The sequence below is a fragment of the Corylus avellana genome, chromosome 7, assembly GCF_965113065.1.
Source record: "Corylus avellana chromosome 7, dhCorAvel1.hap1.2, whole genome shotgun sequence".
Taxonomy (NCBI): Eukaryota; Viridiplantae; Streptophyta; class Magnoliopsida; order Fagales; family Betulaceae; genus Corylus; species Corylus avellana.
In genome coordinates, this window is record NC_142496.1 from 8621550 (window position 1) to 8726870 (window position 105321).

General features: G+C 36.2%; 7 protein-coding genes and 3 pseudogenes across 9 annotated transcripts; 4 read left to right on the top strand and 6 right to left on the bottom strand.

Annotated features, from left to right (window-relative positions):
* Positions 1–20428: 20428 nt before the first annotated feature.
* LOC148584438 (uncharacterized) lies at positions 20429–23443 on the top strand. The gene is made up of 6 exons (XM_088518446.1): positions 20429–20743; positions 20830–21825; positions 21938–22024; positions 22158–22262; positions 22865–22969; positions 23090–23443. Exons 1-6 carry the CDS (start codon positions 20429–20431, stop codon positions 23441–23443), a joined length of 1962 nt encoding a protein of 653 aa, XP_088374572.1.
* Positions 23444–30566: 7123 nt separating this feature from the next.
* LOC148584439 (uncharacterized) lies at positions 30567–31114 on the bottom strand. The gene is made up of 2 exons (XM_088518447.1): positions 30965–31114; positions 30567–30923 (listed from the first exon to the last, which is right to left on the bottom strand). The coding sequence occupies exons 1-2, from the start codon at positions 31112–31114 to the stop codon at positions 30567–30569; spliced, it is 507 nt and encodes a 168-aa protein (XP_088374573.1).
* Positions 31115–31432: 318 nt separating this feature from the next.
* Positions 31433–32125, bottom strand: LOC148584440 (uncharacterized). The gene has a single exon (XM_088518448.1). It carries the CDS (start codon positions 32123–32125, stop codon positions 31433–31435), a length of 693 nt encoding a protein of 230 aa, XP_088374574.1.
* A 6372-nt stretch (positions 32126–38497) lies between these two features.
* Positions 38498–39868, top strand: LOC132185297 (LEAF RUST 10 DISEASE-RESISTANCE LOCUS RECEPTOR-LIKE PROTEIN KINASE-like 1.2). The gene is made up of 2 exons (XM_059599091.2): positions 38498–39263; positions 39855–39868. Exons 1-2 carry the CDS (start codon positions 38498–38500, stop codon positions 39866–39868), a joined length of 780 nt encoding a protein of 259 aa, XP_059455074.2.
* Positions 39869–43298: 3430 nt separating this feature from the next.
* Positions 43299–51694, top strand: LOC132185901 (LEAF RUST 10 DISEASE-RESISTANCE LOCUS RECEPTOR-LIKE PROTEIN KINASE-like 1.2). Its single transcript, XM_088518662.1, has 5 exons — positions 43299–44044; positions 48234–48985; positions 49969–50001; positions 50112–50375; positions 50592–51694. Exons 1-5 carry the CDS (start codon positions 43299–43301, stop codon positions 51515–51517), a joined length of 2721 nt encoding a protein of 906 aa, XP_088374788.1. The 3' UTR covers positions 51518–51694.
* A 2486-nt stretch (positions 51695–54180) lies between these two features.
* LOC132183852 (putative disease resistance RPP13-like protein 1) lies at positions 54181–99943 on the bottom strand. 2 transcript variants are annotated; one of them, XM_088518260.1, is made up of 3 exons: positions 95626–99943; positions 95319–95507; positions 54181–54640 (listed from the first exon to the last, which is right to left on the bottom strand). In XM_088518260.1, exon 1 carries the CDS (start codon positions 99858–99860, stop codon positions 95634–95636), a length of 4227 nt encoding a protein of 1408 aa, XP_088374386.1. In that variant the 5' UTR covers positions 99861–99943; the 3' UTR covers positions 54181–54640; positions 95319–95507; positions 95626–95633. The 2 variants fall into 2 exon arrangements, with proteins under 2 accessions (XP_088374386.1, XP_088374385.1); XM_088518259.1 differs by having other exon boundaries at positions 95319–95512.
* LOC148584441 (replication protein A 70 kDa DNA-binding subunit B-like) lies at positions 60596–61799 on the bottom strand (annotated as a pseudogene).
* LOC148584442 (replication protein A 70 kDa DNA-binding subunit B-like) lies at positions 61820–62943 on the bottom strand (annotated as a pseudogene).
* Positions 78443–79333, bottom strand: LOC148584443 (uncharacterized; annotated as a pseudogene).
* Positions 83858–91641, top strand: LOC132183854 (LEAF RUST 10 DISEASE-RESISTANCE LOCUS RECEPTOR-LIKE PROTEIN KINASE-like 1.2). 2 transcript variants are annotated; one of them, XM_088518663.1, is made up of 5 exons: positions 83858–84594; positions 88194–88945; positions 89916–89948; positions 90059–90322; positions 90539–91641. In XM_088518663.1, exons 1-5 carry the CDS (start codon positions 83858–83860, stop codon positions 91462–91464), a joined length of 2712 nt encoding a protein of 903 aa, XP_088374789.1. In that variant the 3' UTR covers positions 91465–91641. The 2 variants fall into 2 exon arrangements, with proteins under 2 accessions (XP_088374789.1, XP_059453293.2); XM_059597310.2 differs by lacking the exon at positions 88194–88945 and having other exon boundaries at positions 83858–84683.
* Positions 99944–105321: the final 5378 nt, after the last annotated feature.

Consider the following 105321-nt stretch of genomic DNA (forward strand, 5'->3'; position numbering starts at 1 on the left):
GGACCTATATTTCCATTTTAAGGTTTTTTTTTTTTTTTTTTTTTTTTAAAGATTTTGAGTTTTATTGCTATTGGAATTGAACCTGGCTTCCATGCCGTAGAAAAATAATCGCACAATATGCTGTTATTTAGATTTACGTTCCAGATTAAAACTTCTTTATTTTCAACTTAAACGACGTAGCTTTTAAAGAGCATTAAGAATTAACAGAAGTTTTCTAAACGGCGTTTTTTTGCTTGTTCTTCCTTCTCCACCCACTTCCACACTCTGTTTCTGCAAATTCTTCATAACCATTTATAGCAAAACAGCAACAAATCAAACAAATTTCTTAATATTAAGACCCCACATCCACAATTTGTCCCTCGAAAGCGAAGTCAATCTAAACAAGAATCACCACCAAAATTCGGCCAAAGCTAACTCAAAATGGCCATATGGAATGGAATCATAACCGGATTGCCACCAAGAATCATCACCCAAAAAACACAACCAAAAATTTTCAAACCAAACACCTGTTCGGCCATACACCCAATCAAAAATTATACTTCCAAAACTAAAATCACACTTCAAATAGAATCACCTTCAACCAAACACCCAAAATCGCCTCATCCAAAAAATTCCTCTTAATCGGCCATCACAACTAAAATCACAAACAGCAACCCAACACAAATTCTCAACAGAAAATAAAACAACTAGAACCGAAATCCAAACCCACACATTCCTCTTAATCGGACATGGCAGAAAGAGAAAACACATAGAAAATAAATCTAAAACGAAATTTAAAGAATTTTTATCTTGCTAAAAGACCGATCTCCCTCGGCGCGACGAAACGCTTAGTATTAAGAAATTTGTTTTACTGTACAATTTGACTTCTTGTTGTTTTGCTAAAAATGGTTACGAAGAATTTGCAAAAAGAGAAAGAAACTGAAAATGGGTGAAGAATCTTACCCAAAAAACCAAAAAAAAAAGGGTGAAAGTGGAGGATAAGTAAAACGGCATTAAGGGGATCGTTACGGTTGTGTTGATTGGCCAGGATTAATATAAAGCTTGCTTTGATACCAATTGACGCAGCGGAAGGCTAAGTAATCACAATCAAAAACGTCTGTGTGTTCTTACCAAAAAATAAATAAGATAAAACTTCGTAGAGTATTTGAGAAAAAATTATCTGATTTGATAATAATTCAATAAATAAGTTTTACATTATAAATTGACCTATTTATAGAAGAGAAATAAACCTAGTCCTAATAGGAAAACGAAAAATAATTAAAATAAATTTAATCATAGTAAAGAAAATAAACATAATCATAATAGGGAAAGTAATTATAAAAGCAACTAAAAACCCCTTTTGTTAGAGTAATTTTCCTTTTTCCATTTTAGATCATCTTAGTGCACAGAATAACGTTATATGCAAAAATTTTATCTCTTTTTTTATCTGTTAAAAGTTTATATGGCTTTTAAAATCATTATTGGATAGTTGATTTGACTTTTAAAATCACAATTAGATTTGGAATGGATCACAATTGAATTTTAATCCAATGATGATTTTAAAAACCACATTAACTTTTGAAGATAAAAAGAGAATAAAAATATTGTGTATAGCATTACTCATATCTATAATTAAGATTAGAAGAAAATAGTATTTGGCTTTTGTTGGGACAATTTACAGTACAGTGAACCCAAGGGGAATCCAAGCCAATCCTTTCTTCTCTGGTGCTACCTGTCAAACCTACAAAACTAGAGCCAATGTTAAGAGGATGCACCGGGGGTGGTAGGCAGTTCCTCCTCCAATGCTTAAGTCCCTTTTTTGAGGATTCAGTATAGAGCTTAGAGTCCTTTTTGCGTACCTCTGAAGTGAGGTCTTTATAGTTGATTATGCGAAGGTGGCTATGATGACCGGGTGGAGGATCTTGGGTTTGGCCGTAACAGCTGGTAGAGTTAATATTTGTGTCTCCTGTCATTATGATCGGTAAGAGTCCGTTACCTACATTGATCGGATTCCGAGGATGGCGCGTAACTGTTAGAGGTCCTTTATAAGCAAATCGTAACCATTTCGATGATCCTGACATGTGTGAGTTGTCCATACAACGGAGTTGTATCTTGACTGTAATAGATGCACCTAGATGTTAGGTGGGGAAGATTCGTTGTGGTAGAGGGATTGATCCTCGGTCGACCGAGAGTGTAACAAATGACGACGCATTTGCTGTTTCATGATGGGTCACATTCATAGGGCCCATTTGGATGTATTGGGCTTTTTTTGGAATGTTGTGCTTCTAACCCATGGGCCCAAGTAATGGGTTTATGTGTAACAATTACCCCCAGAATTCCTTCTGCCGAGACTTCAGGAGGAGAGAATTCAAACTTTCAATCTTCTTAAAGCGTTCCTTCCTTGGGGATTGTCTGTTCAAGTGCCGTACTCTACTCAGCTCCTTTTAGCCGTTGTTCTTGGCGTTTTAACCATTTATGGAGCCTAACATTTATGTGCCCCGAATATTCAGCAATCTGTTGCACTTTTTTGTATCTTCAAATTTTTTGTCTTTATACGTGTAAATGCACCGTTGTCTTGCCACGCGTCCCTCTAGGCGTGGTTCGCAGATGGAAGCAAGAATCAATAAAACAGATGTCGTTCCGTGAGTGATACTGGTGTGGCGTTTCCCAAAAGGAAAGACGGTTTAAGTCTCTTTGGTTTAGGCATGACTGCAGGCTCATGATGTTTTGGCATTAAATGCCTTGTGCTTTGCCCTAGGTTTCCTCTTTTATAAAGATTTTCCATCAACTCCCATTGCTTAAATCTTACAAATCCACATTCATCTTACTGAAGTTCAATGCGTTCTGATTTCTCTTGTGACCATGTCTTCCCAAAAGCTTCAAACAAACGCTAGCGAAACTGCTGAGGTGCAATCGCCGGAGATTCCTCTACTTCCCCGCTCCCACAGTTTTTCTGCCAGAGTGCGTCTGATTGGCGAAGCGTCTTCTTCATCCTTACAACTGGATTTCCCTTGTCAGCAAAGATCCTATTTTTCGGTGGAGGACGAGAGGGTGCTCTGCCATAATTACGATATTCCTTCGTCGATTTCTCTGCATTTTCCAGATGGCTCTACCGGAATGGTCGGCGGTCCTAGAGACATATGCGTTCACGAACGTATGTTTATGGCAGGGGTTCATCTGCCCTTTTCTCCCCCAGTGAGGGAGATGTTATCTTTTTGGGAGTAGCTCCTGTACAACTGATGCCAAATGGTTGGCATTATTTTCTACCTACACTTCTGTTGTGACCTTCCGTATTCCCGGGGAAGACTCTGTCGATCCCGGAGTTTTTGAACATATATGGTCCCCATTTTTATCTTACTTCCAAAATGGTAACTTTCATGGTTCACGGGAAGAACCAATTTATCAAGCTCGGGAGAACATACTCTAATAATAAGCATTGGGCGGAGCAGTTCTTCTACATATCTGGAGCTTAGGAGGCGTCAACGTCGGAGGTTCTGCCTCTGCAGCATTCTGTGCCCCGAGAATGGGGTACCTCCCTAGAGAGCTATAAGTGTTCAGGTTTTTTTTTTTTTTTTTTTTTTTGCATGCTTAAAATGTTCTTATTTCTTTTTCTTGGTAGAGAAAGAATGCCCTGTATTGGATCTGGAGAAGCAAGGTCGGGTCAATTACATCCTGGAGTACTCCCAGCTTCTTGTGAACGCGGACCAGATGCTTTTTGATAACATCGTTACTGACTCCGCTTTACGCGAACATCTAGGGTACCAGATTCCGGATGACAAGATCGTCAAGGGAATCCCAAAAAGTCAACTCCATCTGGTGACAAAGCTATTTCGAAGTCGCCTGCTCGGCCTCCAAGAAAAAAGTGTCGAGCACATAAGAATGTTTCCTCTGTGGGCAAGCCGATTGCTATTACGGTTCCTGCTCCGAGACATTCGGACTTGGCTCCTAAGTCTTCGCGCCCCCTAGCTTAGGGTTTGGTTTCGCTAGTTCCAGTTGCTGAGACTGGCATGTCGGTGTCTAAGAGAAAAGCAGACAAGGGCAAGGCGCCCCTGGAGCCGCTTTTGAAGAAAGGGCGTGTGGACAAGTCCAGAGAACTTCTGGACGTGTTATCTTCCGTTCGTCGGATTCTATTTCAATAACTTTCGGTCCTCCTCGCAACTCGAATGAGGCTTCAGAGTCTATTTGTTCTTTAACGGAGGCTGCCCCTCTCCACGTAGTTCCTTTAGATGTGCGGCCTCGGGAGCCGGGAGAGCCAGTGGCCACTCGGCGTGAAACCCGCGCTCCGTCTTCTCCCGAGGATAGACCTATGGCCCCTCGACTGAACCATCCAACCAAGCTCCCGTGTATTGAGGGCAGCCGCTTAGGGGGCATTCTGGAAAGAGTTCGCCAATAATCCGATCATTGGCTTGGTCACCAGGTTACTTCCAACGGATTATACCCGACGAGAGGGTCGGCTTACTCCAGAGAGGTTTGTCGACAAGTTGATCCATTGTCATTACTTGGTGAGTTATTTGCATTTCATTTTCCAAATATCTTTGTTACTTCTGACGTAAAATTTTTTTTTTCTTGTGTAGTGCTCCACCCTCATTGCGGGTTGGTACAAAGAATTTCAAGAAGGCCAACGGGAGTATGCTAATGAGCGGGCCACTCTTCAGGACCTGGTCCAAAAAATGAGCAACCGACCAGAGGCCTCTGGTTCTCAGGATCCTAACTCTGAAGTGGAGAATCTTCGTCGTCTGTTTGCTAAAAGGGAGAACGAGCTTTTAGAGAACAAATTGAGGCTCACTGAATCGAAATTGACCCATGCTCAACTCCAGATGTGCCTAGATATTGCCAACCAAAAAAACAAAGAGTTAGCAGAACATGTCAAGGGGGCGGAGCTCATGGTTGCTAAATCGGCAGTGGAGAATGAAAAAATCTTGGAGGAGCTTCATCAAGTTTAGGTTTCCAAAGAGGGTTTCAGGAAACTTTCCGAGACGCTTGAGGGTCAGTTATCCCAGTTGGAAGACATTCAAGAGAAGCTTGTAGGTGATTTGGAAACCTCTCAGACCAGGTGCAATCAATTTCGCCAAGGGTACCGTTACTGGAAAGCTAAAGTGATCCGTTATCTTGCGGAGCTGTCGTTTGTGCCTTGGCTTCGGGATTTGCTATGGGCTTGCGGATTTCATTGGGCTTTGACAATCATTGGTATTTAACCATCCGTAGGGATCAATTTGACAGTGTCCTTGCCATAATGGAATCGAATTTCGTGGAGGTACCTGCTGCTACTGTTGACGAGATGGTTGATGCGGGTAGAGAATTGGTTCCTGATGCTCCCAAAATCAACGTGCATGGGTTCCGGCCTGCAGTGAACTTACCCCCTGAGCCTTTCGGTCCCAAAATCATTATAGATGTTGATGCTAATGATGTCAGAGCGGCTCCTCATACTTAAATTTCTTCTTATTTTTGCTTCCATTGTATATATTTGAACTCCTTTTGAACTTTGAACTTTGGTGTTTCTGGATACCTTCTGAATTTCTTTTGTTACTCTGAATGCCTTTTTTTCATTATATATATATATATATATTTCCGAATTTTTGATATTTTCGGATAATTTTTTAATGATTTTGAGTATCTTTATTACTATATTTTGTGGTCAAGTGTTCTACTCCCCATGGCCGAGGATTAAAATTTAATTTTAAACCTCGATCATTAAATTCTTCAGGGACCTTTTGGTATCTGTCGTTTCAGATTTCAGAGGTCATCATTATCTTGCATGGGCTTCCATGGCTGGACACGTGTAGCATTGTCATTCGGATTTTAGGCTGCATCATTTGGATTTCCTAGGTGGTTCTGTGTGGGACGTCTCTCGCATTTAAGATCACTTGTTATTATCCAAAGGCTTTGCACTTAATTGACTTAGACTTTTCTCTCAATGAGAGCACCATAAATTTGTTTCTTCATGGCTTCTGTTTCTTCATCTGGGAGTTTGGCGGAGACGGAGTCGTCAGCTGCTTCTATCGCCTATGCTCCTTGGGGATGTCGCTTTCTCATCCTGTCCACTAGCTGAGCGGCTTCATTCTCGTGTTCCTTGCAGTTCTGAGGCAGAAATTGCCGAACTATGCTTGTTGTTGGAGGCACGAAAACAGTGCATGGCGGACCCCTCCAACCAGATGGTGAAGTTGATTGCCGATGTTGAAATGAAGGATTATTAGATAGCCTAGAAAGATCGGCAGCTGGAGTCACGAGACCGGCGGATTGCGGATCTCGACACTTATCTCGTTAGTATTCATGAGAACAGACAGAAGAAAGCCTCCGATTTTTATTCTGCCACTTGGTTGTTTCTGCTGGAGGAGGAGAAGTGCATGAGACTTCGTAGAAAATACCAGTTCTAGAAGGCCAAGGCTCTTGAGAAAAATGGTCCATCAAATGAAGGTCATCGAGAGTAGCCTTCGATATAAACGGCATTGGCCTATCAAAGGCCTTAAATTTCTTATTCATCATATTCTCGGGTGTTGACACAAATGTGATTCTTTGTACAACGTCCTTCCGGATGTAGAGTACCAGGTCGAGTCCGGATGTGATGCTTTTGATGTAGTTGGGTTTGTATGCGGTGATAGCAGCCGAATGTCCTTGGCTAAGTCTGTTGTAGCTTGATTTTTTGCGTAATGGCTTTGACTCGATCTTTTATGACTATTATAATTGAATCTTTTGCAAGAAAAAAGTCTTTAATGAAATGTTTACCTTGGATTCTGTTGATGTGCTACATGCTGCTTTTCCGTCTCGATCTTTGCTGGAGTTGTTTGATGAATCCTTTTCTTGGTATTGTTTGTTCGTTTGGCTTGGATTGCCTAGTTGTGTCTAGGTGTTTGAGGAGTTTCGCTTACTCCTTCTCTTTCGAGGAAAAGGGATTTTTTTGCTGAGACAAGGGATTTTTTTGCTAAGGGTTTACTCCCTTGTTTCCGAGACGAGAGATTTTTTTTGCTAAGGGTTTACTCCCTTGTTTCCTAGATGAGGGATATTTTTTGCTAAGGGTTTACTCCATTGTTTCCGAGACAAGGGATTTTTTTTTTGCTAAGGGTTTACTCCCTTGTTTCCGAGACGAGAGATGTTTTTTGCTGAGGGTTTACTCCTTTGTTTTCGAAATGAGTGATTTTTTTTGCTAAGGGTTTACTCTCTTGTTTCTGAGACGAGGAGTTTTTTTTGCTAAGAGTTTACTCCCTTGCTTCCGAGACTACTGCATGACAGGGAATTTGTCACTGGGCCCGATGGTTGTTTGGACCAAGGGTTCCCCGACGCTCAAGTAAGTCGTCATGAATAGACTTTATATTGAAGTATTCAAGAATTACAAGAAATAAAATAGAATGGAAAAATTACTGATAGTATTTTTTCAGATGATCGGCATTCTAAGGTCTCGGTAGTGGCTTTCCTTCCACATCCTGTAGGTAATAGGCTCCTTGCCGGTGACTCTAAATGACTTTGTATGGTCCTTCCCATGTTGGTCCTAGTTTTCCTACCGTTGGGTCCCGGGTGGTTATGCTAACGTTCCGTAGGACCCAGTCCCCAGTCTTGAATTGTCTCGTCTTAACTTTTTTATTGAAATATCTGGCTGTTCTTTGTTGATAAGCGGCCATCATCGTTTGAGCATTGTCCCTCTTTTCTTGGAGCAAATTCAAGCTTAACTTCATTCCCTCTTCGTTCATCTCAGGGTTGTAGTGCTTCACTCGGAAGCTGATCAAACCGATTTCTACCGGGATGACTGCCTCAGATCCAAATGCCAAAGAGAAAGGGGTTTCTCATGTCGGCATTCGGGTGATTGTTCTGTATGACCATAGCACTTCTAGAAGGATTTCTGCCCATGCTCCTTTCTTGTCCTCAAGCTTCCTCTTCAGAGTTTTTATTAGAGTTTTGTTTGTAGCCTCTACTTGACCGTTCGCTTGAGGGTATCTGATAAATGCCAAAATATTCATATTTTAGCCCTTAATTTACACTTGTTAATTTCTTAGTCTTATTATGTTGTGCTATTTTATTTCATTTCTGTGTTTTCGTGTTTTTGTAGGTAATGAAAGAAAAGAAAGCATTTTCAGAAAAGTTCCAAGCTTAAAGGGCAAATTGGGAAGACCAAGAAGATATGGTTAAGCTTAACTAATCATAATAGAGGACCTATATGATTTGGTTAAGTTTAATCAAATAAAGGAAAGGATTAAATCGGAATTTCTCAAATTGGAGTCAAAATCGGATTGGATTCAAATTTGGATTCTGTATATGTCTCAGTATTTTGACCATAAATTTTAGCTCAAATATCATATTGAGGTGATTCAAGTGACATTAGAAAGCTAACTCAAAATGATACAAATAATTGTGATATAGTATTTTCCTAATTCTGAATGTCGCTATGCCAAAACACCCCACAAGATAAGAACGTAATTTTGGACGAATCTTATTCTGATTTGGACTTAGGTTTTCTCTATCCTAATTGGACTAGGACTTAAAACTCCGAATTTTCTAGGATTACTAGGGCTTCTAAGACTCTTTTAAGCCCTATAAATAGACCTCTAAGCCTCACAATTCAGTACACAATTTTAAGGAGACAACTTTGGGGAGAGGAATTGGAGGGTACTTCAAGGAGTCGTTTTTAGTTCTTTCTTTCCCTTTTCTTTTTAGTTTTATTTTAATTATGTATAACTAACTCTTTAGTAGGGCTAAATTGAAGCCCTAATTATGTTTATTTAATATTTCAGTATTGGCGCCTTGGTGATAATCATATTGGGTTGCTTAAATTGATTAATTCATGTTTTCTTAAATTTCTCATGTGTATTTGATTGGCCATTATATGTATGTGGCATGGATTAGTTAATGAAATCAATATGGATAATCGAGTCCTGGGTCTAATAAGAGTAACAAAATAAATCCACATCGGGTTCATGGGTTAATCAACATGGGAACCGGGAGTAGACACCCATGCCCTAGGCCGCATGTATTTGTCAATTTTCACAAATTTATGCTTTCTTAAAAAACAACTTAGTAAACACCCATGCTAAATCCTTTAAGAAAGAAAAGAATTAAAGTAGACACTCATACTTAATTCGTTGCTTAGGAAAATCAATAGCTTAAGGAGTAGACACCCATACCCTTAGGTTGGCAAACATTAAATATTCATAATATGATTAGATCATTGGCATATTATTATATTATCTAAGTATGATTACTGGTGGATATCAAATCCCTGCCTTTACCTTTTCATTTATCTTTATACGTTATTATTTCTTTTTCACGATATCAATTTAGTGACAATTTGATATTTTTATCAATTCTAAAACAAAATCAACAATCCTCGTGTGATTGATCTCGTACTTGTTGCACTATACTATCATTTAATCTAGTACACTTGCGAGTAAAACGTACTAAATATTATCTATTAATTTATGCAGTATTTGGCACAACAAGTTTTTGGTGCCATTGCCCGGCATTGTTTGATTTTGTTTGGAATTTTTTTTTTTAATTTATTTTTGTTTTAGATTTTTCTGTTTTTCTAGTTTTTTTCACAGTTCCTATTCTGCCTCTGGAGGTGCGCTTGAGCGCCCAACCAGGGCGATCGAGCGCACCAGCACGATCGAGCGCACCTCACGGTGCGATCGATATCACATCCAAACAGCAGCATAGTTACTGTAATAATTATATATCAGATTTTTTTTTTTTTTTCCTTTTCTTTTCATGCAGGGCCAGTTGAGTCTGTATCTTCGTTAGTTTTATTTTTAATTTCTTTTTCTTTTAACTTTTTGTTGTTTTATTTTTAATTTCATACATGTGGGGAAGCATTCCGACGCCCCATGGATCATGTTCATTATGTCATGACCCTTATCAGCATGTTAGAGAATGTCTTTCAATAAGACAAATTTCTAATAAAATTTTTGGGCATAAGAACACATCGTTCTCTAGATCGGGGAACGATCACCATTTTGATTCCTATAACCCGTCATGGAGACAACAGTCTAATCTTTCGTGGCAAGCGCAAGCTCTTGGAAATCATGCTCCACAATATCATGAATTGCACCAGCAATCATATCCACAATTCTATGATCAATCATATTCTTCTCCCATTGATTGGTCTCAACAATACCAAGAGCAACAGCAATACCAAGAAGAACCACCTCCTCCAAAAAGGGCTACCTTAGAAGAAACAGTGTCAGCTTTTCTTAGCCACAGTAAGGCCTATAATCAACGGTTGCAATCCACATGTGCCAAGATGGAGAGCCATCTCAAGCAAATATCAGATCTCCTCAAAGAAGAAGAATGTCAAGGTCAGTTGGTAGCAAATCCTAATGGACAATACATGAAGGAAGAGTGCATTTATTATTATGAGCAAACAACCACCACACCTGGGAATGCAGACACTGGTGAGGAATTTTTTTGTGAGCCAAGTCTTGAGAACCCTTTAGGAGAGCGCTTTGATGAATTTGGAGGTGACCTAGACAAGCTACTTGAGTATGCTAAAACTTCTAATGAGCCAAGTCTTGAGGATCCATTGAATGAGCGTTTTGATCAATTTGAATTCGACCTGGATCTCGACAAGTTCCTTAAGCAAGCTGAGATGTTTAGTGAGCCAAGTCTGGAGGATCCATTGGAAGAGCACTTTGCTCAATATGAATTTGATTTGGACCTTGACATGATATATAAGCAAGCTAAGGCCTTATTGAATTCCACTCCTGAGAACAACAAGGTGGAAGAAGAAGATGAGCAAACTGAGGTTCTAGATGAGCTACATCGGGAAAAGGAAGACAGCACTGAAACTTCTTCAACATCAGCTCCTATTCCCGAATTGCCAGGAATCCAAGAGAGAAGTCTACTGAGGTTATGTGATGAGCAAATTGAGGACATCAAGATAGATGAATTCCCTGAGTATTATCCAGTTCATGATTCCCTCCCGGATGAGAAACTGTTAAAGAAAACTAAAAGTGGTCCTCCCCGATCTATAAACAATTGGAATCACCTTACAATAGAAAAAATTCATTCCCTTTGGTGCAAGAGAAGGAAAAACTGGTGCTTTAAGTTTAAAGTGCCACAGTCTGGCTGAAGACGTTAAACTTAGCGCTTATGGGAGGCACCCCATAGCATATCATTTTTATTTCCTGTTTGTTTTCTTTTTCTATTGGTTATTTTTAGTTTCGCTTTGTTTTCCCTTTGTTACTTTGGTGTTTTAATTTTCAGGAACAACTGTGCTTCAGTTCAAGTTTGGGGCTGTGCTATGGGCCATGCCATTCCAAACAAATCATCCATCTTCCGGGTTAGATCTTTCCATGTTATACACACATTGGAGACAATGTGTAATTTAAGTTTGGGGGTATGTGAGACACTTTACACACACTTTGTCCCATTTTTGAAAAAGAAAAAAATATAAATATATGCATGTTCATGTTGTCTTAAAATTTTAGTTGATCTTAAAAATTGTGAATTGATTCTCAGAGCTTAAAATTTTGAACACGTGATCTGATGATAGGATTTTTCAGTTTGGTTATTTGCTTTTGGCAATTAAAAATTCACATGTTTGATCTGATCTTACACAAGCACATTAGCACATAATTTGTGGGGTATGACATGAAAGTCTTCTGTGTGCGTTTCTATGTCTTGGGTGAAACTAGATGACTTATTAGATTGATATATATATATATATATATATATATATATATATATATATATATATATATATATATATCTGTGTGTGTGTGTATGTGTGATAAAAAGAAAAAAAATATATATCATTGATAAGCTTTTCAGTAAGTAACTAGACCTCTTGCCTCAAAGCATTGAGTGTTCACGTCAAAAGGTGAAAAATTTTGATTTTGTTAAAGTCATGGTTAGTTGGTTTCATAACCTTTTTTACTCGAGTTAGTAAGTCCTTAGGGGTGTTTTATACCTAATGCCCTAAAACCACCTAGTTTGGGAGTCATTGACTCAACACTCGTTACATGGGTCAATTAGAAAGTTTAAGGGAACCAAACATTGCACAACATGATGAAGAAGAAGAAAAAAAAAAAAAAAAAAAGAGAAGAAAAACATGCCATTGTTGTTCATTTTAATAGGAAATTCAGTAAACTTTGAGATATTGAAACATTGCACGTTGAAAATAATTAGAAGTTTCATATTTATATGCTAGTTCATTTTACACTGTTTCAAATTTGTGATGCCTTAGCCAGTCTTTCGTAAGTAATTAGACTTTAAAATTTCAATTCATTATGAAGATGGAGTTTATCTTTTTAAGCTTGCAAATGAATGAAAATCGTAGTTTTGAGTGACACTTGAGTTTTGGATAGCATGAATTTGTGCATAATGTTTGTGGGTAATATTTCTGGAAAACCCGCACAAGACTTCACTCCTTCTCTAGGAAATTCTAGGGGTTTAAAAGATTTGTTGAATATGCTAAATGCAATCGTACATCCCACAAAAGATGGATTTATCTTTTTGTTTTTTGTTTTCATTTTGTTTTTTGTTTTGTATTGCTAAGATGCTAGCAATATGTAAGTTTAGGGTGTGATAAGTGCCAAAATATTCATATTTTAGCCCTTAACTTATATTTGTTAATTCCTTAGTTTTGTTAGTTTGTGCTATTTTATTTTCTTCTTGTGTTTTCTGTGTTTTTGTAGGTAATGAAAGAAAAGAAAGCGTCTCCGGAAAAGTTCCAAGCTTAAAGGGCAAATTGGGAAGACCTAGATGATATGGTTAAGGTTAATCCATCATAATAGATGACCTATATGATGTGGTTAAGTTTAATCAAATAAAGGAAATGATTAAATCGGAATTTCTCAAATTGGAGTCAAAATCGGATTGGATTCAAATTTGGATTCTGCATATGTCTCGGTATTTTGACAATAAATTTTAATTTAAATATCTGATTGAGGTGATTCATGCGGAATTAGAAAGCTAACTCAAAATTATACAAATCATTATGAAATAGCATTTTTCTAATTCGAACTGCCACTATGCCAAAATCACCCGTCAATATAGGAACGCAATTCTGGACGAATCCTATTCCGATTTTGACTTAGGTTTTCTTTATCCTAATTGAACTAGAACTTAAATCTTCGAATTTTTAGGATTACTAGGGCTTCTAGGACTTTCCTAAGCCTTATAAATAGACCTCTAAGCCTCACAATTCAACACACAATTTTAAGGAGACAATTTTGGGAAAATGAATTGGAGGCTACTTCAATAAGTAGTTTTTTGTTCTTTCTTTCCCTTTTCTTTTTAGTTTTATTTTAATTATGTGTAACTAACTCTTAAGGAGGGCTAGATTGAAACTCTAATTATGTTTATTTAATATTTCAATATTGGCACCTTTGTGATAATCATATTGTGTTGCTTAATTTGATTAATTCCTGTTTTCTTAAATTATTCATATGAATGTGATTGGCCATTATATGCATGTGGTATGGATTAGTTAATTAAATCAATTGGATGATTGAGTACTGGGTTTAATAAGAGTAACAAAAGAAATCCACAACAGGTTCTTGGGTTAATCAACATGGGGAACTGGGAGTAGACACCCATGCCCTAGGCCTCATGTGTTTGTCGATTTCAATAGATTTGGCCTCATGTGTTCGTCGATTTCAATAGATTTATGCCTCCTTAAATAACAACTTAGTAGACACCCATGCTAAATCCTTTAAGAAATAAAAGAATTAAAGTAGACACCCATGCCTAATTCGTTGCTTAGGAAAATCAATAACTTAAGGAGTAGACACCCATACCCTTAGGTTGGCAAACATTAAGTATTCATAATATGATTGGATCATTGGCATATTGTTATATTATCTAAGTATGATTAGTGGTGGATATCAAAGCCCTACCTTTACATTATCTTTATTTTTATTTCTTTTCCTTAGTATCAATATCAATCTCATGACAATTTTGGTATTTTAATTACTTCTAAAAAAAATCAACAATCTCTGTGGGATCTATCTCGTCCTTGTTGTACTATACTATCGTTTGATCTTGTGCACTTGCGAGTAAAACGTACTAAATATTATCTATTAATTTAGGTAGTATTTGGCATAGCAAGTTTTTGATGGCGCCGTTGCCGGGGATTGGATTGGATTCAAATTTGGATTCTGCACACGTTTTGGTATTTTGACCATAACTTTCAGCTCAAATATCCGATTGAGGTTATTCTTTTTCTTTTTTTTTTTGAAAAGGGATTGAGGTGATTCAAGCGACATTAGAAAGCTAACTCAAAATGCTACAAATCATTGTGAAATAACATTTTCCTAATTCGAACTGCTGCTATGCCAAAATCACCCAGCAAGATAAGAACGCAATTCTGGATGAATCCTATTCTGATTTGGTTAGGTTTTCTCTATCCTAATTGGACTAGGACTTAAAACTCCATTTTTTCTAGGATGACTAGGGCTTCTAGGACTTTTCTAAGCTCTATAAATAAACCTCTCAGCCTCACAATTCAATACACAATTTCAAGTAGACAACTTTGGGGAGAGAAATTGGAGGCTACTTCAAGGAGTTGTTTTCGGTAATAGATAATATTAACCAAAAACTTGTTGTGCCAAATATTACCTAAATTAATAGATAATATTTAGTACGTTTTACTCTCAAGTGCACAAGATCAAACGATAGTATAGTGTAGCAAGTACGAGATCGATACCACGGAGATTGTTGATTTTGTTAAAAAGTAATTAAATACCAAAATTGTCACGAGATTGATATTGATACTAAGGAAAAGAAATAAAAATAAAGATAAGGTAAAGGTAGGGCTTTGATATCCACCACTAATCATACTTAGATAATATAACAATATGCCAATGATCCAATCATGTTATGAATACTTAATGTTTGCCAATCTAAGGGTATGTGTGTCGACTCCTTAAGATATTGATTTCCCTAAGCAACGAATTAGGCATGTGTGTCTACTCTAATTATTTTCTTTCTTAAAAAATTTAGTATGGGTGTCTGCTAAGTTGTTCTTTAAGAAAGCATAAATCTGTGGAAATCAACAAACACATGAGGCCTAGGGCATGGGTGTCTACTCCCGGTTCCCCATGTTGATTAACCCAAGAACCCAATGTAGATTTCTTTTGTTACTCTTATTAAACCCAGGACTCATTCATCCAAATTGATTTATGATGTACAAATTTAATTGTACTCGCAAGCGCACGAGTCGTGTGCAATATAGTGTGTGTGCAAGTGTGAGGTCGATCCACAGGGAATTGTGTTTGTGAAATTTAATTTCTATCTAAATCAATTATATCTTAACCTAGTTCCGAATGATTTTGATTTTGAAAATAAACTAACATAAACTAAATAAAATAAAAATAATCAAAAGATAAACGACTAAGGTTTTAGAATTCACCTCACCAAATCAAAGCATACATTCTTATGTTTTCATTCATGCATCCGACAAACAATTAAACCCTATATATATGTTCTATTGTTTTTTTATAAACCAATTGAATCATTCGATGAATCCATCTCTATTACAAATCACAACGAATATCCAATTGAGATCAAATCATCCATTGTATCCGTAAATCACAATGGATATAAGTCTCAATCAAATCATTCGATGTATCCGTTGGATGAAACACAACGAATATCCAACATTTTCACGATTTATAAACAACAATCAATCACAATTTTGTCACACAATTGAACTGAAACGAACATACATTACATTAAACGACGGATTTGTACGAACGAAACATAAAAATATAAAACTAATCAATGGTGAGGCTTCATCTTCAACCTTTGTTGAAGAATTAGCCTCTCATGACAAAAGAAATCATAAAGAAACTAAATTACTTCATTAAAATTAAAAACTTACAAAAGAATTCTAGTTCCAAGCTACAAAAACCCATAAAACACGGAAAGCGACCAAGAACGGCGCCCCCGGCGCGTCTTCGTCTGATCCCCCTCAATTGTGAGGCTTAGAGGTCTATTTATAGGGCTTAGGAGAGTCCTAGAAGCCCTAGTAATCCTAGGAATTTCGGAGATTTAAGTCCAAGCCCAATTAGGTTAAAGAAAACCTAAGCCCAAATCGGAATAGGATTCGCCCAAAATTGCGGTCCTATCTTGCGGCATGATCTTGGCCCTGCGGCGCTCCGAATTGGGAAAATGCTATTTCACAATGAATTGTATAAGTTTGAGTTATCTTTCCAATGCCGCTTGAATCACCTCAATCGGATATCTGAGCTGAAAGTTATAGCCAAAATACCGAGACGTATTCAGAATCCAATTTTGCATCCAATCCGATTTGACTTCAAATTGAGAAATTCCGAATTAATCCTTTCCTTTATTTGATTAAACTTTAACCATGATTGGTTAAGCTTAACCATATCTTCTAGATCTTCCCAATTTGCCCTATAAGCTTGGAATTTTTTCAGAAACGCTTTATTTTCTTCCAAAAGCCTATAAAACAAAGAAAATACAAAAAAGAAGTAAAATGACCTAATTAACCAAAACTAAAGGATTAAAACATGCAAGTTAAGGGCTGAAAATATGAATATTCTAGCACTTATCACACCCCCAAACTTACATATTGCTAGTCCCTTAGCAATACAAAACTAAAAACAAGAATGGAAAAACAGAAAACAAAAGATAAATCCATCTTTCGTGGGATGTACGATTGCATTTAGCGTATGCAACAAGCCTTTTAAACCCCTAGGCATCCCTAGAGGACGAGTGAAGTCTCGTGAGGGTTTAATAGAAATGATACCCACAAACATTTTTAGCACTACGTCATTGACAAACACAATTTTCATACAAACATATGGTTCTCATATCATGAGCAGGTTTAACAAAGTAAACACCACAATCAAATCATTAAGCCAACCACAAATCATTCAACTCAAAGGTGGAAATTTGAGACAACACAAGCTCCAAATGTGCAAAGTGAGACTAACACAGAGTTAAGAGGCTTCAATTTTTCTCAAAGTTTGGTTTACCTCAAAATTCATAGGAATTTACACAAATGAAAACACCAAAGGCTTGGATTAAGACATGCATTTTTTTTTTTTATTTATTTATTTTTTTTATATATATATTTTTTATTTTCATTTTTTATTTTTTATTTTTTTTTGTGTAGGCTATGCAATATTCAGCTCCCTTAAGCTTTCTAATTGACATATGTAACGAGTATTGGGCCAGTGACTCCCAAACCAGATGGTTTTAGGGCACTAGATGTAAAATATCCCTAAGACTTAATTACTCAAGTCAAAAAGGTTACGAAGCCAAACTAGCCATACAGTCAACCAAGTTGAATTTCTCATCTTTTTACGCGAACACTCAATGCTTAGTGAGGCATGAGATCCGGTTACTCAATGAAAAGCTCAAACTGATGATGACAATTTTTTTTAAAAAAATTTTGGGGTAACTTCACTTACCCCCCCCATACTTTCACCCTTTTTGCAGACATCCCCCCATTGTTCAAAACCTCTCACTTACGTGTATCAAAGTCTGAGTTTCGTTCACTTTGGCCCTTCCGTTAGGATTTTCTGTGAAATCCTAACGGAAGGGGTCGCACGTGCCGCGCACGTGCGAAAGAAATATTGGAAGCCCCGTTTTACCCCGGATGCGACCACATGTACAAACACTCTTAGGGTTTTTTTAAGAAAATCACGAAAACTCGAAATTGAAAAACGATTTGGATAGCGTCTTCGTGAAGAACACAGGCTGACGACCACTGATCTTCGTCAACCCACCCAGTGAGTGTAAATCGCGATTCCACCCAAATAAACCAACCCTAAATCGCGATTCCACCCAACCCTAAATCGTGATTCCACCCAGTGCCTATCTCGTGTAGTTGCGTTGGAAGATTTGCCCGTAAGCCGTCTTCTTCGTCTCTGCCATCTTTTCCAGGTATAGTCCCTTTTGTCAAATGATTTTGGTTGTTTTATTTATTGGTATGCCGAGTCGTCGACCATTGTGGTCCCCTTTTCCGTATGCCGAGTTTCACATTGTGGTCCCCTTTATTGTCAAATGTTGTCTATTTGTGGGTTGTCTATTTGTGGGTCATATGGTTTTATTGTCAAAAGTCTGTCAAATAAAAAACGATTTGTGTACTGGTGGGTTGAATAAAGCGGGTGTCCACTTTCTTTGGTCAAATTGATGCTAGCAAAATGTTGGGTGTCCATTTTCCATTTTTTAATTGGCTACTGTCGGTTGAAGAAACTTGACTGTCTGTTAGGGTTTGCTTTAGCAAAAAAGTCACTGCAAACAAGTCACTGCATATTTAGGGTTTAGCAATAATTAAGTCCATACTTAGAGTTAAATTCTCACTGTTTGAGTGCTATTGTTCACTGCAAAAAAGGCACTGCATATTTAGGGTTTAGCAATAATTAAGTCCGTACTTAGAGTTAAATTCTCACTGTTTGATTGTTGTTGTTCACTGCAAAAAGGCACTGCATATTTAGGGTTTAGCAATAATTAAGTCCGTACTTAGAGTTAAATTCTCACTGTTTGATTGTTGTTGTTCACTGCAAAAAGGCACTGCATATTTAGGGTTTAGCAATAATTAAGTCCATACTTAGAGTTAAATTCTCACTGTTTGATTGCTGTTGTTCACTACAAAAAAAGGCACTGCATTTTTAGGGTTTAGCAATAATTAAGTCCATACTTAGAGTTAAGTTCTCACTGTTTGATTGCTGTTGTTCACTGCAAAAAGGCACTGCATATTTAGGGTTTAGCAATGATTAAGTCCATACTTAGAGTTAAATTCTCACTGTTTGATTGCTGTTGTTCACTGCAAAAAGGCACTGCATATTTAGGGTTTAGCAATGATTAAGTCCATACCTAGAATATTCTGGATGCTTTAGCCAAAAATCACTGTATACTTATGGTTTACCAATAATAGTATGCATACTTAATGGTTTATTTCTCACTGTGTGATTGCTTTTTAGGCTTTAGGGTTTGTAAGCTTTAGGGTTTGTTTTAGTTTAATGCTTTTTTGGAATATTCTGCATGCTTTAGCTCTCACTGCATACTTAGGGTTTAGCAATTATAGTACGCATACTTAATGGTTTATTTCTCACTGTTTGATTGCTGTTTAGGGTTTAGGGTTTGTTTGTTTAATGCTTCGTTGGAATATTCTGCATGCTTTAGCCAAAGCTCACTGCATACGTAGGGTCACTCAATGGTGTATTTTGTTGCTTCCTTTTTTTGTGTTCTGTGAATATATGTTGCATTTTGTTTAATGCTTTTTGCATCCTGTCTCAATGTGGCAAACCGCATAATGGCGAGTGACATATTGCTGTTTGAGGTCCATTACAATGGTTACTTCAATAGGGCAAATAGGTGTACGTATGTGGGTGGGTTTGTTCATAATCATTCGGTTCATGATGTACATAAGATGTCTTTCTCGGATATTGAGGAAATATGTAAGGAGTATGAGTATAGGTTTGGTGACCTCATTCACTACAAGATACATGATACGTCTTTAGATGAAGGATTAAGGCTGATATCATCTGATCATGATGTAAATGAAATGGTTTCACACCATTTAGGGCATGGGCTAGCTGAGTTGTATTTGGTTTCGTTTGATGCTGTTGATGTAGATGCGGTAGATGACAATGCAGAAGAGGATGAAGAATATGAGAGGACTGTTGTATATAAGAAGGATGCTTTCTGGGACGAGGTTCTTAGTGTAGATACTGATGCTGAGTCATCAGATGGGGAGGAGCATGTGGAGTCAGAAAGGGTGGGGGGTTCGGGTGTTGTTGATGATGAACCAGGGTTTAGGGATGAACCAGGGTTTAGGGGTGAGGAAGATGGGGGTGAGGAAGCTGGGGGTGAGGAAGCTGGGGGTGGACATGTGGAAGAAATAGGGGGGGAAGATGATGAAGATGATAGTGAAGATCTTTGTCCGAGTGACATACTTATGTCGCCCGCTCCCAGTGCTAGTGAAGATGAAGAAACATCAAGTCGTCGTGATGTCACCAAAAGAATTCCATTTACCAAAGAAGAGATGCAAAATCCAGTGTTGCAAATAGGTCATGTGTTTGGTGATGCGGTGCAGTTTAGAAAAGCGGTGAAGCAAGCAAATATTTTGAAGGGGAAGGATTTAGAGTTCCCAAGAAATGAAACCAAGAAGGTTATAGCTCGTTGCAAAGACAAGAAATGTAAGTACAGGGTTTATGGGAAGAAGTTAAGGGATGAGTCCACATTTCTCTTGGTGTCAATGTACCCAAGACACTCATGCACTAGAAGATACAAGAATCACATGATTAATTCAGCTTGGATAGCTGAATGGTGCATGGACTCATTCAGAAACCAGCTAAACCTGCCTATAGACGTTTTGCAGAAACAGGTCAAAGCTAAGTGGAATGTAGATGCCCATGTTAGCTCATTGTATAGGGCAAGGAAGAAGGCGCAACAAAAAATTTATGGGAAGTTGGATGAGCAATACCATCGGTTATGGGATTACTGTGCAATGGTTAGGAAGACCAATGTGGGTAGCTGTTTAATTCTTATGGTTGAGAGACCAATGCCCGAGGTCCCATGTAGGTTTCAGAGGTTATATGTATCGTTCGCAGCAATGAAGACAGGTTTCTTACAAGGGTGTAGACCTGTGATAGGTGTAGATGCATGCTTCCTGAAGGGTAGGTACAAGGGCCAGTTAATGGCTGCTGTTGGGAGGGATGTCAACAATAGTATGTATCCACTGTCCATTGCAGTTGTAGAAGCAGAGACCAAGGACAGCTGGACTTGGTTTTTGGAGGCACTTATATCTGATCTTGGCCCAGCACCAGCACAAGGGTGGACTTTTATATCTGATCGACAAAAGGTAATTATACTTGTGTGCATAATGTCTAACATTTAACTTACTTGTATGAATAATGTCTGACCTATTTTATCTTACCATATGTGCAGGGCCTAGTACCAAGCCTCGAACAAGTTTGTCCCACAGCTGAGCACCGTACATGTGTGAGACACCTGTATGCCAATTTTAGAAGTGCCGGTCACAAGGGGCTATTGCTAAAGGACTTGCTTTGGACTGCTGCATCATCTTATACCCAGACAGATTTTCATTATGCGATGGAAGAGATGAAGAAAGTAAGTGAGCCTGCTTATGATTACTTGGCAAAGATTGATCCCAGTAGTTGGTGTAGGGGATGGTTCAATACCATGGCCAAGTCTGACTTGGTACACAACAATTGTGCTGAGTGTTTCAACTCATGGATCCTGAAGTACCGTCAATTGACAATAATGTCAATGTTGGAAGGGATTAGGAATAAATTAATGAGGAGGTATGTAAGGAAAAGGGAGTTGATTGCTGCAATGGAGGATGGTAGTTTAGGGCCAAAAATAAAGGCCAAGTTGGAGAAGGAAGAGGATGGTGCCAGTCATTGTTGGTGCACATATGCCGGCGATGGCATTTTTGAGGTCGAATGTGAGGGCAAACGAGTTGCAGTCAGTGTGGCGGGCAGAACATGTGGGTGTAGGAAATGGGACGTCACTGGGATACCATGCAGTCATGCCATATCAGCCATCTTATACCATGGTGGCAACCCAATAGATTATCTCAGTGACTACTATAGTAAAGACAAGTACCTGAAGACATATCAACCCATCATCTATCCCGTGCCCAGTGAAGAGCAATGGCCTAGGAGCAATCAACCGATTATCGAACCACCAAAGGCAAGGATAGCTCCTGGGAGACCTAGGAAGGTAAGAGTGAGAGGGGCTGAGGAGCTAAAAAATCCAAACGCCATCAGAAGGTGGGGAACCAAAAATCAGTGTGGGCACTGTAAGAAATGGGGTCACAACAAGAGAACATGCACTACAAGGCTGAGGCAAGATGATAGAAGAGAACAAGTACGAGAGTACTACAGATCCACTGCTGGAGTTGATTGGAACCTTGATATGGTAATTTTTAACTGCATACCCTCCTGTTATGGTCTTTGTGAAATTGTCTTACTAATGGTTATTTCATAATTTTAGTTGTTCATGGGCAATCATTTTTTATGTTATTTTGTAGTTGGATGAGCCATCTAATGCCGCATCAGGAAGTCGAAGCAAAAGACAAAGGGGAGGTCAAGCAACTGATGTTGGTACTAGCCATGATGTAAGGCTTGTTTGTTTATTGTAGGTTCGGATTTTAATTTGATAGTAATCTTTTTATAGTTATTTCGGATTTTATGTGACATAATGGTTATTTCGGATTTTATGTGACATAATCTTTTTATAAAAATATGTAGGTTGTTCATACTACTCCCCAACCAAGTGCACAACCAACTGCTCCAACTCAACTTCACGCATCCCAAAGACGAGCCCCACCTGAGCGTCGTAATAGCCAATCCAATGTAAGGCTTGGAGTATTTATTGTTTGTGTTGTTTGTGAAATTATTGAAGCTGTTGTTGTGTCTCATTTTGGATTGTGAATGTAAGGCTTGGAGTATTTAGTGTATGTGCTGTTTGTGAAATTATTGAAGCTGTTGTTGTGTCTCATTTTGGATTGTGAATGTAAGGCTTGGAGTATTTAGTGTATGTGCTGTTTGTGAAATTATTGAAGCTGTTGTTGTGTCTCATTTTGGATTGTGAATGTAAGGCTTGGAGTATTTAGTGTATGTGCTGTTTGTGAAATTATTGAAGCTGTTGTTGTGTCTCATTTTGGATTGTGAATGTAAGGCTTGGAGTATTTAGTGTATGTGCTGTTTGTGAAATTATTGAAGCTGTTGTTGTGTCTCATTTTGGATTGTGAATGTAAGGCTTGGAGTATTTAGTGTATGTGCTGTTTGTGAAATTATTGAAGCTGTTGTTGTGTCTCATTTTGGATTGTGAATGTAAGGCTTGGAGTATTTATTGTTTGTGCTGTTTGTGAAATTATTGAAGCTGTTGTTGTGTCTAATTTTGTACTGATAACAAAAATGTGCATGTGACATAATCTTTTTTCAAAAATATGTAGGTTGTTCATACTACTCCCCAACCAAGTGCACAACCAACTGCTCCAACTCAGCTTCACACATCCCAAACTCGTGCCCCAACTGAACTTCGCAATAGCCAATCCAATGTAAGCCTTATTATTTAGTGTATATGCTGATTTTGAATTTATTAAAGGCGTTATTAAAGAATTTGTTGTGTCTGATATTAGATTTATTATCTAATATATTATTTTGATTAAAATCTACAGGCGGGTCCTGCAGTTAGAACCAGAAGGAAATTGTTGGGGTTAGCCACAAGATCTAGAGCAGCTGGTGATTTGAGGGTAGACGCTGGTAGTGTTAGGGACCCTAACCGCAAGGGCAAGCTGGTGATCGATATCACGGGTGAGCGTACTGGACCACCGAAAATTCCAGGAGGTGGACCACTATGTGCTTGGGGACTTCCACGGGCAGGTGGTATTACCTTTAGGGTTGCCCCCCCTGATTTTGACATACCCAAATCCCAAGTGGCCCCAAGTGAAACAATTCCACCTACAGGTACACAAAATGCAAAAAGGGACAAGGGAAAGGGGAAAGGGAAGCAAAAAATATGGCAACCATGAATGTTTCAAAGTTGGATGTAGGTTGTGAGTTAATGAATGTAACTATTTTGTGACATGAAGCCAAACAAATGTAATCCTAATATTTTGTCTTCACCATATTAGCCAATGTGGTGGCTTTCTAATATTATTAATGTAATGTAATTATTTTGTGACATGAAGATAGGGTAATGAATCTTATGTAATTATTTTGTGACATGAAGACAGGTTAAGGAATGTTATGTAATTATTTTGTGACATGCATACATGTTGTAATATTTGGTGTTCATGTTGTTTGCCAATGTGGTGGATTCTTGGATGGTAATTATTTTGGATGTTAACATTTTACAAAAAAAGTTTACAAGTATTACAATATTTTACAAGTGTTACTTGTATCGCACAAAAAAAGTGTACTATATTGTTACACAATATAGTAGGTCAATTACTTGTACGTAAATTACTTGTGTCGCACAAAAAAAGTCGACAACAAAATATTTTACTTGTGTCGCACAAAAATAGTAGGTCAATATTTTACAAGTGTTACACAATATTTTACAACGGTAGGTAAATTACTTGTATCGCACAAAACAATACTATGTAACTTACTTGTCTCACACAAAAAAAAATCGACAACAAAATACATTACATCATAAGGTTTGCATTACACATTTCATTACATGTTCAGGGCAACATCAACCTTGAGGAATATCTATTAGACACGGGATAAAACATCAATACAGCAAGGAGGATAAATGAACAAGCTAAGGCAAACCGGTACTTCATCTCCTTTGCATGAAATTTGTTCTTCTGCGCTTGTAATTGCATTTCAAAATTAACAGATGCAACCTCCATTTTGGCCTTATATTCAGCAACTTCAATCTTGCATTTCAAAATTTCATTCGAGATTGTTGTTCCAATCTGCGCACGTTCAGTCTTCAAATTCTCGTGCCACTCAAACAATTTTGAAACCACTCGCTTACCATGTTGACAAATATCCATATCTACCCATTTGAAAAACCCACATCCACGGTTGTCAGCATTCTACACAATCAAATCAACATAAAATAAGATCTCTCACACAACTATTATGTACCATAAGCCACCAACACTATTTCTGGACAAAAATAGTGTATCTCACGTCAACCAAAAATACTTCATTCAAAATCCTTCCTAGAGTTTCAAAATGATTCAAAATATATTACAACCAATTTCATGAACAAACTAAACCTTAAACCATACTCAGCTAGCTTCAATCAAAATATAACACAAACTAAACCTCAAAATGAATCAAAATATATCACAACCAATTTCATTAATCAAATACCCAGCCAATCGAAAAAAATTAAGCAAATTTCCAGCTCAAATACCAAGCCAACCAAAAAAATTTCAGCAAATTTCGAGCTCATTTACCCAGCCAACCAAACAAATATCAGCAAATACCCAACTCATTTACCCAGCCAACGAACAAAAATTTCAGCAAATACCCAGCTCATTTACCCAGCCAACCAAAAAAATTTCAGCAAATTTCCAGCTCATTTACCCAGCCAACCAAACAAATTTCAGCAAATACCCAGCTCATTTACCCAGCCAACGAACAAAAATTTCAGCAAATACCCAGCTCATTTACCCAGCCAACCAAAAAAATTTCAGCAAATTTTCAGCTCATTTACCCAGCCAACCAAACAATTTTCAGCAAATACCCAGCTCATTTACCCAGCCAACCAACAAAAATTTCACCAAATTCCCAGCTCAAATACCCAGCCAACCAAACCAAACAAATTTCAGCAAAATACTCCGCTCACATTTTTGGCTAAGCAAACAAAATTGTACCAAATACATAGCTAAAAACCGTAACCATCCCCAACATAATAAAAATGCCAAAATAAATCTTACCACGTAATTTGCACATGTATAAAACCTTTTACCGAAATTCGGTAGCGTGAATGCTGTTAAGATGCGTGATCTCCTCCCACATTTGCACATTGGATTGTTGGTTCCTGTTCCTGCGTCGATCACTTCACTGACTTCACTCTCGGCTTGATCCATAATGGGTATCAAATGGGTATAACCAAGTAGAATGATGAAATGGTCAGCACGAAGAAGAACAACAACAAACACGGGCCTGCCCGAAGAAGGAGAAAAATTTGGAAGAAAAGTGGAACGAAAAAAGAAGAAGATGATTTCGATTTAAATGGTGCAGAAGCAGGGCAACAAAGAAGCGACTTCAGGGGTAAAACGGGGCTTCCAATATTTCTTTTGCACGTGCGCGGCACGTGCGACCCCTTCCGTTAGGATTTCACAGAAAATCCTAACGGAAGGGCCAAAGTGAACGAAACTCAGACTTTGATACACGTAAGTGAGAGGTTTTGAACAATGGGGGGGTGTCTGCAAAAAGGGTGAAAGTATGGGGGGGGTAAGTGAAGTTTCCCCTAAAATTTTTTATCTTCAAGCCAAGGTTTCATCAACACTTCATCCTACAAATCACAAGGCACACCCTAATCAATCCAAATCTCATACCTCACAAACTTTATGCTAGTGTGCTTGTGATAATCAACTCAGACATGTGAAGTCTCTATAATCCACCGAATGAGTCAAAGGACTCGGATTTCTAATGACATGTAGTGTTCAAAAAGTTAAACACACTAATGACATGCAAACCACAGTTATGATGTAACTCATGACCAATCAACAACATAGCACAATTTTTTTTTTTTTTTTTAAACAAAACAAACAGATAAAAACAAACAAAAAGACACAAACAAACAAAAAGACAATGTGTTTGTCCACACCCCCAAACTTAAATGACACATTGTCCCCAATGTAGCAAGAGACACAATACCGTAGGATGCGGAAACTCGAGTGTGCAAAGGCCAGGGCGTCCCCCAAACTTGAACACCAAAACACCTGTCAAAATCTAGCAGCAATATTTTCTCATAGAAACAAATATCAAAAGATTAATTGCTGATATAAATAAAAAGAAAATGACACAAAATGAAATGACAAAAAGGAAAAGAAATCAAAATAAAGTGCTGAAAATAAAAAGAAAGAAAGAATACCACACTTTCCTCGATCATTTGGGTGTCCAACCAATCTCTTCCACCCTTTCTTCTTAAGAATTTGATATCCCTCTGGAAGGATATTTTGCCGTCTTAGGTAGCCTAGTTGCTTGCTTCGAAGGATCTTCTTATGAACATGGTTCCTAGATTTGTGACCTTGTGTGCATAGATCCTTGAGAATTTCAGCATGAGACGGCTCTTTGAGACATTGAAGAATTGAAGGTTGGGGTTCATGAATTGTCTCAAGAGGGATTTTGATGAAGGAGTGAGCTTCAGTACTCACTCCCTTGTCACTGGACAGATTTGGAGTTGATGGGGGCTCAATGTGATCAACCTGCTCCTCTTTTTCTTTCTCCTCATGGTTACCCACAATGAAAGGCTCAGCTGCTAATGAGAGTGAGTTAGGGAATGATATCTGAGTGGTTTCCCCATTTTCAATTCGCCTCTTCGGAGTGGAGTCCAATAAGGCATCAGCTTGCTCAAGTAACTAGTCAAGGTCTAGGTCACATCAAAATTGAGCAAAGCACTTTCCCAATGGGTCCTCTAGACTTGTCTCATCAACAGTCTCCTCAACAATTTTCTCTCTCCTAATTGGGGTGGTGGCTTTGACATGCTCATGATAAGGATTGCTAGAATCATCCTCATCAATCATGTAGTGCCTTTCAGCCATCAACTGACTTTGAAGCTCTTCTTCCTCTATTCTAGTGAGTTCAGCAACTAAATAACCAAGCTGTCCTTCCAACTTTTCAATTGCTTGAGTGTTGGTCATGGCTGCATTCTTCACTTCATTTATGGCTTGGGAGTTGGCCATGGTGGCATTTTTAAGCTCTTGCAAGGTTTGGCCATTAGACTGTATGAACTCTTTGAGGGTGTTTTCCAATGATAAATCTTGTGGAGGATAATTGCAGGGTGAAGGGGTAGAGGATTGGTTGTCGAACTGCGGATATTCAGGATGGTGCAGTTCAACACATTGGGGTGCATAATTTCCCGTAGCATTAGCTTGCCACGAGAAATTAGAATGGTTGTTCCAATCGAGGGTGTAGCAATTGAAATTTGATTCAGACCCCAAACTGGAGAAATTGGTGTTCATCTGCTCATGTGAAAAATTGGAAAATTGTTCCCAAGATGGACAATTACCTGAACTATGATAAGGGTTAGAACAGTATGAATATGGTCCATGTGGGTGAAAATGATGAGGATAGTTGGAAAAAGCGGGTGTCCTACAACTAAGGGTAGCATTAAAATTACCTAAAGGAAAATTCATGCTTATCCTCACTCTTTAAACAAAGCACACTTCCACATTAAACATTAAAAATAAAATTAAAAAAAAAAAAAAAAAAAAGGATTTTTTTGGATTTTTTTTTTTTTTGGTTTTTTTTTTTTAAAAAAATAAAATAAACAAAAATACCAAAAATTAAAAACAAAAACTCAAAACAAAAACTCACAAAACGGACCAAACATAAGTTTGGCAAAATTCAAGGTGCTAGCCCGTTTTGGTGCAGTCTGCGAAGGTGCACTCGAACGCAAGTGATGTGCGATCGAGCATAGATGGGCGCAGGGTGTGCGCTCGCGCGCACCTGTGGAAGCGTCGAGTGCAGGCACGCGGGATGCTTGCTGCGTTAGGCTCAAATGCGCTCGAGTGTAGGTGATGTGCGATCAAGCGCTTTGGCAGGGACTAGTTCCTTCGGCAGAGCTGCAACAGAAACAACAAAAACAAACAACTTTTTCTCTTTTTTATTTTTTTATTTTTATTAGTAACTATAAACAGAAACAAATAAAAAAAATAAAAATAAAAAGCAACAAACTGTAAAAAGAAAATAACTAGCAGAAAAATAAAATCAATTTAAACAAAAATCAATTTTCACAAACAAACAAATCCCCGGCAACGGCGCCAAAATTTGATGTACAAATTTAATTGTACTCGCAAGCGCACGAGTCGTGTGCAATATAGTGTGTGTGCAAGTGCGAGGTCGATCCACAGGGAATTGTGTTTGTGAAATTTAATTTCTATCTAAATCAATTATATCTTAACCTAGTTCCGAATGATTTTAATTTTGAAAATAAACTAACATAAACTAAATAAAATAAAAATAATCAAAAGATAAACGACTAAGGTTTTAGAATTCACCTCACCAAATCAAAGCATACATTCTTATGTTTTCATTCATGCATCCGACAAACAATTAAACCCTATATATATGTTCTATTGTTTTTTTATAAACCAATTGAATCATTCGATAAATCCATCTCTATTACAAATCACAACGAATATCCAATTGAGATCAAATCATCCATTGTATCCGTAAATCACAATGGATATAAGTCTCAATCAAATCATTCGATGTATCCTTTGGATGAAACACAACGAATATCCAACATTTTCACGATTTATAAACAACAATCAATCACAATTTTGTCACACAATTGAACTGAAACGAACATACATTACATTAAACGACGGATTTGTACGAACGAAACATAAAAATATAAAACTAATCAATGGTGAGGCTTCATCTTCAACCTTAGTTGAAGAATTAGCCTCTCATGACAAAAGAAATCATAAAGAAACTAAATTACTTCATTAAAATTAAAAACTTACAAAAGAATTCTAGTTCCAAGCTACAAAAACCCATAAAACACGGAAAGCGACCAAGAACGGCGCCCCCGGCGCGTCTTCGTCTTCGTCTGGATCCCCTCAATTGTGAGGCTTAGAGGTCTATTTATAGGGCTTAGGAGAGTCCTAGAAGCCCTAGTAATCCTAGGAATTTCGGAGATTTAAGTCCAAGCCCAATTAGGTTAAAGAAAACCTAAGCCCAAATCGGAATAGGATTCGCCCAGAATTACGGTCCTATCTTGCGGCATGATTTTGGCCTTGCAACGCTCCGAATTGGAAAAATGATATTTCACAATGAATTGTATAAGTTTGAGTTATCTTTCCAATGCCGCTTGAATCACCTCAATCGGATATCTGAGCTGAAAGTTATGTCCAAAATACCGAGACGTATTCAGAATCCAATTTTGCATCCAATCCGATTTGACTTCAAATTGGGAAATTCCGAATTAATCCTTTCCTTTATTTGATTAAACTTTAACCATGATTGGTTAAGCTTAACCATATCTTCTAGGTCTTCCCAATTTGCCCTATAAGCTTGGAATTTTTCCAGAAACGCTTTATTTTCTTCCAAAAGCCTATAAAACAAAGAAAATACAAAAAGGAAGTAAAATGGCCTAATTAACCAAAACTAAAGGATTAAAACATGCAAGTTAAGGGCTGAAAATATGAATATTCTAGCACTTATCAATTTAATTAACTAATCCATACCACATGCATATAATGGCCAATCACATACATATGAGGAATTTAAGAAAACAGAAATTAATCAAGTTAAGCAACACAATATGATTATCACAAAGGCGCCAATATTAAAATATTAAATAAACATAATTAGGGCTTCAATCTAGCCCTCCTTAAGAGTTATTTACACATAATTAAAATAAAACTAAAAAGAAAATGGAAAGAAAGAACCAAAAATGACTCCTTGAAATTGTGTGTTAAATTGTGAGGCTTAGATGTCTATTTATAAGGCTTATGAGAGTCTTAGAAGTCCTAGTAATCCTAGGAAATTTGGCGATTTAAGTCCTAGTCCAATTAGGATAGTTGGACTAGGACTTTGGGACATGACTTGTGGAGATTGGTGAAATCGACACATTCTCCACTTCCCGTTCGACTTTTTTACTAGCACCACGTTTGCCAACCACGTGGTGTACTAGATTTCTTTAATGAATCCGGCCTCGCGCAACTTTTTGACTTCTTCGGCAACGGCCTTGCTTTTCATAGTTGAGTACCCTCTCCGCCTCTGCTGTACTGGCTTGAAACTAGGATCAGTGTTCAACTTGTGCACCATGATCGATGGTGCTATGCCCGGCATGTCCTCATGGCTCCATACAAATACGTCACAATTCTTGCGGAGGAAAGATGTGAGCTTTTCTTTTACAATTGTGTCTAGTTGGGACCCAATTTTGACGACCCTATCAAGCTTACCTACCGAGAATTCCTTAAGATCTTCGACTAGTTCGCCGCCCATTAATTGCTATCTATCCTCCTTACAGCTGCTCCCATCGGCCGAGGTCTTAGGACATTCTTTCATAGAGATGTTGTAACATTGTCGGGCAGCTCGTTGATCGCCCCTTATTTCTCCAACTCCATGATCCGTCGAGAACTTCATCTTGAGATGCAGAGTGGATGTGATGGCTCTTAGTTCATTGAGTGCCGTCCTCTCGATGAAAGCATTATAGGCTAATGGTCGGTTGACCAATAGAAAACGTATCATCATCGTCGCCTGCCTTGGGTGTGATCCAGTCGTGATCGGTAGTTCAATTGATCCGACCAGTTGCACTTGTTCCCTTGTGAATCCCATCAAGGGACAGCTGCTTGGGACGATTTTCTCCTGCGCCAGATTCAACTTCTTAAATGCAGATCAATATAAACCGAGCTCTTGTTATCCACCAAGATGCGATGGACATTATGGTTTGCCACTGTTAGGGTGACAACCAGGGCATCTATGTGTGGGTACAATATACCTACATAGTCTGCATCAGAGAATCCAATCACTATCTCACTCCCCTGGGACAGCTTCATTGGTCGTCCTATAGTGTAGACTTCATAAGAGCTTTCCAGTTGTCGGGCATAGGCTTTCCTCGCTCTTCTTTACTCGCCCCACCCCCCCCCCCCCCCCATGGCAAATCCGCCAATTATGGTGTGGATTTCTGGAATGTTTGCTCAATTCTACGGCTCACGGGTTAAGTGGGCAGGCCTTCTTCTAGGCTCTTCCTGTCATGCTCTCTCCTCCCGAGGATACCTGTTTTGATTTCCACGGTCGGAACTTCTACTTTGATAACGTCCTTGATGCCGTTGATCCTAGAAGGGGTGGTAATTTACTTCCCGGACGTAGTTTTCTCAAGGAGGGGCTGCTCTTCTTTGCTCTCCAAAGAATCGAATGAGTTTACCATTTTTGATAAACTTTTTGATGAGATGCCACAAAGTAATGCAGCCTTCTGTGTAATGCCCATTGACCTCATGGAACTCACAATAGTGATCTGAGTTCTGATTTTGTGGAGCCTCGGGAGGTCTTTGATATTCCGGATCTTTTTTAATTTCCATCAAGACGTCGGAAATGTTGGCGTTGAGCAAATTGAAATTGTAATTGTTGAACTTCTTCTTGAAGGGTTTCGAAGCGTCAAGCCCCGGATGATCCCTCATCTTCTTCTCTTCCAATTTCTTGGGAGTCTTCTGAGCTGACCTCATTGCTTTCAAGGTTTCTTCCTTGTTAATAAATTCCTCCACCTTATCTAACAGCTCCTGGCGGTTGTTCGGTTGTCTTCTTGCGATTTTCCTCGCTACTGACTCCTTGGGTGAGATACCATTGTAGATGGCGGAGAAGATTATGCCATCGGTGGGATCCTCTACATTCAATTTTTCGCCGTTGAACCGAATCATGAACTCCTTCAAACTCTCCCCCTCTCGCTGGTAAAGTATCAGTAGATACCCGGAAGGCTTCTTTCTTTCTCTAGAACCCACGAAGTGAGTAAGGAAGATTCGAGCCAAATCTTGAAGGTACCCACAGAATTGGGTATCAGGCTTCGGAACCATTCCCTAGCATTTCTGGAGAGTGTAGTTGAGAAAGCCCTGCATGTAATTTCGTCGGGAATGGCTTGCAACGTTAGGTGCATCAGGTAATTCTCTAGGTGCTCGGTCGGATCTCTGACTCCACTGTAGCTCGGGATCTGAGGTGTCTTAAATTTATTAGGGAGCGGGTGATCAATTACCAGTTTGGTGAAGGGCGTCTCCATCCCGACGAAGAGCGTGCTCACCACTGCAGCCTTGTACTTTTCCTTCTTCTCCATAGCCTCAAGCTTAGTCTTAAGTTCTGCCAAGGCTTTGTTGACTCCTCTTTGCGGAGCCGTGATTGGCTGAGGTTTCGCCGTGTTACGGGAGTTTTCGCCCTGACGGGTGTGATAGTGCAGGGAATGGCGACTCTCGCCTTGTTGGATGTGATCGTCATAATGGAGATCTCAATTATCCGAGCGATGACCGTGATTTCCTTGCCCATCTGAATGATCAGCCTGATTGATTTGAGATGGAGAGGGAAATCAAAGGGCGCAGTTCTTCGTTCTACTGGATTAGAAGTGCCATTTGTGCTTTGAGAGAAGCAATGCGCTCCTTGTTACCAGTGTTTTGATGTGCCAATGGTGGCCTTTGACTGGCCTAGACTGGTGGTTCTTCGGTGCGGGCTCAGCTTCTTGACCTTGTGTTCACCATTACTGCGGATATTATTTTTATAAGAACGGCTTAGTCGTTCCCACAAACGGCGCAAACTATTAGGATAGTTTCCGGTACGGTGAACCTAAGGGGAATCCAAGCCAATCCTTTCTTTTTTGGTGCTACTTGTCAAACCAACAAAACTAGAGCACACGTTAAGAGGACGCGCCGGGGGTGGTAGGAGGTTCCTCTTCCGATGCTTAAGTCAATGTTTTTGCGGATTCAATATAGAGCTTAGAGTCCTTTTTGCATACCTCTGAAATGAGGTCTTTATAGTTGATTATGCGGAGGTGGCTATGATGACCAGGCCGAGGATCCGAGATTTGGTTGTAATGGCCGGTAGAGTTAATATTCGTGTCTCCTGTCATTATGATCGATAAGAGTCCGTTACCTACATTGATCGGATTCCGAGGATGGTGCGTAACTGTTAGAGGTCCTTTATAAGCAGATCGTAACCGTTCCAATGATCCTGCCATGTGTGAGTTGTCCATATAACCGAATTGTATCCTGATTGTAATAGATGCACCTGGATGTTAGGTGGGGAAGATTCGTTGTGGTAGAGGGATTGATCCTCGGTCGACCATGAGTGTAACAAACGACGTCACATTTGCTGTTTCATGATGGGTCGCATTCATATGGCCCATTCGGATGTATTGGGCTTTTTTTTGGAATGTTGGGCTTCTAACCCATGGGCCCAAGTGATGGATTTATGTGTAACAGCTTTGATGCTTTTTTTTTTTTTTTTGTAGGAATTGAAGTTCAATGGTTCAAACGAAGTAGTTGTGAGGGAAAAAATAAAAAAATTAGGGACCTCAAGTTTGATTAGGTCCTTTTGAGAGGACTTGTCGCAAAATCATTTATCTAATACTAGTCGCAAAATTTTCCCTTTCATCTTTCATTGAAGCAACCAAAATCAAAGCATAAATAAAGGAAATTTATCAAACATTTGTTGTTTATTTATTTATTTTTATTTGGGTTAATTCACCTACTTCGACTGCCTTCCCGAGCATGTACATAGAAAAGGAAATACAAAAAACTATACTAATTAAGAAAGTAATAATGAAAAGATTTCAAATAATTAAAGGAACGTGGCAGACACATGTCTACTTATATATATTATGTAACTTGATTAAGATAGTGTACGTGTTTTTTAAAAGAGAGTTTATTTTCAAGATTGATGAACATATATAATGAGTTCAAAGGTCTACAGTCTTTCTGATAAGTCTTTATAGTCTCCCTCGAAAGAAACGTCAAGTTTAAATCGAGATAATAATTTCACAAAAAAAAAAAGACAAAGAAAGAAAGAAAGAAAATTGTGGAAATAGAGTTCAAAACGTTTACTTCAAGTTTTTGAGAATCTAAAACACAAGACAAGAGACACTTCAGACGGGTTCCAAAAACCCGTCAAAAAAAAAAAAAAAAAAAAAAAACCTCCATAAAGACCGTTGATGCAAGCTTCAGCTGTTGAAACAACTGTTTACAAAGAATGTAATGTACGTAATTCATATTGAATATTGAATATGGAATATTGAAGTATAGTATTACATCTATTTATAAGAGGCATGTTGGGGATTGCGTTTGAGGGGCTTAAAAATGCGTTTAACACCCAAAAAGTTCGTTTGAAAAAAAAAATACTTGTTTGATAAAAAAAAATTAAAAATGCTTTTAAGAGTCTAAAAAGCCTAAAAATGACAAAAACGCACTTTTGGCAAAAGCTTAAAAATAAATTTTTTATCAAAAAACGATTTTTGATTTAAAAGCTCAATTTTTCAAACATAATTCCAAACATACTCTAAGTAAAGAAGAAAATAAACCCAACAAGAAAAATATAATAACAACATTGCCTCATGCTTCCTAAATCCTAAATATGTATATTAAATAATTAAATCTTCCTATAAGCATCAAAAAGTAAATCTAAAATCATTTCAAAAAAAAAAAAAAAAAAAAGTAAATCTAAAATGGAAACACTCGTGAAAATTGGACCGCACCTATTAACGTGTTTTTTTTAATTCAAAGTAGGGGAAGAGAAATGAGAGATTACACTATAAGCGATAAAAATAAGGGGTGAGCAACCTTAACGAATGCTTGAAAACAACTAAAAGACAGTGTCGTATAAACAAGAATAATTGAAAATTAGTCAAATAAATAATTTAGTTCCTAAAAAAAACTGCTAATACCGCCACCGTTGGTGGTTTACAAATGCAAAGTTCCCCGAGATTAACCTCCTAAGGAACAACTAAAACATTCCTTGAAAAATTCCACAAAAAGAGACCTAACATTGAGGAAGGTAGAAACAGAGCAACCGAAGAGAAGCATCCCCACAGAACCAAAGACAGCATAGCACAGTTGCAAGGAAAGGGACACGAACCTCGAGAGGCCCCTCAGCCCTTCTCGAACCCCATGCGGAGAAAACAGAAACCACTAGCAAGGAGACAAAAGCTCCAAAACAAAAACAAACATAACATAAATGCAAATAAAGAGAGTTTGTGTCTACTCCTGGAGTGCTAACGCTCCTTTATTCTTGGGGCGTAAAGAATGTACGTGTGCCAAACATAATGCGAGCCACAATATTAAATCAGCTATCTTATAAACTCCCTACAAATCAACGAAGCGTAGGAAAACACTTAATAAAGAGAAGGGAAGGGGATCACTCACAAGGTGCGTCCATTCTAGCCAAACAATCTTCTTCTCCAATTTTCCTTTTAACTTCCTTCCTTCTCAAAACGAATACTTGACCTTCTTTCTCTTTGCAGGTTTTCTTGATAGATCAACTTACTCAACAATGTTAATAACAGTCAACAATATTTATGACAAAATTACAGTTGTGGTCATATTCGTATTGATACGTTAAGTTTATTATAGTCATTTATGCAATTATTATTGTCATTGAGTGCCAAATTTAATTAGCTTGCTGAATTGCATCTTCTGGTCAATTCCACTTCCTTTCCACCTTCCCCAGAAGGCAGAAAAACACGAAGAAAAAGAAGAAGAAATTCTTAAAGTATTGATTTAGGCTTACGAAAAATCAAAGAAATGCCGACGCCACACGTCTCCTTATATTTTATTTCCATTCTCTCTTGGGTGGACTCCACTATGACTTCCAAGTATACAAAGATCTCTTTGCACCTTTTAAGAACCTTCTCTGAACCTTCTGTAGAAATAAACTACACAATAAAGTTATGAAACTCTATTTTGTCTTGTTTTCTACGTTAAAGCCTAGGCATTAGGAACACAATCCTCTTTATTTTAAATATTTATAATCAAAATTTAAAATTAGTACATCTAATACTATGTTATTTAAATATTTTTAAAAATAGGCTAGGATCAATTTTACATACATAGTTAAATGCACAAACTTTAAATATTTACTATATAATAAATTTTATTTAACGATATATATAAAGTTAATATTAATACATCATTTAAAATATTTAAATAATGTAATATTATATTAATTTTAATCATAAAATAAATATTATTTATTTTATTTAAAATTGAGAGAATGTTATTCTCATTAATCCTATAGAAGCCGTCGTGACAAAAAAAATAATAATAAAAAAAGTTGACGATTTATTCTTGAAATTCTTTCTATCCAAAAAATAAACCGCGTCTACTATTCATAAAAGATTCCTTCCCTACATACAGCACCAAAATCCTTCTTGGTCCAAATGGAATTGTTGAGTTATTAGAATTCAGAAACTTTTTCTGACATCATAAATCAAATATATATCTATCTTAAGTATAACGACTTAGACCCTAGACTATGAGTTAGAAATTCTATCATATCTTTGAGAATCAGTAAGATGTGAAAAATACAGAAAAAGCAAAAACAAGTAATCACATAATACAACGATTTATGTGGTTCAGAACTATGTCTATAGAGTTTCAGCAATGTTTTATCATTTTTTGAGAAACAATACAAAAGACATCAATTACATCCATACAAAGCCCGGCCTAAAGTCTTAAGCAACTATGAATATGACCCCCAATTACTCCGGCTTAGGCCAATTATAATATATTAAGAGCCTATTTGTGATTGCGTTTGAAAAATAGAACTTTTTGTCAAAAAGAGCTTTTGGGCAAATTCATTTTTAATTTTTTGTCAAAAGTGCGTTTTGGTCATTTTTAGGCTATTTGGACCCATAAAAGCACTTTTAATTTTTTTACCTAAGGAGTACATTTTTTTTTTAAACGGACTTGTTAAGTGTTGAAAGGACTTTTAGGCCCCTCAAAAGCAATCCTAAACAGGACCTAAGCCTAACAAAAAATTCCATTTAAACTGTGACGCTTTCAATGTCAGATACAAATCAAATTTCACATAGCCTAACACTATGTGCTTTAATTGTTCCACAAATTCAATGAAAAATCAGGATTTCTTGTAATTCTTAAGGCTTGCCACTATGCAATCCATTTTAAGATTAAAAAAATTAAAAAAAAAATAAAAAATAAAAAATAAAAAATTGTAGAAACAAGTTTCTTCAGCCAATCATTCCAAGAGGTGTTTCAAACGACCCTCAAAGTTCTTGAGGTAATAAGCCATTCCTATAAGAGATTTAAGGGTGGTCGGCTTTGGGGTTTGTCGAACCTTTCAAAATCTTTTACATAGGTTCTATCACCTGCAAAACTTCTAAAGTGGTAACCAACCATATTCTCATGACTTATGAGAGAATAAGAGTTTCGAAGGATAATGTTCCGACCAAATCCAAAGCATTTGGTAGTGATTTGATCATCTCTCAACCATTTCTTAGGGTTTTGGTGTGGTCTACTAGAGGGAGCCAACTTTGAATTTGAGGCGACCAAGGGTCAAAATTTTTTTGGCGAGGAACTAATTGACAAAAAATATCTTATTGTAATTTTTCTTTTTGTTTTTTTTTTTTTTTTGGGGGGGGGGGGGGGGGAATAGGGCCACTGCCAGTCCTCCCCCCTAAATTTGTCTCTGGCCACCCAACTCCAACTAGCCTTCAATTAGGGGTTGTCCGGCCACCATCTTTGATGGTTGGATGAAGAAATATTTGTTTGCAATCTTTTTTTTCGCCTCAAGATAATTGATGTTGCAAACTTTTTGACCGATAATTTTAAATAAACCATCAAGAGTTTAACAATGGTAGGCCAGGGGTGGAACCATCTTGGGTCCCCTAAAGGCAGAAGCCATAAGGTGGTCTCCAAAAAAATTAAATTTTTTTAAAAAAAACATATATATAGTTTTATAAAATAAGTCTTTAAAAATTAATTTTTATCTCCTCAAATATTTTTTTAGAAGTTTTGTCCTTTCAAACTAAAAGTTTCAAATCTGCCGCCGGATAGGCCGCGTGTATACTATGTTAAGAGCAAGTGCACAAACAACATATACCCACACATTTTAATATATATGTCATTGAACCACTTATTAAAATGTTTTCGAAATTAATTTAAGGCAAAAAAAAAAAAAAAAACACTTCTACTACTCATAAAAGATTCATTCCTTCATCTGTGGTAGCAAAATACGTTTTGGTCAAAACGGGGTTGCAGACTTACAAGAGTTCAGAAAGTTTTTCTAACATCATAAATTAATCAAAATAAAGTTATCTTAACTCAAACCACTCAGACCCTAGACTATGTAGTCTATGTGCTATAATTAAATTAATCTCTCTCTCTCTCTCTCTCTCTCTCTCTATATATATATGAGTTTACCCACTTCAAGAGAAGAGCCAACATTTGTTTACAATGTCACACCCTTTAAGCTTTCTCCTCCTTATTCTCTCCCTCTTCTTCTTCAACTCCATATTCACCAATTCTACTTCTTTTTCACCACTATGCGCTCGGAACCATTGCGGTGACGTTGGGATCCTCTACCCCTTTTGGTTGTATGGCGACAACACCACCTCCGATAAATCATATTGCGGCTACAAGGGCTTTGGTCTCACGTGCTCGTCCGCCGACGAGAAACCTATACTTGCTTTGCCCGACGACACATACTACGTAACCGAAATAGATTATATTCACAACACCCTCACCCTCGTCGACATCGATGCCGCAAACCAATCGTGTCCGAGGGTGCGTCACAACGTCACTCTCGACACGCTCCCATTGAATTTTTCTACTTCGGATTTGAACCTCAGTTTTTACTTTAATTGTAGTCCCTTGTACCCAACATCCGTGCCTCCCATCGGGTGCTTGGAGGGGTATAATGCGAATTACTCGTCGTTTGTTTTTGTCGAGGGGGAGGAGACGGCGGGGTTCGACTGGGCAAATATTTGCGAGGAGAAGGTGGTGGCCGCTGTGATGGAGACGGAGATTGATACTAGCAATTTGAGTAGTGGGGGGTTTGTTGGGGCTATAAAGAATGGATTTGCGCTTGATTGGAAGCCGCTTAAGGATTGTGGTGCCTGTGAAAGCTCCGGTGGGCATTGTGGGTACAACAACACAGGCGTGGAGGACAAGTTCTTGTGCTTTTGCAGGGATGGCAGCATCAATGGTGAACGTTGCAAAGGTACGTATATCTCTCGGATTGACCAGCCTTTTTTTTTGTTTTTTGTTTTTATGTGGGGGAGGGGTTAATTAAAGTGATAACATTAAAAGAAAAGAAGAGAAAGTCAAATTAATGACATGATCAGTTGATTAAATGAGCTGCCTTATCTGATGTTAGACCCGGCCACTTGAATTGTTAAGAATTCAAAGGCGTGATTACATGGCCTACCTTGTTCTCATGTGGGACCTACGTGCATTCTAATTTATGCCAATATGAAATGTTCACTGATTGTGTATTATGTCGAATGGATTTTTTCTAATGACATAAATTTCTTTCAAATCAGTCTGGAAAAAATATCCTCTAATCTATTTAAAATATAATTGTCTATAAACATTTAAAACGCACATTAAATTATTAATATCATTAATAGTAGTTTACTAACTTATACTAATGTTTTAAATATTTATAAATACTTTGTACTATTTTAAATGGATTTGAGGATATTTCTTCCAGACTAGTTTGGAAAAAATTTATATCATTTCTCTAATTGTTAAAATTGTCGGTTTTGTAAATTCTAAAATTTTATTTTAATCAAATATGGTAATTATGCAGCATCATTTATTTAGAATCAATATGTTTTAGCAAAATTATGATAAAATGAACTGGAAAAAATCATGTTCCATTTTAGCTTAGGGGCCTTGACCACCTCAAATCTAAGCTCTAGGGTTGTTGATTGCTTCTTTAAAGAAGCGTTTATTTTAAATGAACGATTAAGATTTTAAGAATTGCAGGCCCTTCATCTTAAGAGGCACTTGTCGACCACGGTTAAACCTATCTTTTTTTTTTTTGTCCTTTTGTCCTTTTTTTTTTTTTTTTTTCCTTTTGTAAGTTTGGCAAATTAGTTGTAAAATTTTTTTTGTTTGAGGGTAGCTACATTACTCTCAAAACTCTTTCGAGAGAGCGTGACTAACCACCCATAAAAGCCTTTGTAGGTGGTTTGACCACTCCAAAGAGAATTAAGCCTTTCAAAAGTTTTGAAGTGTGATGGTCAAAAAAATGAATTTAATACTGGTCAACTTTTCCCAAGCTAATGTTGGCTACTCCCTCGAAACTTTTAAGGGTGGTTTCCCACCTTATAAGTTGGCTTGGGGTTTGTCCACCGTGCACGGCCAAAAGTCTTGAGGGGGTGGTTGGTGGAAGAAATTCTTTTAAAATTTATTTTATAAAAATAGAAGACATGACATATTCTTGTCGGTTCATTTAAAATAAGTTGTCTAGTTTGAGCAATTACAGGCTCTGCAATTATTTAGAATTAAAAATCCGGAACTGGGATTTCAAGTTGCCTTGGATGTTCAAATATTGGTAGATTTTTCTTAGCACAAGAAGCCCTTAGACGTTTTGTCTTCATCATATTTCGTTTTCTCTGTTCTTTTGTTTTGAACACTGCATATATAATATATTTCGTCTTTATTTTCATTGCCATGGAAAGCTTTTGCATTTATTTTTTCTATATTAATTATTACTCATAGCTGGAAAACTATGGGGATTCAAAGTTCCCAGAATAGAGTAAGCGAAAAGATGTGTATATATATGTGATATTAATTATATATTAAGGGCATGGAAGTTGAGTTTTTCTGCACTTACTGAAAGAAGTAAGCAAGTAGCCAAGTAGTTGCTTTTAAAAGTGAGTTTGGCTTTCTCGAAAGGCCAATAGTACTTATAATATATGCATTTTAAGTAGTGCATTTGTTAAATAAACAAGTTTTGTCTGAAGACAACGTATTTAAATCAGAAAAAATTGTCAGTTGGTCCCTAAAAACTATTGAGGAATATAAAGCAAACCCCAATTGGCTTCTGCTTCTTTTGCTCAATGAACCTTAATTGGATCGTTCTTTGGCAACTATCGTCCATCTCAAACCTTCACTCCACTCATCTTGCCTTCAAAATTTTCACTTTTCTAACTCTCTTTTGCCGACCTCATTTTTTTTTTAAAAAAAACACTTTATTCTTTTTATAAACTCGCTCCAAGAATTCTAGGCTGGCTTTTGTACCTAAGACCAATGCCTTCATTCCTTTGTTAGTACTTTTTGAACCATATATTTTCATTGATATAACAATTAAATGGGCAAAATGCTCTCTCAATACAATGCCAAGGATATAATTTTGAATCTCCACAATCTAAATACTATCTTTGACACATACAAAATAGCCTCTTGGGTTATTACAAGACACTATCTTTGAATATCACCTTCCCCATCAGTTTTAGATCTGCAGCAAATTCTAGCAAATCACGTCTCTAGCTGCTGTTCAGTCATTGATTTCCTACCTTTCTCATTTCCGCTACAAGTGTACTTCCAAACGCAATTCCCTTTACTACCTCTACCACACTGACAATTTTTCTGTATGCTTGAAAACTCCTCTGGTCATTGATTTACTACTAGAAAAGAATCATAATAAAACAAAAGACTGATCGGAAACTTAATATCGTTACTCTTAAGAGTTCGTATAAACAAAACTGTAAAAAATGACTAAACCTTCACCACGTAGATTGCTACTGAAATCAACTCTAGAGAGAAGAAAACAAACCTAAAATCGAAACACAAAGAAACAGAAAAGTACATGAGAAAATAAAACAGAAGCAAAACCCACATAACATAAAACATTGACAGATGGTAGGGAGGTGCGTGTCATGCTAAGTTTGGCATAAGAAATCAGATCTATCTTCAAAAGATTTCGATCCGAGAATCTTGACAAATTCAGTGAAAGACACAATAGAGATGGTAGATCGACATCATCGTCAACTTTCATTAGTATTTAACCAGCAGCTTGGGTTGGGCTTAGATGATGTAAAAAATTACAGCATAGATTCTCTAACTTTTTCAATGGTCTAAATTTAACTTTATTTTGTCTGTCCTCATAAAATTCTTAAAACTACATCAGCTAATCCAAATCCCTTCTATACTTTTTCTAAGGCTACGTATGCAGCCTACTAAAAACAAAAAAGCTATATATATATATATATAGACACAACCTCGAACCCACATGACCAAAGCGATTACTAGCTAGGTTGAAAGTAATTTTTGTTTGTTTGATTGTCTGACTCCTGTGACCTTGTTGGTTCTATTAATTGTAGTCAAGATCCTAATTACTTCTGTTCAATAACTTGAAAGCAAAAAAATAAAAAACTTGAAAGCAATTATAATTAAATGTCACTGATCAATTAATTGCATAGGCAACTTTGGGTAGTTGCTAAATGCATTTGGATCCTCTCCTTCTTGTTAAAATAGGGGTAAAATTGTCTATTTTTTGTTTGGACAATTCTACTCCTATGCTAAAGAGAACCGGTTCCCCTCCATTTGGAGGGGAGAGGATCCCAGTCCTTGCTAAATCGTGTCGGTACTTTAATTAAAATTAGAGGAGATTTCGATGAGATGTAACTCTCAACAATTCTCATGCTGGAGACCGGAGACAGTTCCTACATATATATTTATATTACAAATAGTTTGATTTCTTCTAGTTAGGCTAGTCGGTGCAATTTTGTTGGAGAATAAAAATAGTTGTGCAGAAATGATTTGCAAAAGGGTTTTTAGTCTTTTGCTTTGATTTGTTTTTATGGTCTTATCCATCGATATCTGAAATGTGGAAAGAAAGCAATAGAAAAGAAAAAGTTGAACAGCGAAATTTCTGTCCTTTATTTGTGTATTGGAATATACACAAATATAGAAAAGGAAATTGTATGGTGCTTTCGTAACCTCACCTTCGCCATCTTCTAAAGAGGTCTGTCGCCCGCCAACTTGGCTTCCACCAAACTTTCTCAAGAGGAAATTGTAGGAAAGTCAATAGCCGCGTCTCGTCGCCTCTTTCTGATACGAGAATTCTAACAAATTAATTAATTTAACAATCATACCTTTCTCAGTCAAAGTTAAAATAAATGGGCAACATGTAAATTGGTAATATGACAAAACCCGCCCATCTCTGATCCCTCACACCATTCAACATATATTATACATTTCCTCCAATTCCAAACCCATCTCTGATCACTTGATCTTCTAAACAATGGATTTCCATCTCTCTCTTTCTTCCATCATCATCATACAGCTGTTCCTCTCCTTCTTCTTAACAATACTACCGCCATCTTACTGCCAGGAAGATGATCCTGCTTTTGTGGTGTGCAACCGTACATATGCCTGTGGAAGCGTCAACATTTCGTTCCCTTTCTGGGGCGGCGGCCGACCTGAATATTGCGGTCATCCAGGGCACGAGCTCAGTTGCAACGAAACTGATGATGAGTACCCGGTTATGAGATTTAAAGGTCTAGACTTCCGCGTGCTAAACATCGACACATCTTATCTAACCTTTACCATTTCAAGGTTGGACCTCTGGGATGGTCCTTGTTCTCCACCTCCAGAGTTGAGAAATACAACCTTGAATTACACTTTGTTTCATTACGCTTCAACCGATCGAAACTTAACTATACTCTACGGCTGCCCTGATGTTCAACACCACAGCATACCTGAACTACGAAATAGATTTAATTGCAGCCAAGAAGATCCTGATGGGAAATTTAATGCTTATTACCTGGAAGACGAATCGCCATTGGGCTTCGAATTACATGCACAACTTAGAAGGGATTGCGACAACAATATCCAGGTTCCGATTCTCCGGAATACTAGTGCTATTGCTCTTCTTGACGACCCTCAGGGTGGAGTCCCGGCAGTTGAGAAAGCAATGGTTGAAGGTTTTCAGGTGGAATACAACAATGGATTGGGGATTCTCTGTAGGGGGTGTGAGGATTCAGGTGGGGTATGCGGTGGTTGTAACTCCACGGGGTCATTTTTCTGCTTTTGCCGTGAGGCCCGTGACCAACGGCAATCTAATAATACATGTCCGAATCAAACGAAAGGTATGCTATGCTCTCTTCTCTTCTCACTTTTCACTTTCTTGGATTAGGCTTTTCGCCGGGTATTGTTCTTGCTCTTAATTAGCTATAGCCCACAAACTGGTATAATCAACATCTTTTTAAGTTAGCAGCCGGAACAGTTAATTAACAATCCATAGCATCCATAGTTATGGTCTGTTGGTCAATTTGGTACCCCAAAGGCTCTTCATCCTTGTGTTTCTACTAGTCACACCAATACAACACTTCAAAAATACAGCTAACACTCAATCACCCATCGGAAAATTTTGACACGATTGGCCCAGTTTATTCCCTTTTCACCTAATTTCTGATGAATCAATCAAAGTGCTTGAGTGTTTTTTTTTTCCTGGTCAATTTTATCGATAATACCCCCTATAAAAAAACACTATGTTCTTAGAGTTTCATGCTTGAATATTGAAGGCACTTAATCACTAGAAAAATGCTTCTTTTTGCATTCTACATCTATCTTCACTCACTCTTAATTAGAAAGAAAGAAAGAAAAAAAAACCTCAATAGTGAATGAAACATGTCAATTCCGCCAAATTGTAACGTTAGTAACAATGGAAAGAGGCATTTCTCTAGTCACCAACTCGATAGAGTTTTGCTGCCTCTGTTCTCTTACCTACCCTTTGAGTTTCATGTGTTCACTTGCAAGTTGCAGTTTTTTTTTTTTCTTTTTTTTTTAATTGAAAGTGGGGAAAGTTTTTGGGGAAAGAGGCATTTCACTACCGAAAGTTGCAAGTTTTTGGGAGAAATTTGCACACTCTATCGCAATCACTTTGTCACTCATCAGTTATTAGGCTGTGCAAAACACCAACCCAAATTTTATTCTATCAATTAGAAAGTGTTTTTCTCTCTTAACTTAGCAACCATTAGATCAGGATGAAGGAAGAAAAGAGTTCCGAAAAGGCATGGGTAGACTTTTTTACCATAATGTATTCATGTTTTAAAAACAAAGTCAAAAATATGAAAAGAATACCTTAATTAACGTATATATGAATCATTCAACCATAAAAATACACCCAATTGACTGGGTCATACTAGATAGCTGTCTGGTCATGATCATCCAGTCTCTTGCAGCCTTACATAGCTGCACGTCACTACCTCTTTACTTGTCAACTTAACTTGTCAACAGTCAAAACAGAGAAAGTCACGCTCCAAGGGATATTCATTATTCACACCTACCTCTGTTTATTAATTGGGTGTGTCCAAGCTAACCCTTATGTGTGAAAGCATGTCCCATACAAGTCAGTTTACATATTCTAATCTTTCTTACATGAAACGTGGTTGAGTTGTCTTAAGACAATTTTTATGTGGTTAGTTAAACACTCCGTCAAGTTATAGCGTTTACGGTGTTATTATGGTCACAATTAAGTATAAATTGTCGCTATTATCGTCCCCTCTGTCTTTTCTAAATATATAATATTTGTTATATAAAGTGTTAGGGTTTTCTTTAAGAAGTTGCAAATTTGTATCAGAACACGCGCACACGTTTACGAGGTCTTCATTCAGAGCATGCTGTGAGAAGCACGCATGCTTTCCAGACACGTTTTAATTGGAAGGAAATTTCTGAGCTTTAGAAAAGTCTCTCTTTCTTCCGTCTAATTATTTTAACCAATTATGGGCTTCACTATTTTTCATCGTTTTCTATATTTTTAAGCATTTTGATTTCATAGGCGGAATTGTTAATTATATATAGAGGCATTCTGGACTTTTGAATTCTGTTTCCCTTACAAAACTTGATTGATTATTTAGTTATTTACTATAGATTGCCCTGCATATCATATTTGTCTGCACCTTATTAAATTAGGCCTAGAGTTTTCTGTGTTTGAATTACTTGTAAGACATTTTAGACAGTGAGTTCATCATGACCAAATTGGCCGTACGGGCTTGGTGAAGAGTGCATAGTATTTTAAAATATAATTTTTTCTTTTTAGCATGTAAAATTTGTTGATGCTGATTATGCCTGCAAATCTTATTTTTACATATAGTTTCAGGTTTCTTATTTTCAGGAAAGAAAAAGAATCATATTTAATCCTTAAGCTTTCGTCTGATTTGAATTTAGTTCTTCGTCATTAGGTTTTGACCAAATTTTAAATTGGTCACTCTGTCACTTTGCTGTTAAAAGTAACAGTTTTCCATTTGTCATGTGTGTCTCACTTGACACGCCATGATCCATCACAATGTTACAGTTAACGGTTTTTCCTCTAATGCTACAAATCTAAAAAATTAGGCTCACAGATAATATGGTTCATGCTTTTAGAGTTAGGTCTTCTTTTATTTTTTTATGGATGACTTGACTCTTAATAATATGGCATTGATATTAGGTGATAATATGAATGATGGTGTGTCAATTGAGACACACATGACATATGAGAAACCATTCAATTTGGCAGAAAGTGACAGAATAACCTATTTATAATTTGGACAAATCCTAATGGTCATATTCTTGAAATTAAAAACTTGAGGACTTAATTCAAATTAGATAAAAACCTAATTTAGACTGATATACAAATGTCATACAATTTTGTTGAATCTACCATATGAAAGCATCTTCTTAAGTTGGTCAACCACTCCCATAGATATGGTGAACTTAGAAAAAATAATGATGAATGATCTCTTTTTTTCCCGGCCGCCTTCTCTTCAACCAACCAAAACCCTCGTCAAATCTCATCCCCACAAAACTTTCTTAGATTTATAATTGTTTTTTCCTTATATTTTAGTTTATTTTTGTTTCAATAATATTTATAAGTATATATAACCAATCACATGAAAAATATATTGTCAACACATAGATAATTCTCCATTATTGAAATGATTTTTTGCCAATCTTAAGACTCTGTTTGGCCCATGCTAATAGTGCCTAAAAGTTACCCATCTAATTCATGTGTTTGGTACTAGGTGTGGGTCTTTTACTTCAAGAGATTCCCATTACGTCTTAGGGCCTGTTTGGGAGTGCGATTTCAATAAGTGCTATTTTAAAAATTGCGTTTTTAAAAATTGTGTTTTTAAAATCGTTACTTTTTAAAATCGCACAGGCATTTGGTAAAACATACTAAAAAATACTTTTTTTATCAATTGAGTGTTTGGATAACATTAGCATATAATTGCGGTTTCATGACCAAATTACCAATAAGGATGAACATGACAGAGAGGATGAAGAAAAAAAAAAAAAACAAGAGAAAAGAAGGGTATTAATATATTTTAGGTGGGTATTCTTGGTATTTTTTTCATTCCCGTTCTAAAAAAAGGTAACTATTGCGCCAAATATCTTTTTAATAGAAATCGTGATTTAGTTTTAAATTCGCACTTTTTCAAATAAGCACCCTTATTCAGCTTATGGAAATCGCAGATTCTTTTGCGATTTTAAAATTTACGTTTTTAAAATCGCAATCCCAAACACCCTAGAATTGTGATTTGGTTTAAAATCGCAGATTATTTTTTTAAAAACGCACTCCCAAACGCACCCGTATTCATCCATTGCCCACTTTTGCTGACATCTTTGCCAACTTTAGAGTACATGTTTGATGATATTATCGGTCCGTTTCGAATTTTTTCAAAACGCACTCTTAAATAATACATATTTTTTATGATTTTGTTTAAAACGGGAGTGCGAAAACGCCCTTAATGTCTACTATAGTATATCATGATGATGTCATCATTACAAGGTATGATGTGTCTTGAGTCGTTTGGCCAATTTTTTGTTGTCTAATTTCCATTCTGAGTCTTTGACCATGGATTCCCAAGCTGTCAACATAGATAGAAAATTACAACTTATTAAGATGGAGGTTTCTTCTGGCCCGACTTGTAAGAAATTGACCCAAGTATTCCAAAAGATTATACGACTTCTTGGCCCAATAATACCCTAAAATTGTTCTCATTTAATATAAACCAAAGAAACAAATCTTTTGTGGTTGCTTGAATCTTCTTTGGTCTTTCCCTTCTTTGTCAAACTCTAAACCAATAAAACAAAACACAAGTAAAAGTATGTTGTATTATACCAACTACTTGGAAATTCTCCTCCCACTTTTACACCTTTGTTGGCTTCCTCTGCTTCTTCCTTCCCTTCTCCCCATGGACACCCAAAACTTCTTCACCTCCCATGTATGCATTTTGTTCATCATCTTCACCAACTTAGCCAACCGCGCTCTATCCGTTAACCAAAAGTTCCAAGACTGCGCGCCTCGTGGTTGTGGAAATGGCCCAAACATAAGCTACCCCTTTTGGATACTTGATGAACAGGAATCTTTCTGTGGCTACCCCAGCTTTGGTATTACCTGCAACGAGCAAAACCCAGTTCTGAAAATTTCCAATGATGAATATATCATTAAAGATATCTTTTACTCCAACCATTCACTTCTCTTGGCCAATGCCGCCGCCTATAGGGACGCATGCCCTACTCCTTTGCATAACGTTAGCCTTGATCGAACCCCATTTAATCTTAGTATGTATCGTAGTGATTTCTCCATCTTCTACAACTGCACTTCACTGCCTCAATACCCCACATATGGGTTAGACTGTGCTAGCAATGGTACGACCCTTCATTCTTTAGCTGTTTTCTATGAGAAAGCATTGGAGGTTAACTATCCGTGGGAAAAAAGGTGCCAGTCTTTGGTTGATGTGCCAGTGGATATGCTTTTTGGTGTCAACTTGACAAGCTTGTCGCAAATGAATTATACTGAAATTTTGAAGATGGGTTTCTTGTTAAATTGGACTGCACCTAACTGCAACAGTTGTGAGAAAAGTGGTGGACGCTGTGGATTCGATAATAGAGAATTTGTTTGTTTTTGCCGAGACCGGGCTCATCACAAAACCTGCGATGATGGTAATTCTGTAGGAAATTTCCTTATCATCATTTGATATTTTCTTCAAATTTTCCTTCTTCTTCAGTGTAGGAATAATTTGCAGCCAAACTATAGTGGGCACAATTTTCTGTCTTTTTTATGATAGAAAGTTCAATCTTAGCAGTTTTTAATCGGGCTACCGTTAGATCGTTTTGTCCCTTAATAGGTTTCAATGAACTATACATGAATGGTTTCTTGGATTAGTTCTTTGAGATCTGAATTTTTGAATGACCGACTGGTTTCGCTTTGTCATTGATTCTGGTGTTCTGTTTTTTTCTGTGTTCTTTTTTTTTTTTTTTTTTTTTTTTTTTTTTTTTTTTTTTCTTGGTCTTCTAGAGTTTATTTTTAGTTTAAGTCTCATCAGCTTTCAGTCAAGTCAATGGGTGCCAATTAAGTCCATTCTCCGGAAAGAAAAGTTATCACCTTGGAAGACTATTTGCAGCATTAAGTCTAACACTAAACAAGAATCACTTATTTTTCTTTGTGGGCTCGTTTCTGTTTACCTACAGATGTAATTAGTCCAATATTCTTTCTGTTTCATACCTAATGTTTGAAACAAAAACTCGTATGACTTGGGATTTTGATCTCACCCGAAACCAACAACCAATAATTAAAACTTGCAAAGAATGAGCCAAATAACATGTATCCCAAATGAATCTTATGAAAATTTTCATGATCAAGTTTTGCATTTCCTTCGGATTATAAAAATCTATGCTACCTGTCTTATACTTATTGCCACTGTACCATATTCAATAACCTTAATAATTTATCTTCCTTCTTGGCATCAAGCTTCTTTTCTTTTCCTGTAAGTTCAATTGCGGCACATGTTACATTTGAAACTCCTGAATTAGGAAAAGCATATGGGCGGCTTTTGGCTATAGTAAAATCTATACGAGCTTGTTATATTTATATTGATGTTATTTGTGTTCTGACACTTCATTTCTTTCATTGCTTATTGTTACAGGACACTGGAATTTGGGAGTGAAGATTGGTATAGGTAAAATTTATCTATTTTCATACTCTTTGCCCTTTTCTGTGCAATGTTTTACAACATTTCTGAATTGGGACTATTAATTTGAACTTGTTGCCTCTATCCCTTTTACCCAGGTGTTGGCGCTGCTACTGGAACCGTGGCTATAATGTTGGTCATTTTCTTTTTCTATCAACGCCGCAACAAGAAGAAATACGGTCCCTCATCCTATGTCTCCCGAAGCATCTCTTCTTATCCTTCTTCTATGACAGATCGTGAAATGGGAATTAGTAACTACTTTGGAGCTCCTCTCTTCAACTACAGCGAACTTGAAGAAGCCACTAAAAATTTTGATTCCTCCAAAGAACTTGGAGAGGGAGGCTTTGGCACCGTATACTATGGTAAGAGCAAGCACACAAACACGGATACCCACACTTTCTACTATATATGTCAGTGGACCACTTTTTAAAAAGTTTTCAAAATTAATTTAATTATGTATGTCTATAGTTTTTTGTTTGAGAATATTTTATAATGGAAGGCATTTGAGTAGTTTGGAAAAGGAGAGTTGCACGTGGGAAAGATAGAAAATAATGAAGTCATTTTCTCTTGTTGAGCAGGCAAACTTCGAGATGGGCGTGAAGTTGCAGTCAAGCGCTTATATGAAAACAACTGCAGGAGAGTTGAGCAATTCATGAATGAAATTGCAATCCTTACTCGCTTACGCCACCAAAATCTCGTCCAACTTTATGGGTGCACCTCCCGTCACAGCCGCGAACTCGTGCTTGTTTATGAATACATTCCTAATGGCACCATTGCTGATCATCTTCATGGCGAAAAAGCAAAACCTGGTGCACTGCGATGGCCAACTCGAATGAAGATTGCCTTAGAGACTGCAAGTGCTTTGACATATCTCCATGCTTCTGATATCATCCACCGTGATGTGAAAACAAACAATATTCTTCTTGACAACAATTTTTGTGTGAAAGTCGCAGATTTTGGACTGTCTCGCCTTTTTCCAACCGACGTCTCCCATGTTTCAACTGCTCCACAAGGGACTCCTGGTTATGTCGATCCAGAGTACCACGAATGCTACCAGCTTAATGACAAGAGCGATGTCTTTAGCTTCGGGGTAGTCTTGATCGAGCTTATATCATCCATGCCTGCTGTTGACATCACAAGGCATCGACACGAAATCAATTTGTCCACCATGGCTATCAACAAGATTCAAAATCACACATTGCATGAGCTTGTAGACAAATCTCTTGGATTTCAATCAGACTACAGGGTGCAGAGAATGATTACTGCAGTGGCGGAGTTGGCATTTCAGTGTCTGCAATATGTTAAAGACGTGAGACCATCGATGGGGGAAGTGCTGGAAGCACTACAGGATATACAAAATAAAGATTACAGTAAAGATGAGGCAGAGGAGATGGGCAAAGCAGCAGATGATGTTGGATTGTTGAAGAGGGATTCACTGCCACTTTCTCCTGATTCTGCTCTAAATTGGATCAGCACTTCTACAACATCAACTAGCAGTAGTTAAAAGTCGTCATCCTTTTTCATCATATGCCAAAACTACTAAACATCCTTAGTTTGAGTGAGAATACGAGTTGTACATATCATGTCAGAGCTGGTATGGGTTCACTTAGGTACATGTCTTGTTCAGTTTACTTTTTTTGATTGATTTATCCTCCTTTTCATTAAATAAAAGTTCAAATTACATATTTCTTCAGTCTGTTATTTCAGTTGCACATAACCGTTGGATATGAAAGAATTTGAATAACAAAAGGGTCCTTGGTTTTCAATTCATTAAACCATAATACCCAAGGCATTATAAACAGCAAAGTTTCTTGTTATGTAAACGTGGAATTGTCAATTACAAAGATAATGACGAGATTTTTCCTTATGAAAGGAATTTGGCTTTATGTAAGACACAGTAAAAGAGAAGAGATAGGGAGTTTGGCTAGAATAAAACCAAGAGACCCAAAAGGGCATGAGTGCAATTGGGCTAGTCCTATGCGCCACGCCACTACTTTTGTAGGAGCCTAGAGTTTGATCCTAGTCTTCCCCTATGTGGCCGTGCACTACATTGAGTAGAGGTGGAAATAGGGCTCGTTTGGCAAATCGTTTTTTGTTTCCATGTTTGAAAATTGCTTTCAAGAACAAAAACAGAGAGCTATTTTCCTGTTTTTGGATAATTGTTTTCAAAATAGTTGTCACACTTACAAAGAAACACCTTAAGACTTCTTTGATGGTGGGGCTTCTTACTTTTAGGTAATTTTTTTAAAAAAAATCATGTGGTAATTAAAGTGAGAATTCTTAACCGTAGGACTTGAAATAATATTTTAGACTCAAAATTTTGTTTATTAGTAATTGTTTAACTCTTGGCAGTTGTATGAAGCAATGAGAAATGTAACATGAGCACTATTTGCGAGTTGCTAAGTCAATGCAGTAACTATGAATTACAGAAATGGTTTTGCCTAAGCATTACATAGAGATCACAGGACTAAGAAATACATTCTGTATCTACTATGATCCTGTAAACTATTTTGAAAAACCTAATAGACTCCATTTTACACCTAGAATGGAGGTTAAATAAGTGTTTATCAACAATATACTAAATTTAAAAATATTAAGCATGCAACCATTCACTAAATATATATAAAAGCTATAAATTAAAGAGACAGATATTTGGTTACGAAAAGGAAACCTTTTAGAGAATTTTCTAAAAGTAAAACCTCTCCGAGACAATCAAACTCAAGAAATCATTTTACTATAAAAAAACAGAAATTTACACAATGTCAAAGCATACAAAACCTTTGTACTTGACAATCTCGTGTGCTAAATAAGTGACCCACTTGTCCGTTTCTTCTAGTGATCTCCTTTATCGGAACTCCAATAGGCTTCAGTTGTTTTGGATTTGTGGATGAAGACACAACAAATAACTCTAAGAGAGAGAAAAAGCTCAAGCTCTACATCTCTGTATCTCTCTTAGGACCCAGCTGATTTCACCTTCGGAATTCGTGCGTAAGACATTTATAGAAGTTCAATAGAAATGACCCAAGAATTTACTACAGATGAGGCAAGTGAGGCTTCTTGAGCCAACTCGTCCGGACAGGGTGCAGATGCAACTATAGACGAGACCTTCTGTAACACGTTAAGTTCAGCTCATTCGAACATGTTGCAGACGAGATAGCCAACAAGGCTCTCTGTGAGACTTCATGTATTGGCTCGTTCGGACAGTCTACAGTCGAGAATGTCAATGAGCTTCTTTGTGACTCTTCAACAAAAACCAGTTTCTAACACGTCACCTGCAATACACAAAGAACATCTTATGCATGACAATTTGGGCAACAAATCAAGCCAATCAAAATAAAGCTAACATATTCAATCAGTGCAAGTGGCTCTTATGATATATCAATATGAGGTCAACACATCAAGGTTGGAATGATAAATCCATACGCAGTAGCATTTCTGCAATTTGGTATCAGGAACCCCTTGATCATCCCGTCACTGGTGAGAAAACAGGGAAAGCAAAGCCAATCCAGATTATCTAATCAAATATTGCAGCAGGCCTTTCACAAGTGCCTGATGGTGTAGCTTCATGGCATATGGCATGGAACCCTTTCAAATGAAAGTATAGTAGCTGTTGTGGGCGTTACTACAACACTTTATAGTGTAGGCCATCTAATGAAGGAACACGTTGACGCCCAAAGAGGGTTATTTACTTGCTACTTCCACAAATGCCTCACTGGTGAGAAATTCAACAAAGGGACCAAGTTTTTGTCAAGTGACGCAGGCCAGAAAAAATGACACTGTAAAAATGGTTCCGAAAAGTTAAATAACAAGTAGAAGAAGCACTAGAAAGAACAAAATACCTAAATCATTGTGAGAAACTGAGGAAGTGGCTGTCGATTCTCCAGCGGAAGAACAACCTACAACATAAAATGTGCAATCAATAGAGAAAACAACTTTGACAAAGCTGTAGCTGCAGCTTGGTTTGTTTGCTTTATCTGCTTTTCTGCTACACACTGTAACAAAATTAATTTATTGAGGTTGATCTCACTGAATTCTGTAATTATAATGTTGTGCAAAAACTAATGAATCCAAATTGCACAAAGATAAGAGTGTTTTTTTTTTTTTTTTTTTTTTGGTGATGAATGAAAATTTTATACCAAAAGAAAGAATACAATGGTCCCTCTAGCAATTACAACCTGACCAAATTAGAACCATAACTAACCACGCTATACACACCAGGAAACAAACAACAATTCAACTTTACACCAAAAATTAGTAGCAACTCAATTTCTCTACTCAGAACAGAGAGAAACAGAGCGAAAGACACTCACAATTTAGCTGGAAAACATCCCAATAAAACCCCGCCACCATCAAAAACAATCCACATCAACCAGATTATACACCCCCAGAGAAGGACCATAGCGCAGAAACAAAACCAGAAGCTAACGTACAAAGTAGACTAGCACAATACCTTAGCAGGAATGTCCCAGCAGCTGCCCAAAATCAGATTCTCAGCCTGCAAAATTAATTCACACAAAAAATTGTAAAGAATCTTGAGTTTGAGTGCGGTCAGCCAGTGGACTCCACACATGCAGTTCCGCAATCCTTTTAAGTTGCGCCTCTTCACCTCCCTCAGACATTGGCAGTGCTGTAACCAGCGCATCAAAAACCATTTCACCAATCTTAGTTTACTAGAAAAATGTTTACCATTATTGTGTCCATTAATGTATTCTTTGATTGAGGAGGAAACAATACAAAGAAGAAAAACATCCAGATACATACCTTTCTGTAATGACTCGCAAATCTGTAAGGATCAGCAACATAGCAATTAATAATGAAAGACTCAATGGTCGAAAGCCGTCTTGTGTCATTGACTCCAACAAGAATAGTCGAACCTTTACCAAACCAACAAGAACAGCAACAAGAGGGTCTTTCCAACACCAACAGTCAGAAGACAATCAAAGGATCTTCCCATTCTGAGGATGGTGACCCCGAATGCATTAGAAATCAAAGAACAGTCCCAATAAAAAATAATAAAAAAATAATAAAAAAAAATAAAAAAAATAAAAAAAGAGCTAACATGGCAATAAACTGACCTTTGGATTTATACGTAAGGCTTCAATTCCGACCAAAACAAAACATGTAGTCTATTTTGATCCAGGGGCTAATTCTCCTCTTCTGGGTATTAGATGAACCTACCATCAATTTGAATGCATGGGATGTGGGCTATCTTTAACCACTCTTGTCCGTGAACTTTCTTGCAGCGTTCTTTTAACAGGGGACAGTTTGCAATATCAAGTCGATGGAGTGAAGGAGGCAGGCCATACTTTGGGAAGGACGTAAAGTTGTCACAGCATATGATGGAAGGATGCAAGAGTGACGGTGGCAGGCCATCATCTGGAAAGGACTTAAAGTTTTCGCACCAATCAATTCTCAATGTTTTAAGAGAGGAGACGTATCGAAAGCCTTTTGAAGATAAGTATTTCAAATTCGGGATGCCTCTGATGAAGAGGCTGGTTAGAGATGCAGGCAGCATCATTTCTGGAAAGGACTCCAAATGCGGACATCCACCTCTAATTACAAGATGTCTAAGAGAGGTAAGCTTGTGCAACCCCCAGTTAAGCAAGGACTCAGTGATTTTGCCATCCCAAATTTGAAGAAATGTTAGATTGGTGGGAAAACCTTCTTCTGGAAAGGATACCATTGGACATTGCCAAATCTGCAATGCTTCAAGAGAGGTGATGTTGTGTATGTAGTTGGGTAGGGCCTGCATTTTCTCACAATCAAAAATCAACAAATCTTCAAGGTTGACAGGGAGCAACAACCCTTCGTCTCGGAACGAAACAAGGGTTGAACATTCTCGGATCTCAATTCGAATTAGATTGGTAAGGGTGTCTATGCCCATGGGTAAAGATTTAAGGTTTTTACAACCCCAAATAACAATCTCCTCTAGAGACGAGTTTTCATGGAAACTCTTCGCTATTGACTCCAGCTCTTGACAATTAATAATGCTGAGGAGTTTAAGTGTTGCATGTAATTCTCCGCTTGATGTTAAGGATTTGAGGGATGGACAATCCTAAATGCTCAAGCACTGAAGAAGAGATGTGTTGCTACTGCAACTGTTGGTATCATCCTCGTACAGCAAAATCAACATATCCTTGCAATCATTTATAATTAGCCACTTTAGAGTTGGAGGTAGCTGGCCTATTGCAATCTGCGTTAGTGAATCACATCCATGAATATAAATACGCTTAAGACATTTGTTGTTGTACACCATTGCCTTGGGTAAATATTCCATGCCATTGCATGTGGATGGCAAATTCGGTTGTGGCTGCTCATTTCCTTCGTCTGCCATCAAAGCAATTAGTTTTAGACATTCAATAACCCTCAAAGCATGAAGACAGGAGAGGGTTTGTTTTTGTCGAGGGGGAGGAGACGGCGGGGTTCGAATGGGCAAATATTTGCGAGAAGGTGGTGGCTGCCTTGAAGAAGACGGAGATTGATACTCGCAATTTGAGTAGTGAGGGGTTTGCTGGGGCTATAAAGAATGGATTTGTGCTTGATTGGAAGCCGCTTAAGGATTGTGGTGCCTGTGAGAGCTCCGGTGGGTATTGTGGGTACAACAACACAGGCAAGGGCAAGTTCTTGTGCTTTTGCAGGGATGGCAGCATCAATGGTGAACGTTGCAAAGATACGTATATCTCTCGGATTGACCAGGCTTTTTTTTTTTTTTTTTTGTGTGGGGGAGGGGTTAAAGTGATAACAGTAAAAGAAAGAAGAGAAAGTCAAATTAATGACATGATCAGTTGATTAAATGAGCTGCCTAAGCTGATGTTAGACCCGGCCACTTGAATTGTTAAGAATTCAAAGGGGTGATTACATGGCCTACCTTGTTCTCATGTGGGACCTACGTGCATTCTAATTTATGCCCATATGAAATGTTCACTGATTTTGGATTATGTTGAATGCATTTTCTCTAAGGACATAAATTTTCTTTAAATTAATAGAGAAAATAACTTTCAACCCATTTAAAATAGTGTCAATTGTCTATAAATATTTAAAATGTACATTAAATTCTTAAGGTCATTAATAGCAGTTTACTAACTTAAACTAAGATTTTAAATGTTTATAGACACTTGGCACTATTTTAAATGAGTTTAAGAATATTTCCTCTAAACTAGTTTGGAAAAAATTTCTGTCATTTCTCTAATTGTTAAAATTGTAGGTTTTGTAAATTCTAAAATTTTATTTTAATCAACCGTGGTAATTATGCCGCATCATTTATTTATACTCAATACGTTTTAGCCAAATTGTGATCAAATGAACTGGAGAAGATCATGTTCCATTTTAGCTTAGGGGACTTGACCACCTCCAATCTAAGTTCTAGGGTTGTTGATTGCCTCTTTAAATAAGCGTTTATTTTAAATGAACGATTAAAATTTTGAGAATTGCAGGCCCTTCATCTTAAGGAGTACTTGTCGACCACTGTTAAACCTATCTTATTTTTCTTTTCTTTTTTTTCTTTCTTTTTTCTTTTTTATTTAAAGTTCGGCAAATCAGTGGCAAAAAAAATTTAGGGTAGCCACATTACTCTCAAAACTCTTACGAGAGAGTGTGACTAACTACCCATAAAAGCCTTTGTAGGTGGTTTGACCACTGGGAGGGTAATTAAGCCTTTCAAAAGTTTTGAAGTGTGATGCTCACGAAAAATGAATTTAATAGTGGTCCCTAAGGGTGGTTTCCCACCTTATAAATTAGCTTAGGGTTTGTCCACCGTGCACGGCTAAAAGTCCTGAGGGGGTGGTTGGTGGAAGAAGTTCTTTTAAAATTTATTTTATAAAAATAGAAGACATGATATATTCTTGTCGGTTCATTTAAAATAAGTTGTCTAGTTTGAGCAATTAAAGGCTCTGCAATTAGTTAGAATTAAGAATTCGGAACTGGTGTTGTGGGTGCACTTGTGAGTGTTATGTCCCACATTGAAAAAATATATATATAAAAAAAATAATAATAGTAAATAAATAAATAAAAAGAGTAGTTAATATACTTAAATGGACCTTAGCCCATTAATTAGTTTAAGCTTTTAGGCTAGAATTGTGTTTAATTATATATATTAATGTACTCTGGTAAAAACTCCATAACCGCTTTATCTCCTAACAACTGGGATTTCAAGTTGCCTTGGATGTTCAAATATTGGTAGATTTTTCTTAGCACAACAAGCCCTTAGACGTTTTGTCTTCATCATGTATTTCGTTTTCTCTGTTCTTTTGTTTTGAACACTGCATATATAATATATTTCGTCTTTATTTTCATTGCTATGGCAAGCTTTTGCATTTGTTTTTTCTATATTCATTATTACTCATTGCTGGAAACTATGTGGATTCAATGTTCCCAGAATAGAGTAAGCGAAAAGATGTGTATATATATGTGATATCAATTATATATTAAGGCCATGGAAGTTGAGTTTTTCTGCACTTAGTGAAAGAAGTAAGCAAGTAGCCAAGTAGTTGCTTTTAAAAGTGAGTTTGGCTTTCTCGAAAGGCCAACAGTACTTATAATATATGCATTTTAAGTAGTGTATTTGTTAAATAAACAAGTTTTGTCTGAAGACAACGTATTTAAATCAGAAAAAATTGTCAGTTGGACCCTAAAAACTATTGAGAAATATAAAGCAAACCCCAATTGGCTTCTGCTTCTTTTGCTCAATGAACCTTAATTGGATCGTTCTTTGGCAACTATTGTCCATCTCAAACCTTCGCTCCACTCATCTTGCCTTCAAAATTTTCACTTTTCTAACTCTCTTTTGCCAACCCCATTTTTTTTTTTTTAAAAAAAAAAAACACACTTTATTCTTTATATAAACTCGCTCCAAGATTTCTAGCTAGGCTGGCTCTTGTACCTAACACCAATGCCTTCATTCCTTTGTTAGTATTTTTTGAACGATATATTTTCATTGATATAACAATTAAATGAGCAAAATGCTCTCTCAATACAATGCCAATGATATAATTTGGAATCTCCACAATCTAAATACTATTTATAACACATACAATAACCTCTTGGGTTATTACAAGACACTCCGTCCCCATCATTTTTAGATCTACAGCAAATTCTAACAAATCACGTTTCTAGTTGCTGCTCAGTCATTCATTTCCAGCCCTTCTCATCTCTGCTACAAGTGTATTTCCAATCGCAATTTCCTTTACTACCTCTAACACACTGACAATTCTTCTATATGCTTGAAACTCCTCTACATCGGTCAATGATTTACTACTAGAAAAGAATCAAAAGAAAACAAAAGAGTGACTGAAAACTTAATACCGTTACTCTTAAGGATTCGTATACACAAAACCGTAGAAAATAACAAAACCTTCACCCCATAGATTGCTACTGAAATCAAATCTAGAAAGAAGAAAACAAACTCAAAAACGAAACACAAAGAAACAGAAAAATACATGAGAAAATAAAACAGAACAAAACTCACAGAACATAAAACATTGACGGATGGTAGGGAGGTGCGTGTCATGCTGAGTTTGGCATAAGAAATTAGATCTATCTTCAAAAGATTTCGATTGGAGAATCTTGACAAATCCAATGAAAGACACAATAGAGATGGTGGATCTACATCATCGTCAACCTTCATTAGTATTTAACCAGCAGCTTGGGTTGGGCTTAGATGATGTAAAAAAATTACAGCATATATAGATGGTCTAATTTTTTCAATGGTCTAAATTTTACTTTATTTTCTCTGTCCTCATAAAAATCTTAAAACTACATCAGCTATTCCAAATCCCTTCTATACTTTTTCTAAGGCTACGTATGCAGCCTACTAAAAACAAAAAAGCGACGTATATATGTGTCTATATATATATAGACACTTAACCTCGAACCCACGTAACCAAAGCGATTACTAGCTAGGTTGAAAGTAATTTTTGTATGTTTGATTGTCTGACTCCTGTGACCTTGTTGGTTCTATAGTAGTCAAGATCCTAATTACTTCTGTTCAAGAACTTGAAAGCAAAAAAATAAAAAATAAAAAATAAAAAACTTGAAAGCAATTATAATTAAATGCCACTGATCAATTAATTGCATAGGCGACTTTGGGTAGTTGCTAAATGCATTTGGATCCTCTCCATCTCAATGGATTGGATGGGAGCTGGTTCTTGTTAAAGTAGGGGCAAAATTGTCCAAAAATAATTTTGGGACAATTTTGCCCCTATGCTAAAGAGAACCGGTTCCCCTCTAGTCCATTTGGACAAGAGAGGATAGCAGTCCTTGCTAAATGGCCTATACTTTAATTAAAACTAACTTAGAGCCCGTGCCATGCGCGTGGCTGTTCACTTATTCAAAAAGCTTAAACCAGTAAGAAACTTGCTAGATTCATAGAGTGCTGAGAAAACTTAAGAACAATTATATTAATATTAATATTAAGAACAATTACATCAACTTGTACCAAAATTCCATCTCTTGAAGCCTGCGTCATTTACTTAGTTTGTAAGCATGATGCTTTTGAACCTTAAAAAGATGAATTGACAACAGTTTGAATTCTAATTAAAAAAGAAAAAAAGAATGCATTAAAAAAAATCCTTGAACTATTTCTCAATCAATGTTTTGAAACTTTTTGTTGATCAAACTCGTGTTGAGTATGTTGCTTTCTTTTGCAAAGCAATTTGATCGGAATGTCGTCGTCATCATCATCAGTTGTTTCTATATCTTCAATAGGTAAGGAAAAAGACATGGAAGAACTTTGAGTAAAGATTTGTTCATCTTCGTTTTCAGAGCTAGACCCCTCAAGTGTTGTAATTAGAGGCATGTGTTGATTTAATGAAGTTTCCTGTAATCATTAAATTTCATTAGAAGATGCATAACTTATGTAGGAAAATAATGTGTAGATAAAAAAATAAAAAAATAAATAGAATGAAATGGGACCTTTTGGATATTTGAAACATGTGGTTCAAAGATTCTTGAAACAGTATAATTCTCTGATCCTCTTATCAAATTATAATCATTAAGCTGCAATTGAAATATATGCTATTGGGAAACAATTTTTTCAATTTCTCTTGGTAACATATTGTCATTCAAATCCTATAAAAATATAAAAGAGAATAATGTTATAATAGGTTAGAGTATGTTGTATTGTTTTTTGTTTATGCAATGGTAACGTGAATTTTTTAGATTTTTGTTACCTCATCTTGCTTGTTCGCAAGTTCGTTTGCTGTCTCACCTATAAGTTTTTCAGCCTCTTTGTCAAACACAACAAATGTTGTTGAATAACTTGTATCGGATACTTCTAATTGTATCTTATACCTGCTTCATTTCCAAATTGATTAGTAGTAGGAACTATATATTTATTTACATACATATTAAATAGTAATTATTTATTTATTTTTCATTTTTACCTTGGAACAGAATGTTTAGGTTTCACTTTACAACGTTCACACCAAAAACATCCTCTTATAATCTTAACCTTCGTCTTGCATGTAAGACACCCAACATAGTACCATCCAAACTTGGTGTCTATTCTATTGACTTTGCATAAATATGTAATTAATACTTCCTGCAATATTAAGTTTTTTAAAAGTAAAATAAATGATACAATATTAGTGATATTATAGGTTCAGATTTAGATCTTAGAATTACACTTGATCAAGGGCTCATACCTTTGTCTCTGATTTCGAACCCATTTGTTTTATTTCAGCAATGGTCTTTCTATTATGCAAGGCTAGTTCTTTGCCTGGTATCATTGGTGGCCGTTCTTTCTTCAATTCCTTAACTTCCGTTACCGTGACATTGTTCAACCTATTCATTATAAAACATATATATGGGTTTAGTTTCCATTTTCTTTGTTAAAAAAAAAAAAAAATTGTGAATATTTGTACTTGTCAAGAACTCTGGAAACTTCAGGTATTTTAAGGTTCATGTACACCCTTGTTGCGCTTGTTGATGATAAGTTGTATTCATCTACAAAATTTTCAAAGAGAAATCCATTAACATTTGCAAAATGAAATACACATTATATGATTTTTAAATATAGTGAGTAAAATACTTACCTCTGAAAATTTTCACAATAGTTGAAGTTACTATTACAATGAAGGGACTTGTATAATTATTATACAAATCCTCATCTATTTGAAGTGCGGTAGATCCCCACAAAGTTGTTTGCAAACATATGTTTCTAACATGGTAGATAACTATAAGTTAGTATCTCAATTTTTACTTTATGTTATCTTTATTTGATATAAAGTTATGGTTTTTAGGGTTCAATAGCTCATCGTATGTATTAAAAAAAATGTTAGAAGAATAATGAAAATAGAAACAGAGTATTACTTATGAAAATAAAAATTATGTTTTACTCTTCCAGTAACAACTTAATTTTTCGAATTTTTGTTAGACGACCTTTTGAATTAATCTCCTCAATAACTCCAATTGATTCTAACCTGCCAATTACATATGCAAATCAAAGAAATTGATTCAAATAAAGTTAGTATTGAATTTTCATTTTGTATCATTTTTAATAATTTGTAAATATATTTTCAAATATATGAAAATAAAGGATTGATATACTAGTCAAATAAGTAACACCATTCCAACGACTTGTTATGGTTTCATAATCAGCCAACTCAAATCCATGTTCAAGTATGGAATGATCTACTCTATGGATCTTAGAGATTGATGTTGTCGACATAAAAAAGTATTTTGATATGATTTTGCACTGGAAGGTATTTTGCTCTATATTCCTCGACTATGAAATTTTTGACCGCATAAATACATCCTTCATTGAAGAGAGGTCGAAAACGCTGAGCGAAATTCTTTCTAATACATGCATGTATTAGTGTTCCCTAAAAAAGAAAAAGAAAAAAAATTGTTTCACGAATTTATTATTTTATATTTGAAAATGATTTAATTGAGAAAAAATGAATACCAACTTACATTTTCATCAGTCATTATCATATTAAGGCTGATAAGCTCATTGCCATTTGCTACATTAACTGCATCCCACATCCTTATTATTCTAACTTTCACATTCCATGAGTCCTTCTCGGTTGATATTTGATTCAAAGGTGTGTAATTCATGTTGATATGATTCTGTACCTGCACACAATTTATATTAGTTAGGTTTACTTATATTTCTAGGAAAAAATCTCGGCATTTCAAATCAAGTTACAATGTAAGACTCAAATTTATACTAAATGTTACCTCTAGGTAAATTGTTGAAAATTTCCTTGTATACTATATTTTTTGTATGAAAATGGTCACCATAATGTTCATCTACAATGTATACTCTAAGGCTATTCCTACTTGCAACCCTGGATATAGTGACATATAATTGACCATGGCTGAAGACAGGTTTAGGTAGAAAATGGCCTACACGTTGCAATGACTGGCCTTGACTTTTATTAATAGTCATAACATAGCAAATAGATACTGGAAATTGTCTTCTTTTCAGTACAAAAGGCAATTTAGAATCGAAAGGAGATAAAAGTATTCGTGGAATGAATACTTTATGTCCAACATGAGTTTCCGATATGATTTTAGCTTCTAACACCCACTTTGATAACTGAGTAACCAAAAGTTTTGTACCATTGCAAAGTCCAGCACTTTGATTTAAATTACGAAGTAACATTATAGGGATTCCAACTTTGAGTCTGAGTTTATGGTTTGGAATACCAGGAAAGTTCAATGAATTTAAGAATTCTACTGGATACATAAGGTCTTGAATGTTGCTTGCAGTATTACATATTGAATCTACACTAAGATATGTTTCTTCACCTTCATTAATAAGATCAATTATGTAATCATTTATGTCTTGCACGGCATCATTTGTTGGAGCTAAAATTGCTCTATCTTCTAAATACTTTGCATCGGTGTATTTAGTTTGCAACTCGGAATAGATAGCATCCACAATATCATTAATAGGATGAGTATGATGTAGAATTAGTAAATCAGATGGTATCTTAATCAATGCTTCACCTTCACTATCATCTAATTCGCCCTCACCTATTTTCAAAATCCATTCTTCAAATTCTTTTGCTGCATTATCATTGGGATTTTGTTCAAGTCTCATATTCTTTGTCAAAGTAAAAATTGTACAATACTTCCATAATGAAGACCTGTTAACTGATGCCTCAACTATTTCTTCTCTTCGGCCTTTAGATACAACCAATAATATTTGTCGGAATTCACCACCAAGAACAATTGTCTTTCCTCCGAAGGGTTTTTCTTCACTTTGTGGATCGCTAAAACATAAAATATCTCTTAGTGAACGATCAACAGCTTCAAAACAATTTCGATGAGTCATAGGAGCTTCGTCTCAAATTATTAGATCCATTCTTGCCATTAGGTTTGCAAGTTGTGAACCCTGCTTAATCCCGCAAGTTGAGCTATCTGATACATTAATCGGTATCTGAAACCTTGAATGAGCAGTTCTTCCGCTAGGTAACAACAATGCTACAATCCTAGATGATGCAACTGCAATGACTATTTTCCTTTCTGAGCGCAATCGACATATCAAGGTTCTTCATAGATAAGTCTTTCCAGTGCCGCAATGTCCATAAACGAAGAAAACACCACCCTTTTTTTCTATTACTAATCCAATTACTGCATCATATATCTTTCTTTGTTCATAATTTAGGCCCTTAAGAAGTTTGATATGCTCCTCTGCCCAAACAACCCTATCATAATCCAATTCTTCTTGCAATAATCTATTGGTACTTTGACTAAGAAGTACTGTGTTTGGATATGGCACTGTCTCAAATTCTCTCAAAGACCTTGCATTTTTGTTCAATAACTGTTCAATATCACAAAGTGCATAGTCTTGTAATTGTGAGTCACTAAGATGTAGGTCATTATATCGTAAAATTCTTCTTTCTCGCTGTAGAATATCCTCAGATAACAATTTTCAATTTGAAATCCATAATTTGTAAGGGTCAGTAACCTCACAAAAAATCAACATTGTTGCAAAAAGTTCACGAAGTTGCTTCCCTGAAGCCCAATATGACACATGATTTAAAGCTTCATGCCACTCTTTATCATCATCAAGCAAACCAACAGCGTAACATGCTGCCTTGAAAGTTGGGTACAACACACTATTTATAGTTCTTATTTCCTCAAAAGACCGAGGTCCTTTAACAATATTAAGCAACATTTGCAAATAAAATCGTTCACCACTTTCAGGATGAGAGTATAATATCCGTCCTACACATAATCTTTGCTTCCTCAATTTCCATTCCTTGTCTTTGTTATGCCAAACCCATTTGGAAGGGAAATCAAAATAAGTCAATTCTCTTGCTTCTTCATACAAAGCATTTGTTTTCATCCATTCAGTAAATTTAGTCTTTCTAATATTCGGTTGATTCAAAACATTATCTAAGTAATCTGAATTATCAAACAGACTGGCTGTTCATTTTTAAGATGAAAATTTAATCTCTCAGCTGTAGGTTCTCGATAATGGATTTCAAACTGAAAGATTCTCCAACATGCCTCTATAGCCGACACATATCTGCAATCTCAATATGATTTTATTTCATCAATATCTATCACATGTTGTATTCCAGTAGATCCATCAACGTGTAGATTTTCTTCAATAATTAAAGTTGCACGATCAGGTCCTTTATTTATATGTTTGAATAAGTACTTGATAGACCTTGAATGATTACACCACTCAATATTTTATGTGTGACTGATATTTCACCAGTAAGTCAATATTGTGAGGAACTATAAATCGATTGTCAAGTTTGACACCATTTTTTTTCAACAAATCTTCCATTGTTCCTCCTTTTATACATTGGAAAGCCATCTTCATCAACTGTAGTTTCAGAGTAAAATCTCTTTGAAAAATGCTTGCTACATTTGTTGCCAATCATACAACTTGATTTTGGATTTATAGAGCCGCAAGGACCATGTACCATAAATTATTTGACAACATCATAAGCTTGAGGATCTTTGTTCAAATCCGAAATTTTGCGGAGATTATCCTATCTATTTTTACTGATGTTGGATGTTTGTCCTCGAGATGTAGAAAAAGCAATATATGAGCATGAGGCAATCCTCTCTTTTGGTATTCAATAGTGTAGACAACTATAAGCACAATAGAAATTTAATTATGTTGGGTATAAAAATTAAAAATTAGAAGATAACAAAAATGGTTAGTGTTGTGCCAAATACCCACATAAATTAATAGGCAAATACTTGGTATGTTTTACTCGCAAGTGCACAAGATCAAACGATCGTATAGCAGGCAAATACGAGATCATTCCTACGAGGATTGGTAAATTATGTTTAGACGTAACTTCCCATTTAATTAAACATATAAAATTTAATTGTCATGATTGAATTTAATTAAAGAAATAAAATAAAAGATAAACTAAAACTAAAAAGGATTAGGGTTTTGATATCCACCACTAATCAGACTAATTAAGATAACAATATGCCAATGCGCCAATTATACCGGTATAATTAATGTTTGCCAACCAAAGGGCATGGGTGTCTACTCCTTAAGCTATTGATTTCCCTAAGCAACGAATTAGGCATAGGTGTCTACTCTAATTCTTTTCTTTCTTAAAAGATTTAGTATGGGTGTCTACTAAGTTGTTCTTTAAGAAAGCATAAATATGTAGAAATCGACAAACACACGAGGCCTAGGGCATGGGTGTTTACTCCTGGTTCCCCATGTTGATTAACCCAAGAATCCGGCATGGATATCTTTTGTTACTTTTATTAAACTCAAAACTCGGTCATCCAAATTGATTTAACTAACTAGTTTATACCACATGCATATGTTGGCAAGATAAACACATATGAGGAATACAAGATAACATTTATTAATCAAGTTAAACATACCAAAATATAATTGTAGCAAAGACGCCAATATTGCAATCATAAATAGACATGATTAGGGCTTCAATCTAGTCCTAATTAAAATATAGACTACATAATGAAAATAAAATGTGGAAGAGAAGTAAAACCCAAACTCCTTTGATCTAGCCTTCAGTTCCTTTCCAGAGCTTGTGCATCTTTCTCCACACTTATTCCTAGAAGCTAAGAGGTCTATTTATAGGCTTTAGAAGTCCTTGACAAACTAGTAAACCTAGGAAATTCGTAGGGTTTTACTCCTATTACAAGTGGAGTTGGAAAACCCTAATATGGAAGAAAAAAGGAGTTTGGCCGCAGCTGATTTGTCACTTGCGCACAGGTGCGATCATTCGCAACCCGTGTGCGCTCGATCGCACTTGGCTACTTCACTGCTTGTCCTCTCTGGTAGTGCGCTCGATCGCAGGGATCCTGCGATCGATCACACTGTCAAGAGCTCCAACTTTACCCAATTTTTCTCTTTGAGCCCAAACCTTCCAGATTTACTTCATTTTCTTCCGAAAGCCTACAAAAGCATGAAAAACACATAAAAGAACTAAAATAGCACAAATTAACATACTTAAGGAATTAACACATATAAGTTTAAGGACTAAAATATGGATATTTTGTCACTTAACATACCCTCAAACTTACATATTGCTAGTCCCTTAGCAATACAAAACTAAAAACAAAGTGAAAAACTGAAAACAAAAAGATAAATCCTTCTTTCGTAAAATGTACGATTGCATTTAGCATATGCAACGAGCCTTTTAAACCCCTAGGAATTCCCTAAAGGACAAGTGAAGTCTCGTGAGGGTTTTCCAGGAATGTTACCCACAAACATCATGCAAGAGTTCATGTTATCCAAAAATTAAGGTATCACTCAAAACAATGATTCTCATTCATTAGCAAGCTTAAAAAGATAAACTTCATATTCACAATGAATTAGAATTTTAAAATTTAACCACTTACAAAAGACATGCTAAGGCATCACAAGTTTGAAACAGTGTAAAGTGAACTAGCAAATAAATATGAAGCTTCCAATTATTTCCAATGTGTAATGTCTCATTATCTCAAAGTTCACTGAAATCCTTATTAGAATGAATAACAATGGCATAGTTTTCTTTTCTTTTCTTTTCTTTTTTTTTTTTTTTTTTTTTTCGTTTGGTTGTACAATGCTTGGTTCCCTTAAGCTTTCTAATTGACTCATGTAACGAGTGTTAAGTCAATGACTCCCAAATCAGATGATTTTAGGACATTAGATGTAGAGACACCCCTTGAACTTACTAACTTGAGTCAAAAAGGTTACGAAACCAAACTAACCATGACATTAACCAAATCAAAATTTTTCACCTTTCGACATGAACACTCAATGCTTTGAGGCAATAGGTTTAGTTACTTAGTGAAAAGCTTATCAACAATCTTTTTTTTTATTTTTTTATTTTTTTTATCACACATATATATATATATATATATATATATATATATATATATATATATATATATATATATATATATATATGCCAAAGTATCCATCTAATAAATCATCCAGTTTCACCCAAGACATAGAAACACACACATCAGACTTCATGTCATACCTCACAAATTATGTGCTAATGTGCTTGTGTAAGATCAGATCAAACATGTGAATTCTCAATTGTCCTAAGCAAGTAACCAAACTGAAAAACTCAATTATCAGATAATGTGATCAAAATTTTAAGCTCATCAAGGAAATCAAATCACAATTTTTAAGATAAACATAAACATGCACATATATATATATATATATATATATATATATATATATATATATATATATATTTATCAACTGTTTTAATTTCAGTTGCTTATTTTGATTATCAATTGTCATACCGCCATCTTGGTCGGTTCTATTGCTTTGATTTTCAATTGCTTATGTTCTGCATCTATTATCACCTATCCCTCTTCCCCTGCATCTATATGCATATTGCGCTTCTACCCCTCCCCCTCCCTTGGTATCAGAGCCATAAGAGTTCCGATCTGTTTGCTGCCTTGATTATACATCTTCTCTCTTTCTCCCCCCCTGAGTGCACAGTCTTTCTCCCCTCCTTTTTGTTCATTACCTGTTATCCTTTCTCTGTGTCGAGATCCTAGTCACTTTGATTGTAGCACAACACCCCGTCAGTACAGTTTCAAGTTGACACCCCGTCACCTCAGTTTGCGAACCTGTAAGTCCCGTTTGAAGCCCAGGAGAGGCGAGTTAGGGCATTAAGTAGGTGCTGAGGGCTAGGCCAAGGGTCTGCGCAACCTGTATGTTAGGCCAAGGGTCTGCGTGTGCTAGTCATACACATAGTGAGGACACACTTAGGAAGTTTACCAGTGAGTGAGTACCTAGGATGAGATCCTTTAAGACTTCACCCAGTGAGTGATTATGAGTTTAGTTTGTATGTCATAATGTTCAGATCTAATTCTTCTGTTAGCTCTAATTCCAGTTTGCCACCGGACGTGGTTAACTATGAAAACATTTTGGTTGATGATAATGCTGATTTTAGTAAGTGGAACATCCCCAAGCTGGACGCTAGGGATATCTACAATACTACTTGGTTTCAATCTTCTTTTAAGATTCAATATTCTGTCAAAACTGTTGAACAGACCTTCCCGGTCTCGGGTAATAATCAGACTATTACCTTGTTCAGCAAGCGTTTTGTTAACAATGCTCTTGCAAAGAAATACAGATTTTTGCATGTTGGTTCTGTCCAAGTTGCAGTCAAAGCATTGACTCGACTCGGTATTAATGCATCTGTTTTGCTTTGTTTGCGTGATGCTCGTTTTCTTGATTTCAAAACAAACATTATTAGTTTGATTCAGTCATCTTTGTTTGGTGGCCCTGTCCACTTTGATGTTTTCCCAAACATGACTTTGAGTTTAACCGATGTTCATATTCTGAAAGCACTAACGCTGAATATTCTCACATCTGGTTATAACATGGAAGTTGGTAGCCATCCTATTGCTATCATCTATCGTGTTTATTACAAGTTGATGAAAACAAATCTTGATCCACGTGCTGTGATTAAGAATACTGGCGAATCGACTCTGTTGATTCAGAGCTCTACTCAGAATGCTCATATTAAAACTCCAAAGATGATTCGGTGGTCGGAGATTGAACTCCCCAACGAGTGGCTTTTGGAAAATGTTGCAAAACCTTCTCGAGTAGTTAACGATGCCTCTAATCTTGATTACATCCAACAATACATGGATGGATCTGTTAAAATCAATTTTGCTGATTTGGGATATTCAAACAGAATTGAACGTCCCCTGTTGATTAACGAACGAAGGAATTCTTTTGCTGGTTCAACGACCTCAGAAGGACTCCGTCGTAGAGATAAAGATGTCGACGAATCCCTTAACGATTCTCCTCATCTTCATCCCACTGTTAATCCTGGTTTGAAACTCAAAGGAATTTCCACTGATTCCCAAGTTTCATCTGCTTTTTATTCCACGAAAAATCATCCACTGACGGATGACGATCGCGGATCTCTTTCTCCCTCTGCTTCTGATTTTGTTGCTCCGGTTACATCTGATTTTCCCCATCAGTGTAATGTTATCACTGCCCACATCAAAGACTTTTTCTCTGTTATTGATTGGAAAGCTTTGAACAAAGATTTTTCTTCAAAAGAAAATCGTGAGTTGCGGCATGCTTACCGTGCCAAGTATTCCCAAAAGGAACGAGATCGTATCAAGGTCCAATGGGCCGAAGCTATGATCGAGTCCCAGACTCACATTTTGTTTTTTGATTTTCTCCAAAAACATTTTCCGGACGAAAATGATTTGAACGTTGTCAAACAGAAGTTTGTTAAAGAGGATAAATCTGTCGTCAGATCTTCCCATCCTCCCACTACAAACACTCTTCTTGATGTCAACAACATGGTTGTTAAGTGTTCCCCTTTCAAAACTCATGATAAGGACCCTATCACGAACGATAGGAGAATCATTGAGCAAAACAATTTTATTTCCCAATCTATTCGTATCATAGGTCAACAGTTAGATCGGATTGAAGAAAAATTTCCTTCTTCTTCTTCCTCTGATTTAAAGTTTTCCTCTGTTCCCCCAAAGATTGAAAAACCACTGATTTCTCTCCCTGATTTAAAGAAATCTCCTGGTTTAAAAACCACTTCTCAGAAGAACACTGAGAAAGTGAACAAATTGCTTGCTGAACTGACCGAGTTAAAGACGACTCGTGCCAGTACTTCTGGTCAGAACTTTGCCATGGAAAAAGCCTTTTCATCTGATTCTGAATCCTCGGCTGATTCCACTGATTCTGACATCAAAGTTCTTGAACAAAACTTTGGCAAGATTGAAATGGAGCCAAAACTCCAAAGGATCTTTGACGGATCCAGGACTTTCAATCAGACAAAGAATTTTTATCCAAAACCTACCCCTCCTGATTTACAATTTGAGGAAAGGTTTTTACATACCCAATTTTCTGTTTCTGCAGATAAGCTGTATGAATGGAACATTGATGGTTTATCTGAGCAAGAACTGCTCAACAAGATGAATCACATGGCCATGGTTGCTAATGCCTACATCTCAAACCACAGTAAAAGTCAAACTGATATTGTGGATTTACTTGCTACTGGTTTTTCTGGTACCCTTCGAAATTGGTGGGATAATTATCTCACTGAGGACAGAAGAAACCAAATCAGGAAAGCAGTAAAATGTGATGAAGAAGGTATACCCATTTTCAATGAGGACATTGGCATGGGTGAACCGGATGGTGTTAACACCTTGATTTATACAATTATCAAGAATTTTGTTGGAACTCCTTCCAACATTACTTCTCGTATTTCTGATTATTTGAACAATCTTCGATGCCCTACTATGTCTGACTATAGATGGTATCAAGATGTTTTTCTTTCCCGTGTTATGATGAGGTCTGATAGCCAAAAACCTTATTGGAAAGAAAAGTTTATTGATGGATTGCCCTCATTATTTGCTCACAAGGTTAAAGATGAGTTGATCAGTACGGACACTGGTCTCATCGATTTTGAAAGATTAACCTATGGAGATTTATTCTCCACAGTGAAAAAACTTGGTATTAAGATGTGCATCGATCAAAAAATGATCCGACAGCAGCTTAAGAACGCCAAGAAAGCTAAGTATGAAATGGGAAATTTCTGCGAACAATTCGGTTTGCCTCCTATTGCTCCTTCAAAGAAGTATAAGAAGAAAACCAGAAAAGATTTTGCGAAATCTTCCCCTCCATATTACAACAGAGCTAAGACAAGAAAATTTAACAAACCTAAATTTTCTAAACCTCCCAAACGGAGTAAAGGCTCTAAGTTTGAAAAATATTTTTCAAAGGATAAATGTTTTAATTGTGGAGAAACTGGACACTATGCTGACAAGTGCCCTAAACCTCCCAAAAAGATTAAACAAGAGATCAATGCTTTAAACATCAAGGACGATGAAAAGCAAAAGATTTTCAGAATTTTCCAAAACAATGGGTTTTCTGATTATTCTTCTAATGATGATCTTCCATCCTCTTCGGATTCTGATTATCATTCTGATTCTTCTGTTTATGAAAATTGTTATAAATTTGAGAACTGTGCCGGTTCTTGCTGCAACACAAAAACTTGTTCGATGATGTCCAAATCAGAAGAACAAGAAGATTTGCTTTTAACTTTGATTTCAAAAATTGATAATCCTGAGTTAAAAGAAGAGTATCTTAAAAAACTTAAGAAACTCATGTTAAAAGGTTTTGAAAAACCAGCTACTTCCAAGATCTCTCTTGAAGACACTTTGAAACGTTTTTCAAACTCGAAAAACAAAGTGCTTACTGTCTCAGAATTGCAGCATGAGATCAGTAACATCAAGAAAGATATTGTGAAATTGCAGACTGACCTGCAAGCTGTGAAAACTGAAAACAAAGATTTGCAACAACAGCTTCTGCTGTTAAATCTTAACAAATGTTTTCCAGAAAGTGCTTCCAGTAACGAAGACACAAAAATTTCTGAGCATGATGATGAGGCTGAATCCACCCATAAACCTCTCTCTGATGAGGCTAAGGTTGTCAGTATGATTTCTAAAGTTGTTCCCCCCAAATGGTATTCAAAAATTCATATCCGTATATCTGATGAATATGTTTTTGATGCTATTGCTTTAATTGATTCTGGTTCTGACTTGAATTGCATTCAAGAAGATTTTATTCCCAAAAAATATTTTGAATCATCCACTCAAAGATTAAATTCTGCCAGTGGTGATAAACTGCATATTGAGTATGAGCTCGGTAACATTCATGTTTGTCAAAAGAATGTTCGCTTTCATACTTCTGCTGTTCTTGTCAAAAACATGAAAGAAAAAGTAATTCTTGGCATGCCTTTTCTTTCTTTGCTTTACCCATTTTCTGTTGATGAGATTGGTGTTTCTGCTGTCAAATTTGGTACTAAAATTCAGTTTGAGTTCGTTTCCAAATTTGAAATTGATATTAATAGGTTGATTAATAGGTTTTCAGGACTAGAGTCTGATGAGTACCCGACTCCCATTAGGACTTTATCTTGTTTAAACACTCCCCCTGACGGCCGTGTTTTACCTACTATTCATACCTGCACCCATCACATGGCGCATATTATTATAACTGTTTTACTTTGCATCAAAATAATTTTAAAATTATTTTGTGATATTTTAAAGATTTTTGCATCTTTATTTCTGATTTCTTTCCTTTTGAAATTTTGCAGTGCCACCATGGCAGGCAAAAAAGAAAAAGAGAAAGTTACTTCCAAGGCTCTGACCATCAAGTCAGAGTCTTCCATTGTTCCCACTGCTTCCCCATTGCCATTTTCATCTGTTGCCCTAACCAACAGATTCACCCCCTTTTGTCCTGGTTCCCAGGTTTCATATTCCAGCACTCTTGCTGCCCCCTTTGATCCCTTTGCGGATCCTTCCCAAAAACCTTCAGTCAAGTACGACCGGACGTCGTCAAAATACATGACCCTCCCCTACTCCCAAAATTTATTTTTTGTTGAGTTAAATCGGGTTTCCCCTTCCCTTACCCCCGGAGATATTGCCGTCTCCTACTTTCCCCCAAACTTTCATTGGATTCCTGAACATCCTTCGAAAAATTTGGCTTATCATTCTGCTATCCTGAAACAAACAGGTTCTGTTTTCTTCAAGGTCATCCCTGATAAGATTAACCTCCAGAAAACAATCTACCATAGTGTTTATTTCAAGAGAATTATTTCGGAAAAAGAATGGGGAAATCACCCTTCTGATTCCAAGTCCCTGAACGGGTTTAACATCCCCTGTAATTATTATGATTACGTGGATGCCTTTTTCAAATTCCTGCTTCATCAAACCTCGAAATTTGAACATTCTTGGTTTGTCAGTTTTGATAAAGAGTTCTGTGGTCTCCTCCCTCTCTGGTTCTCCAGGTGGTGGAACCAATTTGGTTGTCTCCCTGATATTCTCCCCCTCCAACTTGTTGATGCCTTTCAACTTTTCAAAGGCCATTACAAGGTTGATTCCTATGGAGCAAAGTTTCCAACTGTGCTTCATTTTGTTAAAAAATTCAAGATTCCTTGGATTCTGAGATGGCAATATCACCTCTCGGAAGACAAAATCCAAAGACATTGGTATATCAAATGGTGGGATAAATACTCACAAAATGATTCCATTGTCCTTGAGGTTAAAAACATGGCTCGCGCTCCCAAGGCCCTTCCTGCCCCAAAGGCGTCTGCCCTGTCTAATTTGTTGATTCCTCCCAGTACTTTCTCATCTCCAAAAAGAGAAAAAGAAAGTTCCCCTGCTTCCCCCCATTCGGCTTCTTCAAGCTCTTCAAAGAAGAATTCTTCCAAGAAGAAAGAAATGATTGAAGCCTTGCTTGCTGCCCTGGATACTTTAGAAGATGATGAAGACGAGACGTCCAAACCATCTGCTGAGAAGCCCATCCAGGTTCCTCCATATTTTGAAGACTCACAAGACTACTACCCCTACCCAGGGGCTGAAGACATGTGATTTATGGGCCCCTAACGGTCCTCAAAGTTCAGCTTGGTCTAGCCCTTCAAAAGGCTAGTTTTCTCAGGTTTTCCCAAAGACTGGTTTCATGACGGCCAGTAAAGTTCAGTTCTACAGAACTAGCCCGGACGGCTGGTTTCGGAAGATTTGGTTCTCCTTGATCCCAGACGGATCACTGTTCATCTATACTTGGAGTTACTGTGCAAAATCACTGTTCACTTTTACTGTTCATGTCCGGACGACACGCGCAGGATTACTGTTCAGATGCACTGTTCACTCACTGTTCAAGATTTGTCCGCCGACACTACAGGGCCGACAATCTACTGTTCCAGATTGATGCTTTCACTGTTCAGACTGGCGCCAGACGTGCCTTTACTATTTACTTTTTACTGTTTACCTTTGACCGCTGGACGCGGCTCATGATTGTAATTTACTGTTTTTTCTTTTCTGAAGCCTATATAACGGGCTCCCCTTCTCCATTGTAAGGCAGAGGTTTTTTGAGCGGTTCCTTGAGACACTCTATCCTCCAGCCATTCTTCTTCTTCTTCTTCTTCTTGTCCTTACTTCAGTAAGTCTGACGCTTACTCAAGCTTAGGTTTTTATCCGTATAATCTTTAACGATTATCTGTTTATCAACTGTTTTAATTTCAGTTGCTTATTTTGATTATCAATTGTCATACCGCCATCTTGGTCGGTTCTATTGCTTTGATTTTCAATTGCTTATGTTCTGCATCTATTATCACCTATCCCTCTTCCCCTGCATCTATATGCATATTGTATATATATATATATATATATATATATATATATATATATATGTTCACAATTTTTTTTTTTCAAAAAAATAAAAATGACATAAAACTGGGACAAAGTGTGTGTAAAGTGTCTCCCATACCCCCAAACTTAAATTACACATTGTCCCAATGTGTCTATAACATGGAAAGAATTTACCCGGCATATGGACGAAATTGTTTGGAATAGCATGACTCATAGCACACCTCCAAACTTGAATTGAAACACACTTGTTTCTGCAAAATAAAACACTAAAACAAATAAAAAGGAAATAAAAACAAAACTAAAGACAAACATAAAATAAAAAATAATATGATAAACTATGAGGTGCCTCCCATGAGCACTAAGTTTAACATCTTCAGCCCTACTATACAGCAGCTTCAATACTGCTGGATGGAGGTGCGCTCAATCGTACTGCCGTATGGTAGCTCAAAATTGTGAACAGAAAACAGAGAAAAATTAAAACCACAATAATAATAATAAAAAATAATAATAGAAACTAATAGACTTTAAAAACAGAAACATTTAAAAATAAATAAATAAATAAATAAAAAGGCAAAATAAAAGAAAACAAAAAACAAAAAAAAATAATAATAATAAAAGCAAAATTGAAATCATCAGCTTCAATACTACTGTCTGGTTGTGCGCTCGATTGCACAGCTACGCTCAATCTCCCTGGAATGGGCACTCGAGCTTACTGTCGCAAAATATAAGCATATCAGGCTTCATAGGCAGCAGTGTGCTCGATCGCACTACCGCAAATTAAATCAGATTTGCGAACAGAAATAGAAACGGAAAACAAAACATAAATAAACAGAAACATAAAACAAACAAAATTAAAAACTAAACAAAATAGAGAAAAAAATAAATAAAAGAAACTAAATTAAACTAAAGGAAAAAAAATTTCAAGACATAATTTAACACAATCCCCGGCAACGGTGCCAAAAACTTGTTGTGCCAAATACCCACTTAAATTAATAGGCAAATATTTGGTACGTTTTACTCGCAAGTGCACAAGATCAAACGATAGTATAGCAGACAAATATGAGATCATTCCCATGAGGATTGATAAATTATGTTTAGAAGTAATTTCCCATTTAATTAAACATATAAAATTCAATTGTCACAATTGAATTTAATTAAAGAAATAAAATAGAAGATAAACTAAAACTAAAAAGGATTAGGGTTTTGATATTCACCACTAATCAGACTAATTAAGATAACAATATGCTAATGCGCCAATTATACCGGTATAATTAATGCTTGCCAACCTAAGGGCATGGGTGTCTACACCTTAAGCTATTGGTTTTCCTAAGCAACGAATTAGGTATGGGTGTCTAGTCTAATTCTTTTCTTTCTTAAAGGATTTAACATGTGTGTCTACTAAGTTGTTCTTTAAGAAAGCATAAATTTGTGAAAATCGACAAACACACGAGGCCTAGGGCATGAGTGTCTACTGTCGGTTCCCCATGTTAATTAATCCAAGAATCCGGCATGGATATCTTTTGTTACTTTTATTAAACTCAGGACTCGGTCATCCAAATTGATTTAACTAACTTGTACATACCACATGTATATGTTGGCCTGACAAACACATATGAGGAATACAAGATAACAGGTATTAATCAAGTTAAATATACCAAAATATAATTGTAGCAAATGCGCCAATATTGCAATCATAAATAGACATGATTAGGGCTTCAATCTAGCCCTAATTAAAATATAGACTACATAATGAAAATAAAAGGTGGAAGAGAAGAAAAACCCAAACTCCTTTGATCTAGCCTTCAGTTCCTTTCCAAAGCTTGTGCCTCTTTCTCCATACTTATTCCTAGAAGCTAAGAGGTCTATTTATAGGTTTTAGAAGTCCTTGACAAACTAGTCAACCTAGGAAATTCATAGGGTTTTACTCATATTACAAGTGGAAGTTGAAAAACGCTAATATGGAAGGAAAAAGGAGTTTGGCCGCAGCTGATTTGTCACTTGCGCACGGGTGGGATCGATTGCAACCCGTGTGCGCTCGATTGCACTTGGCTACTTTGCTGCTTGTCCTCTCTAGTAGTGCGCTCGATCACAAGGAACCTATGATCGATCACACTATCAGGAGCTCCAACTTTACCCAATTTCTCTCTTTGAGCCCAAACCTTCCAGATTTACTTCATTTTCTTCCAAAAGCTTACAAAAGCATGGAAAACACATAAAAGAACTAAAAATAGCACAAATTAACATACTTAAAGAATTAACACATATAAGTTTAAGGGCTAAAATATGGATATTTTGGCACTTAACAGTTAGTTCAGAATACCAGCCAGTAATCTCCCAAAGTGTAGGCCATGCTTTAAGTCATATAATAGCTGATCGAGCTTGATCTTAAAGACTATTGCAAGTATATCAGGTCAATCCTCAGGTTTTTGACCAGGATTCATAGATAGAAAGCTTTTAATCTCCGACCATTTCGCATTGCAAGTGAAAGTAATAAATAAATCAGGATAGCCTGCCCATCTACAAATTGCCATTGCATCTTGATAATTCTCAATCATCAATCATATATCGTGGGCTTCCCGTAAAAGTTGAAGGCAAAACAATTATTTTCCCAATAGATGCAGGGGTGGTATCTCCCCTCATAACTGCATCCCTCATACCACTATACAATTCAATCATCAATGCACTTTGGTTACGTCTTACCCACATAAGTCGCATTCTTTCAATACATGCGTATACATCAACAACAAACTGTTGAAATAAGCGGCCACCATATATCAAAGTATTTCCTTCACCTTGACGTTCTTGCAACTGGTATACATAGTATACTCTCTCATTGTTACATAACTGTTTGTGTTATGTCTAGTTCCATTAACACTTCTATGTAAAATGCCAAGCCTAAATTCATCCTCTCCATATGGAAATAGAAGAGGATACTGCAATGCCATTTACGACGGATGCAACTCGTTGATCCTCTGTAATCCACAATAACATCACGGTGTGCGTTCTCAACACCAATGTCACCGACGATAATTGCAGCAGTTTCAGAACATGTGGGAAGATTGTGCTCTCTTCCATCGGTTGATCGTGATTCAATAATACGTAATCTTAAGTGGTGGACATTATCTTCTTTAAAACGATCTCTAGTCATATGAAAGATCTTCACCAATACATTTGATTCATCTAGCATTTGGACCAGGACATCAACAATATATTGGTCAAGGTTATTGTCAGAGCGATTCAAGGAATTCATTCTATTTGGAACTTCATTTTCAGTGTCGTAAAAATATAACTGCGCAAAACGCGGGTTCAAGCCGTCACGTGGGAGTAATGATCCAATTATGTGGTGGTTTTGACCATTAAGGCGAAAAATATAACATCTTCCATCGTTAATACTATTATCCACATTCCTACCCATTGATGTCATAGCAAACATAGAATTATAACTTTTTATTTGTGCTTTAAAGTTTTTTGAACGCTGTCCACCAGCAGGATTTAGCAAGTCTTCAAGAATAATAAGTGGTTTCTTAAGCAAAGGCAACTTAACTTGACCTTCCATACAACATAGAGAAAATTTAGGATTAGGAGGCTTCCTAAATTTTGTTGTTCTTTCTTCATACCATACTATCGTACCACAATATTCACATACACATGATGGTTCACCAAAATTTCAAGGTTCAACAAATTTCCCTGTATGAAATAGAAGTAAAGAAAGAAAGAAATGTTGCATTAAATTTAATGTTGTTCTAAGCTTTTCATATTTTTATGCATTCATAATCATCCGCCTTCGATGTTGTGAAAGCTAGTATTTTCCATTTTGTTGCTATTTTCCTATTGCATAATTGCGAGGAAAAAAAATTAATGACGAATCTATAAATCCTATCATTTAGTACATCAAATTTAACTAAAATATATAATATTATTTTAACTAAAGAGTATAATCAACATAATGCAATATAATACATACAAAATGTATGGAGAAAATTGTATACTCACAACATAAAGAACTTAATGCTACAAAACAAAGTAAACAAACTAATGAAAAACTTAAGAAAAATAATGAAAATACCTCAACACCTATTGCAAATTATATCCAAAGAACGCAAAAGCAATCACCTTTATTCAATAGTTACAGACATTAATTTCAGAGACAATTTACATAATATTATAATGCATATTGTAAATAGTTACTGTAATTTATGTTATAAATGATAGTCGTGTTGATTGGTGGTATATTCATGTTTTGAGTAATGTTTTATAATTCCTACCAAACTAATGTTTTAAAATTTATAAATGATACCTGGAAAACAAAATTAGGAAAATTAAGAAATTAATGTTACAAAAACAAAAAATAAAAAATTTCAGAAGAAGAATGAAAAATATATAGAAAGAAATTATTATTTATGAAGTTGCAAATTTTATCAAAGAAAAAACATACAAACAGAATACTAATTGAAAAAAAAAAAAAAAAAAGAAAAAGAACGCACATACAGACTAAAAGAAAAAAAAGAAGAAGAAATTGAACATATATATATATGCAATTCCTTTAATAAATTAACTTTACAATACAAAGTAAAGAAACTATATAAATAAAATTTTAGATTTTTAATTTTAAATTTTTTATTGTTGTATGTAAAAACAACAACATTTTATCAGCCGTTAAAAAAGGTTGATATATTGTCTTTTTAAAATAAAGCTTAAGATATATCCATGCGAGACAAAACATATCACTACAAAAAAAGAATAATGAAAAAAGATGATGTATTAAAAAAAATGTAAGAAGAATAATGAAAATAGAAACAGAGTATTACTTAGGAAGTTGCAATTTTTATCTAAATCATACAAAAAGAGTACTGATTGAAGAAAAAAAAAAAAAAAACATAACAAAAACAAAATAGTGTTAGTACCGAATCATAAAAAAAAAAATAAATAAATAAAATAAAATTATTATCGTAATTCTAAATTGAACATACACAAATATACACTGAAAAAAAAAATGATACAAAATAAAGTAAATAAATTAATAATACAAAATAAAGTAAAGAAACTATATAAATAAAATTAAGAGTTTTAATTTTTTTAATTGTTGTCTTTAAAAACAACAACAGTTTATTGGCTGTTAAAAAAGGTTGATATATTGTATGTTAACAATAAAACTTAAGATATATCAATGGGAGACAAAACATCTACTTTGTTTATGTTTTTTAAATAAAAAATAAAATTGAACGATTGATTTATTTTAAAAATAAATTTCTAAATCGTATCATTTAATTCAATATTTCAACTAAAAAGTATAATTATATAACACTTCATTTATAAAGTTCACAAAAACAATTACATTTTTTTTTGTTTTGTTTTGTTTTTGTATTTATTGTATTTTTTTTTTTTTTTAAAAAAAAAAAAGAGGGTTGAGCTATTTTTATCAAAGTAACACAAAAAAACATGCATTTCATATCTATATATTGATATCTGAACATAAAAAAGAGTCTGTAAATTTTTTCGTAAAATTGGTAATCTAGTTTAACAATATAAAACACAAAACTCAAATAAAAACACATTATAATGTTCTATCAGGACAATAATATATTTTAAAAATATATTATCTTAATTCTGAAAATGCAATTTTAATTATGAACCTGCAAATCGTTTAATAAAGTAATGATACAAAATAAAGTAAAGAAACCTTATAAATAAAATTCGTGATTTTAAAAAAAATTTATTACTGTATTTAAAAACAACAACGGCTCTTAAGAAATATTGATTCTTAAATACAAATAATACTCAATAACAAACTAATTTAACTAAAATATATAATATTATTTTAACTAAAGGGTATAATCAACATAGTGCAATATAATACATACAAAATGTATGGAGAAAATTGTATACTCACAACATAAAGAAATTAATGCTACAAAACAAAGTAAACAAACTAATTAAAAACTTAAGAAAAATAATGAAAATATCTCAACACCTATTGCAAATTATTTTCAAAGAACGCAAAAGCAATCACCTGTAAATCGTTAATCCAGTTAAATTGTTAATCCAGATTAACAATACATTAACAATACAAAAACACAATATTAAGGTTGATACTTAAATACAAATAATACTCAATAACAAACTAAAAGTCAAACAAAAACACACTAACCTGAAGAATGGTAACAAAATTGAGAGAGTGAGATTGTTCACTTAGTAAAATGAGTTTTGGGTGTGGCAAGGCACTAAAAGACAAAATTGACAAAAAAAAATACAGTTAAATCGTTAATCTAGACTAACAATACATTAACAATACAAAAACACAATATAACCCTGCATTAGCACAATAAAATATATTAAAAAATTATTTTAAGTCTGAAATTACAATTTTTATTAAAGAAAAAACATACACACATACAGACTGAGAAAAAAAAAATGAACATGCAAATACAGTAAATAAACAATCACAATTTTTTTGCAAAGGGTTGTGCTATTATTGAATACTTGTAATACTCAATTACAAAATAGAAGTCAAAACAAAAACACACTAACCTGAAGTGGAGAGATTTAGATGTTGAAAGGCAATAAAAGACAAACACGATGAGAGAGTGATCTGGGATTTTGGATGTTGTAATTTATAAAAAAATGTAGGAGGCATGCAGAAAAAAGAACAAGAAGAGTTTTGAATGTTGCAAGGAACGTAGTGCATTGGGTTATGCATGGGAGAGGAAAAAATAAAAAAACAGTTGAAACATAAATTATGAGAGAGTGAGAGTTAGCACAATTAATTAAAGAAAAAAAAATCGATTCAGATATAAAACTATGCCAAAAAAAAAAAAAAAAAAGCATGCATCCGGTTATGGTAGAGAGAGAGAAAAAAAAAAAAAAAAAAAAAAAAAAAAAAAAACATTTAAGTGGAAATAGAGATTTAAGACATTTAAGTGGAGATAGAAGGAGAGAGAGACGTGGGATATGAAGTTAAGAGAACACGTGTTGCAATTCTAAACACTTTTTACATTAAAACTCGGCTTATATATATATATATATATATATATGATTAGAGGGGATTTCGATGAAGTAGATGTAACTCTCAACAATTCTAATGATGGAGACTGGACACAGATCCTGCATATATATTTATATTATAAATAGTTTGATTTCTTTTAGTTAGGCTAGTCGGTGCAATTTTGTTGGAGAATAAAAATAATTGTGCAGAAATGATTTGCAAAAGGGTTTTTAGTCTTTTGCTCCGCTAGGCTTATCCATCGATATCTGAAATGTGGAAAGAAAGCAATAGAAAAGAAAAAGTTGAACAGCGAAATTTCTGTCCTTTATTTGTGTATTGGAATATATACACGGGTTGCCAAATTAACTGATTATCGATTACCGACCGATTATCAATTTTAACCGAACCAATATTAATCGTAACCGATAGTTATCGGTCGGTAATCAGTTAAAAATTTTATACCGATAAGCTTATTGGTCGGTTAAAAATTTTTTATTGAAAAATCGATAGGATCGATATGACCGATAAGCTATTTTAATTTTAAATTTTTTTAAATTTTATATTTATTATTGTAGTTGATCAATATAAAAAAAAAAAAAAAAAAAAAAAAGCTTCAATAAGGTATTTTAGCAAAAAATATACTCTAAAATAACTAATTTTTAATAAACTATTTTAAGCTTTAGCCCAACAAAACATATTTGGACTTCCAAAATAATTAATTTTTGGCCAAATTTGCAATCAGTAAAAACTTACAAAAGCCCAAACCGATTTAACCGACCAGTTAACCGATTACTGATATGACCGATAATTTCGATTAACACTTTTTATTGGTCGGTAATCGGTTAGGATTTGGTTAACTGATAGCTTATTGGTTAATCGACCGATAGGCCCATTAACCGGTCCTAACCAACTGATACCCGGCCCTAAATATATATATATATAGAAAAGGAAATTGTATGGTGCTTTCGTAACCTCACATTCGCCATCGATCTTCTAAAGACGTCTATGATCTATCGCCCGCCAACTTGGCTTCAACCGAACTTTCTCAAGAGGAAATTGTTGGAAAGTCAATAGCCGCGTCTCGTCGTCTCTTTCTGATACGAGAATTCTAACAAATTAATTAATTTAACAATCATACCTTTCTCAGTCAAAGTTAAAACTAATGGTCCACATGACAAAACCCGCCCATCTCTGATCTCTCACACCATTCAACATATATTATACAATATTGCCTCCAAACCCATCTCTCATCACTTGATCTTCTAAACAATGGATTTCCATCTCTCTCTTTCTTCCATCATCATCATCATTCAGCTGTTCCTCTCCTTCTTCTTAAGCATACTACCGCCATCTTACTGCCAGGAAGATGATCCTCCTTTTGTGGTTTGCAACCGTCCCTATAACTGTGGAGGCCTCAACAATATTCCGTTCCCTTTCTGGGGAGGTACCCGACCTCATTATTGCGGTCATCCAGGGTACTACCTCAGGTGCGACAGTGAATACCCGGTTTTCGAAATTGAAGGAATAGACTTCGACGTTCTAAACATATCTTCTCGAACCTTTACCATTGCAAGGTCGAACATCAGCTGGGATGGTCCTTGTCCTCCACCTCCAGAGCTGTTAAAGACCACCTTGGATTACACTTTGTTTGATGACGCTTCAACCAATCAAAACTTAACTATATTCTACGGCTGCCATGCTCTCCAAGTCAACATACCAGGCCCAAATAGATTTAATTGCAGCGAAGGAGTTGGTTCCGATGGGGAAAATAATTCTTATTACTTGGTAGACCAATCCCCGTTGAGCGTCCAATTCCATGAACGACTTCAAAGCAATTGCGACATCAATATCACGGTTCCGATTCTCCAGAGTAGTGCTATTGCTCTTCTTCAAGACCCTCAGGATGGAGCCCGGGCAGTTCGTCAAGCAATGGATAAAGGTTTTGAGGTGGAATATTACAGCAATTCATTGCTGATTGACTGTAGCCCGTGTGAGGCAACAGCTGGGGTATGCGGTTCTAACTCCACCGAGCAGTTTGTCTGCTATTGCGGTGACCAACGGCAATCTAATAATACATGTCCGATTCAAACGAAAGGTATGCTATGCTCTCTTCTCTTCTCACTTTTCACTTTCTTGGATTAGGCTTTTTGCGGGGTATTGTTCTTGCTCTTAATTAGCTATAACCCACAAACTGGTATAATCAACATCTTTTTAAGTTAGCAGCCGGAACAGTTAATTAACAATCCATAGCAGCCATATTTATGGTCTGTTGGTCAATTTGGTACCCCAAAGGCTCTTTATCCTTGTGTTTCTACTAGTCACACCAATACAACACTTCAAAAATACAGCTAAGACTGAATCACCCATCGGAAAAATTTGACACGACTTGCCCAGTTTATTCCCTTTTCACCTAATTTCTGATGAATCAATCAAAGTGCTCGAGTGTTTTTTTTTTCCTGGTCAATTTTATCGATAATACCCCCTATAAAAAAACAGTGTTCTTAGAGTTTCATGCTTGAAAATTGAAGGCACTTAATCACTAGAAAAATGCATCTTTTTGCATTCTACATCTATCTTCACTCACTCTTAATTAGAAAGAAAGAAAAAAACCTCAGTAGTGGATGAAACATGTCAATTCCGCCAAATTGTGACGTTAGTAAAATTGGAAAGAGGCATTTCTCTAGTCACTAACTCCATAGAGTTGCTGCTTCTGTTTCTCTTACCTACCCTTTGAGTTTCATGTGTTCACTTGCAAGTTGCAGTTTTTTTTTTTTTTAATTGAAAGGGGGAAAGTTTTTGGGGAAAGAGGCATTTCACTACCAAAACTTGCAAGTTTTTGGGAGAAATTTGAACACTCTAGCGCAATCATGTTGTCATCACTCCTTAGGCTGTGCAAAACACCAACCCAAATTTTATTCTATCAATTATGGACTGTTTTTCTCTCTTTACTTGGCAACCATTAGATCAGGATGAAGGAAGAAAAGAGTTCAAATCAGTTCCAAAAAGGCATGGGTAGACTTTTTTACCATAATGTATTGATATATTAAAAACAAAGTCAAAAATACGAAAAGAATACCTTATTTAACGTACATATGAATCATCCAACCATAAAAATACACCCAATTGACTGGGTCATACTATATAGCTGTCTGGTCACGATCATCCAATCTCTTGCAGCCTTACATAGCTGCACGTAATACCTCTTAACTTGTCAACTTAACTTGTCAACAGTCAAAACAGAGAAAGTCACGCTCCAAGGGATATTCATTATTCACACCTAGCGCTGTTTATTAATTGAGTGTGTCCAACCGAACCATTACGTGTGAAAACATGTCCCATACAAGTCAGTTTACATTTTCTATTCTTTCTTACATGAACCTTGGTGGTTGAGTGGTCTTAAGACAATTTTTATGTGGTTAGTTAAACGCTCCGTCGTGTTATTATGGTCACAACTAAAGTATAAATAGCTGCTATTATCGTTCCCTCTGTCTTTTCTAAATAAATAAATAAATAAAATTTGTTATATAAAGTGTTAGGGTTTTCTTTAAGAAGTAGCAAATTTGAATCAGAACACGCACGCACGTTTTTTAGGTCTTCATTAGGAGCATGTTGTGAGAAGCATGCATGCTATCTAGACACGTTGTAGTTGCAAGGAAATTTCTGAGCTTTAGAAAAATATCTCTTTATTCCGTCTAATTATTTTAACTAATTATGGGATTCACTATTTTTCATCATTTTCTATATTTTTAAGCATTTTGATTTCATAGGCGGAATTGTTAATTATATATAGGGGCATTCTGGACTTTTGAATTATGTTTCCCTAACAAAACTTGATTGATTATTTGGTTATTTACTATAGATTGCCCTGCAGATCATATTTGTCTGCACCTTATTAAATTAGGCCTAGAGTTTTCTGTGTTTGAATTACTTGTTAGACATTTTAGACAGTGAGTTCATCATGACCTAATTGGCCGTACTGGCTTGGTGAAGATTGCATAGTATTTTAAAATATCATTTTTTTTTTTTTTTAAGCATGTAAAATTTGGTGATGCTGATTATGCCTGCAAACCTTATTTTTACATATAGTTTCGGGTTTAATCATATTTAACTCTTAAGTTTTTATCGGATTTGAATTTAGTTCTTGGGTTTTCGTCATTAGGTTTTGACCAAATTTTAAATTGATCACTCTGTCACTTTGCTGTTAAAAGTAACGGTTTTTCATTTGTCATGTGTGTCTCACTTGACACGCCATGATCCATCACAACATTACAGTTAACGGTTTTTCCTCTAATGCTTAAAATCTAGAAGATCATATGGTTCTTGCTTTTAGAGTTAGGTCTTCTTCTTTTTTTTATGGATGACTTGACTCTTAATGATAAGGCATTGATATTAAGTGATAATATGAATGATGATATGTCAATTGAGACACACATGACATATGAGAAACCATTCAATTTGGCAGAAAGTGACAAAAGGGCCTATTTAAAATTTAGACAAAACCTAATGGTCATATTCTTGAAATTAGAAACCCAAGGACTTAATTCAAATTAGATAAAAACCTAATTTAGACGGATATACAAATTTCATACAATTTTGTTGAATCTATCATATGAAAACATCTTCTTAAGTTGGTCAACCACTCCCATAGATATAGTGAACTTACAAAAATAATAATGAATGATCTCTTTTTTTCCCGGCCGCCTTCTCTTCAACCAACCAAAACCCTCGTCAAATCTCATCCCCTCAATACTTTCTTAGATTTATAATTGTTTTTTCCTTATATTTTAGTTTATTTTTGTTTCAATAATATATAACCAATCACATGAAAAATATATTGTGTCAACACATAGATAATTCTCCATTATTGAAATGATTTTTTGCAAATCTTAAGACTCTGTTTGGCCCATGCTAATAATGCCTAAAAGTTGCCCATCTAATTCATGTGTTTGGTACTAGGTGTGGGTCTTTTACTTTAAGGGATTCCATTACGTCTTATTCACCCATTGCCCACTTTTGATGACATCTTTGCCAACTTTAGAGCACATGTTTGATGATATTACAGCTCTATTTCGGATTTTTAAAAACACATTCTTAAATAATACATTTTTTTTATGATTTTGTTTAAAGCGAGAGTGCGAAAACGCCATTAATGTCAACTATATTATATCATGATTATGTCATCGTTACAAGGGATGATGTGTCTTGAGTTGTTTGGCCAATTTTTTGTTGTCTAATTTTCATTCTGAGTCTTTGACCTGGATTCCCAAACTGTCAACATAGATAGAAAATTACAACTTATTAAGATGGAGGTTTCTTCTGGCCCGACTGATAAGAAATTGACCCAAATATTCAAAAGATTATATACGACTTCTTGGCCAAATAATACCCTAAAATTGTTCTCATTTAATATAAACCAAAGAAACAAATCTTTTGTGGTTGCTTGAACCTTTTTTTTGTCTTTCCCTTCTTTGTCAAACTCCAAACCAATAACAAACCAAAAACAAAACACAAGTAAAAGTATGTTGTATTATACCAACTACTTCGAAATTTTCCTCCCACTTTAACACCTTTGTTGGCTTCCCCTGCTTCTTCCTTCCCTTCTCCCCATGGACACCCAAAACTTCTTCACCTCCCATATATGCATTTTGTTCATCATCTTCACCAACTTAGCCAACCGCGCTCTATCCGTTAACCAAAAGTTCCAAGACTGCGCGCCTCATGATTGTGGAAATGGCCCAAACATAAGCTACCCCTTTTGGATACTTGATGAACAGGAATCTTTCTGTGGCTACCCCAGATTTGGTATTACCTGCAACGAGCAAAACCCAGTTCTCAAAATTTCCAATGATGAATATATCATTAAAGATATCTTTTACTCCAACCATTCACTTCTCGTGGCCAATGCCGCCGCCTATTGGGACGCATGCCCTACTCCTTTGCATAACGTTAGCCTTGATCGAACCCCATTTAATCTTAGTTTGTATCGTAGTGATTTCTCCATCTTCTACAACTGCACTTCACTGCCTCAATACCGCACATATGGGTTAGACTGTGCTAGCAATGGTACGACCCTTCATTCTTTAGCTGTTTTCCATGAGAAAGTATGGGAGGTTAACTATCCGTGGGAAAAAAGGTGCCAGTCTTTGGTTGATGTGCCAGTGGATATGCTTTTTGGTGTCAACTTGACAAGCTTGTCGCAAATGAATTTTACTGAAATTTTGAAGATGGGTTTCTTGTTAAATTGGACTGCACCTAACTGCAGCAGTTGTGAGAAAAGTGGTGGACGCTGTGGATTCGATAATAGAGAATTTGTTTGTTTTTGCCAAGACCGGGCTCATCACAAAACCTGCGATGATGGTAATTCTGTAGGAAATTTCCTTATCATCATTTGATATTTTCTTCAAATTTTCCTTCTTCTTCAGTGTAGGAATAATTTGCAGCCAAACTATAGTGGGCACAATTTTCTGTGTCTTTTTGATGATATAAAGAAAGTTCAATCTTAGCAGTTTTTAATTGGGCAACCGTTAGATCGTTTTGGCCCTTATTAGGTTTCAATGAATTATACATGAATTGTTTCTTGGATTAGTTCTTTGAGATCTGAATTTTTGAATGACCGACTGGTTTCGCTTTGTCATTGATTCTGGTGTTCTGTATTTTTCTCTGTTGTTTTTTTTTTTTCTTGGTCTTCTAGAATTTATTTTTAGTTTAAGTCTCATCAGCTTTCAGTCAAGTCAATGGGTGCCAATTAAGTCAATTCTCCGGAAAGAAAAGTTATCACCTTGGAAGACTATTTCCAGCATTAAGTCTACGACCAAACAAGAATCACTTCTTTTTCTTTGTGGGCTCGTTTCTGTTTACCTACAGACGTAATTCGTCCAATGTTCTTTCTGTTGCATAGCTAATGTTTGAAACAAAAACTCGTATGACTTGGGATTTTTTCTCACCTGAAGCCAACAACCAATAATTAAAACTTGCAAACAATGAGCCGAATAACATTTATCCCAAATGAATCTTATGAAACTTTTCATGTTCATGTTTTGCATTTCCTTCGGAATATAAAAATCTATGCTACCTGTCTTATACTTAATGCCACTGTACTATATTCAATAACCTTAACAATTTATCTTCCTTCTTGCCATCAAGCTTCTTTTCTTTTCCTGTAAGTTTATTAGCACATGTTACATTTGAAACTTCTGAATTAAGCAGTTTATTAGGAAAAGCATATGGGCAGGTTTTGGCTATAGTAAAATCTATACGAGCTTGTTATATTTATATTGATGATATTAGTGTTCTGACACTTCATTTCTTTCATTGCTTATTGTTACAGAAAAATGGAATTGGAAACGGAAGCTTGTTGTAGGTAAAATTTATCTATTTTCATACTCTTTGCCCTTTTCTGTGCAATGTTTTACAACATTTCTGAATTGGGACTATTAATTTGAACTTGTTGCCTCTATCCCTTATACCCAGGTGTTGGCGCTGCTACTGGAACCGTGGCTATAATGTTGGTCATTTTCTTTTTCTATCAACGCCGCAACAAGAAGAAATACGGTCCCTCATCCTATGTCTCCCGAAGCATCTCTTCTTATCCTTCTTCTATGACAGATCGTGAAATGGGAATTAGTAACTACTTTGGAGCTCCTCTCTTCAACTACACTGAACTTGAAGAAGCCACTAAAAATTTTGATTCCTCCAAAGAACTTGGAGAGGGAGGCTTTGGCACCGTATACTATGGTAAAAGCAAGCACACAAACACAGATACCCACACTTTCTACTATATATGTCAGTGAACCACTTGTTTAAAAGTTTTCAAAATTAATTTAATTATGTATGTCTATAGTTTTTTGTTTGAAAATGTTTTATAATGGAAGGCATTTGAATAGTTTGGAAAAGGAGAGTTGCACGTGGGAAAGATAGAAAATAATGAAGTCATTTTCTCTTGTTGAGCAGGCAAACTTCGAGATGGGCGTGAAGTTGCAGTCAAGCGCTTATATGAAAACAACTGCAGGAGAGTTGAGCAATTCATGAATGAAATTGCGATCCTTACTCGCTTACACCACCAAAATCTCGTCCAACTTTATGGGTGCACCTCCCGTCACAGCCGCGAACTCGTGCTTGTTTATGAATACATTCCTAATGGCACCATTGCTGATCATCTTCATGGTGAAAAAGCAAAACCTGGTGCACTGCGATGGCCAACTCGAATGAAGATTGCCTTAGAGACTGCAAGTGCTTTGACATATCTCCATGCTTCTGATATCATCCACCGTGATGTGAAAACAAACAATATTCTTCTTGACAACAATTTTTGTGTGAAAGTCGCAGATTTTGGACTGTCTCGCCTTTTTCCAACCGACGTCTCCCATGTTTCAACTGCTCCACAAGGGACTCCTGGTTACGTCGACCCAGAGTATCACGAATGCTACCAGCTTAATGGCAAGAGCGATGTCTTTAGCTTCGGGGTAGTCTTGATCGAGCTTATATCATCCATGCCTGCTGTTGACATCACAAGGCATCGACATGAAATCAATTTGTCCACCATGGCTATCAACAAGATTCAAAACCACACATTGCATGAGCTTGTAGACAAATCTCTTGGATTTCAATCAGACTACAGGGTGCAGAGAATGATTACTGCAGTGGCGGAGTTGGCATTTCAGTGTCTGCAATATGATAAAGACGTGAGACCATCGATGGGGGAAGTGCTGGAAGCACTACAGGATATACAAAATAAGGATTACAGTAAAGATGAGGCAGAGGAGATGGGCAAAGCAGCAGATGATGTTGGATTGTTGAAGAGAGATTCACTGCCACTTTCTCCTGATTCTGCTCTAAATTGGATCAGCACTTCTACAACATCAACTAGCAGTAGTTAAAAGTCGTCATCCTTTTTCATCATATGCCAAAACTACTAAACATCCTTAGTTTGAGTGAGAATACGAGTTGTACATATCATGTCAGAGCTGGTATGGGTTCACTTAGGTACATGTCTTGTTCAGTTTACTTTTTTTGATTGATTTATCCTCCTTTTCATTAAATAAAAGTTCAAATTACATATTTCTTCAGTCTGTTATTTCAGTTGCACATAACCGTTGGATATGAAAGAATTTGAATAACAGAAGGGTCCTTGGTTTTCAATTCAATAAACCAGAATACCCAAGGCATTATAAACAGCAAAGTCTGTTGTATGTAAATGTAGAATTGTCAATTACAAAGATAATGACGAGATTTTTCCTTATCAAAGGAATTTGGCCTTATGTAAGACACATAAGAGAAGAGATAGGGAGTTCGGCTCGAGTAAAACCAAGAGACCCAAAAGGGCACGAGTGCAAATGGGCTAGGGTCAAAGCCCTAGTCCTATGCCCCACGCCGCCACTTTTGTGGGAGCCTAGAGTTTGATCCTAGTCTTCCCCTATGTGGTGCACTACATTGAGTAGAGATGGAAATAGGGCTCGTTTGGCAAATCGTTTTTTGTTTCCATGTTCCAAAATTGCTTTCAAGAACAAAAACAGTGAGCTATTTTCCTGTTTTTGTATAATTGTTTTCAAAGTAGTTGTCACACTTATAAAGAAACACCTTAAGACTTCTTTAATGGTGGGGCTTCTTACTTTTAGGTAATTTTTTTAAAAAAATCATGTGGTAATTAAAGTGAGAATTCTTAACCGTAGGACTTGTAATAATATTTGACGCTCAAAATTTTGTTTATTAGTAATTGTTTAACTCTTGGCAGCTGTATGAAGCAATGAGAAATGCAACATGGGCACTATTTGCGAGTTGTTGAGCTCTCAATGCAATAACTATGAATTAAAGAAATGGTTTAGTCCAAGCATTACATAGAGATCATAGGAGTAAGAATACATTTTATATCTACTATGATCCTGTAAACTACTTTGAAAAACCTAATAAACTCCATTTTACACCTAGAATGGAGGTTAAATGGGTGTTTATCAACAATATACTAAATTTAAAAATATTAAGCATGCAACCATTCACTAAATATATAAAAGCTGTAAATCAAAGAGACAGATATTTGGTTACGAAGAGGAAACCTTTTTAGAGAATTCTCTAAAAGTAAAACCTCTCCAGGACAGTTAAACCCAGGAAGTCACTTCACTATAGAAAAACAAAAATTTACACAATGTCAAAGCATACAAAACCTTTGTACTTGACAATCTCGTGTACTAGATAAGTGACTCACTTGTCCGTTTCTTCTATGTAATCTCCTTTATCAAAACTTCGATAGGCTTCGGTTGTTTTGGATTTGTGGATGAAGACACAACCTATAACTTTAAGAGAGAGAAAAAGCTCAAGCTCTACATCTCTGTAGCTCTCTTAGGATAGCTAATTTCACCCTAGGAATTCGTCCATAAGACATTTACAGAAGTTCAATATAAAAGACCCAAGGATTTACTACAGATGAGGCACAGTGAGGCTTCTTGAACTATCTCGTCCGGACAGGGTGCAGATGCAGCTGTAGACGAGACCTTCAATAACACGTTCAGTTTAGCTCATTGAAACATGTTGAAGACGAGATAGCCAATGAGGCTCTCTGTGAGACTTCATGTATTGGCTCGTTCGGACGGTCTACAATCGAGAATGTCAATGAGCTTCTCTGTGACTCTTCAACAAAAACCAGTTTCTAACATGTCACCTGCATTGCACAAAGAACATCTTATGCATGACATTTTGGGCAACAAATCAAGCCAATCAAAATAAAGCTAACATATTCAATCGGTGCAAGTGGATCGTATGATATATCAATATGAGGTCAACACATCAAGGTTGGAATGATAAATCCATACGCAGTAGCATTTCTGCAATTTGGTATCAGGAACCCCTTGATCCCGTCACTGGTGAGAAAACAGGAAAAGCAAAGCCAATCCAGATTATCTAATCAAATATTGCAGCAGGCCTTTCACAAGTGCCTGATGGTGTAGCTTCATGGCATATGGCATGGAACCCTTTCAAATGAAAGTATAGTAGCTGTTGTGGGTGTTACTGCAACACTTTATAGTGTAGGCCATCTAATGAAGGAGCTTGTTGACGCCCGAAGAGGGTTATTTACTTGCTACTTCCACAAATGCTTCACTGGTGACAAATTCAACAAAGGGACAGAGTTTTTGTCAAGTGACGCGGGCCAGAAAAAATGACACTGTAAAAATGGTTCTGAAAAGTTAAATAACAAGCAGAAGAAGCACTAGAAAGAACAAAATACCCTAAACCATTGCGAGAAACTGAAGAAGTGGCTGTCGATTCTCCAGCGGAAGAACAACCTACAACATAAAATGTGCAATCAATAGAGAAAACAACTTTGACAAAGCTGTGGCTGCAGATTGGTTTGTTTGCTTTATCTGCTTTTCTGCTACACACTGTAACTAAATTAATTTATTGAGGTTCATCTCACTGAATTCTGTAATTATAATTTATTTAGATTGTGAATGAAGAGGTCTCAAATGATGAGTTGGGTGTTTACTATAGATGAATAGCAGCCACCGTAACATCAGATTTTTTTTTTTTTTTTTTTTTAGAAAAAAAAAAAATGGGGATTGCTTTTGGTAAAAAACAGTTTTTGCTTTTCATGAATGAAGTGATCACTTTTGCATACAATTATCTAAACACACTATCAACCCCACGTCATAATTTCAAAGAAAATCATTCTCTCTCTCTCTCTCTCTCTCTCTCTCTCTATCTCTCTCTGCAGAATATCGTTGGGCACCTCACACCAACAAGACCTATGTTGCTGCCTTCATACTCCAAATGACAACCATATAATCTCCTACACCCACCATTCTTTTCATCCTCCTTTGTTTCATCAACTCTTGATTACGATGAGTGAGAGAGAGTGAGCATACCTGTTTCCAAAAGCAATCATTTGTTCCTAACAGCTTACCTGTTTCAACTCTATGACTCAGTTATGCTAAGCTCTTCACTTAAAAACAAATTACATCACAAAGCTAACTGAACTATAAAGCATCAAGCACCATAAATCAGTAGCCCAAAAAAGGATTTCCTATAATAATGCATAATTCAGCAAACTAATGAATCCAAATTGCACAAAGATAAGAGTGTTTTTTTTTTTTTTTTTTTTTTTTTTTTTGGTGATGAATGAAAGAAAGAATACAATGGTCCCTCTAGCAATTACAACCTGACCAAATTAGAACCATAACTAACCACGCTATACACACCAGGAAACAAACAACAATTCAACTTTACACCAAAAATTAGTAGCAACTCAATTTTTCTACTCAGAACAGAGAGAAACAGAGCAAAAGACCCTCATCATTTAACCAGAAAACATGCCAGCAAAACCCCACCACCATAAAAAACAATCCACATCAACCAGATTATACACCCCCAGAGAACGACCATAGCTCAGAAACAAAGCCAGAAGCCAACATACAAAGTAGACTAACACAATACCTTAACAGGAATGTCCCAGCAGCTGCACAAAATCAGATTCTCAGCCTGCAAAATTAATTCACACAAAAAATTGTAAAGAATCTTGAGTTTGAGTGCGGTCAGCCAGTGGACTCCATACATGCAGTTCTGCAATCCTTTTAAGTTGCGCCTCTTCACCTCTCTCAGACAATGGCAGTGCTGTAACCAGCGCATCAAAAACAATTTCACCAATCTTAGTTCACTAGAAAAATGTTTACCATTATTGTTTCCATTAATATATTCTTTGATTGAGGAGGAAACAATACAAAGAAGAAAACATCCAGATACATACCTTTTTGTAATGATTCGCAAATCCGGAATGATCAGCAACATGGCAATTAATAATGAAAAACTCAATGGTCGAAAGCTCTCTGCTGTCGTTGACTCCAACAAGAATAGTCGCACCTTCACCAAACCAACAAGAACAGCAACAAGATGGTCTTTCCAACGCCAAGCTTCAGAAGACAATCAAAGGAGCCTCCTGTTCTGGGGATGGTGAGCCTAAATGCATTAGAAATCAAATAACAGTCCTAATAAAAAAATATATATATAAAAATAATAAAAATAATAAAAAAGAGCTAACATGGCAATAAACTGACCTTTGGATTTATACGTAAGGCTTCCATTCCGACCAAAACAAATCATGTAGTTTGTTTTGATCCAGGGGATGATTCTCCTCCTCTGGGTCATAGATGGACCTACCATCAATTTGAATGCACGGGATGAGGGCTATCTTTAAAACTTTCTTGCAGTCTTCTTCTAACCGGGGACAGTTTGCAATATCAAGTCGATGGAGTGAAGGAGGCAGGCCATCCTTTGGAAAGGACGTAAAGTTGTCACAGCATATGATGGAAAGATGCAAGAGCGAGGGAGGCAGACCATCATCTGGAAAGGACTTCAGCTTTTTGCACCAACCAATTCTCAATGTTTTAAGAGAGGAGACGTATCGAAAGCCATTTGAAGATAAGTATTTCAAATTCGGGATGTCTCTGATGAAGAGGCTGGTTAGAGACGCAGGCAGCATCATTTCTGGAAAGGACACCAAATGCGGACATCCACCTCTAATTTCAAGATGTCTAAGAGACGTAAGCTTGTGCAACCCCCAGTTAAGCAAGGACTCAGTGATGTTGCCATCCCAAATTTGAAGAAATCTTAGGTTGATGGGAAAACCTTCTTCTGGAAAGGATACCATTGGACATCGCCAAATATTCAATTCTTGAAGAGAGGTGATGTTGTGTATATAGTTGGGTAGGGCCTGCATTTTCTCACAATCAAAAATCAACAAATATTCAAGGTTGACAGGGAGCAACAACCCTTCGTCTCGGAAGGAAACAAGGGTTGGACATTTTTGGATATATATTTGACTTAGACTGGTGAGGGTGTCCATGCCCATGGGTAAAGATTTAAGGTTTTTACAACCCCTAATAACAATCTTCTCAAGAGACGAGTTTTCATGGAAACTTTTTGCTATTGACTCCAGCTCTTGACAATTAATAATACAGAGGAGTTTAAGTGTTGCATGTAATTCTCCGCTTGATGTTAAGGATTTGAGGGATGGACAATCCTGAATGCTCAAGCACTGAAGAAGAGATGTGTTGCTACTGCAACTGTTGGTATCATCCTCGTAAAGCAAAATCAACATATTCTTGCAATCATTTATAATTAGCCACTTTAGAGTTGGAGGTAGCTGGCCTATTGCAATGTGCGTTAGTAAATCACATCCATGAATATAAATACGCTCAAGACATTTGTTGTTGTACACCATTGCCTTGGGTAAATATTCCATGCCATTGCATGTGGATGGCAAATTCGGTTGTGGCTGCTCATTTCCTTCTTCTGCCACCAAAGCAATTAGTTTTGGACATTCAGTAACCCTCAAAGCATGAAGACAGGAGAGGGTTTGTAGTAATCCCACATGATTTGACCACAAAGACCTTAGTTCTTCACAATTTTCAATCGCTAAATCTTTTACATCAAAAATGAACCCTTCTATTGGACATGTGAATTCTGAAATTTTTGAAAGAGACTTGGAGTTTAGTGAGTTGAAGTCCACCTTACTTTTGCACACAACCCCTGTCGATCCCTCAATTTGCAGTTCGCAGAGTTCAGGAAAACTTGAAATTGAAACCACCAATCTTTCACATTCTTCTACCAAAACCTTTTTTAATAAAGGAAGGTGGTTAGGTAACTTCCCCAACAGCTTACGACAATTTTTAATAGAAAGCTCTACCAGGTTTGGGAACTCTCCATTAGGGCTCCAGCTCTCCCATTCTTCCATATCCTTAAAACACAAAGTTTCCAAGGATTTGAAAGGTTGTGAGCAACTACCTCCAGAAAACTCAGCACCTACATTCTTCACACTAGTCATGCCCTCGATGAAAAGGTGTTTGAGCGATGGTAGTTGGCCGACCGGTGGCAATGATGTGCACTTTTTACAGTTTTCAATCCTTAGGAGCACCATATGAAAAGAATTACATGTTAACCAAGTCGGAAATTTGGAACCACCATAGCACTTGATAGTGAACTTTTTCAAATCCTCGTTTGGATGTAGCATGTTAAGTACCTCTAACTCACTTGTTCTGTCTTGTGAATCATCCACATTGACACTCCATTCCAGGAACAACTCAGTAAGACTGAGCTTTTCAATTAACTTAGCATTGCTTGCATCCCCAAGTTCAATGGCATTTTCCAATCGTGAGATGATGAGCGTTCCTTGTAGATGCAACAAAGAACCTAGCTCTTTTAATGCAAAGCAATTGCCTTTTTCCACAATTAGATTAGACAATGTTTGTAAACAAGTTAATTTACCTATTTGAGGAGGCATTCCTTTCAGCTCATTTGCATTGAGAATGTTGAGGTGGCGCAAGTTGACCAGGTTCCCTAACTTTGAAGGCAATTCCTTTAGATAAGAGCATCCCTCCAATATCAGTGTTTGTAAGTTACAGAGAGTGCTTGTTGATTTAGGCAGACTTCTAATTCCAGTATAAGAAAGGTTAAGGTACCGTAGATGTTTCAAATCACCAACTGAATCTGGTAGCTCTTGTATGTGATATCCATTCAAAGAGAACACCCTCAAATATCGTAATTTCAAAAACAATTGAGAAGGGATATTATAAGTCAAATACGATTGCTCAGGACTTCCAAGACTTGGAAGCCTAAGAGGCAGGAAGGTACGTAGACATGTGAGTTCAAAAAAATCCTCAAACTTTTTAGTTCTGTCATATTTGTCGCACAAGTAAGAAGAGTGGCGAGCCTTTTTAGGAGGTCTCCTTCCATTACTACCCCCAATTTGATCCTCCATTCTAAAGCATGTATCTCCCGCAACCAATTTAGCGAAATCGTTGATAAGATCATGCATCATAAATCGCGATGTATCCCTTGATTTTTGAAAAAGGGACCTTGACAACAAATATTGAAAATACTCGCTACCCAAAGATTTCATTTGCTTATCCCCTTCTCTTTCTTGAATTAGACCTTCTGCCATCCACAACAGAACAAGCTCCTCCTCCCCAAATTCGTAGCCCTTAGGAAGTATTGAACAATATGCAAAGCACTGCTTTATATGTGAAGGGAGATCATTGTAGCTCAACATAAGAACTGGAATAATTTCATTTTTTGCTTCTGGTATATTCCATATGTTTCTCTTCAATATATTTTCCCATTCATCACGGTCTCGTTTACCGCGTAGGAGGCCTCCGAGGATTTTTGCCGCTAAAGGCAATCCTTTACACATTTTAATTACGATTTCCTCACCGATATCTTGAAGGTTTGGATGTGCACTGAAATCGATTGCCTCCAATGCGTGTTGGGTAAATAACGACAAACAAAAATCATTTGATAACAGTTGCAAATTGTGAGCTGGAACAGTACCCGCCATTGATGAAACTCTCTTACTTCGAGTTGTGATGATAATTTTACTTCCTGGAGCCCCTGCTTGAAAAGGAGCATGTAAGATAGTCCAATCACTGTATTTCTCATTCCAAAGGTCATCCAGAACTACTAGAAACTTCTTACCTTTCAATTTCTCCTTGAGTTTGAGTTGCAACAAATTCAGATCATCATTGTCAATGCAACTTTCAGGGTCGACATTTTTCAAAATTGTTTTTGTGACTTTAACAACATCAAAATCTTCAGAAACGTAAGCCCAAGCTTTTAGATCAAAATTTTTTTGCACTTCTTCATCATTGAATAAAAATTGGGCTAGAGTTGTCTTTCCTATACCCCCCATACCAAGTATAGGAATCACAGAGACTTGAGCATCCATACATTTTTCACTCCGCAACAATTTAAGTAAAGCCTCTTTATCTTTGTCCCTCCCATAAACACGAGATTCATTCATGACAGATGTTGGCGCCAGTGTCCTAGTTTTCCCAGATGACCACCCCTCAACAGTTTCTACCAATCTCAATTCACTTCTTTTCATCATGAGATCGTTGAATTGATCGGTAATTTCAGTAATCTTAGACTCCAGCCTAATTTTGATCTTAAGAGCACGTGGAGTCAAACCAGTACAACAAGCAGGCATGAGATTGCGTACCTTATTTTCTCCCCTCAATTTGCGTACCAAAGCTTCCGTGGCAAAATCATCAAGAATGTCTTCTAAATCGTAAGCCAAGTCTCTAAGATCATCCACCCACTGTTTCACCCCCTCGTTAGTATGCCTCTTCTCCTCTGCATCATTAAGCACATTCTGAATTAGTGGCAACGTTTTCCTCCATTTGTCCAGCTTTTTTCCAAGTCCTTCTCGGCGTGCAAAGTTTAGCAACTCCTGAGACGCCATTCGGTCAAGCAGCACTTGGAGGAACGCACCAATGAAAAGCTCTACAACTGGCATGGTTTTCTATGTGGAAAAGAATGAATCAAGAAAGGATGGAACGATACAGAAGGTCTGAAACGCAGAAGTAATTGGTTTCTTCAGTGAAAGCTTAAGGAGTCTCAAAAGTTACAAATTGCAAGAACTTCAAACCGGAAAAAGAAGATGGGACGTTTGTGGTGCCATTTGCTGCTTTTGGTTCTCAGGTTCATGCTTATCTTCTGTCGTGATTGGTTGACCCACTACACTATAATTAATTGCAATAAAAACTGAAAAATGTTTTAGTTGGTTGTGTTTATGTGATTAACGTGCATAAAAGCGTATTAGTGAACAGCTGTATATATAGTACTTAAGAACGTATATATCTCATTAGCTAAATTCTACTTGATTTGCATAGTGTTTGAACTGGCTTAATTTAGTTTTAAAATGCAGAAGCTATTGTTTACAGGCTGAAACACTGCTCAGAATCCAATCCCCACCGTTCATAATGTAAATTCATGTGTTATAAACGTCACTGCAAAATTTCAGCTCAATCGGACCGCAAACGCCTAACAATCGGAGCTGTTGATCAAGACTGGACAGGCCGGGTCCGGACAGGCCTTCCCCGTGTCTGGACCGCAATTCCAGAAATCTTATTTTTGCTCCGCAAGGCCGTGTCCGGACAGCCCATTGACCTGTCCAGACACTCCGTACCTATTATGCCCAAAAACATGTTTTTAGTGGGCCCAGGTCTAAGGTTTGATGTACTGATATATATACATTATTATAGAAGAGAGGCACGAATTTTCACCCCAGAGAGTTTGTGTGAGGCTGTGCTTGAGTGATTATTTTGTTGTGAGCCAAATTGATTCCTCTTAGAGGACTTTTGTTAGTTTTGATTGTTTGCTTAATTGAAGTCTATCGGAAGGGTCCGATAAAGGAGAATCACGTTGAAGAAGATTATAAGCGAGGAGACAAGTTGGAGGCTTGTCGATCTTACAGAGTCAAAGTCTTGCAAAGGGTTGTAAGTGTTCCTAGTGTCTGTAATCTCTGGATAATCTTTTGATAGTAATTTCCTGGGTTTGGCTGCCCCGGAGAGGTTTTATTTTTAGAACGTTTTCTAAAAGATTTCCTCTTCGTCACCAAAATCTTTGTGTGTGATTGTTTATATTTTGGTAATTGTTTGCTTTGATAAATATCAGTTAATTCCGCATAAAATTGTGATATTTATCTGTTTACAGTTTTTCACATAGTAATCAGACCTTGCCAAACCCTCTTTTATCTCCCGGCGTCAGAGAGAGCAAGACAAAGGAAAAAGAATCTAACGAGAGCTTTAGACAAATTGAATTTTATTAAAGATTGTACTACTTTAATTCATTAGATAATGGCTTCCAATTCAGTGGTTGTAGCATGCAGCATATATGCTTTTATAATCAAAGAAATACAAAGAGCAGAGACTGTCTTCACAACATCTTTTGGTTTCTTTACGCCTACTTCAACAATTTCCGCATTTTCTTTTTCCTAGTGGAGGGCACCCGATGCCACATAAGTATCACTTGAAAGGCGCATAAAAAAGCATATAAGTTAAGGTACTCACTAAAGAAAGGCAAAAAATAAAAAAAGTTTACAGAAATGTAAACATCTGCACTTATTATGTTTCATATTATAACATATTATGTCGTCGCTAAAACTCACTCTTACTGCATTTCACTAAATTTCCTCCTTAGCTCTATTTCCATGTGCAGCCGAAAAGGCCCACTTCGATTATTTTGAGTTGTGATCCTGTTTGATAGCTATGTTGTCTTGTACTGGCTAAAAATTATAAATAAATAAAATCTCGTACAGAAGACTAGTCACTATGCCAATGTACATAGTCGTTAGTAGTTGCCCACCAAACCATAAATTAAGAGCAACTGCTAAAATGTTGATGGAAATACATTTTTTATAGACGAGTTTGTATAAATCGTTTTAATATATTCGTTAAAATTAAGGAGCACATTTTTTTTTTTTTTTTATTAATGCTATTAAAAAAACTAGGGTTAACTGCCATTTTGATACATGGGTTTTAACAACTTTATTTTTTTTCACATAAGTTTCATTTTTATCATAAATGATACATGTCGTATTAATTGGTAAATACAGAAATAGTACCTCCGTCTATATTTCATCCATAAAAACTAACAAATCACTACATCAAAGCACTCAAAACTTACCATGTGTCCTATGTCCCAATAAAATATTAAAAAATTAAAAAAAATAAAACATATAATAATAATAATAATAATAATAATAATAAATTAATTAATGGGTGGCCGAACCACCTCCAAGGGCCTTGGGGGTGGTTGGACTCACCCCCAAATACCAAAAAGGGGGTGGCCGAAACCACTCTCAGCCCATGGCCTTCGGGGGGTAGCCGAACAATTCCCAAGGGGCTAAACCCAAAATACTTTCTTTTTCTTTTTGGCCATTAGGGATAGCCAAATCACCCCCAAGGGTCATAAGGCTGGTCGAACCAGTCCCAGACTAGCCGCAAGGGTGGCCAAAACCACCCCCATGCCAAAAGGTCAGCCACCCCCAAGTTCTTTCGTTGTTGTTTTAGCTACCTTTTTTTCGAATTTGAGGGTCGTCCCTCCAACGGACATGGGGTGGTTCGGCCACCCTTTATGATCAGTCTGGGGTAGTTTTGGCCACCCCCTTGCCACCCTTATACTCGAGCCACCCCTCAATTTCATTTTTTTTTAAATTATTTTTTATTTTTTCTTCATTTTTTTAATTTTTTATTGGGACATAGAACACGTGGCATATTTTGACTGGTTGACATGGTGATTCGTTATTTTTATGAACGAATATAAACGGAGGTACTATCTCTGTATTTACCTATATGACAAGTATCATCTAGATACAAAATGAAACCTAAGTAGGAAAAACTAAAGTCGCTAAAACCCAAGTACCAAAAGGGCACTTAAACCAAAAAAAAAAAAAAAAAAAAAATTAAGAAACACTTGTTATTCAAAAAAAAAAAAATTATTACCTTTAAGTCAAGTAACCTTTTAACATTGGCTACTTATAATAACAACTACATTATCACCTGCTTAAAAAAAATAATAAAAAAATTAAAAATAAAAATAAAAATAAAAATAAAAAAGGTTAAATACCTTATTAGTGCCTGGGTTTTAATAATTTTATTTTTTCTACTAAAGTTTCAATTTGTATCACAAATGGTACCTATCTTATCGATAAAAAATGGATTAGTACCTTTGTCTATATTCCGTCAAAAAAACTAACAGTTTTCCCCATGTTCTAACAAAAACATGCCACATGTCCTAACAAAAATTAAAATAATTAATAACAATAATAATAATAATACTAATAATTAAAAAAAAAACTAAAACTTAATATATATATATATATATATATATATATATATATATATATATGGGGATGGCCAGCCACCCCCTGCAGACTCTTGGGGTGGTACTTCGGCCACCGTCCATAAGCCATGGGGTGGTTTGGCCACCAATAGACCGGTCGCATGGGGTGGCCGAAACCATCCCTAAAGGCCTTGGGGTGGTTCGGCTACTCCATTCCGGCCTTGGGGGTGGCTGAGCCATCCTTAATAGCCAAAATAGGGGTAACTGGCCACCTATATATATATATTAAGTTTTAATTTTTTTTAATTATTTATTTTTCTTTTTAAAAAAATTTTGTTGGGACACGTGGCATGTTTTTATTAGAACACATGCCAACCTGTTAGTTTTTTGATGAAATATAGACTCAAGTACTAATCTCATTTTTGTCAATAACATAGGTATCATTTGTGATACAAATTGAAACCTAAGTAAAAAAAAAAAAAACAAAAAAACAGGTACAATATCACCTACCCTATAATTAGTGAAGTCATTAAATTGTATGAAATAGTAGACGAATAGGTTGAAATGAAGAGGAACCCGTTGGTTAAAAATTGAGGGACAAAATTGAAATTTCACTTTTTTTGAACAATTTTGCCCCTCAATTTTGACCTACCAGTTCCTCTCAATTTCAAATGAAATAGTGTATGTTGTACTTTCTTAAGGTTTAAAAGAGAGAAAATGTAAAATTAGTGCCCTAAACTCCAATTAATTTGAAGAAGAAGAAGAGGAGGAGGAGGAGGAGATGGGTTAGACCCAAATAGGTTTGGAGCCATGGTTTGAGTGGTTTGTAAAGAGAGAAAATGTAAAATTAGTGCCCTAAACTCCAATTAATTTATAAAATACTTTGATTCATATTAAATAAACGTGTTTATTTACTAATATATTTAATATGTTATGAATGCATTCATGTATTTGGTGGATGACCATTTAGTTCCATCTCTTGGAATTCTACACATTTATGTCATCTTTTAGAATTGCTATAACATTCATGTAATACATTGATGTAACCTTTTGATTCATATACTACCTTTTCATATTCATTAACCTCCCATTATAATTCCATGTTTATAAAAGGGAGTACTGAGTAGTACATAAAAGATAATAATAGAGAAGAATTATACATAGTTCTTGAATAACTAGTTTCACATATTGCAATATTTTTATCTTGTCTTGTTATTTTCTTTGATTTTAAACTACGTTATCAGCACGAAGCTCTAGCCAATTGTTGTGTTCTTTTGATCTTTAACATCAAAAGCTATCCGTGACATAATGTCAAATCTTACAAAACTTGAGTTTGTCGCTCTTGACGTTTCTGGCAATAATTACTTATTTTGGATCATTGATGCTAAGATCCATCTTGAAGCTATGAATCTTGGAAATACTATTAAGAAAGATAATTAAGCATCCAAGCAGGATCGCGCTAAAGCAATGATTTTTCTTCACCACCATATGCATGAAGAATTAAAAACTGAGTACCTTACGGTAAAGAATCTCTTGACCTTGTGGAATAATTTAAAGGAGAAATACGAGCACCAGAAGAAAGTTATCATCCTAAAAGTTCGTTATGATTGGATATACCTGAGGTTGCACGATTTAAAGAGTGTCAGTGACTAAAACTTTGCACTCTTTAAAATCAGCTCACAATTAAAATTGTGTAGAGAAAAAGTCACTGATGTAGATATGTTAGAAAAAACATATACCACATTTCTTGCCTCGAATGTGCTCCTGCAGCAGCGGTATTGAAAGTGTAATTTCACAAGATATTCTAAATTAATATCTTGTCTTCTAGTGGCTGAGCGAAACAATGAGCTTTTAATGAAAAATCATCAATCTCGTCCAACGGATTCTACACCATTTCCTGAAGCAAATGAAACCTCATTTTATGGTAATAAAGGAAACGGTGATCATGGACGTGAACGTGATAGAAAAAAATAGAGGTCAGGGGGAACGTACACATAATTCTTACAAAAAAAATGCTCCATATATACTAACAGAAATGGAACCACACTGAGGCAAAACAAAATGAACACAAAGATTTACAGAATAAACCTACAAAAAACTATGAATATAAATGTTACAGGAATAGTATGAAA

Bases quoted from the DNA above. Each gene is read 5' to 3' on its own strand.
- LOC148584438 (XM_088518446.1), top strand. From the start codon at position 20,429: ATGGTTGAGAGACCAATGCCCGAGGTCCCATGTAGGTTTCAGAGGTTA. The intron at 20,744-20,829 runs GTAATTATACTT...CCATATGTGCAG, and splicing joins TTATATCTGATCGACAAAAG to GGCCTAGTACCAAGCCTCGA. The intron at 22,025-22,157 runs GTAAGGCTTGTT...AAAAATATGTAG, and splicing joins ATGTTGGTACTAGCCATGAT to GTTGTTCATACTACTCCCCA.
- LOC148584439 (XM_088518447.1), bottom strand. From the start codon at position 31,114: ATGAAGCTGTCCCAGGGGAGTGAGATAGTGATTGGATTCTCTGATGCA. The intron at 30,924-30,964 runs GTTTATATTGAT...AATCTGGCGCAG, and splicing joins TGGTGGATAACAAGAGCTCG to GAGAAAATCGTCCCAAGCAG.
- LOC148584440 (XM_088518448.1), bottom strand. From the start codon at position 32,125: ATGGTTCCGAAGCCTGATACCCAATTCTGTGGGTACCTTCAAGATTTG.
- LOC132185297 (XM_059599091.2), top strand. From the start codon at position 38,498: ATGTCACACCCTTTAAGCTTTCTCCTCCTTATTCTCTCCCTCTTCTTC.
- LOC132185901 (XM_088518662.1), top strand. From the start codon at position 43,299: ATGGATTTCCATCTCTCTCTTTCTTCCATCATCATCATACAGCTGTTC. The intron at 48,986-49,968 runs GTAATTCTGTAG...TTATTGTTACAG, and splicing joins TCACAAAACCTGCGATGATG to GACACTGGAATTTGGGAGTG. The intron at 50,002-50,111 runs GTAAAATTTATC...CCTTTTACCCAG, and splicing joins GGGAGTGAAGATTGGTATAG to GTGTTGGCGCTGCTACTGGA.
- LOC132183854 (XM_088518663.1), top strand. From the start codon at position 83,858: ATGGATTTCCATCTCTCTCTTTCTTCCATCATCATCATCATTCAGCTG. The intron at 84,595-88,193 runs GGTATGCGGTTC...TTCCCTTCTCCC, and splicing joins CCGTGTGAGGCAACAGCTGG to CATGGACACCCAAAACTTCT. The intron at 88,946-89,915 runs GTAATTCTGTAG...TTATTGTTACAG, and splicing joins TCACAAAACCTGCGATGATG to AAAAATGGAATTGGAAACGG.
- LOC132183852 (XM_088518260.1), bottom strand. From the start codon at position 99,860: ATGCCAGTTGTAGAGCTTTTCATTGGTGCGTTCCTCCAAGTGCTGCTT.